Source organism: Gymnoscopelus braueri (assembly GCF_963280865.1).
Source record: "Gymnoscopelus braueri genome assembly, chromosome: 4".
NCBI classification, from domain to species: Eukaryota; Metazoa; Chordata; class Actinopteri; order Myctophiformes; family Myctophidae; genus Gymnoscopelus; species Gymnoscopelus braueri.
This window is the reverse complement of record NC_137605.1, coordinates 57,650,245-57,794,422: the sequence shown is the minus strand read 5'-3', so window position 1 is coordinate 57,794,422 and position 144,178 is coordinate 57,650,245. Positions and strand designations below refer to the sequence as shown.

At 41.5% G+C, this 144,178-nt stretch overlaps 5 protein-coding genes across 8 annotated transcripts in view; 2 read left to right on the top strand and 3 right to left on the bottom strand.

Annotated features, from left to right (window-relative positions):
* The window catches only part of LOC308083693 (complement factor H-like), a gene marked incomplete at its 3' end in the record, with an annotated part of 17,453 nt that extends 3,916 nt beyond the window's left edge, over positions 1-13,537 (bottom strand). The window contains exons 1-2 of the mRNA XM_080426006.1: positions 13,438-13,537; positions 1,091-1,170 (exon numbers count right to left, since the gene is read on the bottom strand). Coding sequence (XP_080282132.1) covers positions 1,091-1,163 — 73 coding nt within the window. The 5' untranslated portion in view covers positions 1,164-1,170; positions 13,438-13,537. The remainder of the gene's footprint in view (positions 1-1,090; positions 1,171-13,437) is intronic.
* Positions 13,538-28,585: 15,048 nt separating this feature from the next.
* On the bottom strand, positions 28,586-43,371 carry LOC308083767 (uncharacterized protein). 2 transcript variants are annotated; one of them, XM_080426104.1, is made up of 4 exons: positions 43,136-43,371; positions 41,834-42,219; positions 39,192-39,389; positions 28,586-30,500 (listed from the first exon to the last, which is right to left on the bottom strand). In XM_080426104.1, exons 2-4 carry the CDS (start codon positions 42,111-42,113, stop codon positions 29,596-29,598), a joined length of 1,383 nt encoding a protein of 460 aa, XP_080282230.1. In that variant the 5' UTR covers positions 42,114-42,219; positions 43,136-43,371; the 3' UTR covers positions 28,586-29,595. The 2 variants fall into 2 exon arrangements, with proteins under 2 accessions (XP_080282230.1, XP_080282231.1); XM_080426105.1 differs by having other exon boundaries at positions 41,834-42,161.
* Positions 43,372-46,344: 2,973 nt separating this feature from the next.
* On the bottom strand, positions 46,345-49,573 carry LOC308084217 (uncharacterized protein). 2 transcript variants are annotated; one of them, XM_080426763.1, is made up of 3 exons: positions 49,436-49,573; positions 48,127-48,241; positions 46,345-47,721 (listed from the first exon to the last, which is right to left on the bottom strand). In XM_080426763.1, exons 1-3 carry the CDS (start codon positions 49,511-49,513, stop codon positions 47,594-47,596), a joined length of 321 nt encoding a protein of 106 aa, XP_080282889.1. In that variant the 5' UTR covers positions 49,514-49,573; the 3' UTR covers positions 46,345-47,593. The 2 variants fall into 2 exon arrangements, with proteins under 2 accessions (XP_080282889.1, XP_080282890.1); XM_080426764.1 differs by having other exon boundaries at positions 48,127-48,235.
* A 4,961-nt stretch (positions 49,574-54,534) lies between these two features.
* LOC308084223 (uncharacterized protein) lies at positions 54,535-70,481 on the top strand. Of its 2 annotated transcripts, XM_080426771.1 has the most exons (3): positions 54,535-54,753; positions 65,325-65,831; positions 69,415-70,481. In XM_080426771.1, the coding sequence occupies exons 1-3, from the start codon at positions 54,600-54,602 to the stop codon at positions 69,669-69,671; spliced, it is 918 nt and encodes a 305-aa protein (XP_080282897.1). In that variant the 5' UTR covers positions 54,535-54,599; the 3' UTR covers positions 69,672-70,481. The 2 variants fall into 2 exon arrangements, with proteins under 2 accessions (XP_080282897.1, XP_080282896.1); XM_080426770.1 differs by lacking the exon at positions 69,415-70,481 and having other exon boundaries at positions 65,325-66,301.
* A 5,486-nt stretch (positions 70,482-75,967) lies between these two features.
* LOC308084091 (uncharacterized protein) lies at positions 75,968-92,460 on the top strand. Its single transcript, XM_080426571.1, has 8 exons — positions 75,968-76,032; positions 79,738-79,791; positions 86,253-86,306; positions 87,509-87,565; positions 88,119-88,789; positions 89,136-89,304; positions 89,750-89,838; positions 91,129-92,460. Exons 1-8 carry the CDS (start codon positions 76,027-76,029, stop codon positions 91,304-91,306), a joined length of 1,278 nt encoding a protein of 425 aa, XP_080282697.1. The 5' UTR covers positions 75,968-76,026; the 3' UTR covers positions 91,307-92,460.
* The last annotated feature ends 51,718 nt before the right edge of the window (positions 92,461-144,178 follow it).

The following is a 144,178-nucleotide window of genomic DNA, read 5'->3' as shown; positions in this document are numbered from 1 at the left end:
GCAGTGGTGTAAAGTAACTAAGTACAATTACTCAAGTACTGTACTAAGTACAATTTTGAGGTACTTTTACTTTACTGGAGTATTTCAGTACTTTGACTTTTACTCCACTACAATCATTTGAAAACTTTATAGTTACTTTGTACATTTTGATTATTATTACAAAACCCATTTCGGCCATTTGAAAATAGCCGATCTACAACCTCATGCACAATGTGTCGCGATGCAACGCATTGTGAGCTTGTGGATCTGCTATTTTCAAAAGATTTTTATACATTTGAAAATTTGAAATGGGACATTCTGCATAATGAGTACTTTACTCAAGTCAATTTTAAATTCCGGACTTTTACTTGTAACAGAGTATTTCTACATTCCATCTTTTGATGGTACGACAAAGAGTTATAGGCCATCATGTCAAGCGGCCTGTTATATTGCCTGTGGTAGTGCCATAAGACCGGCGGGAATGCATCTGTGTGTCATTTTTAGATTTCTTTGGCTATTCAAAAATAGCAGATATACAAGCTCATAGCACCGAGTGCCGCGCTATGAGCATGTAGATCTGCTATTTTTGAAAACCATCTTTAAAATGTGTGCAAATCTTTGAATATGATATATTTTTAAAGCGAACATTTGTAACTCAAATCTTTGCTTCTGGGGGATTCTACAAATGTCATCTAAATCTTTTTTTTATTTTTTTTATTATAATGTATGTTGCTATAATATCAGTGGTTCTCAAACGTTTTCATGTCAAGGACCCCCTAAATTGTGTATTTGGCCGCGGACCCCCATCTGAAAATATACTGCTCAAAGAAATGTAGGGAACACTTTGATCCCTTATTTATTTTGAGTTTTCATGAACTGTGTACATACTGCTAGCAAAAACTGCTCAAAAGAATTAAGGGATCAAAGTGTTACCTTAATTATTTTGAGCAGTGTGTATTTGGTTCCAGGGACCCCCAGAAACAAGTTCACAAATTAAAAAATAAATAAATAGCAGATCTACAAGCTCATAGATCTGCTCATTGCACGGCACAGAGTACCGCGAGATATACACTATACAGTAATGATGAGTGAACACATGAGATCATCTTACCTTCACAGACTGGAAGGAATCCATCCCATCCACTTGGCTGGCAGCGCCGTTGATTGCTCCTGCTGACCACCATTTGGTAGCTGAAATGAATAAATACATTTAAAAAAATACAATTGAGTGCCATAAACGAGAATCTACGTTTTTTTCATTTATTTCTATTTATTTTTCCCACAAGGGGCGCTCTAACGCGACATAGGAGTGATCCTACTACCCTTTAAAAAGGAATGGACGGATGTGACGTCAGCCCCAAAAAAACTCATGCCATGATAGGATCTTGAGAAAAAGGTCCATATCTCCATATCTTTTGGTCAAAACAAGCCATTTTCGACAGGCGATCTCTCTGCAATGGCGGATCGCGGTAGTAATATTATTGTTCCAGTCGTTAGATGGGACCCTCTGCCATCGCCCAGCCACCCTTTGTTTACATCCGGGTCCTCATTTTGGCTTCTACAGCTCTAAAAAGATCGCCGCAAACGGTAAGTAACGCTGGCACTGGATGTAGGCTACCCTGTTTTAAAAAAACCTCTGGCACTCGATTATACTAATTAAGGCTCTGTTCCATTTAGTGTAGCACAATGGTTCTCAAACTGTTTTAATTTCAAGGACCACGGGTCCATTTGGTTCCATTTGTACACTACACACTCAGTAAACACCGCGTAAACACCCGCAAGGGGCCATTTGGAACCCCCTCATGGAACCATGAGGGTCCCTGGACCACACTTTGAGACCCACTGGTGTAACAGAGTGTTTCCAGTGAGCCAACATGCACAATATCAGCACCCTGACTCTGTTTGACCAGAATGGAACAGAGCCTTCATTAGTATCACAAGTGACCGGAAGTAAGGAAGAGGCCCAATGTCTTTCCAATATGGCTGCTGTGCACAGAGCCTCTGTGGCCAATATAGTTGTGATTAACGATATTGCGATAACCAAAATATACTTAGAAATGAGACGTAGCCTGCGAGTTAGTTCAGGCAGCATATACTCGAGAGGTTACATACTGCGGCTATGCGGGTGCATACAGAGTTATTACAATACTATTACGCAGTCTTACGTCAGAGCTGTCGTCAGAGCTGACGTGACAATCAGCTGACCAATCAGCGGGTTATTTAAGCTCACCTCGGTCTTCGTTCATTCTCTGCTGTCATTTGTACCCCTGGTTGTTGGAATGCAACTGTTGGCTTCTCTAGCTTTTCTGTCTAGCCTTATTGTCGTCATGTCCTCTGCTCACTCAGAGTCGGACGACGGCATACTGTCCGATCCTGATGATAATGGTCCAGGTCCTGATAATCCAGACGAGGAGGATGAAATCCCCCCTACTGCTGAAGTGCAGAAAAGACGTAGTGCTCGCGGTACTCGAAAATTAGCTGACTGGCCTGTTGAGCGAATTCTGCAAAGCCTCTATGCCCGTAGCGTTCCCGTGACTCCAGGTCTAAGCCACGAGGAACTTCTGCAATTTCTGGTAAATTCAGAAGAGAGTGCATGTTCAAGTTGGTTCGGCAACAACACCTTCCACCGAGTATGTCGGTAAAGGCAAAGGCCCAGCTAAAAGACGCTCAGCAGGTCGCCCCGCTGATCCCGCTGCCGCTTCAAAAAAGAGCAAAACTACTCCGTCTGTAGGACAATCGTCCGGTAAAAGTAACGATGACATCATGATGTCTACTTTGCTAAGTATGAAAACTACACTCGACCAGGTCAACATCAGGATCAACACGCTAGAAAATAGCAACAACAGTCCAGGGGTTTCCGGTTCTTCTATGCCATCTACGGGGTTTTCTCCAGGGACAACCAACGTGTTTCTCCCAGCGGGTTCTGCAGATCCCCCAGCAGCCGCTGTGGTCACCGTGTCACCTCAGAAAACCTGGGGAACAGCAGTTCCAGGCCCCGCCACAGGCTCTTCTTTCCTCTCTCCCGCTGCTGCAATAAGCATATTATCGCAGGTAAAAAGAGATCTGAGATGTTTAGCTATAATAATGAAAAGCGCTTCATCTAATTGTTCGCTTTTTCGACAGGGCATGATGTAAATCTGGTCAAGATACTGATAAACGCAGATGCGACCGATAGAAGATTGGTGGACTGTGGGGAGGTCTCTTTTGTCTTAAAGGAGCTACACCATGAATTTAAAAAAAATATATATAATATCAAAAATATTTGATATTTAATATCATATGGTGTATGTCCCTCAAACCTTTTTCAAAAGGTTTGAGCCTAAATCATCACTCAGATATACTCATCCCAAGTCAATTGTCTCTGGCTTATACAGCACTTTCAGCTGCAATACCAAAACGTCCTCTTGTGCAGGGGGGGGGCTACTGAGCAATTCTGTCTGTTAATAAAAAGAAATATTAAAAAAAAATATTTAAAAAAAAAAAAAAAAAAGGAAAAATTCTGCATAAAAAGAAGCATCTAAGAAAAATACAAAATCGAAAAAAAAAAGCACTTTGAACATTTTTGAACAATTCCACCAAGTGTTTGAGGTGCCTGTTTCACCCACTTCCGGGGGGCGGAGCCAAAATCCGAGCCCGAAGTATTTGTTCGTAGACCCCCACTTAGGGGGGGTAGAAAAAGTTTCGGAGCAATTCGGGCACTTTTCATTTAACATTGGGTTTGCCATCATTAATGTTTATGACATCATAAACATTTCCATTCTGAGATCGCCTGTTCAGACACGCCCATTCTGGAAATCCATGAAATGAGAAGGAATGACTGAATTAAAAAAAAATACATTTTTTTGGGTATAAGAGACACTGGGGACCCCAAAAAATACAAAAAAACAAGAAAAAAGTGATTTTCATGGTGTAGACCCTTTAAAGGATTCGGATCCGAGGCTAACAAAAACGCTAACTTTAGCAGCAGTTCCTCTCTACCCCCAGCGTAGAGAGGAACTGGACACTTACATGGCTATTATAGCCGATCTGGCTTTATCCTATGGCGGGTCCTTATTTTATGAGTACCATAAAGCTTTTTCTTGTAAAGCTGCCATGCTTATCAACAAGTTTAATCAGCGCCTGGATTGGTCCGTAGTCGATTTGTCTATCGTCAGTAGACATTTTTCTGGGCATAAATTCCTATGCTGCTCAGTCTGTGGTTCTTTTAACCATTCTGCTAACTTATGCCCCAAAACCGTGGTTAAACACGGGGTGACTCAGCAGCCTCAGGCAAATGTGAACCCCCGTCTCATTCCGACTGGCAACCAAAGAAACAGGTGCGGTATATGCCAGGAAAAAACATTAACACTTGTAATAGTTTTAATGAAGGTGTATGCTCATTCATGAATTGTAAATTTATGCATATCTGCAGTTGGTGCGGGGACAGCCACCCGAGGTCCGTCTGCCCGCGGAGAACCCGCCCTTTAAAATCTCCGAAATAATAAAGGACCATCCATCTACGCCTGTGAATGTTCCTGCTCTGTCCAAGGCCCTCAAGAACCATCCTATTCGATCTTTTGTGAACTATTTGTTAACTGGTTTAGTCCAAGGGTTCATGGCTGGGTTGTGTTGGCTCCCTAAAATAACTTATGTCTGCAAAAATCTGCAGTCTGCGCTCCGAGAGCCCAATATAGTAGATGAGCTTCTTGTAAAAGAAACTACCAAAGGCCATATGATTGGGCCTTTCAGTAAATCTCCTTTTTCCCTTTTTAGAGTAAGCCCTATAGGAGTAGCTACAAGAAAATACTCTGGGAAAAAGCGTATGATTATTGACCTCTCCGCTCCACATAATGGCTCAGTTCCAAGCATTAATGATTTGATTCCTCTCTATCCGTTTTCCCTTTATTATGCCTCTGTTGATAATGCCATTCAAATGATCAAAGCTGCAGGCGCAGGAGCTTGGTTGGGCAAAGCAGACATAACCGATGCTTTTAAAGTGATGCCACTTCATCCTTCACAGTGGCATCTGTTCGGGGTTAAATGGCGTGGAACATTTTATTTCGCAGTGAAATTAACTTTCGGGTGTCGCAGTAGCCCTCGTATTTTTGATTCTCTGTCAGAGGCGCTATGTTGGATTTTATCAAACACATACAAACTACCGTTTGTTCTTCATCTTTTAGATGATTTTCTGGTTGTGGATTTTTCCTATTCACCTCCAGCGCGGTGTATTTCAATTCTAAGAGATTTACAGCCGTTTCACACTCGGGTCCCGGGTGCGCACTCCAGACCGCTTGGCTAGTGTGAATGTTGCGAATCGTCCCCCGAAACGGGTAACCGTTCCGTTCCCGAAACCACCTCCGGAGGCAGTTTCGGATCCGGATCATGCGTTTTCGGGTACGGTACGCTGCAATGTGAAAGCAAGCGTACCATTAGACGGAAGTGGCCCGCTATTTGGAATAGGTGACGGTACAGTATATAAACTCGACAAAAACAGCCAACAAAAACACGTCGCAGATCAATCCACAGGGGTTCAACCATGGCCGTAACATATCCACACCAAGCAGTAGCACAGCAGAGCAGTGCTCTCTGTAGGCTGGAATCCAACCGTTGCGGCATCCAACCGTTGGATGCCGCATGTGTTGGACGCCTGTATGTTGGATGCCGTCTGTCAGCGCAGCACCGGTTTGAAAAAAAGAAAAAAGACACACCGACATTCCATAGGCTAAATCAATGCATTTTGTGATCGCATCGCACAACTAATAGCCTACTAAAACTAATGGGGAATACCAGAAAATAATAATATTTTGACATACGGGAGAAACGGTTGGTGCGGATATTTAAATTGGATAAAATAATTATTGCGGTTGGATAACGGGTGGATAATTAATTTGTACATGCGGATTCAGATGACCATGAGAGGCCATCCGCGCATCTCTAAAACATATCTTTGCTGTTAGGAAGAAACCCTGTATCCCATATTGCAACTTTTAATGCTTTTTCATCATAAATGAATGCCCTATTGTCATACAGTGTCACACAAAAGTAGCAAAAATAGCCAAGCTACAAGCTGAAAATGCGGTGCAATGCGACACATTGAGCTTGTTGATCTGCTATTTTTTATATTACAATATAGAGCAGATAACCACACAGATCTTGCATTGGAAAATAACATTTTTATTTTAAATATGAACAAAGGCAGGAGATGCACGTCCCCACAGTTCTTTTTTACACACAGTGCTGGACCCACAAATCATAAATTAATACATAAAATAAGGAGACTCTTTTTAAATAACCAAAAGTGAACTTTCTCTTATTATTATTATTACTTTGGAGACTATGGCAAGCGCGATCCTATCGCACACCTTCCTACATGACCAGCTATGGCTTTGCAGTCCAGAGGATGAGATCTGCACGTAATGCGCGGATGCGCAGATTAAACAACAGACAGGCAGCGTTGCGGAATGCGTTTGTGTCAACTGTACTTGTACTTTTCTTCATAGAGAAAAAGGAGAGCACAGGGCGCATATATATATATATATATATATATATATATATATATATATATATATATCATTCAGTCCGACTTCACTGTATAGGCTACTATAGTTGCCTTTTCATAAATGATATTTTTTTGTACTTAAGCTGTCGTGAAAGTTTATAATATTTAGAGAAATTTAAAGTTTCAAATGCAAAAGTAGTTGTGAAGGTTAGCAAACTGGACATTTATACTGACGGCCCCATTCTGTGGCGAAAAATTCCCCGTTAAATCGGGATAATGGACCTGCGCCGCCCCAATAGGTTATTCTAGCACCTGCTCTACCCGTCACCATTATGCCGACGCCGTTATTTGCGCGTGGAGGTGTGCCCGTGGGCGTGTTGCTGCTATATCCCCCACATTGAAATTCTCAACCCACACATGGGTACGGCTTGGGGAGGGGGGATAGTGGATTCTAAAAGCACCCGCTGGTTTATAAAATCACCCGTCAAGTGCACACAGACACTACAATGGCTTTGTGCGTTGGACCATGAGCCATGTTGCCAGCCTTGGAGAGAAATAAGCAACCGCAGTCCGCAGGTCTATGAAAACAAAAAGAAGCAACTAGCCACATGAGCACTTCAAACTACTAACTAGAGCTTTCATATCCCCTAAATATTTCAGCCTGGCTCGACTAATAATTGACAAATTAGACCCAGCCCAGCCCGTCAGTCATTTTTCTAAAGAAGCCTTATTTCTCATTAAATCTTGGTAATTCGTTAAGAACAGGAGTCATTCTACCCTAACAGTCTATATTTTATTTAAAAAACAGCTTGGAGCAAATAGGGCTATATAAATATATACACTTCCCCATAACCATTTTAAAAATGATTATGGTTATTCTATGAAATATATGTTTCATAGAATAACCGTAATCATTTTTGCAATGGAGAAATCACAATGTTACCTTCTGGCCGCTGCCTGTGCTTTCATTTGAAGAAGTAATCCAACATTTACTTTGAGGTGAAAAAGACATGAAGAAAGTTCTGAAGATCCATTATTTATGTCATGTTATGGTTTAAACTTTAAAGGGAGCTCTCTACTGCTGCGTCATGACAAGACAGTGATTGATTTGACCTAGGCTACTTTAGCGTTGCGCTGCCCTGTTGATTAATTATTTGGCATCAGCTGTGTAGGAATATATAACTATTTTAAATGGCTTTCATATACTCTTGGGGATCTGACTAATATGACAAGTTGCTTATTGTGAACACAATAGCCTACGCTACAAATTAATTAATATGTGAATTTATTTGGATGTAAAAAAACCGTAGACCCAGCTCAGCCGGTGCCGACGGGCCGGGTCGGGTCCCGTTGGGTTTGGGCTAAAATCTTAAGCACTTACATTTTTTATAAGATGATCGGATCATAGTGTGATTTTCATTTTGGCTGCTGTCTCATTAAACTGCATGCTGCGGGACGTGCGGGTGAATATTATATTATAGCCTATATTATATATATTAGCCTGCTATATTATTATTATATTCCCCGCGTAAACGCTACGTTCATGACCCCCCAAAATAACCATATTTGAACTGGGGACCCCCCCATTTTGTTTGACTCGGTTCCACAGATAAATATTGTGAAAATAGCAGATCTACAAGCTCGCCAGGCGTTGGGTGCTCCATTGTGGTCTCGACCCACAGGTTGAGAACCACTGCATTAAAAGCTCCAAGCAAGTTACATGTCTAGTAGGCTATGTTGTTGACCACGTAATGTAATGTTTTTGGTTTAGTGATAGGCTACTCCGTGGCGCGCGCGCGCCTCATTGTATGCTGTCCAAAATAACAGATCTGTACTGTCGACACGACATGATGCAGCGCCGTTGATAGCTTGTATGTCTGTTATTTTGGGTAGGTAGGCGACGCACATACGCATCGCAGCAATGTGTCTGGGTTTGAGAGGCTTTGATTGATGTAAACTTAAAATTTAGCTCTGTTCGGGATTACTGAACAAAGGTGGATGATGAAAGATAACGGGGACAATATGGATGTAAGTTAACTTTAACTGCGTCACTTCAGAGGAAACTATGGAGCAACTTCAGAGATGTTTACACACCCCTGGAATCCATTAGAACGGTGGAAATAGAACGATAACAGCCAACGTGAGTACATAGGCTATAGACCTTTCCTAAAACTGTCCAATTTATTATACCCATGTGCTACTGTTTGTCTGTGTACCACGTAGGAGCGTTGTCGCAACATGATGTAATTAATTATTTGGGAGCAGCCAGTGTGTACCAATAGTATACATATTTTAAATGGCTTTCATATACTATTCCGGATCTGACTAATATGACAAGCTTATTGTGAACACAATAGGCTACAAATTAATATAAAAATGTATTTGGATAAAATAAAAAAAAAGAAGGAAAACAAGCCCAATGTGGCTTATAATAATCAGACCAGGCAACAGTGCAGACAGGTAGATAGGCTAGAGCATATATTGGATCGGGATGACGGCTAGCGCAGTCTTCTCTTAAAGGCAATGGCTTCTGGCACGGTGATTGGTTTTATCATTGTAACGCCCAAACCACACCTATGCATAATGTAACGGGTAGCTCAGGTGTTTGGCGGGTCACGGGGGTGCCATAGAATACCGAATTTTGCGGGGAAACGCCTCTTGCCTAGTCCGAAATCCCTAATTAGTGGTTTGTTCAAATGTCCCTGGGAATAGGGCCCTGAATGTTTCCTGTATCCTCATCTTGCGCTAATGCACACAAGTGTTTCACCAGCTTTTATTTGTGTTGTTTCTCATAAGCGTACATCCATTGTCCGTCAACAACACTGCGTTGAGCGCTCAGTGCGTTCTCCCCGCTTCGGGGCGAGGCTCCCCAAAGACCGTGCACTTACATAGATCGCCTCCCCTCCCCAGCATAGCTCTCCAGCCGCAACGCTATATTTATGCGCGACCAGCAAAAACATTGTCGCATAGTTGATGACGTCTGTGTCCACAGGGGAAACACTATGTGCATGCCGCCACCTGTAGGATCGGGGGTATATATGCATGTGTTCTCTGGTGCGATTGGATCTTGGCCAATGTGAATGCAGGCCAGCATTCGATCTGGGAAACGTTTTGAATGAAAACGGATCCAGTGTGAAACGGCCCTTATTCTCTTCTGTGGGAGTTCCCTTGTCAGAGGAGAAAACGATAGGCCCCCTTACCAGATTAGAATTTCTCGGAATTATGCTAGACAGTGTTCTAATGCAAGCTTCTCTGCCAGAAGAGAAATTAATTCGCATCAGAGAATTTCTAAAACATTGTTTAGATGTGACTTCGCTGCCTAAACGTCAACTTCTCTCTCTGTTAGGCCATCTTAATTTCGCTATGCGAGTTATTCCCCAGGGCCGCTCCTTTGTTTCGCGTCTACTAGATATGGCAAATCTGTGCCTAATTTACAGGATGTAATCTTATTAGATGAAGGATGCAAATCTGATATTCGATTCTGGTCTGCGCTACTGGACCAGTGGAATGGTGTCTCTTTTTTCTTCAATGATTTGGTTGAGACTTCCAATTCGCTAAAATTCTTCACAGATGCCGCCCCGTCTGTCGGGTTTGGAGGGTTTTACAATAACCAGTGGTTTGCAAAGCCTTGGCCGATTGAGTTAACCTCAATGGCAGCCAGTCTTAAATCTATCGCGCTGTTCGAACTTTACCCAATTGTCATGGCATGCTTGATATGGGGGAAGGAATGGAAAAGGAAACAAATTACAGTGTTTTGCGACAATGAGGCAACAGTCACTATAATTAATAAAGGTCGTTCGTCAATTCCTATAATTAACAGTTTAATCAGAAGGGTATCATGGACGTGCATTAACGATAATTTCATTCTACGTGCATCTTTTATTCCGGGCTATAAAAATTCAGTAGCTGATGCTCTGTCCCGATTTAAATTTCAGGATTTCAGAGCGATGTGCCCCAACGCCGAGCCAACCAGCCTGCCGTGCCCTCCGTTTTGTCAAGCGATTCTCAATTAGGATCAAATGATTATTTACAAGGTCTTTTGAGCTCAGCTGCTAAGATTATGAGGAAAGGACTGTCAAATAGTACATTAAAAGCTTATGATTCAGCTTGGTTTTTCTTCTCCTCTTTTTGTTTAAGTTTTTCTATTAACCTTATTCCAGTAAATATTCCCATAGTGTGTGCTTTCATAGTGCATTCCTCAGAATCCCGTAAACTTCAACCATCTTCAATTAAAGCTATGTTAGCTGGCGTTCAATTTCATTTGCGATGCCTGGACCCTTCATCATGCAGTCTTCTCAGTCATCCTTCCATTCGGCTACTGCTCAACGGGCTCAAAAAAGATCAACCTCAAGGGAAAGATAAAAGATTGCCTCTTACAATTAACTTGGTGCACCAGTTGGTGGGGAGACTTAGGCAAGGGTGTTTTTCTTATTATGAGGACAAAATGTTGGAAGCTATAATTCTCACCGCTTTTTATGGTTTCTTAAGGTGTGGGGAATTCACAACTCGGTCTCTCTCTTTTGATCCTCAGCATGACCTCACAATTTCTGATTTAACTTTTGAAGAGAATCTATTTACTTTATTCTTGAAACATTCAAAATCTGATACATTTAAAAAAGGAGTACCTGTCATCATATCTAAGACTAATACCGTGTTTTGCCCCTTTTCTTCTATGTCTGTTTATCTGCAATGCCGAGCCCGGCATCTTCCACATGATCCCCTGTTTCTCATCCCCGGTGGCAAACCTATGACGAGATCCTGGTTTGCTGGGAAACTAAAGTCATTGTGCCAGTACTGCGGGCTGTCTCCAGAACTCTACTCTCCTCATTCTCTTCGCATCGGAGCGGCCACTACTGCAGCCTTGAAAGTGCCGGTCGCAACCTTAAAATCACTGGGCAGGTGGTCCTCAGCTGCCTATGAACGATATGTGCGGTTAAACCGGGGAGAGATCATTCTAGCTCAGAATCTAATGAGTGCAAGTGTGTTGTAATTGCTGCATCTGAGTAGTAATAAAACTGTCGTTACTATGCATATATGGTGGTCGCTGGTGAGTTCATTGGTGGCATTATCACAGATTCATGTTAATAGTTCTCTTGTGGTATTAATGGGGAATGGCAGCAAGGTTCAGTGTTCTCATTGGTTGGGTGCATCAGGGTGATGCGGTTGGTTAGCATCACGGTGATGCAGTAGAGTGGCTCATGCACAGAGCTCATGTTAAGTTTTAAATAGCATATTCCTCTATGTGGCATTAGGGGAATGGCTAAGTGCTGTCATGCCATGGCAGCTAAGGCCTTTTAGTTCATATAAAGTTAGTATGTCCTAGCCGATCCCAGACGCTTGTCACAGTGTTTTGGGGGGAAAGATGGGATATCGGCTTGGTCAGTTGGTTCGAGGTAATCACCACACACATAGTGTTTCCCATCATATAGAATAATTCTTCTGGAGGGTTCTAGAGGAATTGCCTAAACTGCGGTGCGCAGTCATGGCCTCACATAGACGTTCACATTATGTTAGTATATCCTAGCATGATCCAGAATTGCTAGTGGCATATTCGTCACTGTCTCCATAAGGAGTCAGTGGGATATCATGCTTGGATGAATCGGTGAGTGTTCACCGTAGGGCGTTCTTGGTTCCGCAGTGTTGGGGGTTGTTATGTATGTATATCTATCTCCCTGCTCTTAATGGTTAATGATGTCTGTATGATTGTACCGAGCAGGGAGAAAAAAATATTGCAGAGCCGAACGCCAAGATAAATTATTATATACACACTTGTATTCACATTCATAATAAAATATTGGTTCAAACTATTCGTGAGTTATCTGACTGAAATGAGACGTAGCCTGCGAGTTAGTTCAGGCAGCATATATTCGAGAGGTTACATACTGCGGCTATGCGGGTGCATACAGAGTTATTACAATACTATTACGCAGTCTTACGTCAGAGCTGTCGTCAGAGCTGACGTGACAATCAGCTGACCAATCAGCGGGTTATTTAAGCTCACCTCGGTCTTCGTTCATTCTCTGCTGTCATTTGTACCCCTGGTTGTTGGAATGCAACTGTTACTCCCACCACCACCCCAGCACCACCAGTGGGCTCTGCTATTGGTTCTGTTCCCCATGGGGGGTTGTTATGTATGTATATCTATCTCCCTGCTCTTAATGGTTAATGATGTCTGTATGATTGTACCGAGCAGGGAGAAAAAATATTGCAGAGCCGAACGCCAAGATAAATTATTATATACACACTTGTATTCACATTCATAATAAAATATTGGTTCAAACTATTCGTGAGTTATCTGACTGAACTGTTAAAATGTTAACTCTGAACCCCAGCATCGTTATTCTGCGGTAAACAGACACACCCAAAATAGCAGATCTACAAGATTATGGATATGTTATTTTTGGCAAAGAGATTTGGTGTAGTGAAATAAGAGCGTAAGTGTGTTCTTTACAAGTCCGTATAACTAAGTATAGAGGGTTTAAGTTTAAGTGTTACTGGATGTGCAGCTCGGTAAAAGCAAGTTGATGCCAGTTTAGGACAGTCTCTGCGTTGCGATTGTTGTGAGTAAATGTGTCCAGTGGTGGAAGAAGTACTCACATTTTGTACTTAAGTAAAAGTATCAATACCACAATGTAGAAATACTTACTTATAAATACAATTCCGGTATTAACAATTTACTTGAGTAAAAGTACAAAAGTATTCACATTAAAATATACGTAAGTACTGAAAGTAAAAGTAATCACTTTACAGAATGTCCCAAGTTTCCAACTAAACATGCTTTGAAAATAGCCGATCTACAAGCTCACAGCGCGTCGCTTTTGCGACAATATTTGCCTCTGAGATCTAGTGGAGTAGTAAAAGTATTGAAAATTGGAAACACCAGTAAAGTAAAGTAAAATAATTCCTCAAAAGTCTACTTAAGTACAGTACTTGAGTAAATGTACTTAGTTACTTTACAACACTGATATGTGTCATCATACCCTGTTTGGCAGGTGTACTCGACCTCTGACCCAAAGACGAAATCCTCTCCCGTCACAAGGTGGAAATCTGCGTAGTCCGCATCACCAGGGTGACCACATGGCTTTACTGCAAACAAAAAGTATCTCTTCAGCAGTGGTGGAAAAAGTAGTCAAATTTTTTACTTAACCCATTTAGACCTGAGACCCATTCTAAAAACGCCTTCTAAATCCTGACCTAAGTTTTCTGAAAAACAATATTCAAAAATTACGAAAAGATTATGGAACCCCAAAAGGGGTTCCCGTCCTGAAAGTTATAGTTACAAAAAGGGGTTCCCGCCCAAAGGACAACTTTTAAGGTTTATGTTTTAGCTTGTAATTAAAGTAAATAAAAGATGAGTGTTAAACATTTTTCATTTACTGCTTTCTATAGTTTTTTCTACAGTGGGCGGGGCATTCGGGCAGGTGGCTAAATATGTATTTTTTACACAATAAAAAAGGTCCTGTGGTCTTTGATGGCCAGGTGTAAGTTATTGGGGGCTAGAAGAGCTACTGTAAATAATAATAAAGAAATCACTGGGTTATTGTGTAAAAAAAGACATATTTAGCCACCTGCCCGAACGCCCCAGCACATTGTAAAAAATATCGCGAAAATTGCTAAAACTATAGAAAGCAGTAAATGAAAACACTCATCTTTTATTTACTTTAATTATAAGCTAAAACATAAACCTTGGTTGTAAAAAAACTAAGTTGTCCCTTAAGTAAAAGTAGCCTATGTAGAAATACTCCATTACAAGTAAAAGTCCAGAATTAAAAATTGACTTTAGTAAAAGTACAAAAGTCTTGGCATAAAAAAGTACTTAAAGTACCAAAAGTAAAAGTACGCATTATGCAGAATGTACCATTTCAAGTTTTCACGTGTATAACAATCTTTTGGGACGGGGGGGCTTTCAAACTGAATAATGGAGTGAAACGAAATGAAAATTCAGGCAAAATTTAAGGACTTTAGAGACCTTTTTAATACTTTTAATAATACAAATTAAGACCATTACTGCATAAAAGGGTAATCTACAAACTACAGTATACTACAAAAACTGGTCAAACATTGCCCAAATTGTCAAATAATATAAGAGAGTCCAAAATTGTAAAAATAGCCGATCTGCTTGTAGATCAGCTAGTTTCACAATTTTTATCTGTGGAACAGAGTAAAACTAAATGTAACGCCTCATTCTCAACTGCTTGTCAGGGTGGGGGGTCCCCAGTTCAAATATGATTATTTCGAGGGTCACGGCCTGAAAAGGTTGAGAACCGCTGAGATCACTGTACACTTGTGCATGTTGGCTCACTGGAAAAACTCTGCTACAGTGGGTCTCAAAGTTTGGTTCAGGGACCCTCATGGTTCCTTGAGGGGGTTCCAAAATGGCCCTTTACAGGTGTGTAACTCTGAGAGTGTACAAATGGAACCAAATGGACCCATAATTTGTACACTCTCAGAGTTACAGGGGGTCCTTGAAATCAAAAAGTTTGAGAACCACTGTGCTACATTAAATGGAACAGAGCCTTCATTAGTATCATTGGTAACACCTGTTAAGGAAGTAAGGAAGGGGCCCAATTTCTTTCCAATATGGCTGCTGTGCATAGAGCCTATTGCTCCTCACTAATGCTCTTTGTAAGATCGCACCATTGCTGTATACTCCTGTAGTAGGCTGTAGTTTCTATTAGCTTGGAACCCCATCGATGATGTCACTTGTAGGCAGGTTTCTGCAATGTCCACACTAGTCTCTCAAGCCACTGTTGACCCACACAATGTCCAAATTCTTCCGTTATACAGTTTGTGCAAAGGAAGCACTACTTTGCGGTAGCGTAACGTTGTCCTTGTGTAAATCAAATTAGTCTAAAACATATAGCTTGCTGCTTTATCAGGGAATTCAAAAATATGTTTTAAAGATATTTTAAAAAATGATTTTCATGAACGGAAATGACAGCTTCCTTTCTTGGCTTTCTGTAGGAGTAGTTCCAGACTCTAGCACTCAGAGATTGTGAAATAGTTGTCTACTGTCAAAACTGCCCTAAAAGAGTACCTTCAGGTGGCTGCAATTCAAAACTGGCCCCCTGTAAAAGTCCTAACCTAACAAGCCATAGGCTTTCATGGGCTTTTCAATCCTATTTAGTTGACCTTGTATTTAAACTGTACTTTCATGTGCTTTTTTCTGCAATGGGACACAGAGTTGACATGGTGCCAACTTATAATGAGCGTTAGTGTCCTGTGGTGACCCTAGCTTTGTGTACTTAGTCAAAGAATAACACACTGTCAGTGGTGGAAAAAGTTTTTTACTTAAGTAAAAGTATCAAAACTGTTACAAGTAAAAGTCTGGAATAAAAATGCACTCAAGTAAAAGTACAAAAGTATTGGTATCAAAATATACTTAAAGTACAAAAGTAAAAGTACTCATTATGCAGAATGTCCCGTTTCAAGTTTTCAAATGTATAAACATCTTTTTGAAAATAGCGGATCTACAAGCTGAGCTTGTGGATCAGCTATTATCAAATGGACAAAATGTATATAGGACTGAAGTGGTTAATGTGTGTTTTGTAATAATAATCAAAATCTACATAGTATTAGTAACTAGTAACTAAAGTTGTCAAGTTGTAGTGGAGCAAACGTATAATTTGCCTCTGAGATGTAGTGGAGTAGAAGTAAAGTACTGACAATTACAAATATTCCAGTAAATCGAATATACCTCAAAAAAATACCTCAGTACTTGAGTACATTTACTTACAGTAGTTATTTTCCACTACGTGCACACTGTTTCCATTTGACACAAGTAACACATAAAGCAGTAAGTCATTATTCATAATATTGTTGCACAAACTGTAGTACAGTTGGTGGAAACTTACGTTCACATTTAGAGCCTCCCACAACTCTAAATGTACCCATATCCCATCCAGTGTTTAAACACACTAATTTATAGAAGCCCACATAGCCAACTTCACAAGGCACTCTGACTTGTGACCCAGGGGGATACGAGTCCTTCAGACCACTTGTGTCGAATTTTGAGTCGTAATGATCGCTGGATACAAACGATGCAAGTTGACAACCTGAACAATAAAAAGAGAAAGAATTTTATTGTGTATTAATTCATATTTCCGAGTTTGTTAAAAAAAAGGTGTCACTGTCAGGCACCTTTCAATTTTAACCCATTAAAAATGGGAAAACATCTGTGTGATTTTAGATTTTAGCTATATATATAGCACATCGATTGGCTGATTCAAAAATAGCAGATAGGCCTATATACAAGCTCATAGCCCGTCACTTCGCGCCGCACCATGAGACATGAGCTTGTCTGCTATGTTTGCAAAACACTTTTGAAAATCTTTGTATATTTTTTTGCATTTTTTACTAAAATCTTTGCTTCTGGGGGTCCAGGGAACACAATATTTTGAGATGAGGGTCGGCGGCCAAATACATATAATTTTGGGGGTCCTTGACATGAAAAAGTTTGAGCACCACAAACATACGTTCTTCAGAAAACCGTTAGGATTTAGAAGACACTAAATCCTAATGGGTTAAATGAATGTCCAATACTTCATTAGAATCCAATGGAACACATTATTTTTTACCATTTCTAAAAAGTAACAGGTTTGGACAAAGATTTCCACCCGACAGTGACGATATATCACAAACAAGTTCAAATAAAAGATATGTAAATAGAATGGTCCTACCTTGTGCAGTTTGACAGTTGACAGTTTGCATCCATACAAGTATGAAAAGCAGAACGCTGTATGGTTTCATATGCATGTTGTTCTGCATTACACACACCAATGGAAATGAATGTTCAGTGAGTGATGGCAGTGTGTTGTAGAGCCTCCAGCACACAGTGAATAGATGGAACACACATCACCTCATATGACACACTGATGATTGGGAAACATGCTGACGTCAGCCCTTTGGACTGGCTGACACACTGTTTATCCACAGCTGGGGTCTGGCAACCAAAAGTGGTGAAACGTAGTGACAGCGGGCTATCAAAGTGGGGTGGGGGGGGGTCCTTGAGGGGGTACCAAGGGGTCCCCAGTTAAACGATTGATAGTTAGGAAGCAACTGGACTCTTATGGGTCTGTAACGTGAGAGTGACCCTTGCAGGTCTGTAACTCTGAGAGTGTACAAATGGAACCAAATGGACCCTTACGGGTCTGTAACTCTTGAGAGTGTACGAATGGAACCAAACTGACCCTTACAGGTCTGTAATCTGAGAGTGACCCTTACAGGTCTGTAACTCTGAGAGTGTACAAATGGAAACAAATGGACCCTTGCAGGTCTGTAACTCTGAGAGTGTATAAATGGAACCAAATGGACCCTTACAGGTCTGTAACTCTGAGAGTGTACGAATGGAACCAAATGGACCCTTACGGGTCTGTAACTCTGAGAGTGTATAAATGGAAACAAATGGACCCTTACAGGTCTGTAATCTGAGAGTGACCCTTACAGGTCTGTCACTCTGAGAGTGTACAAATGGAACCAAATGGACCCTTAAAGGTCTGTAACTCTGAGAGTTAAATTAACACAGATTTTAGTGTAGATTGGGCTCCCAGATAAAAAAAAAAAATGAAATGGGAGTCCATGGCTTAATGCATATCAAATGGGAGGGGGGGTCCTTTAAATAGAAATAAATAAATGGTAAAAGGTGCATTTAGTATATAGCGCTTTTATCCAAAGCGCTTTACATAGATTGTGCATTCACCCATTCACACACATTCATACATACACCGATGACAGAGGAAACCATGCAAGGCACCAACCTGCTCATCGGGAGCAATCACGGGACACTCCAACACTAACTTTGGGGGAGCCCGGGATTAAACTGGGAACCTTGCGGTTTCCAGTTCACTCACACTTGAGCAGCGCGGGGGGGAAGCAGCGCGGAGCCCTGCTTCAAAATGTCGGCGTTTTTCGCTTTTTCTTTTTTCACGCCGTTTGGTGTGTCCCCCAAGGTTGGTGCCCTGTGCTTCAGCACCTCAAGCCCATTGGATAAGCCACCACTGCATCCATGGTCTAGAGAGGGCACTTTTTTACCGGCGGGTAAAAGTGCAGGGGCTCTATAGCCCCCTTTCAAATTTGGGTAGCTTTGCTACTTTGCTGCTTTTATGTTTGAAAGGCATGATCGCTCGATTTGCTCTGCTTGCAAATCTTGACATTTGATGTTTAGATTTTGCCCGCCAGGTAGCGTATATCGTCTCATCACATGAAGAAATAGAAAATACGAAATTTGTCATTCAATTACTTTTCAATGGTTTGTTTAGTTTAGATTGTATAGCTCCGTAGCTTATCAGACAATTGACAACAAAAAGGCTGTCTGATATGGGTTTGTGTTTTCGAGGTTATACGTGTAGCAAACGGCAGCACTGCAATAATCATAGTTAAATTGTGTTCTTTACTACTTTGAGCACAGGCGAGCTTTTGACCTTTGTGTCTGATTCACAAGTCACAGTTACTAATTTGGAGTGACTAAACACAGTATTCCAGTAAAGGTTTGTTTGTCTTTCTCCTCTGTCAGTCTGTGGCAATAATTCATTGAGCAAACACAACAGTTTGTACTTCTCTATGGCGGTAGAAACCCTTTCCCCCTGTGAGGTCATCTGAAAACAAGACATGGGCCTCATTCACCAATAACTTTGTATGTTTTTTTCTTAAGTGAATTCCCAAGAGAAGTCGAGTCAGATTCATGAAACGTTATTACAAGGCATAATTGTTAATCCTTATTATCAAAGGTACACGCCCCACGTATCCCAATTATAGCATCCTAATTACCATAAGGAGTAGCCGATCTACAAGCTCAAACGGGTAGTAATTTGATGCGTTGTGATCTTGTAGATCAGCTATCCTAAACAGTCTAAAATAGGGTTAAAGTGGTTAAACTGTTCCTTGTTTTTGCTGTGGACCCCCTGGAACTCCCTCAAGGACCCCTGGGGGTCCCCAGACCACAATTTGAGAACCAGTGCTCTTAAAGATATGATAGAAAATATGATTGTAATTTAAATCCTATATTACACAATTGTAGAACATAGCACTCAAATGTTCCTAAGAGTGCTCTGTAGTGTGCGTAGATGCTGTTCTTACCTAAGAATAAATCACAGCTAAGAAAACATTGGTCTATGGTGTATGTTGAAACACTGCGTAAGTGGGTCCTAAGAACAAAGTTCTTAATGAGAATGGTAGGCAAATTTCCACAACAATTTTGTAATTTCATTAAAAGTTAAGTTAAGATTTGTGGTACCTCTGGTATGGGTTCTCTGAGTCCATATAAATTCACAACAACAACAATAACAAACAAATCAAATGCCTTCGTGTGTGTTGGATGTGCACGGAGCTAGGTGTGTGTGCTACAGTACATCTCTTGTGTGTGTGCGTCAGTCATTAATTGTACCTGTCACAATGTTCTACTCTAGCTGGAACGCACTTTCTGTTCATCGTGAGGCCTTCCGCTAAAGACAGTGTGTGTCACCAGTGTCCAGATTCCACATATCCCCCCTACGAAGGGCCCTATAGGTCCTTTGTTAACAAGGTATAATCAAAAAAAAATCTAAACGTCAAAAAGTAGGGGCAAATATAATAGGCAAAACAAGCTAAAAACAAACAATTAAGAACAATACAAAATAACACAAAGACAATTCACACAACCCAAAAAAATAACCACATGAAAAACAAAACCAATTGTGATTCAGTTGGTCACTGTCCCCCCTGGACAGTCAAACAACTGTAACACAATTAGAACAACAAAATCATGAAGATTACATAGCTTCGTCATAAGGTGATTTACATCATATTTAAAGTAAAAATATTCAGACCATATTACAAATCAAACAAAATATCAGAAGAAAGAAACGTGTCGACTAACATCCTGATACGTATTTTGCCTGACACAGAAAGGCAACACTGGGACTAACTCACTTCAATCATGCTTAAAATACAAAACAACCTAAAACATTTCTACAGCTGACACAGAGATTCATACCATACAGCAGACACACGACGCAAGTCTGGGTATGACAATCCCCTGTGTGCCAACGCATTTCCAATCAGTGCGTAGGATCCCTCTGTTGTTCCTTAAACTCTGGGAGAAAATGTTAAACATCACAATGAACCATGTACTCTCTAGGGACTTTCTGCCCTCTCTAGTCACCATGTCCATACTCAACAACGAAAATAAAAAACTCCACATTTAATACAAGAGACCAGAGAGTGAAACAAAATCCTTCACAACACTGCAATAATATTGGCTGCCAATTGCCTTGTAGTCCAAATCTAGGATATGTAAGATAATACCTCTGTTTGTACTTTAAATCTCTGTTTTTCAAGAGCTCACAAACCTCTGTCGGACTAGCTCTATTGAAACGTTAAAATGCCAGAGGTCAGTCCATAAAAACAAATAATCTTCACATTCGTGGCAAATACCTTGTTGGCTCATTTTTCTTCCACATGTCAACTTTCCCCTAATACTCCTCATGTTGATTTAGTCAGCTAAACATCAACAAAACATGTAACCTCAACAAACATGTTGAAAAGACAGACACACTTTGAAACTTGTTAAACCTTCCATCTGGTCCAAAAACACAAAGTCCAATCACACAGAGGAGAGATGGAGCCTGTGCCAGAGGTGAAGAATGGGTGGGGGCCGTCGGGGACTTGAGAGCGGGCAAAAAAAAAAGAGAGAGAGAGAGAGAGACCCTGCCGTGGGCCTAGTCGGCTCACACGCATTCTCTCCCGCACTCACTCACGCACAATAAGGTCCTGTTGATCTCTTCTTCGATAATGTTGCTTTTGTAGTCCTTTTGTCAATATCAGTTTCATCCCACAGCAGCGCTGAGTGCCCTTGCTGCAGCCGGTCGTGTCAGCCAGCAAGCCAATGTGCTACTGTCCTCCATCCATTCTTTTTTTCTTTTAAATTTTTTTTATCCCGCGATTTTTGTAACCCATTTTTTTCACCCGGTGCCAATTTCCTAAGTGATCCTGGGCGCTACACCAGCCCTACACCAGCACTACACCAGTCCCCCACAGTAGGGAGGCCAGGGCCGAGCTCATGCTTCCTTCAGGCATGAGAGCCAACTGACCTTCTTGTCACCTGACAGGGGGGAGTTTCCCTGGTTGGACGTAGCGCGTGGAAGGAACACGTTATTCCAACCAGTTCCCTTCCCCTCCATCAGGCGCCCCGGCTGTCATGGGGGAGGCAGTATAGTGACCAGGATTACTACATGTTTTTGTGAGGGTATTAACTACCCTAGGAGACACGGGGAGAACATGCAAACTCCACACAGAGTAGGCCCTTTCGCCAACCCCACCTAGGGTATGGGCGCTGATGACGCGGAGGAGAAGACACGCCCCCAGCGCCCACAGCGTCCCCCGGCGGGAATCGAACCCAGGACCTTCTAGCTGTGAGGCGACAGCGCTACCGACTGCGCCACCGTGCCTCCGTGTCCTCCATCCATTCTACTCCGAAGTTTTCCTCCCCCCTCCCCCCCCCTTTTACGTTTTTTTTTCACCTTCGTTTCTGTCATGTCATCACAGGGTTGGTGCCATGAGGTAGAGTTCTAGTGTCATCACAGGGTTGGTGCTGTGAGGTTCCCTTGTAGATCTGTTGAAAATCAGTTCTTGTCGATTTTCCTGCCTACTCCTGTGGTGGTGGTGTTTCAAAAATCTTCCTCCCAAAAAAGAAAATCACAACTTGTACTCAACTCCTCAAGTTCTTTACGTGTGGCCCGGTCACAGACAACCAGTGGCCTTGGACACTGTTGCCTGAAAAAGACCAAAGTGTGAAACATAGTTGGAAGGTCCAGACAAGTACAAGTTCCTTAAGTTGGTTTATTTTATAAAACAGCACAGAGGTACAGGAGGCCTTGTTGCTACATGTGGTCAGTGGAAGGGGCCGGAGCAAGAGCAAGAGCCAGGTTTCTTTGTCCTCACAGTATTTATATCTAGACTTCACATGTGTGTCTATGCACTTGCATACGTTGCCTTCGTGTGTGTTGGATGTGCACGGAGTTAGGTGTGTGTGCTACTGTACATCTGTGTGTGTGTGTGTGTGTGTGTGTGTGTGTGTGTGTGTGTGTGTGTGTGTGTGTGTGTGTGTGTGTGTGTGTGTGTGTGTGTGTGTGTGTGTGTGTGTTATGCATGTAACGTAAACAGAGGAATGGTACAGGGGTTTTGGATGAACTCCAGATGTTTGTAAGTGAGCCTGAGTCAGTCATTAATTGTACCTGTCACAATGTTCTACTCTAGCTGGAAAGCACTTTCTGTACATCGTGAGGCCTTCCGCTGAAGACAGTGTGTGTCACCAGTGTCCAGATTCCACACTAGCTAGATGTCATTATTGGAAATAAAATTGTCTCCATGCTGTTATACCCTTAATATTATAGCTTTTGTCTAAACAAGCCCAAAATTGGAGATTTGAAATGATTTGAAAGGATTCATTATAATATTAACAAGTAAGACGCACGAACGCGGGAAGCGAACGCCCCAAAAAAAAATAAAAAAATAAAAAGGAACCTATAAAAGAAATTATTAAAAATACAAAAAAAATCTGCATTAAAAGGAGCATCTTAGAAAAATACAAATTCACAAAAAAATTACTTTTAATGTTTTTGAACAATTCAACAAAGTGTTTGAAGTGCCTGTTTCACCCACTTCCGGGGGGCGGAGCCAAAATCCGAGCCCGAAGTATTTGTTCGTAGACCCCCACTTAGGGGGGGTAGAAAAAGTTTCGGAGCGATTCGGGCACTTTTCATTTAACATGGGGTTTCAATGGGGAGTTTTTAGGAGCCTTCTCCGGGGCGTGGCTTCCGGGGGAAGGGGCGGGCTTAAACGCAACCTTGACAGGTGTGTTCAGTTTTCAAAGACCTTTCATTTGATTTGATGGTACGTCTATATTGGACATTTACTTGGCTGCACACAGGCAGTGCACACAATACTGCACACAGAGATGCAGAGACACACACAAGCCGAGCACGGTGTCATAGTAAGCTCCACTTGCGCGGAGGGGCGCCTTCGGCGCGCCTCCTTTCGCTGCGTTCGCAAACAGCAATTACAGGTTACAAAAAGAAGAAAGAAAACATTCTTAAGCCAATAATTTGATGACGAGCAGTGGGTTCCGGTAGGAGACACAAAGAGTCTCCTTTGTAGTGATGTGCGGGTCGGATTTTTTCATGACCCGCCCCGCCACAAAACCCAACCCTCTTCAACCCGCCCCGCGAACCCATATATAAATCTATGGCTCAACCCGCCCGCGACCCACGGTGGGAAAAAAAAGATAATCATCATCATAATAGCTCAGATTTATATAGCGCTCTTTTAAGTACCTAAAGTCGCTTTAAATGTCTACAGTAGCACAACATTGTAATGGGCTAAATAAACAAGCATGTTGTTCAAAATAGGGATTTATTAATTTTTTTGCGCGTGAGAGCGGCTGACCCGCTCACCCGCAGCCCGCATAATTGCCTCTAAAATCCTGACTCAACCACCCTTGCCGCGGGTTGACCCGCGGGACCCGAGGGTTACGGGTTGGCCCGCTCATCACTACTCCTTTGTGTCTCCTACCGGAACTGCTCGTCATCAAATTATTGGCTTATATTAGGAATGCGACAAAAACAAAAGAATATCCATGAATTCAAGTCTCCATGGGGTGAGTAATCGATAGAAAATACGTATTTTTTTGGGTGAACTATCCTTTTAAGGGTTGATTGGGGTAAGACTACACTGCATTTTTAGGAAGGGGATACAATATGAATAACTGCTTATTTTGTACCCCTTTTTCTCCCCAATATAGTCATATCAAATGCCAATTGATTCCTCCCCACAGTTGCTGTGTTGTATCTTACTGACTCACCTGCCAGTGAGGAGCCCCCGCCGGGAGGACGAAGAGTTTAAGTTCTACGCCTTGCGTCGAACACTCCCTGTTGACAGGTGCCACCCCCCAGCCCGTAGCAGTACGTGCAATGACAATAGGCTCTATACACAGCAGCCATATTGTAAAGAAATTGGGCCTCTTCTTACTTCCTTCACAGGTGTTACCAATGATACTAATGAAGGCTCTGTTCCATTCTGGTCAGGGTGCTGATATTGTGCATGTTGGCTCACTAGAAACACTCCATTTTGGTTCCCAAATGGCCCCTTATGGTGGGTGTGTAACTCTGAGAGTGTACAAATGGAACCAAATGGACCCTTACAGATCCATTTGGTTCCATTTGTACACTCTCAGAGTTATGGGGGTCCTTGAAAATAAGACAACCACTATGCCACACTAAATGGAACAGAGCCTTAATTAGTATCATTGGTAACACCTGTGAAGGAAGCAAGGAAGGGGCCCAATTCATTCCCAATATGGCTTCTGTAAATGTAATGCCTCAACTCCTACAATTCCTGTGCTTGTCCCCAGTTCAATATGATTATTTTGGTGGGGTCATGGCCTGAAAAGGTTGAGGTTGTCAACCTTGTTCATGTCAAAGACCCCCAAACTTTGTATCCGTTTGGCCACAGACTCCCATCTGAAAATGTGTTGTGCCAGGGACCCCCATATAAGGTGTATTGTTAAAATGTTACAGAAATATTCCACACTTTCTCAAGATATTTTTTAAATAGCCAATCTACAAGCTCACATGTCGTTGTGAGCTTGTAGATCGGCTATTTTCAAATAGCAGATGTATATTGGTTAAACTTACTTTGATAACATATCAAACAATTTGTCTGAGGACCCCCTGGAACCTGAAGGACCTCTGGGGGTTCCCGGACCCCACTTTGAGAACCCCTAGCCTAGATGAAGACTAAATATGCTGTAGTGTATATCCTATAACAATGCTAAATTATGCTTTAATGACAAATACACAATATACTGTATTTCTTCCAGAACTACAGTTGTTCATGACTTATACTATTGGTTCTTTGGTGGTGGTAAAAAAATGAAAAGAAAAAAAGGGGGAAAAAGCAGCATTTCTCCAGAATTCATTCATACTGGAACAATACATTCAAAAGCAGCAGGAATAATTAACTGCACTAGCGCAGTGGTTCTCAAGCTTTTCAGGCAGCGACCCCCCAAAATAATCATATTTGAACTGGGGACTACCCAAACTAATAATCATATTTGAACTGGGGACCACCCAAAATAATCATATTTGAACTGGGGACCACCCAAAATAATCGGATTTGAACTGGGGACCACCCAAAATAATACTCATATTTGAACTGGGGACCCCCCAAAATAACAATCATATTTGGACTGGGGACCACCCAAAATAAACTGGGGACCCCCCAAAATAATAATCAGATTTGAACTGGGGACCCCCCAAAATAATAATCAGATTTGAACTGGGGACCCCCCAAAATAATAATCAGATTTGAACTGGGGACCCCCCAAAATAATAATCAGATTTGAACTGGGGACCACCCAAAATAATAATCATATTTGAACTGGGGACCACCCAAAATAATAATCATATTTGAACTGGGGACCCCCCAGAATAATCATATTTGAACTGGGGACCCCCCACCCTGCCAAGCACTTGGAATTGTAGGAGTTGTGGCTGATCTAGTACAAGCTCACAATGCCTCACGGTATTTTCAAAATGTTTGCCTCTTTCTTATATTATTTGACATTTTGGCAATGTTTGACCAGTTTTTATAGAAGTTTATTGATTACTTTGGATGCAATAATGGCCTTTTTTTCATTTCATTTCGGTCCTTAAATTGTCACTTTACTGTCATCTGGGGACCCCCTCATAAAATAATGACCTACAGGTTCAGAACCCCTGCACTAGATCATCAGACCGTAGCCCACTACTAGTCTGATTGTCAGACTGCAGTACTCTACTTATCGACATAACAATAGGCTCTATGCAAAGCAGCCATATTGGAAAGAAATTGGGCCTCTTCTTACTTCCTTCACAGGTGTTACCATGATACTAATGAAGGCTCTGTTCCATTCTGGTCAGGGTGCTGATATCGTGCATGTTGGCTCACTAGAAACACTCCATTTTGGTTCCCAAATGGCCCCTTATGGTGGGTGTGTAACTCTGAGAGTGTACATTTGTACATGCTCAGAGTTATGGGGGTCCTTGAAAATGAGACAACCACTGTGCCACACTAAATGGAACAGAGCATTAATTAGTATCATTGGTAACACCTGTGAAGGAAGTAAGGAAGGGGCCCAATTCATTCCCAATATGGCTGCTGTGCATAGAGCAAGCCCCCAGAACCCAGTGGTTTCATTGAAGCCAATTGAACATGCTGGCCATTTGAGGTATTGCAGGTGTGGCCAATGTATGTGAACGAGGCCATGGGGCTTCGAGAATCTTCAGTGACGCGTTCGAGGCCCCAAATAGGCCTCGCCCATCACATTTTCCAATACGTTTCCAACCCGGAAGAAGGGTTCAAATAGGCACATGCGCTGGGTGAGCAACTCAATGCAAGTGGATGGGAGGCGATATCCGGTGCCCTCTCTATTATTTTTAACTCTATGGCATAGAGCCTATTCATTTAAGGTAAACTCTACAATGGATTGGATCATGTAGGGGTGGGGAAAACGTTCCACAGACACTTGATGAAACTGGTCAAGTTTAGGCATGGCTTAGATTTTGGTATCCACTATTTAAAATAAAAAAATTAAAGGTCTCATATGGCCAAATGTATTTATTTCCCCTGTGTTTTGCATTGGTTTTGCACTAAGGAGCTGAGTAAACATTGTGCAAATGTTGAATTTTTTGCGTGTGGTATTTTTCCAGAGAAAACAAATAAACTGTTCTACAAGCTATTTAGAATTGCATCCCATTTCATGTGGATACGGACTGCCTGGGTGCAATATTAACACAGTCTTTTCCCAGCTGTCATTAAATTATTAGGTAGGTAAACACAACTTAAACCCATTAAGACCAGGAACACATCTGTATAACCACTTAAACCATTATTGTATACTTTGGGCTATTCAAAAATGGCAGCTCTACAAGCTCAAGTGCCGGGCTATGAGCTTGTAGATCTGCAAAAAAGAAAAGTACATTTTGGAAATAAAAGTGAAAATGTGTGCAAATCTTTGAATTATATATATTTTGTAAGCAAGCATTTTTAACTCAAATCTTTGCTTCCGGTGGGGGTCCCTGGAACAAAATATTTTGAGATGGGGGGTCCGCGGCCAAATACATATCATTTTGGGGGTCCTTGACATGAAAAAGGTTTGAGAACCACTGATAATAGCAACATACGTTTACAAAAAATTAAATAAAAAAGTTAGGATTTAGAAGACATTTTGTAGAATCCCCCAGAAGTAAAGATTTGAGTTAAAAATGTTTGCTTTCAATATATATATATATATATTCAAAGATTCAAAGATTTGCACATATTTTCACAATGTTGAAGGTGTTTGCTGTAGGTGTTACTGTGTTACAGCACTGAGTTAACTGTACAGGAGCTGTCCATGCTGACACACATTTAACACCTCGAGTAAATAATAAATAAATGCACTCGCAATTCATGTCATTGCTAGACCTGGGAAACATGTTGAAGTAATCTAGGGCTATGACCGTTGTCGGTTCACTCAATTAGAAAAGATAATTTTATAAAATAATCAACTAATCCCTATTTTGGGCATGTCATAGGTGGAAAACTTAAAGAAAAGTGAAAATATGAAAATAGCCGTTCTAGAGCTTGTAGATCTGCTATTGTCACTATTACTGCGTGACATTGTTGTGTAGTGAAGTATTATATAACCATAAGTGATTAATTGAAAAAGTAATGCATAGAATAATCACTAGGAACATAATTTTTGCAGCCCTAAAGTAATCAATCATGGAATAGAGCATTAATTAGTATAAGTGGTATGACCTGTGAAGGAAGTAAGGAGGAGGCCCAATTTCTTTCCAACATGGCTGCTGTGCATAGACCATATAGCAGTGTGACTTTATGTAAGTCCACCAAATCCAACCATTCTAGAGTCTACCTATGTTTTACAAACTTTCTTCTAAGTAAGGGAGCTTTGGTTAGTTACTAGATTCATAATAAAACAATTAAAAACAGGGGGGGGGGGTATAAAATAATGTCAAACATTCTACTCACTAGATATCAGACCAATAAGACAAAAACAAGAAAGCTGGAACTAGGAAATTATTCAACATATTTAGATCGCAGTTTATTTCAGGAATGTACTTAAGTACATTTATGAGAACTTTACTGAGTATTTGTGGATACTTTCACTCCACTACATTTCAAAGACAAATTTTGTACTTTTGACTCCACTATAATTCTAGGAAGGTGCAAGTACAAATTAACCACTTAAGCCCTATTTCAAATGTCGTGAAAATAGCAATCTACAAGCTCACAACGCGATATGTGTGAAATTGCAGATCTTTATATTTTCACTAGTGTATACATCTTTTGAAAATGTCACATTTGAATACAGCAGCGCATTAAAAAGAAGATTTGTACTTTTGAATACTAGTATTTCAAAAAGCAAGTACTCCAGTACTTTAACTCAAGTGTAGAGCAACGTTCAATTGTAGTCCAGTAATATTTGACCAGGAGTATCTATACTTTGACTCAAACACTGGGGTTGAGCACTTTGTCCACCACTGTTAAAATTGTCACATGGTGAGATTCCTCTGTTCTAGTATCCGTGACTTGTCCTCATCTTATTGGATGAGAATGAATGATCATTAGGTTTGTCCTGTCTGACAGTCTAGTCCACGTGTCAGCCTCGATGGCTTATTTCAGTGGTTCTCAACCTTTTCAAGACCCCCAAAATAACCACATTTGAAATGGGGACCCCCAACCCTGACAAGCACTTGGAATTGTAGAAATTGAGACGTTAAATTTAGTTTGACTCGGTTCCACAGATAAATATTGTGAAAATAGCAGATCAACAAGCTCACAACGCCTCGCATTGGGAGGCGTTGTGAGCTTGTAGATCGGCTATTTTCAAAATGTTTGCCTCTTTTTTATATTATTTAACAATGTGGCCAATATTTGACCAGTATTTATAGTATTGTTTGTTGATTACTTTTTTGATGCAGTAATGTTTTTTTTTAAAAGGTCTTAAAAGTCCTTGAATTGTCACTTCACTGTTATCTGGCGACGCCCCCAGACTCATGTGGGGACCCCCCTGGGGGTTCCGAACCACAGGTTGAGAACCACTGGCTTATTTGACAACAACACTACCTCGAGGGCTTCTCCCGTTCGTGAATCTTCATGTGCCTCTTCAGATGTTGGTTGAGATAAAAGTTTTTGCCACAAACTGCGCAATCGAAGGGTCTTTCCCCCGTGTGAGTCATCATGTGCTTTTTCAGATCCCCCATTTGGCTACAGCCTTTGCCGCAGACCGTGCACACGTAGGGCTTTTCTCCCGTGTGGGCCCTTATGTGTTTCTTCAAATCGCACACCTGGCCAAAGCCCTTGCAACAAAATGGACAACTGAAGGGCTTCTCGCCCGTGTGAATTCGCATGTGTTTGGTCAGATCTCCCTTCTCGCCCCAGGCTTTGCCACAAACTGTACAACTAAAAGGTTTTTCCCCAGTATGAGTTTTCATGTGTCTGTTGAGATGTTCATTTCGACTAAACGTTTTGCCACAAACTTCACAGCTAATAGTTTTCTTCCCCGTGCGACTCCTCCTGGGAGACGTCGATGACTTCGGATCCTGGGAGAGGTTGCTCGTCGAAGACAAAGTCCGTGCTCCTACGTTTCCTGTCTTGTGTGCTTTTAAAGGTGACTGATCTTCGCTGGCATCCCACTCGTCGCTGTCTTCAGTGTCAGATTCGGAACAGTGTGAGGAGAGGAGCTGGTCGTCACTCGATGGTTGTGACGTTCCGCGGTCCTCTGCATCAGCTTGCGTTGTCATGAGTTGAGTTGAAGTGCTGGCCAGAGGCTCCGTCTCTATGTTTTCATCACCATCTTCACTTTTAACCGCTGGGAATGTCAACATGGACCCATTAGCCTCCTCTGCGCATGCAGGTAGCTCCTCTGGTTCCTCTTTAATGTGCAGAGGCTGAGGTTCCTCCGGGAACATAGTGCTCTTCTCCTGCTGTTCAGCGGACAACTCTTCTTTACAGATAGGGAGGAAGTCTAGGCAGGAAAAGAAAATTAGAGAAACAGTGGTCAATTAGATACTTAATATTTACTTATTCCCCCCCCCTCTATTATCTCCACTACACCTGCCCCCCTGAAAATCGACAATTCTAATAGTCAGTCAAAGACCCCTCAGTCGACAGAAGTTATTTCATTGGAACGGTCCCTTTTATTTCTGAATAATTGTCAACATCCATAGTCAATATACTGAGGGACACGCGAACCCACAGTTGCACACCCAATGCTTCTTTTAAGTGTGTTCATCATTAGAGTCATAGATGTTTCCAATCATACCATACAGAACATTTAAATATCACAGCTATCCCCACAATAGTCTAGGTCTAGGACTACACAGCGTTGTGTTGTTGATGTAACAAGTGATGCTGGATTGGGCATTACTGAATGTTAGAATAGTCAAAGAGTTTTTTATAGCATTTGAAAGTGCATATCAGAGAGGGGACAGAGGTGGTATGTCCTCTGTAACAAGAGATTTCACATATCGTTGCTGTCGGGTGTAAGACCTTGTATGTCCAAAAACATGCGGCCACAAAGCATGTGGCCGCATGTGGGGCCACATGCGGCCCCCACCTTCACTTAATGCGGCCCGCAGGTTAATATCGGATTACTGATATATTATTGATTTCAGCTGTTACAATTCCAAACATGCAAACATGACCCGCTTTAATTACTTCAAACTATATTAGCAGCTTAATGACTAGTATTAAAATTATTAGAGATGCACCAATTGAAAAATCCTTGGCCGATTAACGATTTTTTTAAAGTCTGACCTGCCGATACCGGTTTTACCGATACCGATTTTCTGTCTAAGAACTAAACAACTAACTAGAATTTGTTCAGGCCGAGTACAAGTACTTAATTTTGTGTATTTGCCAATATAGAGTACCAATAACATTAAACCAGGAAAAGAACACTTATGCCATATCATAATAGTACAATATCCACAATCACAGACGATATCCAGTCTAATATCATGATATGGCTATAATATTGATGCCCTAACTATACAACGAAAGGCCTAAAGTCATTACAAAAAGAAGAAGAATTTGTAAAAGAATACTACTTTAGTCTATTTATTTATTTTTATTTGTACCATTGCTGCTATGGCTGTCACTGTTATAGAGCTGCATGATTATGGCAAATTATGGGTCCACATTGAGATCAGTTATTGAAATTATTATTTTAAAAAATTGTCATATTTTTTAACAAAAAATCTTATCTTAATGCAAAATTATTTTCTTATTTTGACTAAAAGCAAAAATAAATAAATAAGGTTTTCCCATTCAGACACATAGCATGTATGTCTGCATTTAATTGTTTTCAAGGTGAGAAATGTACCTTATGTCAATAGTCATGGGGTCTTCAACAGGGGGTCCGGGACCCCTAGGGGTCCTCAGAGTTACTACAGGGGGGCCGCCAAATCTTTGTGTGATATGATATTTTTTTACATTAACCACTAGCATCCCATTTTTGAGGAGGACTTAAGACAAAAATAGCAGATCTACAAGCTCATGAGCTTGTACATCTGCTTTTGGCAAAGAGGTATAGGTGTATAGGGGGGAAAAGAGCAGATCAAGTTTATACAATATAGAGGGGGTCCCTGCTTCATCTCTCTCTCAGCTAGGGGGTCCTTCCTTGGCCCTGCTCTAGTCTAGTCTAGTATCTTGCTCAAATTTAGTGTAATCATTCCTGCATAATATAAGGTGCATGACAATAAATACTGTACATGTCAATAGATAAAACTGATTCATCAGATTCAAGTAGGGATGCACTGAATGGGGAATTCTTGTCAGAAACCGAATACCGAATATAGGAAACAGTTGGCCGAATTAACCGAATGGCCAAATATGATTATTTAAAAAATATATATATTTTTTTGTTTTTAACTATTTTTTGCACCATTGCCATGACGGCTGTGCCTCTGTTGTAGAGCTACATGATTATGGCAAAACCTATAATCACTAAGGGTCCATAATGAGATCTAGTGGGGCGGCGTGGCACGAGAAATCAGCCTAAAATTTGGCAGAAGTGTTGATTGACATATTGGAAACACAACTGGATATTGGGACATCACAAATTCTCACCCTGGTGGGCGTGGCAGGCATTTTTCAAAATGGCCACCAGCGGTTTGTCAAACCATAAATCACCCACTAGCAGCTTCAGCTTTTGCCATAGGAAGCTGAAATATTGCATGAAGGTCAAGTGTATGTGTATGGAGCTGTGTGTGCGTATCCATGTAAATTGGTTAAAAGGGGGTGTGGCAATGGGAGCGGCCGATCATAAAAAGGTGCATAACTTTGATATAGATTCACAGATTTGCACAAAATGTTGTGGAAAGGTTGGTCATGACCCAACTAACAGCTGAGTAACTGTTCATACCATCCTCCAAAAAAGGGGGGGTGGCAGTGGGATCTGCATATGGGGCAGCATGGCCCAACATAATCACAATAATCTGTGATTTTATGATAAAAGTACCACATTTGGTAATTGTGTTGATAAATATATTTGGAACAAAACTAGACAATGGAGTATCACATATTTGTTATCATATATAATAAGTAATACAATCATATATGAATCATAATTGTATTATATTTAGTGCCATGAATCAGTAAAAAGATGTATTTTTGTATCCTCCCTGTGCATTTGGTTAACTTGTGTCCCCAGTGTAGTTTGCCCCATCCTATCTTGTGTTGATTGTCCACCGAGTTCACCAGTGGCTAGTTAGCTTCCCAGGGTATATGCCTGTCTTTTTCCCTATGAGTGTTTGTTGGATTGAAGGGACAGAAGCACGTACGTATCAAACCTACAATTATTTAGAATGGCATTTCCTTGATAAATACAACTATTGGTAGTATAGTGCCAAACTAGTCCTATTTTTTTTCAGGTAGATTTTAATTTGTTCTGAAATATACAAAAGATAATGTGGTGTTTGTATTGTTGCAGGTGACAATCATCAAGCTGGTTAACTATGTCAAAGAAGTTTCTGCTTAAAGATACAGGGTGTCCAACACCCTTGATGGCTTCCAGTTCGAAGCCCACAAGCAAGATAGACTGGGCCCTGTGTGTCATCTGCCAAAAAAAACGTAATGAGACACTTACTGACCCAATGCTTACTAAGCGGAAAGATGCTGGGAGTGCCTATACATCGTTAGCAGAAAATCTCCTGAAAATGAATGAACTGAACAAACTACCTGACAGTATACAGATAGAGAAACTAGATGAAGGTGAAGGACTTAAAGCTGCTATGGTTGTCAACAAAGCTGAACAGATGATGCTGACACCATTGCAGGGCCAAGTAAACGCACCAGGCGACATAGTACCTACACAGGCAAACCAGAACAGGAAGCACTCTGTTTTTTCTGTTGCAAGCCAGCTGGAGCTGATGGTTTACATGAGGCATCAACATTTCAGCTAGACAGCCGAGTTAGGAGATGTGCAGAGCTCTTACAGGACACAGAACTGCTGGCTCGACTTAGTGCAGGAGATATGATTGCACTTAAATCGAAATATCACAATACATGCTTGGCGGGCCTCTCTAATCGTGCCAGAAAACACAAAGATGAAGAAATGCGGGAAACCGACAAGGAGACAGTGGTATCAGGAATTGCTTTTGCTGAAATTGTAATGTACATTGAGGAAGCACGCCTTCATGACAGCACTAAACCGGTATTCAAGCTGACTGATCTGGCTAAACTGTACAGGTCCAGGATGGAGCAGCTTGGCATTTTTGTTGCACTCCCTCATGGAGCTACCTGCGGATTATACTAGGGTCAGTCCACTCTAGGTGGACACGCACTGACCTTTTGCACCTTAATCCCTTGTATAACGCACTGACTTTTTTTGGTCTTTTTTATTGTGCTCCTTTTCCTCTAAGCACCTTAACGTCCATTGTCTATCATGCACAGTATAAGTATAACATGCACAGTATACAATACATTGCTGCTATGCTCAGGCACCTTAGTTTAGTTTTTTTTAGTTTTTATTATCTCAGGTAATTTGTAAATATGTAGATAACTTGTCTGGCCTTCTGTTGCTCTCTTGTTTTGATCTCCTTCCCACTTACCCCCCACCCTCTTCTTCTCCCCCCCCCTCTTCTTTCTATGGAAACTAACGTTGCGATGGGAACGATGTACAAAAAAGAATTTCACCCACTTTTTTACCTTGTAAACCTGTGATGTGACAATAAAACTGATTCTGATTCTGATTCTGATTCTGATTAAGCTTGATAATAAAGTGAACACAACCAGATTGAAGGAAAGACGTGTCGCTCAGATCCCAGACCTGCAAGCTCAGACCCAGGGGAGGGATATCCTTCTTGCATTCTCTGATGATATTGGTGCTGCCCTGACCAGGGCATGTGAACGGGACAGTGACAATGATGCCGTGCACCTGGCTCATGCTGCACAAATTGTGCGTCGCCACATGTTTGATGATCATCAGAAACCTTTCACAGGGTTCCAAGAGGGCTGTCAAAGAGACTCTGTGCCAAACCTACTGCTAGCACTGGTAAACATGGTCCTTGAAGGTCCAAGCATCAAAGACCAGAGTGAATGTCCAGCAACATCTGCAGCCCTAACCATCGCACAACTGATCAAGTTCAACAGCATCAAGACGGAAAGACGGATTGGAAGACCCACCACATCTGGCAACCTCAAACACAACACTGCTCGGGAAACACCTTTAGCGATATATATAGGCCTGATGGTCCATGCCCAAACCAGGAAGAGGGAACTTGTGGACCGGCTTTCACATGTAGGTGTCAGTATCTCATATGACCGTGTGCTTCGTTTATCAGCACAGCTAGGAGATACAGCCATCCAGCAGTTTAACAAGGAACAGGTAGTCTGCCCTCCTAAAATGTGTGGTGATCTCTTCACAACTGCTGCAGTTGATAACATTGACCATAACCCTAGCAAAAAGGGGGTCCGTGGACCACCAGAGGTCCAAATGAACCCTTACGGGTCTGCAACTCTCAGGGTGTACAAGTGGAACCAAATGGACCCCTTAAGGGGGGCGCATGCTACCATTTTCGGTGGTCACCTTATCACCGCGGTGGTGATAGAGAGCTCTCTCTATCACAGAGAGCGCTCTCTCTATCACCTAAAGGGTGATAGGGTGACCACCTCATTTGGTAGCATGCGGGTCCTTTTACAGGTCTGTAACTCTGAGAGTGTACACATGGAACCAAATGAACCCTTACGGGTCTGCAACTCTCAGGGTGTACAAGTGGAACCAAATGGACCCCTTACAGGTCTATAACTCTGAGAGTGTACACATGGAACCAAATGGACCCTTACAGGTCTGTAACTCTGAGAGTGTACAAATGGAACCAAATGGACCCTTACAGGTCCGTAACTCTGAGAGTGTACAAATGGAACCAAATGGACCCTTATATGTCTGTAACTCTGAGAGTGTACAAATGTAACCAAATGGACCCTTACACGTCCGTAACTCTGAGAGTGTACAAATGGAACCAAATGGACCCTTATATGTCTGTAACTCTGAGAGTGTACAAATGGAACCAAATGGACCCTTACAGTACATGTCTGTAACTCTGAGAGTGTACAAATGTAACCAAATGGACCCTTACAGGTCCGTAACTCTGAGAGTGTACAAATGGAACCAAATGGACCCTTACAGGTCTGTAACTCTGAGAGTGTACAAATGGAACCAAATGGACCCTTACAGGTCCGTAACTCTGAGAGTGTACAAATGGAACCAAATGGACCCTTACATGTCTGTAACTCTGAGAGTGTACAAATGTAACCAAATGGACCCTTACAGGTCTGTAACTCTGAGAGTGTACAAATGGAACCAAATAGACACGGATTAGAGTCCCATAGATTACATTTTTTTTTAAATAAAAATGAATACATAAATAAAAAGCATATCAAATGGGGGTTGGTTTCCTTTGTTATTGTGGCCTGCTATCACAGTAAGATTTAAGGCAGTTGTTATCAAACTTGTTTTTAATTTCAAGTACCCCAGTTTGCTATACATAATGCCACAGACCCCATAACTCTGACAGTGTACAAAGGGTCCATTTGGTTCCATTTGTACACTCTCAGAGTTACAGACCTGCAAGAGTTCCTAACTGTCAATTACTGGAACGACCTCAAGGACCCCTGGGGGCACTTTGAGGACCACTGATTTAAGGAATACCATTTTGATCATTATTCTGTGCTGATGTATTAGTGTGGCTTCATTTTCTCATTAGGTGGAACTGCTTTAATTTATGTTTGGGGTCTGAGGTTATCAGCATGTAGTAATAACAGGGCACCACCTACAGGATTACAACAGTATTGTAACATGGAGCGCTTCTTATTTTCATTCAGGAGATATTGGCTTTTTTTAAATGTATTATCTCCAATAATTCACATCACTTGCCAATACACAAACATTGCTCTAACAAATGTTCAATTATTACCTGCTGATCCGTGATGACTGATGACAATATCAGTTAGCTTGCAAAAAACTTTAGGCTATTATTAGCTTAATTTAATTCACATTCACAACTTTCCAAATCCCCCTGTCCCCCCCTCTCACCTGAGGAACCAGTCAGACAGGGTGAGGAAGGGGAACAAGTGGGATTTGTAGTGTAGTTCAGTGGTTCTCAACCTGTGGGTCGGGACCCCCAGAGGGGTCCCCACATGATTTTCCCCAGATGACAGTGAAGTGACAATTTAAAGACTTTAAAGACCTTTTTAATACCTAAAAATCAAAAATGTAAATGAATTGAAAAAGACCATTAGTGCATCAAAACTAATCAACAAACTACACTATAAAAACTGGTCAAACATTGGCCAAATTCTCAAATACTATAAGAAAGACGCAAACATTGTGAAAATAGACGATCTACAAGCTCAGCTTGTAGATCGGCTATTTTCACAATTGTTATCTGTGGAACAGAGTCAAAATGCCTCAACTCCCACATTCCAATTGCTTATAAGGGTGGGGGGTCCGCAGTTCAAATATGATTATTTAGGGGGTCCCCAGTTCAAATATGATTATTTAGGGGGGTCCCCAATTCAAATATGATTATTTTGGTGGGTCGCAGGCTGAAAAGGTTGAGAACCACTGGTGTAGTTGATAATATAAAAATTTGACACTATCCACAGAGGAATGATGTTGAGAATACTTAAGGCCTACGATGTTCCTCCCAACCTACTCCGAGCCATTGGGACCATGTACACGGGAACGAGAGCCCAAGTGACAACGCCCGACGGTAACAGCGAGGAGTTCAACATCCAAACCGGAGTGCTGCAGGGTGACACCCTCATAGATATATATAAACACTAGATGACTCACCCGCGCAGCTGGCCAATGGAGTACGACGTTGCCACATGGCGGCCATCTTGCGACAGTCAGCTCGCTCATTCATAACATTATGTCTATGGTACATACATGTACTATTGAAATAACCATAGCGTGCTAAATTTTTATCCGATTTTCAAACGGTTTGAAACCGAGATCTCGAGAACCGAGATGACTGGAGACTCCGATGGAGGGCTCGTCTGAGGACGACGTAGAGAGAAAATGGTCCAGCGTTTCTCTTAGTTATACCAACATGGATTTGTCAACGTTGTCGTCGTCATAGCTTGGTTGTCATAGGGGAGATTTCTAAAGATCTTCTTTAGGATTTTTTTCAAAATTCCTCAAAATAATTCCTGAAGAAGATCCCGCAGGATCAAAACGTTGAAGCAATAAACAAGTGGAGCTGAGAAATAACCAGTGTTGCGGACTTTATTCCTTTTCTATAGGCCTGTCATGATTATGACATTTTACTTGACAATTAATTGTCACAAAAAAAAATTACGATTAACAATTTATTTGTGTTTCTGTCGTTGTAACATTATGAATAAAATTACATTTATGTTTGGCTTTTAGGCTTTGTAAACAAAAGTCGCACTGGACAGATATGACAAATAACACATACCAGTATTTAATTACTTTATACTTTAAATAGTTGTAATAGCCGGGCTTGTAGATCTGCTATTTTCACTATGTTAGATTATTTTTTTAAATATATGAACATTTTTAACATGGAAATGATTATGACGATTATGCCAAAAATGATTGACGATTATCTCTAATAAATTGTGATCAGGCGAATATGTAATAATTGTGACAGGCCTACTGTTCTGTTGCATCGCTGTTTGTTCAGCACCTGGGTGAGATTGGATGTGCAGCGCCTTTGAGATTTCTAAAGATCACAACAACATGTAGGGTGTGTTCCACACAGCACTGACACTAAGCAAAGGACAAGCAACAGAGGGAGAGATACAGACAGGGCTCCCACTGACAGTGGGACCAACCCAAGGCACAGCTAGGAGGAGAAAGAGGCACACCACCTACATAGACACGCTGCAGAGCTCCAGACCCTGATGCTAGACAGGGGAGGGTGTGGAGGGCAGCGATCCAGGAGTCCTGAGTTGGTTATCGGGCCTGTCGGCTAGTCCACACTGCAGCACACGATACGCAAAATCCCAGATGATATCTAGTATCATGTAACTATGTTGATATATTACGTGACAGCTCTAGTTGGTACAGATGGTAGCCTCGTTTTTGATTTATAGAGACACTAGCTGTTGGTTGAGGCAGGGACAAGCAGCCTATAGGAGCAATCATAGGACACAAATGTAATTGCCATGGGTTCTTTTATTTTACCTGAGAGAGTGTCGCTCCTGGCCTTCCAATCTGCTAACGTTGACCCCTCATCATCAGCCTCCTGTGGTCTTTGAAGGAGCTCTGTGTGCTCCTCGGTCATCATGTGTGGAAGCTCGGTCTCCTCCTGGACCAGACTGGAGCTCCTCTCCTCGTGTTCAGATGAAACCTCCTCTTTGTACACAGGGAGCTGAGGGACATCTGCCAGGAGGAGAAGAACATGGTGTTACCAGAGAGCAGCTCAAAGTGATTTATGACTGGATAGCAGCAGTAGTGGACAAATGATGTACTTAAGTCAAAGTAAATTTTCTTTTCAATATCAATAGATTGCAGTATTGAAATTTAAAGCATTTCTGCCTACTGATTAATTCAGTAATTTCCAAAAATAGTGAAAATAATTAATTCACAATATATTTTGGTAAGTTTGGGTCCCAAGGGTCCCTCTTCCTAGAAATGTAGTGGAGTCAAAAGTGCAATATTTATATTTGTAATAATAATAATAACAATAACAATAACAATAATGATAATAATGAAAAACTCAAACATTTACTTAAGTACAGTTAAGTAAAAATGCTTATTACTATCCATCAATGGATGGGCCGCCCTAGTGTAACGGTTAGAGCACACGCCTGTCTAGCAGATTGTCGTGGGTTTGATGTCAGCAAAGGGCATGCAGTTGCAACGGGTTCCTAACGCCAAATCAAATGGGTTCAGATCTGAGCCAAGTATCCTGAGGAGCTATCCATCACTGGATATGACATTCTAGTGTTGTGATTTCCTGCCTTTAAACCTTAAGTTATACTTTTCTTTACATTGCTAAAAGTGGCAAAAAATAGCAGATCTACAAGCTCACAGCGTGGTACAATGCGACATATATGTATTGCTGTTGTTTGCACAATCTTTGTGGAAAATGTCCCACCAACACTTCACTGCTTGTACCTGTATGAGTGACAAATAAACCCTCTTATTACAAGCTTGATTCTGATTGGTCAATCACTGAATTCAGCGGTCTGTTATTTTGGAATAATGAACGCTGAACTCAATAACAGACCGCTGTCCAATCAAAGGCTCAGAGCACCTGCTCATATCAACCTGCGCTGCTTGATTTTATGCCATATCCAACATGGTAGCCATGTAAACAAACACATGGTGTCATTTACAGCTAAACATTGCTTTCAAGAATGTTTTTGATATTGATTCCATTTTATCAACACTTCCCGTTGTTTTCCGAGGCAACCACGTTGCATTGGACGCACCTGGCATAAATTAATGTTATACTTTCATTACCGTAAGCAATGAAATCCTTTGCTGTGTTACTTTTGGGTCAAATTATGAATTTATTTATTAAGTACCTGTGTAATTTGTGAGATAATCAATGGGGAGCAGGTCATTATTGAGAAATACATTCCTTCAGAGTGATAAGAACCCTGACGCAATATTGTCACCCTGTCAGGGTTTATCTCTCAACAATGACCTGCTCCCCATTGATTATCCCTTGCTTAATGTCTCTTAAATCATGGCAGGTAAATCTTGCCAAGCTATATATTATGCTTCGACTAATTCGATTTACAAAATTTAGGACACATTTACGCTCCTGCAAAGATGAAACGGAAGTCGTTTTATTTGATGGCCTTCCTGCCCTGGCATTTGTGCCCTCAAAATATTGACAACACCAAGTGGTCTTAGTGGTCTTCCCTAAAATTATGAGATTCCAGGCCACCATCCATGCCTTTGCTTTAAGTTGCTTTTGAAAACCTACCTCTATATCAAGTGTTTGTCTTAACTTCCTTGTTTTAATTTAAAGCTCTGTTGTGCTCTGTACAGCACTTTGTAACTTTGTTTTGAAAAGTGCTATAAACATAACATTCATTATAATTACATTAATGTAATATCACAGCCATTCTAGGGCTATGTCTCATTCTGTGCTGTACTGGCTACACACGGGGTTACCTGCTAGCTCAGCTAGTTAGTGCACATACATACACAGCATATGATCATCATTACTTTATGTGCTGCTGGGTAGATTAACACTTCTAAATTAATGAGTTAGGAACCAAATGGAGCCTTATGTGTCTCTAAGACTGAGAGTGTATAAAAGGAACCCAGCAGGTCTCTTAAGAGTGGAGAAATGGAACCAAAGGGACCCCCCCTCCCCCCCACAGATAAAGCTATTTTCACAATATTTGCCTCTTTCTAACATAATATTTGACAATTTGGTATTAAAAAGGGCTTAAAGGGATAGTTCACTCTCGATTAGTCACCCCATGGAGACTTGAAGTCAAGGATATTTTTTTGTTTTTGTCGCATTCCTAAACCAATAATTTAGGTAGGCAGCGGTTCTGGTAGGAGACACAAAGGAGTCTCTTTGTGTCTCCTACCGGAACCGCTGCCGGTCATCAAATTATTGGCTCAGGAATGCGACAAAAAACAAAAAATATCCATGAATTCAAGTCTCCATGGGGTGACTAATCGATTTACTCTTACTTAATGTACAACATTAAGCCAATCATCTGGGGACCCGACCCCAAGTTTGGGAACCACTGCCTTTGATACAGGACACTTACAGGTCCATCTGGTTCCATGTCATGTGTATGATCTCAGAGTAACGGGTGGCCCCCATGTTCTTATAGTAGTTTAATACCTACCAAACGGAGGGTCCCTGACGTGGTGCGCGTCTATCAGCGTCCGCAAAGTGTCCATCTCTCTCTGGAAGAGGCTGCAGATGCACTCGGCGGCCGCACTGAGGCGCTCCAACACCAGCACCCTGACATTCAGGACATGATCATCATCGTTGCACCTCTGCTGCTGCTGCTGTCGTTTCTCCAACACACACAGGATGTCCTCTCCCACGGCGGACAGCTGCTGGCGAACACACACACTGACACACTGCAGCGTGCAGCTCCTGGTGACAGCCGACAGCATCATGTCCCGCTCTTTGAAGCTGCCCGGTCCCAGCTCGGCTCTAGGCTCTCCCTAGGCTGGCAGAGGGAGTGTAGCGCCCTGGGCAACCATTGTGGCACCACAATTGGCACTGGGTGAAAAAATGGGTTACAAAATTGTGGGATAAAAATGTAGTAAAAAAACTAAACAAAAAGCTGCCGGTCCCCCACCCCAAGTCCCCACAAGCAGTGGTGGACAGTAACGGAGTTAATGTACTTGAGTACTGTACTTAGAAGTACAGATTCTGAGGATCTGTACTTTAGTTGAGTGTTGGATTTTTTAAATTCTTATTACCCTTACTTGAATACATTTCCAAGACAACTATTTTACTTTTACTCGAGTACCTTACTAGGAAGGCTTTAAAGTACTGTCCCACGTTTAAAGCTGCGTGTGTCTCCGAGTCCCCACAAGCAGTGGTGGACAGTAACGGGGTAAATGTACTTGAGTACTGTACTTAAAGTACAGATTCTGAGGATCTGTACTTTAGTTGAGTGTTGGATTTTTTTATACACATTACTCTTACTTGAATACATCAAGACAAATATTTTACTCAATTAGATTTATAGGAAGGCTTTAAAGTACTGAGTACTTTTAGGTTGGCTGTTTTATTTTTCCTTCTTTCCAAAAAATGCAATAGGACAGACTTCTGCTCCTCACACTAGCCGTGTTTCTGGCTTCTGTCTACATGTACTTGAACTTTAAGTATTTTTAAAACCATATACTTTTACATGTACTTTAAGTATTTTTAAAAGCATGTACTTTTGAATACTTAAGTACATTCGACTCTGACTTGAGTAACATTTTCGCCTGAGCTACTTTTACTTGTAGTGGATTGAATGATTACTTTATTTATAAGTTTGCAGGAGAAAAAAGCACATGAAAGTACAGTTTAAATACAAGGTCAACTAAATAGATTAAAAAGCCCATGAAAGCCTAACGGCTTGTTTCAAATAGGGTCCTTTTGTACTCAATTCATAGTGAATGACGAGGAGTATCTGCACTCTTACTTGAGTAGCCTACTGGGGTCGAGTACTTCGTCCACCTCTGGTCGCTTATCATGTTGCTCTGCGTCTCTAGAAACGTGTGTCCGAGTCCCTATAAAGCAAGTCTAAAACGTGTATCCCGTGTCCCCATAAGCAGGTCTAAAACGTGTATCCCAGGTCCCCATAAGTAGGTCCTAACACGGTAAAACGTCCCTGTGTTCTATGTTTACTAACATGTCGTCTCTCTGCGTCTCCATCCATTGTTTCTCCTCTCTCTGCACAATGAAAACAAACACGCAACACTTCCGGGTCAACGTGCTTGTTGCTTTTTCCGACGCATGCTCAGCCGAGACATGGCCTGGAAGGGACGCGTGTCGCCGCCCTGGTGGTGGAGGAGTGTCAGTTACCAAATTAACGATTATATATATATATATATATATATATATATATATATATATATATATATATATATATATATATATATATATATATATATATACATATATACATACATACATACATACATACATACATACACACACACACACACACACACACACACACACACACACACACACACACACACACACACACATATATATATATATATATATATATATATATATATATATATATATATATATATATATATATATACACACACACATATATACATACATACATCACCTGTGCGTCCAGTCTCAATGTTGGTAAACAAATAATTGGTCTATTGATTTACTGTGGTGGAAAAAGTACTCAAATGTTTTACTTAAGTAAAAGTAAGTATCAATACTGCAATGTTGAAGTACTCTGCTACAAGTAAAAGTCTGGAATTCAACATTTACTTGAGAAAGAGTACAAAAGTATTGGTATCAAAATGTACTTAAAGTAACAAAAGTAAAAGTACTAAAATGTTTGAAAATAGCAGATCTAGAAGCCGATCTAGAGCTTGTAGATCTGCTATTTTAAAATAGCCTATGTATAAAATAGGGCTGGCTAAAGTGGTTAATGTATGTTTTATAATATAATGATTTATATCTGCAAAGTAAGTTTTCAAATAATTGTAGTGGAGTAAAAGTACAATATTTGCCTCTGAGATGTGGAGTAGTAAAAGTATTGAAAATTGGAAATACTCCAAAAAGGGCACGGTCACACCTTGCCTTTACTGGAGATGCGCAAGACCATGAATCCACGCATTTGCATTGACAAAGCATTGGCAGATTCCGCCGCATAGGTAAAATAATTGAGGTGTGACCATGCCCTAAAGTAAAAATCTCAAAATGTTACTTTGTACAGCACAGTACTTGAGTAAATGTACTTAGTTACTTTCCACCACTGCAGTGCAGATTTATACACAAGATGCATGAAGAGCATTTATCAGACTGAAGTGAATTAGTTTGAAGCTGTGGTTCCCAAATGGTTTAATTTCAAGGACACTAAGCTATTGTTGTAGGGATTACACACAGACTCCCAAAACGGGTGCATTTCTCCTTTCCGACATGTCGCCTTTCCGACGTTGACGAACCCTATACCTAACCCTAACCCTAACCATAACCGCACGCGGAAGCCACTAGTCGGAGTGGTGAGATGTCGGAATGGAAGGAGCACCCCTCCCAAAACTCTGGGTGTACACATGGAACCAAATGGACCCCACAGGGTCCATTTGGTTCCATGTATAACGCCAGCAGAGTTATAGACCTGTAAGGATCCAGAGTTATAGACCTGTAAGGATCCATTTGGTTCCATGTGTACGCTATCAAAAGTTACAGACCTGTAAGGGTCCATTTAGTTCCATGTGTACGCTATCAAAAGTTACAGACCTGTAAGGATCCATTTGGTTCCATGTGTACGCTATCAAAAGTTACAGACCTGTAAGGGTCCATTTAGTTCCTAGACCCCCTTAAACCCTCTCAAGGACATTTGGGGGTCCCCAGACCCCACTTTGAGAGTCACTGCCTTATACATGGCCCACAGGCCTGCTCCACTCAAAATGTTGTAAATGAATAACCTTTAACTTCTTTAAAAATGGCAATATTGTCGCAGTCGGGCAGAAACCTTGTATCTCCATATTTCAACTTAGTTTTTTTTCTCCCCCCCCCCCTTTAACGAATGCCCTACTTCATCATACAAGTGTCGCACAGACAGAAGTAGTGAAAATAGACGATCTACAAGCTCGCAATGAGACACCATGAGATTGTAGATCTGCCATTTTTTTATTTTTATTAAAAAGGAACCTTTTTGGACATACGTTTCCACCCAAATGCCATTAAACAATATACTAATATGGAAACATTTTATTTAACTTTTTTTTTTCTTTTTCAGTATGGTATGCGTGTCCAATTTTGATGTACGGCTAGGAAAATAAAGTGCTAAATAAGACATTGTTCATGTGCAAAGAGTCGTTTCATATGAGCTTTTTGTTTTCATAAATTATTGTTTTAAATGTGTTCAAATTTAGACTATATCATATTCTGAAAACTTTATTTACTCGTTACTTTGCAGAAATGATTATATTATAAAACATACATTAACCACTTTAGCCCAATTTTATACCTGGGCTATTTGAAAATAGCAGATCTACAAACTTGTAGATCTGCTATTTTCAAACATTTTAGTGCATTGATATTTTTGAGACATTGATTATCGTAAAACACACACTTCATCCATATATATATACATATATATTTAGGCCATTAAAATAAAAGTGCGGTGGGAGCGCGGTCCCACCAAAACATGGTCGGCTAGTTAAACGCAGGTTGTGCGCGGCCAGTTTTTTGCAGCCAGCGGATTCTAAAAAACGGGAGTGACAGGCACGTCACTCCCTTTCAGGACCCTCCCCGTAGCCCACACCGCCTTCTGCCTTGAGCACCATAGTGCTTCCTGAGTCTTGGGACGGTCCGCCTTCGACTTACCCGACCCGACAGAGGGGGAAAATCAGCTCCTGCCTCCAGCAGTTTTATGCTTCAAATGGACAAGTCGTGTAGAGCGGATAAACGCACGGTCTGCGCGACAGGCGGAAAGATCCGCTCTTGCGTGAATCCACGCATTTACATTGACCAAGCATTGGCAGATTCTGCTCCAGAGGTAAAATAAAAGTGCGGTGGGAGCCCGCCCTAACAGAGTATTTCTACATTGCTGTATTGATACTTTTACTTAAGAAATGTGAATACTTTATACACCACTGGTCATGTTTAAGATATTGCAAGATAGACAAGCCACACAAAAGGTTAGATTTGACATTTTATTATAAACATTTATAAAATCAAAGTGCAAGGCTCTTATGAAGCTAATCCCATCATTAAAAAAAAACAATAAAATAAAAAATAGCTTGTGCAAACAGCCACATTAGTAGCTTTACATTATCCAGCAGAACAGAAGGCAGTGGAACGAGCACCCACTAGTGGCCGTCCCAAACTTCTGGGTCTTATGAGGTCTGGGGACCACCAGAGGTCCAGATGGACCCTTACCAGGTCTGTAATACTGAGAGTGTACGAATGGATCATTACTCTATCAAACGGGGGCCACAGACCACTATTTGAGGGTGTTGTTTTTGCTCTAGGAACCCAATCTACGCTGAAACTCATACAAGCCTCAGTTAATGTAACTCAGTGTACAAATTGGTTCCATTTGTACACTCTCCGAGTTACATACCTGTTAAGGGTCAATTTGGACCACGGACGTTGAAGAAACGGTTTCCTAAAACATTGACGTCACAGAACAGTGACAACATTAACAACAGTCACAGACGGCAACTAAACAGCGGGCCACCAGAGCCGCAACATTAGATAGGTCACCTATTTCTGTACAACGTTGGTATAAAAACAAACAAAAGCAACTGGACAGCAAGTGAACAGTGACAGAACTAGAGGTAGTCACACACAAAAGGGCTAATATATGAACAGTGCCAATTGCAGTCAGAACATGAGATTACCCATTTCTGTCCAACATTGGTGTAAAAACAAACTTTTAGAGTTGTTGGGAGTTAAAATATCGATTAGTCACCCCATGGACACTTGAATTCATGGATATATTTAAGTTTTTGTCGCAATACTAAGCCAATAATTTGATGACCAGCGAACCGGTAGGTAGCGCTTCTGGTAGGAGACACAAAGGACCGGAACCGCTGCCGGTCATCAAATTATTGCCTTAGGAATGCGACAAAAACAACAAAATATCCATGAATTCAAGTCTCCATGGGGTGACTAATAGATAGAATAAAAGTCATTTTGGGGGTGAACTATCCCTTTAATCAAATTTATATTTCTTATTGCCATATTTGCCAAGATCCCTTAAATGGGATATCAAAGTGATCCCAAGACCTGTTTTATGGTTTTGAACTACAGCACAATCTAAAAACTCAGCTCGGATAAGAATTAAAAAACAATTCTGACATCTTGGGACCCTGGAGATGTGGAGGACAAGACTCTGACCCAGAGTTAAACGTTAGTGATATGGACCCCGCTCTGACCCCAGAGGTCAATGTCACTCCATAGGCGTGTGATGATGCATCTCTTCTTTCGGCTGTGGACGCTGTGGTTCCTCCTTCAGCAACCTGGGGCTCCTGGACACAACCTCCTCCATGTTGTCGCACACGGGGTGGTGCATGGGGTCTGGACAAAACAAGACATGAGAGAGAGAGAGAGAACTATTAAATCATGGATCTTCTGACAGGGTGGCCGGGACCGCTAGGGGGTTCTGAAGAGGTACTACAGTGGGGGCCGCCACATTTGTGTGTGATAGGAGCAACATGCAGCTTTTTTCCATTAAAAAAACAAAACACACACACACACACACACACACACACTTTAACAACAACATCAGAAACACCAAAAATAGCAGATATACAAGACATATAGCGTGGCATGAACCGCGCCATGAACTTGTATATCAGCTACTTTTGAATAGCCAAAGAAATCTAAAATGACACAGATGCGTTCGCGGCGTTAATGGGTTAACACAAATATCCTCTTCTGGGGGTCCCTACTGGACAACTACTGTGTGTACTATGATCCAACCTGTTCTGTCCACTTTAAGGTGTGGTTGCACGGTGGCCAGCAGTCTGTTGAGCCTCTCCAGTTCTTTGAGGCTCTGCTGGTTCTGTTCTTCTAACGGCGCCAACAGCTCCTTCACCTCAAAACAACAAGAGAAAAAAAATGGAGTTGTGAGACTCAGTGGACCAGTGGTTCTTAAAAAAGGAAAATAAGGGACACCCAGAAAAAGGTGAAATCTACAGTACAGTTATTGCATATTATATTAACCACTTGAACCCAGCATCCATATTCTGGGGGGAAGATCAGGCCAAAAATAGCAGAAGTGCACAACGTTATATTTGTGGCAAAGAGATTTGGTGTAGACAGAAACAAGCAACTCAGGTCCAGCTGACTAAGTTTGCAGGGGTCTTCAACGTTCTTCAGGCCAAGTACCCCTGAGCTGAGAGATAGATGAAGCAGGGACCCCTCACTATGTATTGGATTTGTGTTAAATGCGTTTTCAGACATTTAACCACTTAAACCCTCAATACTTTGTAAAATTTGGCTCTGTACTTGGTCTGCTCTTTCCCCCCCCCCTCTACACCAAACCGTCGCCGGAAATAGCCGATCTACAAGCTCACAACGCGTAGCAGATGTGTTGCGAGCTTGTAAATCTGATATTTTCCGCAAATGTTCCCCTCAGAATAGGGATGCAAGGGTTCAAGTGGTTAATGTAAAATTAAAACATTTGTCCCCATCACACAAAGATTTGGTGGCCCCCCTGCAATATCTATGAAGACCCCCCTAGGGGTCCCGGACCCCCTGTTGAGGTGGGTTTAAGTGGTTAACAACCTGTATTACAGTACATATGAGATGTTTGAACTTGTAAGATGTTTGTCATTGATATGTGTCCCTCATCAGTTCAATAAAGGGACGTGTCTTATTAGTTTCCAAATAAGGGACTATTCTGTATTTCAAGGGACGGTTGGCAACCCTACTCCAGGGACGCTAGGGGTCCTTGGTGGGGTTCCAGGGGGTCCCCAGCTAAATTAGTTAACATATCGGCACAATCAATTTAACCACTTGGCTTTGGCTATTCAAAAATAGCAGATCTACAAGCTCACAGCGCTATGAGCTTGTGGATCTGCTATTTTTGAAAAATCTTGAAAACGTGTGCATATCTTTGAATTATATAAAGCGAACATTTTTAACTCAAATCTTTCCTTCTGGGGGTCCCTGGCACAACACATTTTCAGATGGTGTCGGCGGCCAAATGTATATCAATTTAGGGGTCCTTGGCATGAAAACGTTGAAAACCACTACAACAAATAAATGTAATCAGATGTATCATTACCTCCACACAGATGTCTGAAGCTGCCACTCCCAGCCGCTGATTGATGAAAGAATTCAGCGTCTGACGGGAAGAAGACATGTTTGTTTGATTGACTGAGATATAAATAAAATAAAAGTTAAAACTGAGCTGCGAGTTACAGTGTCGCCAAACCACGACGCGTGTAACAATTAGTTCCGGGTCGGCAGTGTTATTTTTTTTGTTTCTGTGCAGGTTTAATATCTATGGGTTTAAGTAGCCTGTTAAACAGTATCCGGTTTAAAGCGGATACGGAACGGTCTGCCTGCATTCAATATATTGTTTTCGTGGAAGATACCGGATACAAAAGGCGGGCTTTAGACCGAATGTAAGTAGTAAACAGTAAATGGAAACCTGCAGGTTTTTACACAGGCTCGTAACCTCACGTCGCGTCACAGTCTCGCGTAGCCAAACAACTATTCCACAATCTAGGTACTGAGGAAAGAATTCACCGTCCGTTCGTTTCAAGTACACATAAGTACAAATATTTAAGGCATATTTCAGTAATCAAAAATGTACAGTGACTTATACAAAATAAAAAAAATCCTTCTTCAAATAGTTTTTGTTTATTTTTCCACATAATGCTTAATGATGTCAAGTAAAACTTATGAAGGCATCCTGATAATGTGGTTCTTACCCCCACATGCTGGCAAAAGTGTGTATAGCTCTGTTGAAAGCAGTGATGTACTGTTATGAAAGGAATATTGTTAAGACTGGCTAAGCATTAGGACAAGACAACTTTGAAAGTTGCCATTTCATAAGTGCTTCCATAATTGCAGCCATTTTCTCAATACTGTGGGTTCACCTTGGCCTCTAGGGAGTGTGCATACAAAGTTTTACGCAGATCGGTCCAGTTATAGGTAAAAACGCGAATTGGCCTGTTATAGCGCCACTAAGGCATGATTTGAGGCATTTTGTTCAAAACCGACCACTCCTGCAAACCTTTGAAAGGCAATCTTAGCCAATCAGAATGGAATATGAAAAATCTGACAGACCCGTTTGGTTGAATGATTTTTGAGCGGTGTAGCCGCTCCTATAAGTGCATGGGTTTGGGACCCATCTGTGGCGAAAGTTTTTCTTTCCGTCGCGAAAGTTTGTCTTTCGCTGTAGGCCTACTGTGATTGGCTGAAATTAATAACTCATAAACCACTCACTTCAAAAAAATAAAACATTTTTTGAAGTGAGCTTCCATCACTGTGATGACCACTGTTGTTTTTTAGCACCGAGCGGTGCAAATATACAAGTGTCATTTATAGACTACGTGACAACCAGGAATAGATTGGTGACCACCGGAGAGACGGGTGACAGCCGGAATGTAGACGGCATCCGGGAGCAGTTTGGGTTGGCGCCCCAGTCTGTGTCTTCCGTGAGGAAGAAGCCCAACAAATCCACGGTGAGGCCTTTGGGAGGACCATTCAGGCAAGACGCAAGGGAGCCTGCAGTACCACCACGGGCCAAGACACCATCACACCAGAATGAAATGTTTGGAGCGGGGGAGTCTGGTGCAACGCTCAGGTCCTGGACCTGGTGAGACGAAGGAGGAGCCCGGCCAGGAGACAACCCACAGAGCCTAGTCCCTCCACGTGCCAGAGCCTCCCCGAGTCCCGGCAGAGTATTTCCGGAGAAGCGGACTGAGTGGCCCTGTCTTGCCCTATAGGACTGACCGTGGGTAGCTACTGGGACGTAAGTCGGGGCTTGATCAACCCTGGCTGGGTCACCTGGGTGAGGGTGTATGTTGCGAGACCCGAAACATCCTATGACCCCAGGCTACAACACTGATGATACGTCCCAGGTGCATCCATGTGATGTTTTTCGTTACAAAGGGTCTGAATACTTATCTTTGCAGGACGTGCTGTGATTGGCTAGCGAGACACATGATGACATTAACTTAAAACTTCGCTCATAAATAGCACCGCTCACTTCACACTGGGTGTGATTTTTTAGATAATGTGTACCAATATGTGTGATGTTATAAAAATATAATATAAAAAATCGGCCTCCTGGTGGCGCTATAACATTCCAACGTGAGACATTTGGAGCAGAGGTTCTGCTCTGGCATCCAGGGAGTGTGTGCACAGTTTCACGTCGATTGGACCAACGGTGCCGGAGATTAGCTGCTTGCAGACGGACACGGCCACCCCCTGGCATCGCCGCGTGCGTAACGATGCGTACTGTAACACACTAGACGGAAAGACTGTCTGAAGTCATTTATGTATTTCCTCAATGACCGTTTGGACATTTTGGATGTTTGTAAACAAACTGCCCGACTTCAGCGTAGTGGCCTTGATTACAACTTCAGGCGTTCAGTCATAAGGACGCAATACACAGAACAATTCCGACTTCAACACAGTGGCCTGTTCATAAACAATATCTGTAGGCCTACTTCAAATCAAAGTTTAAGTGTAGCGAAATAAAAACACAAAGGTAATGTTTTATTTTTCTCATAAGTGACACCACACGCACTATTGCGCTTGGGTCCTGTCTTCCTAGGTGGTGGCGCAGTGACTAGGGGTGTCACCATTTTACTCAAATCCAGACGGATAAATGCACTGGTGTAGCAGAGTGTTTCCAGTGAGCCAACATGCACAATATCAGCACCCTGACTCTGTTTGACCTGAATGGAACAGAGCCTTCATTAGTACATTAACACCTGAAGGAAGTAAGGAAGAGGCCCAATTTCATTCCAATATTGCTGCTGTGCATAGAGCCTATTGAGTGGTAGGGAGGAGACACTGGGGTTCATGCTGGTCCCGAGGAAGACAAGGCGAGTACATTCCATCACAACTGACCTTGAATATGAAGATGACACTGCCCATTAGGCCAGTGGTTCTCAACCTTTTCAAGTTGCGACCCCCCAAAATAATCATATTTGAAATGGGGTCCCCCAACCCTGACAAGCACTTGGAATTGTTGAAATTGAGGCATTACATTTAGTTTGACTCGGTTCCACTGATGAATATTGTGAAAATAGTCGATCTACAAGCTCACGTTGCGAGCTTGTAGATAACTATTTAATTTTGTTTTGCCTCTTTCTTATATGATTTGACAATTTGGCCAATATTTGACCAGCATTTATTGTATTGTTTGTTGATTACTTTTTTGACTTGTTCCTGGTTCTGGAAATGTTTCCATTTACAACCCGTACATCTACATAAACTGCTCACCCCACGGCCACGGATGTAACAAGTTAAAACGCCTGGGTCTAAGTACCCATAGCCTATCTTCCGTATTGTTCAATAAAAAGTTTTTAAATCTGATCGGTAGCCATTATCTCAAACTTTCCTTCATATGCTTTCAACTACGCGACCTTATCGGTTGGGAGGTGTATTGCACTGTGGTATATTATAACTCTGTGAGAAAATGGCCGTCAATCGGATTAAAATGCTTTTTATTGAATAATACGGAAGATACGGGTACTTGCTAAAGCGTTTAAACTTTTTACATTTGTGGCCGTGGGTTCAGCACTTTATATTTGAAATCTGAAATTTTATGTAGATGTAAGGATTGTAAATAGAGAAATGTTTAAAACCAGGACCAAGTTGTGCCATGACATGTCATGATATGACAGTCACGTTTCAGGGCTATGATAGCTAGATATTAAAGGTTTCATGACGTTCAGTTTTACCACACATTAAAAGTCTTTGTCATGGTCCTTCAAACGTGTATAGAAAGTTTTAACAAAAAAATCCACTCCATTGATCCATGGCAGGTGTTTTTCTCTCACATTTCTAAAGCCTTTTCAACTGCAATGAAAAAAGAAATCTTTGCCTGCGGGTGTCGCTGGTGAGGGATTTTGCCTGTCAATCATCGCCACTGCTCCGCCCCCCCCCAAAGGAAAGGATAGGGGAGGGGATGGGCGAGGAGGAGAGTGGGCGGGATTAATCGGCTGTGACCTCACTGCCGAATGGCCAAACTCAGATTACTTTTCAGCCTAATTATTCAGAAAACCCCAGACCACAGAAAATCCACTGAATGTTCAAAGTTCAGATTTTTTGGGTGTAATTGAGGTCATAAAACCCCTAAAAAAAAGTGAAAATGAATGTCATAGAACCTTTAAATGGAGCTCTATGCACACTCTCACCAGCAGATGGCGATAAGCACCACATTCACCACCAGCAGGCGGACCTCGGTCTGTAGCCTACAACTTTTACTTGACATGCGCGAACCTCTTTATAGACCATATTCACACGGCGGCCATGTTTCTATGAAGTCAATGAAAGTAGCCACCCCGGGTGGCGGCAATTTCAATGTTAAATTCCAATATGGCCGCCGTGTGAATATGGTCTATGGCTCTGGCGCGAACGAAGCAGGGTTGCCATGTCCTCTTATTATAAGCAACTTTGGGCTTATTTTTTTCTGTGAAGTTGCTTGTAAATATTGCTAGTTGCGTGTTTTTGGGCTTGTTTCTAAAGTGTAGTTTATTTTGGGTTTGTTTCGTAAATGTTGTTTAAACCAGTGGTTCTCAAACATTTTCATATCATAGACCCCTAAATTAATATGTATTTTCTTTTATCCCACGATTTTGTAACCCTATTTTTTACACCCAGTGCCAATTGTCTATGTAATCCTGGGCACTACCTTCCCTCTGCCAACCTAGGGAGGCCAGGGCCGAGCTCATGCCTCCTTCAATGCATGAGACCCAACTGACCTTCTTATCACCTGACAGGGGAGAGTTTCCCTGGTTGGACGTAGCGCGTGGAAGGAACACGTTATTCCAACCAGTTCCCTTCCCCTCCATCAGGCGCCCCGGCTGGCCAGGGGGAGGCAGTATAGTGACCAGGATTACTGCATGTTTTTGTGAGGGTACCTACCCTAGGAGAATATGTATTAATTGTTTGAAATGGTTTTGTGCCCATGCATGTTTCAGAAATGTTACACATTTTTTACATTTTCTTCAAGATGAAAAAAAATAAGCAGATCTACAAGCCGTGAGCTTCTGCAAACAGCCGATACTGCCTAATTATCGCTTATTTTGGGCTTGTTTTCGTAGACCTGGTTGCTTATTTCCCTCACAAAACCTGGCAACGCTGACCAGGAAACGCTTGTATCGTTGTATTGTTTACATTGGATCACAGCGTTCATAGGAGACAAACAGCAGCTCCTTTTATATAAATAAACAACAGTTTGGGGCTAAAAAGCTGAGGTTAAAATGTGTGACATAGAGACACTGAGGTTGTTCATTAATGAGCGTCTGTCCGCCGTGGCGGAGGACATTATGTCCGTGTTTGTGAGGACTCTGGTGGACTACCAGAGACAACTGGATGTCCTCCATCCCCCTCCTCCTGTCAAAACCCAACCTGCAGGTTGGTCTGTCATAACACCCGTTGTACTCATTTATTTAGTATTATTATTTATGTATTTATCATTATTATTATTTATAACTTATGTAATATTATTTATTATTATTTATGTATGTATAACTAATTTATTATTATTTATTTATTTATAACTGATTTATTATTCATTGATTTATTATTTATTTATGTATAACTTTGTTATTATTTATTTATAACTTATTTATTATTATATATTTATTATTATTGTTTATTTATGTATAACTTAGTTATTATTATTATTTATTTATTCATTCATTTTATTATTATTATTATTATTATTATTACCCTTATTATTATTACACTTATTATTACTATTATTATTACCCTTATTATTAATACACTTATTATTATTATTATTATTATTATTATTATTATTATTATTATTATTATACAAAAGTATTGGTATCATAATGTACTTAAAGTACCAGAAGTAAAAGTACTCATTATGCAGAAAGTACCAGAAATAGAAGTAGCCTACTCATTATGCAGAATGTCCCATTTTGAAAATAGCAGAAGATAGCAACGTGAGTTTGTAGATTATTATGTATTTATGTATAACTTGGTTATTATTATTTATTATTATTATTTATTTATGTATAACTTAGTTATTATCATTTATTTATTATTATTAATGTATGTTTCGTGATAATAATCAAAATCTGCAAAGTAACTAGTAAGTAGTAACTATGCTGTCAAATAATTATAGTGGAGTATGAAGCTCCTAAAAAGTTGATTTTGTTACCTTAATACACATTGTCATAAATACTATATGCTTCCAGTCGCTAGTTTAAAGTCTCCTTTCAATCACCATGATATGCGTTTTGGTAAATTATGGTCCCATTTATTTTAAAATTAACGCCAAAGTAGGGCATGTTTCGAGGGTTTCTACTGGTTCTACCGAGTGAAGACCCGCCCTCGCTGTGGTTGCAGCCAATAGCATTAATTTCCGTTAGCATTTCGGGACCGGATATAGAAAGATGGTGGATTTGAAATCGCTGAAAAATAGGCTTCATTTACGGTCTGTAGAAACCAGGGGCGTAACGCTGTCCATATTTTTTTACGGTCTTTGGTCGGAACCAGTAAGTCCCACCAGCAATAATGTCCATTTGGAGTCCTCTGTAAAAGGCGAAATCCAAACCCAAGACTACTGGAAATGCAAGGGTCTGAGGGGAAAGCACAATTACCGAGAGGATCCATGATTTTCCCTGTTAGCAGAGTTCCACCTCAATCCATTTAAATGTTTTTGAGGATCAGTTTAACAACGGCCCCCTCTGACATCAGGGGCCTCCATCTCAGGAACAAGGAGCTACATACACAAAGGCACAATCTTGGATGCTCTCATCCTCCCCTTGCACATTTTCTCTCACTAACTCTGCCGACTTATCCTCATAATCCTCTCACAAAAAAGCAGAGAGTAATTTTAGATTTAAAGTCGGCCCAGGTACAGGTGGAGAGTCACACTACATGACTACAGTCCCTAGCTGCACCATGGAGCAGATTATGCATTGTTGCTATCAGCTCCTCATCATTCAGTGGATTCAATGCTAAGACGTAACGGTATTTCTTGAGACACAGCCAATGACTGTAGCCTGGCTGTCTTCCATCCGTCCAAAGCAGGGTAACCGTAGCTTAATGGGACTTTTCCCCTCATATCTATCCCTCAGTTCTACTGGAATGGGAGAATCTACTGGCGGAATTGATTGCAGCCTCCCTTTCGCAAATGGTGGCTCATCCACTGGTGTAGTCTGGACTGTAGCATTTGTCATTGTTGCGGTCTGGACTGTAGCATTTGTCATTGTTGTGGTCTGGACTGAGACATTTGTCACTGTTGTGGTCTAGAGTGTAGCTGAAGATCTCGCACTGTCTGGGTCATGGGTTTAAGTTACAAGGGTTGACACTAAGGTCTCAGAGGCACTTGACTCTCGGGCAAATACAGGTCATGTTCTACTACCTGCCCAAAGGCCATGCCCACTTGCCCGATAAATAAATCATCCATTATAAAATGATAGTAACATTTTAATTACCGTTAATTTAATTTTGACTTTCTACTTGCAGCTTGAAACATTTCCTTACTCAGCCTGTTCCAGTTTAAAAACATTAAAGTCTTAGTATTAAAGTCCCAGGAATACAGTAAACAATCAAGTCATGACACAGATGCAAATAGTATTTTATTTTAACCTCTCAAATAAGAATATGAGGTTGCTCATTGGATAATGCATTAATGAGGGCATTATATGTTGAATACTGAGGTAGTGGGTTCAGTCACAGTAAACTATAACATTTAATTTAATTTAATTTTGCATCACTTTGGATGAATGACAGTCTGCTAAAAAATGTATGTTGCAGCCTTAAAAGTATTAGTTTGATCAAACAGTCTTAAGGTGCTTACTATTACAGATTGTAAAGCCTCAGGTTTCTGTGTTCGCCTGAAATAAATGCTATTAATCCGCCTCGTCTACTCTGCACTAGGGTCCAAGTCCTCATCATATGCCTCATTGTGTACTTTTGAAATTGTGAAGTATACAGCAAGTGGTGGCGGCGTTGCTGTTTTCAATGTTGCAATCGCATCGCCATCTTCCCTTGAGATGGCCAATTGCCCTCTCCACTGTGATCGGTAGCCTGGTAAACCCTCCCTCCGGAAATCTCAATTCCATTTCATTTCAGGAGTGAGTCTGGCATGATCCGCCTTTCTGCAATATTGGCTCTGTATGCCAAACGGCCGGGCCTATCAGCGTCGTCGCTCATTGTTCTGTGATTGACAGCTTACGTTGGCCAATCAGGTGGCGAGTTCGAGTGAGCCCAAAACACGAACGGCAGCCATCTTTTTCTTGTGCGGCCAATTCTCCGCTATTTTTTAACTTCAAAAAGCTCTCTAACTTCTATTTTGAGGCACGGAATTTACTTATAAGATATCGTTTGGATAGAATTTAGTTGTTTAACTTCATATATGTGGTCAATTAATCATGACAAAGCCTATTTAAAAAAAAAAAATTAGAGAACCGGTAGGGGCGGGCAGTGACACCATTGTACCCGAAAAAGGCAACCCATTTTGGGTATGGCTGTCTCAAAAGTCCCGTCGCGTCACATTAAGACTGGTGAACTGCTGATTGGCTGAAGGGGAAAAATTATCATTGGCTGAAGGGGTTGTCAGTCAACGGTATTACTCCCGCCCAACTCCAGCACAGCCAATATTGCAGACAGGCGGATCAGGCCAGACTCACTCCTGAAATGAAATGGAATTGAGATTTCCGGAGGGAGGGTTTACCAGGCTATGTGATCGGTGCCTTAGTAGCCGGTAGTTGAAGGTTTTCTCTGCGGTTGAAAAGCTTTGATGTCCACCAAGCCCACATCTTCCTCAAGTTCAAGCAGAGGACCCAGCTTGCGGTTAGCCATGTCTTCCTTTCCAAGCCAATAGGCAGATTGAAAGGCACCTCTTTTGGTAGTTAGCAGCTAAGGAGGACTTCCTTTGTTCCAACTCCTTTTGGAAAGTTGCTGTGTGCATACAACATGTGGAATGTTCTTTGATAGCACTTTGTTTGAAATTGATGGAGGCTGACTTATTGAAAGTGTTCTTGTTATACCTGCTAGATGAATTATGAATTATGCGTAGGTGGCAGAACATTCCGCTTACAAAGTCCTTTCCGCCAGTGGCACTGACGGAGCCAAAAACAAGGCTGCGTTCAAACCAAACTGCGTTGGCTATGCCACGTGAAATAATGACACAATGTCTTGAAATAGTACAGGTTGCAGATCAAGCATGACAATGTTAAAACATGTTTTTGATAATTTAGTGGTAACTGAACCTAGTCTGACCGCAGCGCGGCTCAATATGTCTGTGTTTCGACATAACGTCAAACTATTATGCCTACACATTGGAGTAGTTGGATTAAAGTGTGTTTGCACCACAGCAGTAGCATATTAAAGGGATACTTCACTTTCACATAAAATAAACATTTAAAAAATATATTAAAAATAAATGAAAAAAGTAATGGAAAAATCACGGCCCCCTCACGCATTAGAGTGTCCTACTAATGTGTGAGGGGGCCTTTATTTTGCCATAACTTCTTTCATTTTTTTTTTATATTTATTTTTAATGTTTATTTTATGTGAAAGTGAAGTATCCCTTTAAACTAGAATCGGTCAGAATTTGGCATGAGAGAAAATAACACTCTACATAAAACCCACGTGAGCAAACAAAGTATGAAACCATTAGCACTGTAAAAAAAAGAGGAAAAAAAAACAGAAGTCTTGCTAGACGAGATCGAAATCTCGAGATTTCAATCTCGTCTAGCGAGACTTATTATTATTATTATTATTTTTTTGCATAGTGTTCTGTCACTATGAACGTCAGATCTCACCAAAAAAAATAAAAGCTATTAAAATATGCGATCTAGCGCAAGGCCTATTGGCGCACGTTTTAAGCTGTGGCAGACCCGGGATGGAGTTTTGAAATTGTTCTACTGTACCATTCATCCTAAGATATCATAACGTCATAGAAAAGGTAAGAAAATCTTAGTAATTCTCCTTTACAAGTGCTCTAGCGGACCACTACAACTCATGCAAGGCTCACTGCCCATTGTAGCCCCTAGTAGCCCCCACGAGTACAGAGGCGAATTAAATACTTTTTTCAACTCGTTGGATAGCTTTTATTGTGCGCTAGAACTTAAAAGATATGAGAGCATGGCAGAAAACCTTTACTTTTTGGATACGATGTGCAGAAAGGGGTAAGAAACATGTAAAGTGGAAAATGTGCGACAATGTCCTGCTAAAACGGCACCGAGAAACGAGTAACCTCATCTCGGAGCTATACAGCGGAGGGAGAGGTTCCGTCGGCGCTATGCCCATTGGTGCATGGAGAGGGCACAGGGCGATCAGAAAAGGAGAAACATTTCACAAAATATGAAATTATATAGACATTTTTTTTACTTTTCAATGCAGTTGAAAAGTAGCGCACAGCCATTTGGCAGGCAGCCGGGGCTTGTGGAACACCCTGTTATAGTACACAGCTAAATATCTTTTACTGAAGCTATCAGGAAACAAAGACAATATTTGCAGCAAACAGGATTAAGCAAGTACAGTTGAATCTACAATATGACTTATTTTAATGAATACAACATTATTTTAACCAATCTATGGTACATTTTCATTATCAATTTCAAAATGACCAATTTTACATTTATTACTATTTATGAGTGAGTTGCTGTTAAATCAATGTATTTATTTATGCCACAAATCAATTAAAACACAAGTGTGGTGATATAGGCATTGTTCAACCAATTTACCTTTTGTATGCATTATTGCTATTATAGCATTGAGACACCTTGGCCCCAGTTCTGGTAACCAGGGCACGGAGATGGGGGAATTCGGTGAACGGCTGCTCTCTCTTTGCCACATAATATGCTATGTGCATAGAGTTGACCATCTTTTCGCGTCGTTGCTTTTCCATTCGGATGACATCCCTCATTACCGTAGGCATCTGTGCTTCATTCCCCATGCGTGGCTGCTGTTGAGCACTCTCACACAACCCATGGCACCTACCATCAACTATGGGTGCAACGGTTCAGTTAGCCCATGGTTCGGTTCATACCTCGGTTTTGGGGACACAGTTTCGGTTTGGTTTTGGTACGCGTTTTGGATAAAAAAAACTCTTTATTTGGCTTATAAGCTAATTCAAGTATGACAGTTGTAAGTGTAAATATAACACTTCCAAATGTTAAATTGACTTATAGCCTTGACTACTCTTTACATTATACAGTAGTAGAACATGTATATAAGAACACTTTCAAATGGTAAACATAACATTTTCAAAGTGCCTCTTAGTTTTGACTACTGGTATACACTATACAGTAGTATAAAAAGGAGGGAAACCATTTCAAAAGAAAAAGTGCACTTAAGCTTCGGCAACTGATAGCCATACAAATTTAGGGGACATTTTTAAATAAACATACTTCAGTGGTACTTCAGTAGTATAGGCTATATATTCAGGATGTAAAGTGCAATATCAGTTAACTATCAGCTATTTATTCTGTATCGTGAGATTGTTCTCTAAAAAGACAAGCTCATCAACATTCTCTCCAGCAATGTCCCCTGTAGTGGAGACAATGCTCTCATTTGGAACAGAGGTTCCTGGGACACAGAGGTGTGTCCCGTTGTGCAACTTTGGCGACATGGGGAAATTGTCTTAATTTTTCTCCCTCCACGTGAAAAGATCATCATCAACATGAATGCAGTCCGCTAACCTGTATGAGGTGACTTCCTCCTAAACTAACAGGGAAAGGGGCCTGACCTGTTCCTGTGTTTTGTAAACTTCTCCGAATAGCTCTGCCATAGCTTTCTTCTTCTGGAGAGGAGAGGAGGATGGATTGTGTTCCTCTGTGGATGGCCTTGTCTCTGCTTGACTCCGCAAGAAAAATAACACATGTTTTAAGATGTATAATAACAGCCAATCTAAATTTATATCCTGCTCCCGTGAACTTAATTTAAATGACCACAGTGGAAATAAGCTCTCATGCAATTTTTGTGTTCATCATTTTGACTCCTATGCATTTTTGTCAATAAAAACAATGCAATCATAAAATCACCAAAACACGATAATCAAATAATACATGCGGTTCATGCTCCAGGATTTCTGTGGTGAGATCCCTGTAGAGTCTGACACGGGAGGGGTTCATCAAGGGAAGGCAGGGATTTAAACCTGGGATCCAGGGCTGTGGCTTTTTTTAGGTAGTTTTGAAGATCAGGGTCTGTGTACCTTTTTTCCATGTCCCGTTTAATGGCTGCTTTGGCATCTTTGAGTGTTGGGGTGTCCTCATCTCCTGGTGCCATGGATTTGACAATCAATTCCTTCATAGGGAGGATTATTGATATGGTGGGGGTTGTTTCACTCCTCATGCGAGTTGTCACAGTATTCAGTGGTTTGAGTAGTGTAATGAGTTGTTCTGCCAGTTTTCGTTCATCATCAATAACCATCTCCATGTCCTTGTTGGCAGTCTTCTTCACACTTTTGTCCAGTAATGCAGAGCAGATGGCAGGCTCCTGTTCTACATGTCGTTCTAACATGTAATGTAGTGGTGATATCATGGATTAACTTCTGTTTATGTAAGTTTGACAATCCTTGTTTCTCAGAACATGGTGGGCTGTGGTGTTTTTGTGGAAGAAAGTGACAACTCTCTTGACTTTCCCAAGGAGGCGGTACACCGCGTTGATTGACACTGTCTTCTTGGCTGCGAGGTTTACAGTGCGAGCAAAACAGCCTATCTGTGGCCCCAGTCCCTCGGCTTCATTGATCGTGTTGTTCACTATATTTGATGTGTTATCTGCTGTGACTGGACTGGTCATATTTGGCCGCATATTTGGCCGTTTACCAAGTTGGTGCTTGTATGGCTTTCATAAAGGGGATGAGTTTGCATGATTGCGCTCTTCATTTTCCAATCTGACATATAGTTGACCGTCACAGTGAGGTAACTATCTGTTGCCCGGGACGTCCAACTATCAGTGGTCAGTGCAAGGTTTTGTGCTTTAGCAAAATTGTCTTCAATGCCTTTGTGAGCTGTTTCATAGAGGTCGGGAATTACATTGTTGGAGAAATAAGTCAGGAGGGAACAACGTAACGTGGATCGAGCGTTTTCATTAGGTGACGAAAGCCGACATCTCCAACCACTGAAAAGGGCTGCATATCTTTAGCAATGAACACTGTACGGGTTATTTTCTTGTGTTTCCAAAACCACTGCACCCCTACTAACAATGTGAGACCTCAGTGTTGAATGTCTGAATGACTGGCACCCATTAAACAATGACGACGTTCTGTAAAAACTATAATTATCAATAAATATGTATTGTAGTCATTATTACTGCATGTTTACCTATAGACTGAACCAGCAACTACAATGGTAGGGAAGTCGTGGCACACTTTACACAGTAAGACGCCGCCATATTCTGTATTGTGGTGTGGCAGCCATGGAAATGACGTTCCACCCCGTAACAAATTTACACTGAAGTTATTCTGATTCACATATCCTTTTTTTATCATCAGTTATTTTGTCTGTCTGGGCTATAGTTGTTCTTTAGGTCCACAGCGTCTACTTTATCACAGCGATAAACACCTATTTTTATATCTCGTCACATGAGACTCCAAGTGATTTGCTTGCTTTTGCACCTGGTGATTTAAAACTAGTTGCGTGCCGGTGTCTTCAACACTTTGTGAGCATGTGGATTAGCTGTTTTCTCCGGAGCTCAAGTAGCAACTGTGTGTGTGTGTGTGTGTGTGTGTGTGTGTGTGTGTGTGTGTGTGTGTGTGTGTGTGTGTGTGTGTGTGTGTGTGTGAGCGCTCTGGCCACGTTTAAGTGTTTATAGACAGCTATCTCGTATTATGTTTATAGCAAACTAAAGACGGTTGCTTCCCCACTTTCATGTTGCCGTCGGCAACATGAAAGCAATTTCCACTTGCCCAAGCAATTTATTTGCCAAGGGCAGTCAGGCATCCGTTAGTGTCAGTCCCCGATAAGGCCTTCCATTAAACCCTTGAGCATCTCAGCATGATGCACTTTCTGATGCCAGTATATAGAGCTGTTGTTCAAATTGTCCATTGTGAAAGTTATTGACTGCATTTGCGTTCCACAATGAGAATTGAATTGAAACAATTTGAATAGTTTGTGCTATGTCAGGAAGAAGCACCTCATGGGGTGAAAGGGAGGAAGGATTCCTAGGAGAAAGCCTCTCTGATGCAGTGCCAGTAGCCCCCTCTTGTGGCTGAAAGGGGAAAGGGTGCAAAAGGGGAGGCCTCTCTGATTCAGAGACGTAGCCCCTTCTGGTGGGTGAAGAGAGAGAGCATCCACTGTCAACTCTGATGGCCCACATACATCCATCCATGTCCAGTGATGAATCCTCCTTTCTGAATTCCTAATGTCTTTGCACCTGCATGTCATCCGTTTTTGTGTTTTGCCAGAGTTCCAGCCAGGGGGCATTTTGAGACTCCACAATGTATTCGATTTGTTGTTTTTGCGTCTGTTGATCAACTACAAGATTACACATGTGTTAGTTGGATTTTGGTTTCCTCCTCTGTTTCACATGAAAGATCCCATCTGGGGTGCAATATTTTTACGTAGCGGTTTGATTAATACCTTAGGCTTAGATTGTGCTGGGGTGTAAAAATAGTAAATTTAAATGAAAAGTTGAAGTAATGATAATCAAACCCTACACAAGGCGCATACAAGTGTACCATAAACCCATCTTATGAACCCTTACAAAACTTAGAACAACTAACATTCAAATAATACAGTTACCCTTTTTTCAGTCCACAATAATAAACACAGCACGCAGTACTTTAGCTTGAGTGTCTTGTATTGAAAGTTCAGTTCATAGGGGGTGATGGATTCCAGTCAAACTCAAAACTCAGTTCAGTCAGTTAGTTTCACAGAATAAACCAAGATACCAGTTACAACCAAAATTATCCACTCTGGGTTTTCCACAGTTTCCAATAAAATAAATAAAGTCAGAAAAAAAACACAAACTCCTCCGGGACATAATCCACTCGGCCGGCCGTGGGGCTGGACGTTGATGAAGGAGAGTGTACAGTATATGGGTGTGCAATTGTTGCCAGGGTTTAATATGATTGACAGTTTAAAATGACTGTTTCCTGATAAAAACACTGGATCACCACAGAACAGACATACTGTCCAGATGGGAACTACAGTACATCTAACCCTAGCTTAAAATCTACAATCTCTGGCAGAGATTCACTACAAACCTAGTGTTTCCCCTAGGATGAAGTTGTAGCAGTGGTAGTTATTTTGTTTATTTTTTTGCACTCAAAACAAAGGTCAGGTGTCTTTCAGATTGTGTGTCCCTGTGGATCGCCCCCAGGCAGAACACTGTGTGTATGGACAATACTGAGACTTCCATCTTTATTTATTTGTGTTATATATTGACATTTACATATCTATGTGGCTATGGGAACATTAACCCATTAAGACTGGGAACGCATCTGTGTCATTTTAGATTTATATGGCTATTCAAAAATAGCAGATATACAAGCTCATAGCGCTATGAGCTTGTAGATCTGCTATTTTTGAAAAATCCGGAAAATGTGTGCAAATCTTTGAATATATATATTTTAAAGCTAACATTTGTAAAATATTTTTGTTCCAGGGGCCCCCCAGAGGCAAAAGATTTGCACACATTTTCACGATTATTTTCAAAAATAGCAGATCTACAAGCTCATAGCGCTATGAGCTTATAGATGTGCTATTTTTGTAAAGTGGTTACACAGATGCGTTCCCGGTCTTAAAGGAGAATTTCGCCGGAAGTGTCGCAAAAGCGCGGAGGAGCACACTCAAGACACGCTGCATAGTGCTCTAACACTATAAACATCAGATCTCTTTTTTTTTAAATGAAAGCTATTAAAATACGTGATTTAAAGCAAGGACCATAGGCGCGGGTTTGTAACTGCGGCGGACCCGTTATGGAGTTATGGCGAAATTCTCCTTTAATGGGTTAAGTATCTAATGGATCATTGTTTGTCTCATTCTCTGTTCCACCAGACTTTTTCCCCGTGTGTGAAGAGGAGGTTTCACCTGAACGCCAGGAGAGGAGCGACAGAGAGGAGGAGGCGTACGGGTTGACGTTACCAGCAGTGAAACGTGAAGACGGTGATGAAAGCATAGAGACAGAACCTGTAGCCAGCACCTCAACTCAACACATGACGACACAAGCTGACGTAGAGGACCGTGGAACATCACAGCCAACAGGCGATGTCCAGGTCCTCTCTTCACTCAGTTCTGAATCTGACACTGAACTCACCGAAGACAGTGACGAGTGGGAGGAGACCAAGGGAGATCGGTCGGCTTTAAAAACTCTGACATCACACAGGACACAACATGTGGAAGGACAAAGTCTGTCATTGAGAAACGAGCTGCCCCAGGACCTGGAATCGTCGAAACAAACTCTGGCATCCAGTCACGCAGGGGAGAAATCTTTTAATTTGACTTTTAGTGACAAAAGGTTTAATCAAAATAGACATTTGAAGAGTCACATAGGAATAGATACAGGTGAGACATGCTATAGTTGTACATTCTGTGGCAGGGGTTTTAGCCAAATGAGTAATCTTAAAAAACACATGATGACTCATACGGGGGAGAAGCCCTTTTGGTGTATGGTGTGTGGCAAAAACTTTAATCAAAAGGTCAACCTGAAGACGCACATGAGGGTTCACACGGGGGAGAAACCCTTTAGTTGTACAGTTTGTGGCAAAAGTTTTAACCAGCATGGAACGGTTAAGATGCACATGAGAGTGCATACAGGGGAGAAACCGTTTTCTTGTTCAGTTTGTGGAAAATGTTTTAGTCAGCGTGGCGTACTGAAGAGCCACATGGCGATTCATATAGCATAGACCTGCTCGCTAAACAGTTAACATGCATTTTTTTTTATCAAACATGTCAGATATCTCACACAAAACACAAAAGCAGAGTATTTATAACCCATTAAGACCGGGAACGCATCTGTGTGTCATTTATAGATTTCTTTGGGCTATTCAAAAATAGCAGATATACAAGCACATAGAGCGGCACAGAGTGCCGTGCTACAAGCTTGTAAATTTGCTAGTTTTTTAACTCTATAACTGCCAAAGACGTTTATTAACGTCTTTGGGCCTTCAGCTATTGCCTGCCAAAGACGTTAAAAAACGTCTTTGAAAAAAAAAAAAAAAAAAAACTTTTTTCAAAAAAAATTTTTTCCAAAAAGATTCTCTAATTATTTAAGATTGACACCTTTTCGATATTCCAAACGAATAAGGAGATAACAATTCCCAAAGATTTGCTGCTCCATCCACTTCAATGTTAAAATTGAAACGGACAAACAATTCACAATGTTTTTTGGTTTGAAACTACTGGTTTTGAGCTATTTTCAAACATCAAACAACACATGACAACAAGGTCAAATTGACCTCGTTGACATTTGTGAAACCACACCTGAATCTCATCTGTGATTAGAAATTATCTGGGATCAATCATACTGGAGAAAAATATTCTGTGGCTATGCGAAAAGGTACCAAAATCGGTCAAAACCCTGGCAGAGGCTACAGACTTTTTGAAAAAACTCTGGCAGGGTAAGAGTTAATAGAAATAGTGAAATGATGTCAAATATTTTTTAAAGCGAACATTTTTAACTCAAATCTTTGCTTCTGGGGGGGTCACTGGAACAAAACACTTCGAGATGGGGGTCCGCGGCCAAATACATGTCATTTTGGGGGTCCTTGAGAACCACTGATATAGAAACAAACGTTTTTCAAAAAACTGTAGGATTTAGAAGACATTTGTAGAATCCCCAGAAGCAAAGATTTGAGTTAAAAATGTTCGCTTAAAAAAAAAAAAAAATTCAAATATATTCAAAGATTTGCAAAATGTTTTGACGATTTTTCTCCCCCTATGAGCTTGTAGATCTGCTATTTTTGAATAGCCAAAGACATCTAAAAATGACACACAGATGCGTTCCCGGTCTTAATGGGTTAAACGATTGATTAATAGGCCTATATTGAATTGCCTCACACATTCTCACCTTTTTTCTTTCTTTTTTTTTTTTTCTTCAATGTTGTATACTGTAAGCCTTTACATTTAATCTGTTAATGTATGTCCATTTTTAATTACCAGCTCCACGATTGTGAGTAGTAACCAAATCTCCCTTACAATAAGGTTTGAATTCTTGCAGTCCGCTGACTATAATGGGAATAATGTGTTGAAATGTAGTGGACAAATGTAGTGGGCTGATGTCATTCTAAAAGTTAATACTAAGCCTGGATACATTGAGCATTATCACCACCAGTGAACGAGTGTAATTTGTGTCAAGAGTGTAATCATACTCGAGTAAACAACAACTGTGGTTTTGGAAAAAAAAACACAGAATGCCCGCACCCGCCCAGTGCTGTAAAGTAACTAAGTACATTTACTCAAGTACTGTACTTAAGTACAATTTTGAGGTATTTTTACTTTACTTGAGTATTTCCAATTTTCAATACTTTCACTTCTACTCCACTACTACAGAGGCACATATTATACTTTTACTCCACTGCAATTATCTGAAAACTTAGTTACTAGTTTTTTTCTTTAGTTACTAGTTTCTTGTAGATTATTATTATTATTATTATTAAAAAACATACATTAACCACTTCAGCCTTATAAATATTTCGGCCATTTGAAAATAGCCGATCTACAAGCTCACAATGCGTCACGATACGACGCATTGTGAGCTTGTAGATCTGCTATTTTCAAAAGATTGCTATACATTTGAAAACTTGAACGGGACTTTCTGCATAATGAGTACTTTTACTTTTAGTACTTTAAGTACATTTTGATACCAATACTTTTGTACTTTCACTCGATTATTTTTTTATTCTGGACTTTTACTTGTAACCGAGTACTTCTGCATTGCAGTAGGCCTATTGATACTTTTACTTAAGTGAAATATTTGAGTACTTTTTCCACCACTGCTCCCACCCATAACATAATAAATAATAAAGTTGTTGTACCGCCTGCTCCTGCAATATTTCCATTGGGACCTAAATGCAGACAGAAAGAGATCTGGGGCTAACTTCCAGCTCTTTAGTAGAAAATAAATGTTCAGGTCAAGATATATATATAGAGAGAGAGTAATATAATTGATGAGCTTAAATTGTATACTATTAGAGTTCCTTTTTTAGCAACAATTTCACTTGTGTCCTGTATGAGTTCTCTCTCCTGATAGGATAAAATTGGTATCCTGAACTGAAATGTATTTTTCTGTTTTCTAAAAGAGCTGGAGAGACAGGGGGACCCCTATTACTCTATAGCGACTTTTACTATTAGAATATAGAGCTATTTAACACAAAAATATCACACCACCTTTAAAGGGATAGTTCACCCCCAAAATGACTTAGTTTCTATCGATTAGTCACCCCATGGAGACGAGATTTGTTTGCTTTTGTCGCATTCCTAAGCCAATAATTTCATGACCGGCAGCAGTTCCGGTAGGAGACACAAAGAGTGTCCTTTGTGTCTCCTACCGGAACCGCTGCCTACATATCTGCATATCTATATATATGTTCTACGTGTGATACTGTTGTGTGACAAAGTTTACATGAGGCCTTATACCTCATCAGCCGTGGTGGAAAAAGTACTCAAATGTTTTACTTAAGTAAAAGTATCGATACTGCCATGTAGAAGTACTCTGTTAAAAGTAAAAGTCCGGAATTCAAAAGTGCTACAAAAGTGCTAAAATGTTTGAAAATAGCCGTTCTACAAGCTCACAACGCGTCGCGATGCGACACGTTGTGAGCTTGTAGATCGGCTATTTTCAAATGGCCTAGGTATAAAATAAGGCTAAAGTGGTTAATGTATGTTTTATAATGTAATCATTTATATCTGCAAAGTAACTAGTAACTAAAGTTTTCAAATACTTGTAGTCGAGTAAAAGTACAATATTTGCCTCTGAGATGTAGTGGAGTAGAATTAAAAGTATAGACAATTGGAAATACTCCCGTAAAGTAAAAGTACCTCACAAGTGTACTCAAGTACAGTACTTGAGTAAATGTACTTGGTTACTTTACACCACTGCTCATCAGTAAAGCTTTCAAACCGGATTGTCCCTTGTACCGTGTGTCAGGGAGACCCAACGAGAGGAAGCTGGGGAGGAGGACCGCGGTGAACGCCCACACCGAAGAACCAGAGCGTGTTCCACCAACCCCTGCCTCTGCCCGTTTGGCGAAGAAGAGAAAGAGGTGCCGGTCCTGCCCTGCCAAGACGGACAGGAAAACCAGCACCACCTGCCGCTCGTGTGACAAGTACATCTGCAAGGAGCACACTCAAACCCTCGCCTACTGTTGTTCATGCATGCAACAAAGTAACGTTTGGTTTTTATGACGAATGAAAGCGTTGAGGTGAGATTCTCACACGTCAGTGCGTCCAGTGGTGTAAAGTAACTAAGTACATTTACTTAAGTACTGTACTTGAGTACACTTTTGAGGTATTTTTTACTTTACTGGAGTATTTCCAATTTTCAGTACTTTTACCTCTGCTCCACTACATCTCAGAGGCAAATATTGTACTTTTGCTCCACTTCAATTATTTGAAAACTTTAGTTACTAGTTACTTTGCAGATGTAAATTATAAAACATACATTTACCACTTCAGCCCTATTTTATACCAAGGATATTCGAAAATAGCCGATCTACAAGATCGACGCATTGTGAGCTTGTGGATCTGCTTATTTTTAGACGTAGAATTCAGGACTTTAACTTGTAACAAAGCACTTCTACATTGCAGTATTGAGTACTTTTTCCACCACTGAGTGCATCCACGGCAATGCCCCGCTCCCCCAACTCAAAGAACTCCTCGCCCCCAAAACCCGCCACTCGAAGCCTCCACTCTTCCAACACCAACCTTCTCCTTGTCGCCAACAACGAGCTCCGCACCATGGGCGACCGGGCCTTCTGCTACACAGCCCCCATGTCTGTGGAAAGCCCTCCACGAACACCTGAGAGCACCACAGTCCACTGATGCTTTTAAAAATGAAAACCTTTTTAAACAAAGCCTTTTCTCTAAGTATTCTTTGGCCTTTCTTTGTCTATGTCTTGTTTTTACCTAGTTTTAATTTGACCCTTTAGTTTAGCCTAGCAAGGTCCCATGTAATTGTTTTGGTTGCCTATGCTGTTTTTATGCCATGTTTTTAAACCCTGTAGCACTTTGAGATTTGCAAGAATAAAATAAAATGTATTATTATTATTATTATTATAATATGTCCTTTATTGATTCCGCAAGGCAAAATGAGTCGCCAAAGGCAGCACAGCAGTCATGACGTAGTTATGGGGCAAGACAAGGTACTGTAGAATAGATACACCAGGGTAAAGACATCAACAATGAACAGAATATTCAACAGTATGCAGGGGTGAAAGTGGGCCGGTACGGCGTTCCACACACAAAAAAAAAGTGCCAGCACGCTATACTGGTGAGAAGAGGGGAAAGCCACTGATGGCAAAAGCCACTATAAGTGTTAGTTTTCTTATGAAGTGCTTCTAAACCGTTCCAGTGTGTTTGTGTCAGAGATGGCGACTCGAGTCGCCACACATGCGACTTGAGACTCACTCTGACTCAAGCTCAAAGACCTGGGAACAATCTTCATGTTTTATTTGACGCATTAATTAATGATATGCCTGACATCATTGAGCCTCATTCAGCAACCGTTCTTAAGAGGAAATGTCTTCTTAGACCCACTTAATAAGTTTTTAAGAAGATTTTGGTATACTCCAATGTTTTCTTAGCTGTGATCTGTTCTTAGGTAAGAACAGAATCTACACCATACATGGGCAACTGGCGGCCGGGGGGCCACACCTTCACTTAATGCGGCCCGCAGGTTAATATCGTCTTTTTTATGTCCAATGTATTTGTATTTAAGTTCATAAAGTTAACATAAGTATAGCTAAATGCATTTGAAATTAAATGAAAATGTTACTTTTCAGGATTCCAATTAAAAAATAGCCAAAAAATATTCAGGATTCCAATAAAAAAAATGCAAAAATAGCAGATCTACAAGCTCAAGGTATCGCACTGCAATGTGTTTTGGGCTTGTAGATTGGCTATTTTTGGTGCTTTTGTGTGACATTGAATGACGAAGTAATAAGCATTAATTACGAAAAAGGTTAAAATACAGAGGTTTTTGTACAACATATGCAATGTGGCCCTCTGGAGTGAGTGTGGAAATATAGTGTCCCTCTCCATCATCAAAGTTGCCCACCCCTGATCTACGCACACTGAAGAGCACTCTTAGGATGGCCTTTGAGTTCTTAAGTGTGACATGTGTGTGCAAAAAATTATGTATTCTTGAAGTTTCTTCAATTTTGCAGTTGTATAATACAGGCATTAAATTACAATAATATTTGTTATCGTATCTTTAGAGCAGTGGTTCTCAAAGTTTGGTCTGGGGACCCCCAGGGGTCCTTGAGGGAGTTACAGGGGGTCAACAGTCTACTCCGCCCCTTGCTGTAGACTCAGGGCACCAGAGTTGTCAGTCCAATATGTCTCTGTTTTATGAGAGTGGACCACAATGGAAATACGTCTCTGGCTTGCTTGATTACTTGATTGCTTGATTGCTTGATTGCTTGATTGCTTGATTGCTTGATTGATTGATGTTGAGTGGTGGTCAGTGTGGCACAGGATTATGCAGTATGAAGAATTCATGAAATTTCAATTCATTTCAATTTGCCGATTTGAATTGTCTCATGCATGTGTCGATATTAACTGTCTCACGATGCATTGTTAAATCTCTAGATATTATTATCTACAAGTGATAAATGCACTAACCTTTAAGAGAGAAATTGATTGTTTGTTTGGTTGGTTGGTTGGTTGGTTGGTTGGTTGGTTGGTTGGTTGCAGGGGGGGGGGGGGGTCTTTGGGGGCTTGAGCGGGTTTCATTTACCTCTCTCGGACTGGACTTCAATGTGCCCGCAGGCCCAGGGACCACCCCCAATTAAAAGAGAGACATCACATGATTGGCCCCCTGGCATGTCTATCATCTGAATACCGGCCGAATAGTGGCCAAATCACAGGCTACTGTGGCCCAGGATTCCCACCCAAACATATAACAGCTGATCTACAAGCCCACACCGCGTCGCTGCCTCGACGCGTTGTGGGCTTGTATGTCTTCTAGTCGTACGATTATGTCACACAAAAATAACTATCTACAAGCTCACAAGTCAGTGTCATTTTGATGTGGTGTGTCCTTGTAAATCTGCTATTTTTGCAATGAATGAACATTTCTGGCAATAATTACATGACAAGTGTCATGAGTTGTTCCTGTTGCCCAGGCAGCCCATATGGGCTTAAAGGACATTGATCAAACTCAAACATACTTGTTTCAGTCACAGTGTTAATGTTCAGAGGGTCATAGCCTACCTAGCTGTTATTAAAAACACTGCAAGACTTTGCTGTAAAATAATGCAATAAAACAACGTATTTGCATACACACAGTGTGCAATCTACAGCCTTTGCTATGTATACGTTAGGCATATCCTGTTCTGCCATCCTCATACTCATACAGCCTATAGATCTAGCTAGATCTAGATGCATTCTCAGATCAAGCATTCTCAGATCATTATAGCCTACCCTTGTTTTCTATACTTTAGTAAATCAAAGTTCTGATTGCATGCAGACTCATTTTTGCATGTAATCATGTTCATACTTCACCCTTTGCCTTTCATAAAAGCCGTCTATAAAGAAAAACATCAGGTGGATGCACCTGGGACGTATCATCAGTGTTGTAGCCTGGGGTCAACGGGTGTTTCGGGTCTCGCAACATACACCCTCACCCAGGTGACGCAGCCAGGGTTGATCAAGCCCCTAAGTCCCAGTAGCTACAGTTGCTACCCACGGTCAGTCCTCTTAGGGCAAGACAGGGCCACTCAGTCCGCTTCTCCGGAAATACTCTGCCGGGACTGGGGGAGAGGAGAGGATCTGGCACGTGGAGGAGGGACTAGGCTCTTGGGATGGCCTCCTGGCCGGGCTCCTCCTTTGTCTCACCAGGTCCAGGACCTGAGCGTTGCACCAGACTCCCCCGCTCCAAACATTTCATTCTGGCGTGATGGTTTCTTGGGCCGTGGTGGTACTGCAGGCTCCACTTGCGGCTTGCTTGAATGGCCCTCCTTAAAGCCCTCTACTTCTTATGTCCAGGTTTGAAATAATAATAATAATAATAGCTTGAATGTATATAGCGCCTTTCATAATCCCAAGGACGCTTTACAACAGAAACAATAAACAACCAACAAACAAACAACAACTATATGCCATAAGCCTGAGATAATCTTTCAAGGCAGCCTTAAAAGAGTCCAGTGTTGGAGCATGGCACATCCCTATTATTTGCAGAGAGTTCCACAGGGTGGGGGCTGCCACACTGAAGGCTCTGTCCCCGAAGGTTCGCTTATTTGCCTTGGGTACAGAGAGGAGGTCCAAGTCTGTGGAACGCAGGTTCCGTGACAGAGCCGGTTTATGGAGGAGGCCTGAGAGGTACTGTGTAGCCAGGACGTTCTGACATTTTTAGGTGAGAAGGAGGAGTTTGTAATAGATGCAGAATTTAACAGGAATTTAACAGGAATAGTAATAGCTCCAATACATCATCTCAGTGGAGATCATCGCCCCAGACTAGGCTTGCTTGCTGCCAGTGCCATGATGTGCTTTAGCCTGCCTCCTTATAAGCGCAACACACTCTCATTGTTTGTGAGTACAGTAGGCTAACTATCGTATGTATGGGTTGTGTAGTTGTGTATGGGTCATGTAGTAATCATTTATTTTACTCAAGGCTTCAGAACATGGAGGGATGCTTTTCAGTAAAAGTGGTGGTATTAAGGGCATGTGCGTTTGTATGTGACTCGACGGAGCGGGGCGGTAGAGTATCTGTGCGCCGATTGTGGTGGGCCGGTCTGGGCCAAAACGTCAAGGCCGAATTTATGTCCCAGTCCAGCCCTGGCTCCAACCCTGTTGTATGGTGTTTTTAAATATTTGTGTGGCGTGTGCCCTTTGATGGAATTTGAAAACCTGCCCCTCCAGTGGTCTCTGCATGGCCCTGGTTGGTTGGTTGGTTGGTTGGTTGATACATTGTTATTGCCTAACATCACTAACTTACACAACCATGGTTTATCTGTTTTTTTGTTTTTATTGTATTAAATGCAATTGTGAGCAATAGCCAAGTCAGATAATGTATCCATTGGCCAATTATACGGTTCACTGCAACTTAATCCATTAACCTGAGGCCAATTCTAAAAAAATAATCTAAATCCTAACAGTTTTCTGAAAAACGTATGTTGCTATATCAGTGCTGCTCAAACTTTTTCATGTCAAAGACCCGCCTGTAATCCTGGTCACTATACTGCTTCCCCCTGGCCAGCCGGGGCGCCTGATGGAGGGGAAGGGAACTGGTTGGAATAACGTGTTCCTTCCACGCGCTACGTCCAACCAGGGAAACTCTCCCCTGTCAGGTGATAAGAAGGTCAGACGGCTCTCATGCATTGAAGGAGGCATGAGCTCGGCCCTAGCCTCCCTAGGTTGGCAGAGGGAAGGTAGTGCCCAGGATTACACGCTTAGGCATTGGCACTAGGGTGAAAAAATAGGGGTTACAAAATCGTGAAAAAAAAAAAAAAAAAAAAAAGACCCGTCTGTATTTGTCCGCAGACCCCCATCTCAAAATATGTTGTTCCAGGGACCCCCAGAAGCAAAGATTTGAGTTGAAAATGTTTGCTTTAAAAATAAATATTTATGTTTTCAAAGATGTGCACAACCTTTCTAGATTTTCAAAAAATAGCAGATCTACAAGCTCTTAGCGCGGCACGAAGTGACGTGCTATGAACTTGTAGAACTGCTTTTTTGAATAGCCAAAGTATAAAATAATGGTTAAAGGGGTTAAAATGATTGTGAGGCTAATTAACTACTTTTGCTGGGGACCCCCTGGTACCCCCCAAGGACCCCTGGGGGTCCCCGGACCGCACTTTGAGAACCAAAATGTGCTATATATTATAGCTAAAATGTAAAATGACACAGATGTTTTCCTGGTTTTTATGGGTCAATAGCAGCCAGTGATAAAAACTAATTGAATTCAGTAGACTGGTGGTAAATGATACGCTCATTTTGCCTTCAACTGCAGCTGTGTTTCCATCTAGCATACATTCCAGTGAATCAAGCAGGGAGCTACTATGTTGAAAGTAAGGTTGTTGTAGTATTTTTATTAGTTTTTAATTGTATTACATGTTGATTTGTTGTTTTCAATTTCACTTCAGTTTTGAAAGTGGGTTTGCTAGTTTTTAATTCTTTTTTTTTTCTAACAGGCTTAGTTTTATTTGAGTTTTTATTAGTTGTAGTGTATTTTTTTTTTTAATATTGTGATATGGATTAGTCAAGGGCAGGATTTAACAAGGTCAGAACATTTGCAAAATTAGCAGATCTACAAGCTCACATCGTGGTTGTGAGCCTGTAGATCTGCTATTTTTAAACAAAACAAGGACATTTTCTCTATGGTTGAGAAAGCCAGGCTGAAAATGAAAGTGAAAGGCAGAATGGCACAGAGTGGAAAACAAGCACGTCATTGGCCGAAGCCCTGAAAGCCTCGATTCTCATTGGCTGCTGGAGTGGAAAGGGGTTGGACTTGTGTCAGAAAGCATGTGTGAAGGAAGTAAACAGTGAGTTAGTTAACTTACAAGGGACTTTCTGCAGCAACAGGAGAGAGAGACAAGCAACAATGGAGGTAATAATGGATGATTGTTTCTGTGTTATTCTCTTGATTACATGATTACAAAGCAGTAAAGATCTTTTAGCACTGATGTAAGTAGTGGTGGTGGTGGAAAAAGTAGGCTACTCAGATGTTTTGCTTAAGTAAAAGTAGCAATCCCACCCAATCAAAATACTGTGTTACAAGTGAAAGGCAGCTCTGTTCAAAATGTTACATGAGTAAAAGTACAGAAGTATTGGGATCTAAATATACTTAAAGTACCAAAAGTAAAAGTACTGACATTTTTTTAATTAGCAGATCTACAAGCTCACTATATACTTAAAGTACCTAAAGTAAAAGTACTGACATTTTTGAAAATAGCAGATCTACAAGCTCACAACGCGACGGGCTGTGAGCTTGTAGATCTGCTATTTTGGAAATACTCCAGTAAAGTAAAAAATACCTAAAGTTTTACTTAAGTACAGTACTTGAGTAAATGTACTTAGTTACTTTACACCACTGTTAACAGTAAACATGATTACAAAGTAGTAAAGATATTTTACTACTCCTGTCATTTAGATTGGTTAGCCTCATAAGCAGTAGTGGACAAAGTAGATACTCCTGGTTAAATATTACTCTACTACAAGTGAAAGTTGCTCAGTCATATCTGTTCTTGGGTTAAAGTACTGGAGTACTTGATTTTAAGGATTCAAAAGTGCATGGTTAAAAAAAAAAAGCTTACTTAAGTATTCAAAAGAACAAAGATTTTCCAGAAGTTTTCGAAACATAATAATAATTTTGGAAATAGCAGATCTACAGGCCCACAACGCGTCACCATGCAACGTGTGAGCTTGTAGATCTGCTATTTTCACTACAGTTGAAACAGGGTGTAAGTGGTTAGTTCATAGTGTACGTTTTCCCTTCCTAGACATAGTAGTAGTATAAATAAAAAAAGTAATTGAAAAAACACGGTCTCCTCACGCATTAGAAGGACAATATCAGTCACCAGAACCAAGGACGGGTGTTTCTGATGAATCTAACATGGTTAAAATGGAGTTTGAAGTCATAATGGGTTTGTATAGGAAGGGGGCGTGTCTGATAAAATATAAAATAAACATCAAATATCTAAATCATGAATCAAGCAACTTAAAAACTGTCTGGGGTGCTCCCAAAAGCCTGAGTAGACGATAACATGACCCTTAAAAAAAAAAAAAAGTGAAATATCCCTTTAACTGTACTTGTGTTCCTACTGTATGCACATATATTACTGGTTATAGATTGTTTGATACAGATTACTGTTGCTACTGGAACATATTATACCTTCTAGTTCAGGCGTCTTCAACATGGGGGTCCGGGACCCAGGGTCACTCCATGGGGGCCGCCAAATCTTTGTGTGATAGGAATCAATTTTATTATTATTATTACTACAATAACCACTTGAAGGTCAAGTTTACTCAGTGTTGTTGAAGGTTTAAAAACAATAATAATAATTATCCCACGATTTTGTAACCCTTTTTCACCCGGTGCCAATTTTCAAAGTGATCCTGGGCGCTACCCCACAGCCTAGGGAGCCCAGAGCCGAGCTCATGCCTCCTTCAATGCTTGAGAGCCAACTGACCTTGTCACCTGACAGGGGGGGAGTTTCCCCGGTAGGACGTACTGTAGCGCGTGGAAGGAACACGTTATTCCAACCAGTTCCTTTCCCCTCCATCAGACGCCCCGGCTGTCATGGGGGAGGCAGTATAGAGACCAGGATTACTACATGTTTTTGTGAGGGTATTAACCATAGATATTAGAAACCTAGATACCTCATTGGCCTCTGCAGTTCATTGGGGCGACTTGTATCGCAATACACACGGCTCTTCCGCCCTGCACGGCTGCACCTGCCACTCAAAGTGACTACTGGCCAATCACAGCGCTCACAGCGCGTTGACTACTGGCCAATCACAGTGCGTCTTTTCCGGGACTTGTCATGCAATGGTTCTCAACCAGTGGTCCGGGAACCACCAGTGGTCCTTGAGGGGGTTCCAGGTGGTACCCAGCTAAATGATGGAGAGTTGATAACCAAATGGACCCTTATATAGATCTTTAAATCTTGAGTATAACATTTCACACTGTCAAGAAGAGTCAAATTGTTAAACATCTACATTACTTACTAAACAAGTACACAATTAGAGAACGTAAATAATTGTTATTTTGACAACATCTAATCGAATGATAACATTCTAAGTTTTGGGTGTGAGAGGCTAAAGCTTATCAAACGGTGGTCCGTGACTCAAATGCTGAATAAATAATGGACCTTGTCACCTTGATATGAAAAAGGTTGAAAACCACTGTTCTAATGCATTTACGTCCATTGAAGCAGACGGTCTCTCCACAATTAAAATCATCACAACTCCCTGAATTTTCAACCTATTTTCAAGCGGTAAAGTTTGTCACAAATGCGAGACATGGAGTTATGGATCCAGTAGGCGTAGGCCTATATTTGGTTACATCTAAATTGCATATTTTCATACCAAAATACTTTCAAGTAACAGTAATAGTCACAAAATATTTTTGTCTCCATTCACTGACAGACTACATGAAATATGCTGGCCACATTGCAGAATTGCCTTTATCTAACATCCTTCATGTTAGCTATTCAGGTCAGAACAGAGCTATCAACTGAAAGACTGAAATAATTGTTCATTTGAGAATTTTCTCTTCCAAAAACAGCAACTATAAATGAAAAGTCTGTGTTCCATATTTTAATGGCACTGAAAGTATAACATATAACACAAATACTCCAAGACAGCCAAAAGAATATCATTCCAAAGTCACAGAGCAGAATATCATAATGGCAATAAAGATAAAATAATACCAGAAGCATATCATTTTCTAGCCATGGTTCACGTGACGCTTGTATACGGGCTAATCATTTTCCACACGAAGCGACCATGTCTTATTTGAATTTCACAAATAGAGTGTGGAGTTTGCCAAGTTCCAACTAACTAGATGCTGCGCACAGCTGCTGCCTCTTAAAGGGTTAAAAGCTGGGTTACAAAATGACCCGCCCCCACCTGCCTCTGATTGGCCTACCGAACTTCCGCGTGTGTGACGCACACGGCAGCCCTGCGGAAGCAGGAAGCGCGCCCGAGATACAGACGCTTCAGAGCCGAATGAGGCGTCTACCTTTATATGTCTATGGTATTAACTACCCTAGGAGACACGGGGAGAACATGCAAACTCCACACAGAGTAGGCCAGTGTATAAGGATAATAAGGATAATTCCTTTTAACAGGTCGTTCATGAAAGTCCTTGCGGTCTTGTTTCCAATGAGAACCTGTGAGCAATTGGGGTTAAGAGTCTTGCTCAGGGACAAATTTCATATCATCGGCACATATGCTGGGATAGCCTGGAACCGAACCTGGGGCAACCAGGGCCTCTGGTTCCCTAGGCGGGCTCACTAACCACTCAGCTATGGCCGCCCCATTAGTGTGTCTATGTATTGAAGGTTTAAGTGGTTAAATATTTGAACATGAATCCAACATATAAACAAACAAACAAAAAACATGTCTATGAAGCTATTTATGAAATCTATGAAAAAGTTGAATCTGCAACACAATTTTATACAATATGTAGTGGGGGGTCCCTGTTTCATCTCTCTCTCAGCTAAGGGGGTCCTTGGCCTGAAAAAAACGTTGAAGACACTTGTTGTAGTTTGTGCATTTACCTGTGCTATTTATATGTATTTATTTAAAGGTCAGCAGTTGCCGTCGTGTGGTCCCATTTCACCTGGTTCTTACTGCAAATCAGGTGAGCTTCCATTGTACACAAATACAGTTTGTATGTAATTGGCTGCGTACCCCATACATATAGAAACCTAGATACCTCATTGGCCTCTGCAGTTCATTGGAGCAACCTGTATCGCAGCCGCTATTTTGGAGAAGGCAAGCTTCCTGACTACTGGCCAATCACAGCCTGTATAGGAGGTTGAAGGCAAGATGGCGGTGCGGACCGGCAGTCAGGCAGGTGCTGCTGGAGCACACACAAAAAAACACGCCACACTTAATAAGTTTGCCTTTCTACAACAACCCGGTTTGTGTCTCAACCATACACACAAAGTTAATATACTGCAGCGACAGACCACTTCTGACGTTGCTCAAAGAGCGTTTGTTCTATGTTATGTGGTCGTGTTAGTCCTACTGTCTGTGCGTTGCTGCTTTTCAAACCGGACTGATCACCGAGATATTTCTCTCAACACATGGAGCCAACACGCAACCTACTCCACTCTGCTAAACAACGGCCACGCCACTCCACCAACAACAAGCCATAAAAGTTCGACAGGGAGAGTAGAGAGATCAAAGCGATCATTTCGAGTGATCCTCTACTTAACAACAACTCTCCTGTTGGCTGGTGATATCCAGCCGAACCCAGGACCTCACCTGACCGACGGCAGCGGGCCGCTGCCCCTGGGCGCGATGGACTTCCATCCCACTCCTACCGGGTCGGTGTTGGGGGCGACTGACGGCCGGGAGGCGTGCAGCGGGAGACACCAGCAAACGCGGGGAGTCGACGGCAGTGGAGGGGGTGCCTTGGCCGATATGTCCGTAATCACCACGCCAGGAGTGAAAACTCATCATGGCGTGGCGCAATCTGCGCTGCTGGAGGCGCCATGGGCGCACACAGTTCCACCTGTAGCTGTGGCTGCTGTGATGGCGTGCGACGGGGGAAGCCGGTTGTATCCACAGACAGCCATGGCTGCTCTTGGCGTGGCGCAGTCTCCGCCGCTGGACGAGCTGAGGGTGCAGGCAGTAGTTCCACCCGTATCTGCGGCCGCAAAGGTGTGCGGCGTGGGACGCTTGTTGTATCCACAGACAAACAGCGGTGGTGGTGGTGAGTACCAAACACCCACCGCGACATCTTCACTGCGCCCCAATAAACAAAAACTAAAGGGACTTAATCCAGCGATCAAGAAATACCGCAAGACGAACATTTTCACAACTCTTAATCATGCTAAAATGATCTGGGACCCAAAGTCCAAACCAAAGGGACTATTGGGCGGACATTTAAATATCCGTAGCGTCCGTGCAAAGAACACTGAACTGGAACACCTTCTATCTGACTCTAACCTGGACTTTCTATGTCTTTCAGAAACATGGCTAAATCAAACTTCTTCAGTGGCAGCTATTAATTTTCCTGGGTATAACATGTTTAGGAGGGATAGACTAGGGGGGAAAGTGGGGGGGGGTGTGTTGATATATGTTAAAAATACAATTAAGTGTAGTCTTATTGAATGGTCACATCATGAAATAGATTTTGAATGTATTGGGCTGAATATTACACTGTCTCCAGAAATGTCTTTTATTGTTATTTGTTTATATAGAGCACCTTCAACCAACAGTCTGTTTTACGACCACCTACAAACTATGCTTCAAGAATGTGATAGTAAAAAGGAACTTTTACTCTTTGGTGATCTGAATTTTAATTGGGCTAACAAATCGGATAGGAAAAAACTTAAGGAGATAACAGACAAGTTCAATCTCACTCAACTGGTGAAAGGTCCAACACGAATAACAAATTCCTCACAGACACAAATTGATTTAATGTTTGCAAATAGGCCAGAGAGAATAACAAAATCATATAATTTGATAACTGGTATGTCGGACCATAACATCACATTACTGGTGAGGAAACTCACCAGTAAACGGTTTGACAATACCACAAAACCTAAATCCTTTCACCAGATTATTCCAAAATCTTGACAGGGCTCTAAAACAAACTGATTGGTCTAATCTACTGTGTAGTCAAGATGTAGAGAGTGGCAGCAGTATTTTTGTGGAAACTACAAACAGAGTAGTGTCACCCTTCATGAGGAAGGTTCTGTGTAAACCTAGACAAAAAAACACCCTGCCATGGCTCAATGGCGCCCTCTGGCAGCAGATGAGAGAGCGAGATTTTGCACTAAAGAGATCACTAAAATCAGGTTACATCAGTGATAGGCAGATTTTCACAAGTATTAGAAATAAGGTAGTAAGGAATTTAAGGAAAGCAAAAGCTTATTTTTTTATTAAAGTAATAGAAGATGCAAGGGGAAATGGGAAATTGATTTGGGAAACTCTTAATAGATTAACTGGGAGAAATAAGGATCAGAAAACAAAGGAACATGAACTTAAAGTGAACGGAACTTTAATTCAAGATCAAGAGGTGATAGCAAATACTTTTAATAGTTATTTTATAAATTCAGTTGGGGAACTGGCCCAAAGTTTCCCCACTAGAATTCTGACATGTGCCCCTATTAATGATGACAAGCCCATTTTTAGGATAGGAGAAATTACCGAATCTGCAGTGGTTAAGATCATGAGCTCCTTAAGAGACTCAAAAGCAAGGGATGCTTATGACATGGACACAACATTTTTAAAAACACACAAGGATGCATTAGTTTGTCCCATAGTTCATTTGATAAATTTATCAATTAGGCAATGCACTTTTCCTAGCATCTGGAAATCCGCCATTGTAACACCAATTTTTAAGGCCGGTGACCAGACAAATGTGGCAAATTATAGGCCCATTAGTATTCTACCTATAGTGTCTAAGGTGGCCGAGAAATGGGTTGCTCAACAACTGACCGCTCATTTGAATACAGGCCATACTCCTTTGTGTCCACTGCAGTTCGGTTTTCGCTCCAACCATTCAACAGAAACCGCTAACTGCTACTTTTTGGAAAGTGTCAAGTCAAGTTTAGATAAAGGTGGTACAGTGGGTGCAGTATTCCTGGATCTTAAACAGGCTTTTGACACTGTAAACCATTCGGTACTCTTGTCAAAACTCTCTTTCTTTAACTTCTCTACTGAGGCAGTCAGATGGTTTGATTCATATTTAACAAATAGGAAGCAAAGGGTTCGTATTGGTAACAAACAGTCAACATATCTTAACAGTGACATTGGAGTTCCTCAGGGATCAATACTGGGCCCTATCTTGTTCAGTTTGTATATTAATGATCTGCCTTCTGTCTGTCCATCTGTCTCCATACAAATGTATGCTGATGACACAGTTCTCTATATACATGCTGAAAACAAACAACTAGCAGCAGAGAAACTAACTGCAGCCATGGTCCATGTATCTGATTGGTTGAGGAACTCATGTCTACATTTGAATACAAACAAAACTGTTTGTATGTTTTACTCACGCAACCCCACAGACAATGTTTATCCTGACATTATCGTCAATGGAAACATTATTAAGGTAGTATCTGAATTTAAATATCTTGGAATCACATTAGACTCAAACTTGACATTTAAAAAACATATTAAAAATGTAGCCAACACAATCAAATTCAATCTGTCTAATTTCAGGCACATAAGACCATATCTAACAACAGACGCAGCTAAACTCTTTATGCATGCTATGATTTTCTCACACATCACATACTGCTTCACAACCTGGTCACAGACAAATCTAACAATTCTCAAACCCATAGAATCACTTTACAAACAGGCATTAAAAACACTTGATCAAAAACCCAACCGTTACCACCATTGCCGTATAGTTCAAAAGTATAATTTATTTAATTTTGATGGCTTTAAACATTTTGCAGATGCTTGTCTCATTTTTAAGGTTTTAAATGGGCTTGCACCTCCACCACTAAATCAGTTCATAGAGCGAAGAGAAAGTGGTGACAGAACAACAAGGGCAACTACCAGAGGAGACTGTGAGGTACCATTCAGACAGAGTGTGTTTGGTAAAACAGTCTTCTCTGTTAGAGCCTCCCATCACTGGAACAGTCTTCCTACCGAAGTAAGAGAGACCACCAACTATCTAACTTTCAAATTCAACCTGAAAAGATGGCTTAAAGCTAACCAAATTTGTAATCATGAGTAAATTTCGGCTCCATTAATCACTGTCTTCTCATATTTTATTGTATTGTTTTGTCTTCTGTACTACGTCTGCATGTTTTGTATTGTTGACAATGTCTCTTTTTGTATGGATAACTATACCACTTTTTTAACAGCCTGCTCAGGGACTACAGATGAAAATTAGCCAACTCTGGCTAACTCTGGCTCATTTACATGGACGTGAATAACTGACATGTTGATCAATGTGCATTGTCCCTGTCAAATAAATAAATAAATAAATAAATAAACAGTGCGTCTTTTCCGGGACTTGTCAGAATAGAGACACACAGGGACTACAAATTTCACGCCCACTTTTGAGACAGCGCCGCTACTCGAGGTCCGTTAGAACGATGAACTGCAGCTGCCAATGCATTCCCTATGAGAGGATATGAAAGTTAGCCTACTTTTAAAATTATCCTGCATTAACTGAAGACGATATTGATTTAAATAAAAATATGTTTCCAAATGTATGGAGTGTCTTTGTCAACATATCTTCTTGTTTTCTTAATAGTTGATGTGTTTCACATGTAATTTGCCACTTTAACGAGTTACCCATAATGCTAACACAGCAGAGGGTAGACAGCAGACGGGCATTTCAGTGACATCACTGTCTTTACGAGCGCCGAGCGCCGACCAGTGGCGTACCCACTGTAGAGGCAGAGATAATGACCAAAACCTATTGAAAACGGCCACTTTCGCCAGTTTTCTGGGTATTGAAAACCTCAAGGGATGCGTCCGTGACGTATATACCATGCGACCACTTAAACTCTGGATCTCTGATGCTAGCGGTTTTGACATACTGATGGAGTATATTATAGTATATTGTGGGTAGTATATCGAGATGAAAGATATGGGACATTAAAAAGGACAAATTAAACAAATGGGACAGATTATTAGAACACAAAAAAAATCGCTACAGCCTCAGTAGTTAACCAGTGAAATGACGGTATTTTACAATGCCTCTCATAGAGATTGCATTGAGAGCTGCAGTTCATCGTTCTAACGGACCCCGAGTGTCAAAAGTGGGCGTGGATTTGTAGGCCTTCCGCTTCCGGCCGTGTGTCTCTATCTAGTTTAGTATGAAAATATCCTGTTATATTTTTACTCTGCCAAGTCCCGGAAAAGCTGTGCTGTGATTGGCCAGTAGTCAGGAAGCTTGCCTTCTCCAAAATGGCGCCCGAGATACAGACGCCTGAGAGCCGGAGGAGGCGTCTACCTTTATATGTCTATGGCGTACCCCATAAGAGACAATTTGTGTTAAAAATGTTTCTAAATGATTCAAATTCTTTTGAATAGCCGATCTACGCATTGTAAGCCTGTAGATAGCCATTAACAAATTTTACTGGGGACCCCCTGGAACCCCTTCAAGGACCCCTGGGGGTCCCCTGACCCCACATTGAGAACCACAGCTCTCACATTGGTTCAAGTAGGTAACCACTTGAACCCCAGCATGACTATTCTGGGGGAAACATTCGCCAAAAAATAGCCGATCTACAAGCGGTGCGACACGTTGTGAGCTTGGGAGAAAAGGGTGTAAAGCCTGTCGTAAGTTGATGACAGCGCATTTCTCGTTTTGTGTGTCGTCCGACTCGTCCATTGTTTTCTCTATGGGATGTACAGCATGCTACAGCAAGTGCTAAAAGAGTTATTTCAAATATGTCTCAATGTCTCAATGCTCATATTACTATTACTATTGAAATTCTTTATTAGGAATAGCCCCTTGAGATGTAGCATCTCGTTTTAGAGGGGATCCTAGGTACATGATACACTGTATAGACATTTTCCAAAAACTAAAACTAAAACTAAAACAAAACAAAAACAAAGCAGAGGGGAAAACAAAACATTAAACCACAAGCAATTACAACAACCAATTCAACAAACATATATTAACTGGATGAAGTATTACGTTGTTCTTTATGGTTTGTTTATGTCATGTAAGATTGTTTTTGTGCCTGCAAAGACATTCATTTATTGCTTTGCACTGTTGGATATTTGCATGTGATCGTTACGCTATAATTGTAGTTGACCAGCAAGTAGGCAAAGCCTATAGACCAATTATTTGTTTACCAACATTGAGACTGGACGCACAGGTGATTGTTTCATGCAATCAATTCCCAACATATTGTTTCAGGGTGCAGCTGGTTTCAGTTCATTCAACCCCCTCTTGTGTGTTGGCTAGTGAGGGGCGTCCCAGCGAGACATGACAGAATGGGTTTCATTTGGTGCCGGCCTGCGCACGCATACTGGTTCTTATCAGTGTGACGTTGTCTGGGGTCTATTAACCAGGGATCATTTTAAACACATTTAAATTGTGACATGAATTATAATGTGTCAAATTGTCCTGTTTGTGAATAATATTGATTCTCTCCCATTTATTTAAAGGCCAGCAGTTGCTGTCGTGTGGTACCGTTCCACCAGGTTCCTACTGCAAAGCAGGTGAGACAGCTTCCATTCTCCACTATCAGTGGTTTTTCATGTCAAGGACCCCTAAACTAGGGGTGGGACGATATGGGTACCTCACGATACGATATATATCACGATATTAGGCCCACGATAACAATATATATCACGATATTCAACGATATTCGATATATTGCGATATCACGATATTCAATATATATTGCAAGAAATTTCACCAACGATATATCACGATATCTGAAAATATCGATATATTGCGATATCACGATATATTGCATGAAATTTCACCAGCGATATATCACGATAGTCCTTGTATTCAATTCATAAACACATAAAATAGCAGTTCAAAATCATCATTACACAAATACAGAGTAGGAAAAACAACGTATCACAAACTTTAAAAAAAAACGATATTTTTCGGCAGTATATCGATTAGTTATCGCGGGAGAAAGTATCGCGATATATCGCGATATCGATATATCGTCCCACCCCTACCCTAAACTGAAATGTATTTGGTACCGGACCCCCTTTTGAAAAGATTTTGTGCAAATTTTGTGTCAAAAATAGCCGAGGCATCGCAATTGATGCCTTATGAGCTTGTAGTTCGGCTATTTCTGAATAGCGGAAGTACACTCTAAAATAGGGTTAAAGGGATAGTTAACCCCCAAAATGCCTTTTTTTCTATCGATTAGTCAGCCCATGGAGACTTGAATTCATGGATATTTTGATGACCGGCAGTGCTTCCGGTAGGAGACACAAATAGTCTTATTGGCTTAGGAATGCAACAAAAACTAAAAAATATCCATGAAGTCTCCATGGGGGGACTAATCGGTAGAAAAACTGTTTTTCTTTGGTTGAACTATCCCTTTAAGTGGTTAAACTGCTTTTGATGCTATATTTACTAATTTGCTGGGGACCCCCTGGAACCCCTTCAGTGACCCCTGGGGGTCCCTGTACTTTTAAGAACCTAGGTCTTATGACTTAACTTAAGACCTGGAGGCGTGACCAATGTTGTTTCGACTCAACATAAATATGTTGAGAACATATGTTTTTTTTTTTTATTATTATTATTCAAACACATCAACATTACAATCTGTAATCACTTTAAAATGACCGGTTTAAAATGCTTATTATTCCCAGCTTGGCGTTCACAGTAAGAGTGTATTTCAAGAAAGACTTTTTCTTTCTGTTTCATTATTTGATGAATTCTCCTTTGACAGCTTCGAGAACGGAAAGTGGCCGAACATGAGAGTCTGATCAGCACAATGAAGGCTCTGGTGAGTACACTACACCAGTGGTTACCAAACTGGGTGGTCTGCATATGATTTTGGAGGTCCCCAGAAGATTAGCTTAATGTGCAACTTTGTGTTCTCACTCAACAGTAAACAAACCTGTTTACTGTTGAATCTAACATGGTTAAAATAGAGTTTGAAGTTACAATGGGTTTGTATAGGAAAGGGGCGTGTCTGATGAAATGAATATCAAATACTGTATCTAAATACTGAATCAAGCAACATACAGACATGCAAAAGTGTCACTTTTCAGCTACAGTCACCTTTTTGAACCCAAATAGGGCAATTGTGTGACACCTGACCCGAAAGAAAACAACATGTTGTCACCTTTTTCACCTCGGGGCTGTTTGCATGCCTGAACATAAAAACAGTGTGGGGGGCTCACAAAAGCCAGAGTGGACGTTAAAATGACCCCAAACATGTTTGAAAGTGAAATATCCCTTTAAGTGGTTAATTCATAACTTTGGGGCAGAAATGTGAGTATTGGAATTCAGCTATAGAGACAAACTGTTGATCACATGCTGTGCTACTCTTTCAGAGTCTCACACCGTTCACCGGACTCCTCAACGGCACAGAGGACCCCTCCATACCTAACGGACCCCTCACTATCATAGACTTCCCCTCAACGTACAGGCCCCTCAATAGCACAGAGGGCCCTTCCATACCTAACGGACCCCTCATTATCATAGACTTCCCCTCAACTTACAGGCCCCTCACCAGCATAGAGGACCCCTCCACACTTAACGGGCCCCTCAGGAGAACAGAGGGCCCCTCCACACCTCCTAACGGACTCCTCACCAGTACAGAGGGCTCCTCCACACTTAACGGACTCCTCAACAGCACAGGGGGCCCCTCCACACCTAACAGACCCCTCACCAGCATAGAGGGCCCCTCCACACCTAACGGACCCCTCACCAGCACGGAGGGCCCCTCCACACCCAACAGACCCCTCACCAGCACGGAGGGCCCCTCCACACCCAACAGACCCCTCACCAGCACGGAGGGCCCCTCCACACCCAACGGAACCCTCACCAGCACAGGGGGCCCCTCCACATCTTATGAGCCTCTCACAGGGACAGAAGAGGAGCAGGAAGAGGTGACATCGGGCCCCTCCACGCAGGACGTCCCTGTCCCTGAGACACCAACAGCTGTGAGACCAGCGAAGAGAAAGAGGCGTCCACCTCCACACCTCCAGGACTTTGTGCTGGGGTAAGCCACGGCGTGAAGAGCCATTCACATAAGCTCTACTGACCATGGTAGTCCCCACCATGGAGCTAGCTTTACTGACCAGAGTAGTCCCCACCATGGAGCTATATTTACTGACCAGGGCAGTCCCCACCATGGAGCTAGTTCTACTGACCATGGCAGTCCCCACCATGGAGCTAGCATGTCCCCCCCAGCAGGCAATTGCAAAGAAGAGGGCACTAGCCATTGCAGACTGAAAGAACATCCGCAGCATCCAATTTACACCATGTCACATGTTGTGAGCTTGTAGATTTCCATTTTATTGTTTAATCAGCTCCAATGTGTGTTTTGTTTCTAATTGTGACCACAGTGAAGGTAACGCGCGCGTGGCCCTGACCATCACAGAGGGTCCCTCCACAGCTTACAGACCCCTCACCAGCACAGAGGGCCCCTCCACACCTAACGGACTCCTCACGGGGACAGAAGAGGAGCAGGAGGAGGTGACATCGGGCCCCTCCGCGCAGGCAGTGGTGGAAAAGGTACTCAAATGTTTTACTTAAGTAAAAATAACAATACTGCAGTGTAGAAATACTCTGTTACAAGTAAAAGTCCAGTAATCAAAATTCACTTGAGTAAAAGTACAAAAGTATTGGCATCAAAATGTATTTAAAGTACCAAAAGTAAAAGTACTCATTGTGCAGAATGTCCCATTTCACATGTTCAAAATGTATACAAATCTTTTGAAAATAGCAGATCTACAAGCTCACAGTGCGTCGCATCGCAATACATGTGATGTGTGTGAGCTTGTAGATCGGCTATTTTCAAATGGCCGAAATGTAATATTTTCCTCAGAGATGTAGTGGAGTAGAAGTAAAAGTATTGAAAGTTGGCAAGACTCCACTAAAGTAAAAATACCTCAAAATTGTAAAAAAGAATACTGTACTTGAGTAAATGTACTTAGTTACTTTGCACCTCTGCACGCAGGACGTCCCTGTCCCTGAGACACCAGAAGCGGTGAGACCAGCGAAGAGAAAGAGGCGTCCGCCTCCACACCTCCAGGACTTTGTGCTGGGGTAAGCTACGGCGTGAAGCGCCATTCACACGACTGACCACCATTACTAGAACGATAATCAGTGGTGGAAGAAGTACTCACCTTTGTTACTTGACCCATTCAATCCGCAAACATCATTTTTAGATGTATTTGGTTATTCAAAAATAGCAGATCTACAAGCTCATAGCGCGGCACCGAGTGCTGCGCTATGAGCTTGTAGATCTGCTATTTTTGAAAAAGCGTGAAAATGTGTGCAAATCTTTGAATAATGTTTATACATTTTTTTACTCAAATCTTTGCTTCTGGGGGTCCCTGGAACTAAATATTTTGAGATAGGGGGGTCTGTGGACAAATACATATCATTTTGGGGGTCCTTGACATGAAAAAAGTTGTTTAAAAAAACTGTTTTAGAATACCCAGAAGCAAAGATTTGAGTTAAACATTTTTGCTTTTAAAAACCAAAAAATAGCACATCTACAAGTTCGTATATCGGCTATTTTTGAATAGCCCAAAGTATAACAATGATTATAGCTAAAAATCTAAAATAACACAGTATGCGTTCCAGGATTGAATGGGTTAAGTAAAAGTGTCAATACTAAAAATGTAGAAATACTCTGTTACAAGTAAGTGTCCAGTATTCAAAATTGACTTGAGTAAAAGTATAAGAGTATTGGCATCAAAATATACTTAAAATACCAAAAGTAAAAGTATACATTGCGCAGAATGTCCCACTTCACAAGTACTTTTATGTACTTAGTTACTTTACACCACTGACGATAATTATAACTATAAGGATAATTATGTGAGCATCCACACTGATGTACGATACGTTCTGTTGCAGTGTTCATTTTCACAGCAAATTTTTATTTAGTTTTAGTCATAGTCAAATTTCATTTAGTTTTTGTCATATTTTAGTCATCTGAAAAGTTTTAGTTTTAGTCTAGTTTTAGTCGACTAAATATCTGTGGTTGCATGCTGAAAATAGCAGATCTACAAGCTCGCGAGCGTTGTGAGCTTGTAGATCGGCTATTTTCAGACCGCAACACTGGAGCGCTTACAAACAAAAAATGACTTGTCTTTTAGTTCTACTGGATCTCTTCTCCACTAGTCCCTCCCTAACATTTTAGTCTAGTTTTCATTTGTCGACGAAATTGCCAATATATTTAGTCTTAGTTTGAGTCAATATAGCTTAGTTTTTATTTGGTTATTATTTAGTATTCATCAGTGATTTTTTTTTAGTTTTTCGTCAGAATTTTTGTCGACGAAATTAACACTGTTCTGTTGCATGTTTCGTTTCCAATTGTGATCACAGTAAGGGTAACGTGCATGTGGACCAGCTGGTACCGTACTGGACCCTTAGCAGCCTAGAAGAGGGTCTGCCGGAGACCAGGAAGACCTCCACTCCCCCTGGGACCCCAGAAGCTCAGAGAACCAGGAAGAGAACACGGTGTCCGCCTACACACCTCCGGGACTACTTCATGCTGGAGTAAAAGCACCCTTTAAACCCATTTAGACCTGGAAAGCCTAAACGTTGTTCATCTGCATCAGTGTCATTTTAGTTGTTACTATTTACCTGTCACTGTCCGGGCAAAAACCTTGTATCACCAAATTTCAAATTGGTATGTAAAAAAAAAAAGAGAAGCCTTTTAAAGCCTTTCTTCATCATGCAAGAGTGTCCGATCTACGAGAGTAGCTGATCTGCAAGCACACGAGGCGCTGTGCGCTTGTAGATCGGCTATTTTCAGTATTTTAAATGGTTTTAAAAATAATGAAAAAAGGAACGGCCTTTTGGACGTACAAGGTTTCCTCGATATAATAGACAAAATAATCAAAAATAAAAGTTTTTTCAGAAAACTTCAAGGTTAGGAAAGGTTAGGTTACAAAGGCTAGGATAAGTATATATATATTTTTTTTTTGTTGTTGTCATTGTTAAATAGCTCTATATTGTGATAGTAATCATTGCTATAGAGTGTTTGTTCGGTAACAGGGGTCTCCCTGTCTCTCCAGCTCTTTAACAAACAGAAAATACATTTAATATTAATATTAATATATTTTCAGGTCATAATACCAATTTCATCCAATTAGGAGAGAGACCTCACACAGGATACAGGAGAAGTGAAATAGGAAGTGATGAAACGATAAAAAACTGCAATAATATAACACTGAAGCTGATAAATGGTGTCTCTCTCCTGATTGGATGAAATTGGTATCCTGACCTGAAATAGTATTTTCTGTTGTCTACTAGCTGGAGAGACAGGGAGACAGACCCCTGTTACTATATCACAATATAGAGCTTTTAACAACAAAAAACAATTACTGCCTTTACGGTCAATGTCCTGACACAATGTGTCATGGACGACTTTCACAGACGGTGTGACGTACCTGAAAGGTCGTAGACACGTCATAAAATATCATGTATTGGTCGGGAAAACCAAGCAAGCAAGCACTGAGTTACCATGGAGAAACCATGGAGAGATACGCGAGACTAAATAGGCTCTATGCACAGCAGCCATATTGTAAAGAAATTGGGCCTCTTCCTTACTTCCTTCACAGGTGTTACCAATGATTCTAATGAAGGCTCTGTTCCATTTCGTGTAGCACAGTGGTTCTCAAACCTTTTAATTTCAAGGACCCCCATAACTCTGAGAGTGTACAAATGTACATTTTTACATTTGTACACTCTCAGAGTTACACACCTTTTAAGCCCCCCTCAAGGAACCATGAGGTTCCCTGGACCACACTTTGTGGTGTAGAGTTGGAGCAAGCACCTTTTGGGTGGGTGGGGAATGGGGAGTGTAGAGTTGTAGTAAGCACCTTTGGGTGGGTAGGGGGGTTTGTAGAGTTGGAGTAAGAACCTTTGAGTAGGGGCTGTGTAGGGTTGAAGTAAGCCATTTTATGGGGTAAGCACCCTTAACGAGAGGGACAGCGAGTGCATTTTCCGGCAGCGGCAGCTGCCGCGGAGCTGGCGCCAGCTTTGGGAGTGTGCTGCGTTTGTGTAGCGAAACGCAGTCAGTGGGGCAAACGCAGTCCCCACCAATATTATTTACGATTCTGTGCCTATCGGTACATAACTCGGACGGCGCTTAGTCGACTAGCAGACCATCGGCCGGTCGTCGCGGGCACTCGCGCCTGGAGGCGCTCGGGCGCGACTCCTTGGCCTCAAGGTCTGCTGAGTCGGCGCGCCTTCGTCATGGTCCAAAACTATACTTTATCGGCGAAAAAAAGAAGTTGCCGCTGCTCTGCCGGCAGCTGCCGCTCCACCGCCGGCAGCTGCCGCTCCACCGCCGGCAGTCACTGCCGGCAGCTGCCGCTCCTCCACCGGCAGTTCCGCGGCAGTTCCGCGGCAGCTTCCGCTGCCGCAAAATGCACTCGCTCCTTCTGCTTAACGATTTAAGCCTTCTTTAGCTAAACAGACCTGAGTTGGCTCTGTACTTGGTACGTTGTTTTTTTCCCCATCTGCACCAAATATATTTGCCGACACACACACACGCGCACGCACGCACGCACACACACACGCATGTTGTTCTATTGTTCTGTCATGGTGTTATTGTTTTATTATGGGGGGAATTACATGTAATTTGTTATTGATGTCGATAATTTGTTTATTTATTTTGGGATACAGATCCCCCCCCACCCCCCTCCCATGTTCCAGGGTTCAGTTGGTTTGGAGTTTGAGTGACTGCCACAAAATTACAGTGTTTCCTATGAGAGTTTTTGTTGTTTGACACCAATAAACAAGTAAAAGAAAAGGGCCTCTGTGTTGCTTCATGTAACCGTATATTTATTTTCATATAACCATTTATTACAGATCACGAATATGGACAATAGTAAGACTTAAACAGCAACCTGGACATATCTATCATCTTGTATTTAGTTGCCTAAGGTGCAACATTTTGGTTCCATGAATTAGCCCATTAAGAACGCATCTGTGTAACCATTATTTTATACTTTGGCTATTAAAAAATAGCAGATATACAAGCTCATAGCGCGGCACCGAGTGCCGCGCTATGAGCTTGTAGATCTGCTATTTTTGAAAAATCTTGAACATTTTGTGCAAATCTTTGAATGTATATATTTCTTGTGTAGGAACCACTGATTATAGCTACATACGTTTTTTCAAAAAACTGTTTTAGGATTTAGAAGACATATGTAGAATCCCCCAGAAGCAAAGATTTGAGTCACAAATATTTAAAATATATATACATTCAAAGATTGTTCATGTTTTTTAATTTTTTATTGCCGATCTACAAGCTCATAGCACGGCACTCGGTGCTGCGCTATGAGCTTGTAGATCTGCTATTTTTGAATAGACAAAGATAATGGTTAAAGTGGTTCAAATCTAAAATGACAGATGCTTTCCCGGTCTTAATGGGTTAATAGAAAAGGACGCTCCACGAAGCACATGCATTTGTTTTTGTAAAATAGGCCCATGTTGCAAACATTGGACGGCTGTTAAGTTTATCACATGTATCCAGAGAAAATGTGTATACCAATTTGTGTGAGTTTTAGACATAATCTGTAGGAGTAGCAGCAAAAAGTTTGTTTTGAAGAAAAGGCTCAAATCTAGGTCATACAATGGCTCCGAGGAGTTCACTTTTCTAGCTCTACTATCTCTCGACCCTGACATTCTCGGCTGGTCCCAATGATTCTATTGTTACAATGTACAACTTATTGTTGGATTTATGTACATAATCATCATGATTCCACCAATAAAATGATACAGATTGCATTTCAGTACATCATAATCTGATTCCATCAATACAATCAAAGAGGTTACATTCCTAATATGATTCAAATCACACCCAGATGAAAAATTTCTCCCGAACATTGAACTTAACTTATTAGTAGGTCTCTTCAAATGTACTCCTCATTGAGTACAAACCACAATGAAAACAATCATTGTTACACAAGGCAGTATACACAGTATAGACAATTATCCCTTTACTTGATAAGTACAATGGTCTTTGATTTTTAAAGGTAGGGTAAAAGTGTTACTTCTTTGTTAAAATAAGTGTTAAATAGCTCTATACTGTCATAGTAATCATTGCTACAGTATAGTGTTTGTTCAGTAACAGTGTTATATAGCCTTATACAGTGGGCAGTATATATATATACATAATTATATATATATATATATATACACACACACTGTAAGCACGCAAGCAGCAACTTTTCTACTGTAGTGCTGAAACAGAAAGCTTGTTTGAGCCAAGGTTAAATCGCACTTTGACTGCAATGCTATACCTCAGGTCAAAAAGGAGAGTGGACCTACCTGAGTCTAACTGTCTCAATAGAAGAGCAGGGAGACCAACTTCAACTGCAATTGTGTTAGTTATGTTGCATTTACATTTTATTCGCTAAATTAGTTATGGAATTAGTTATGGCTTGCAGCTTTAAACACAATTTAAAGATGATTTATCATTGTTTTGGTTGCATTTTCTGGTGAATTTCGATAGAGACAGTGAGGCAAGAAAAGCTTAACCTACTCCACCATACAGATTGGTCAAAATAAGGTTTTAGCCACTTAAAAAAGTTCAGTCAGACAACTCACGAATAGATTGAACCAATATTGTATCATACAATATGAATACAATGTCTGAATATAATATTTATATCATTTTGGGGGTCCTTGACATGAAAAAAGTTTGAAAACCACTGATATTATAGCAACATACGTAAAAAAAAATTAGAAGATTTAGAAGACATTTGAAAAAATATATATTAAAAGATTTGCGCAAATTTTCACGCCTTTTTCAAAAATAGCAGATCTACAAGCTCAAAGCGCGGCACTCGGTGCCGCGCTTTGAGCTTGTAGATCTTCTATTTTTGAATAGCCCAAAGTATAAAATAATGGTTATAGCTAAAAAAAAATACTTATTTTCATCGATTACTCTTTGTGTCTCCTACCGGAACCCACTGCACATCATCAAATTATTGGCTTAGGAATGCGACAAAACCCCCCCCCAAAAATCCATTAATTCAAGTCTGCATCGGGTGAGTGATCGATAGAAAAAATGTCATTTTGGGGGTGAACTATCCCTTTAATGAGGATCTATGCCTCGCCCGGAGAAGTCATATCAATATTTGATCCATTAATTTTAAAGCGGACATGAAGGCTGCTTCGTTTACATCAGTCCTCGAACCTTTTCATTTCAATGGATCCACAGTTTGTTAGACATGATGCCACGGACCCCTCCATAACTCAGAGAGTGTACAGTACACAACGGAACCATTGATTGATTTATTGAATACTTGAACTAGTCTAAGAAACAGCACAAAGGCGGTACAGTAACGCGTATAGGCTAAAAGGATAACACAAACAAGTCATGCACAGGGACTTGTTTCCACTGTGGTCCTATGTATTAAATTCATCAACAGATTATAATTTATTAGCACATTAATACATGTACACTCTCTGAGTGATAGGCCTGCAATGGTCCATTTGGCTCTTAAAATCAGGGAAAGCATAGTCATTTTCGATTTTTGCATTGGCTATTCAAAAATAGCAGATATAAGCTCGTTTTTTATTTCTATTATTGAAAGTGTGAGAACCACTGATTTAGAAGGCATTTGTAGAATCATCCTCATGCAGGTCTTAATGGGTTAACTATCAATCATTTAGCTGGACACCCCCTGGAACCCCTGGGGGTCCCCGGACCCCATGTTGAGAAGCACTGTGAAGTATATTTTCCATAGAGTAAGGGCTGAAACACCAGTCTCCCCGGAGGAGTCTTAAAGAGGAGAATCCAGTCAAAGTGTAGTTTGTCAGAGCATAGTTTTATTTCCGCCCGACTGGCTAACTGCCAGGTGGGTCTAATTCAGCAGTGCGCCCAGTCACAAGTCAAATACATTATTTATACACTGTTTACCTTCTGCAACAAGAGGAGGGGCTAGGTGGTTTAAGCCCAGCCCCTAATTCCTGTTTGGCCAATCACACATCAAATTCATGAATACTGCAGGGTCATGGCCGAGCCCCCGCACACACACAGCCTGGTATAACATTAGCATGTTTGTAGAGGTGGATGGCAATGAATAAGACACTGGAGAGCATGGATTCATTTCACATTGACTATTCTTTGTTAGTTATCTGCATTCACTTCACAGCATGGTATACAATGTATGTCACTTCCTGTCCACACCCTTCTTCATATAACATCCACAGGTAGGTTAACTACAGTGACACCAAGTGGTGTAAAGAAGTAACTACATGCATTAAATACTGAGTAACAGTAGGACACAACATTTCCCTTCTTTGTAAAAAAACTATATTTCCTTTGAGGCAAAAATAAAGAATATCCAAACCTGTACTCAGGCATAACAAACATTTTCCTTGTCTCTACTCAGTACTGTGAATAAGGTTATTAAACCACAACATTTAAACATGGAGAACATGAGACATGAACACAAAATAAACAGTGTTTCACAGATCTGAAATAAGATACAACTGTAGGATTATTTTTCTTCTTTTTCAAACACTCTACATATATTGCACCTTCAAAAATACAAAACCAATAGATCTGTTGACAAGCTACTATAGGTAGACAAATAGCTAATCAGTCACATATTCTTGCATCCAGTTAGGCTTCTTTCTAACTCGTGATTGTTTTGGAGATGATGGAGAGGCAGGTGAAACAGGAATGTTCTGTGGCTTTGCAGCTGCACAGCGATCAGGAGCTAGGTGAGAGGCGTTCCATTTTCGCCCATCCTCCAGCAAGTATGTGCTTTGGGCTACCTTCTTTGTGACTCTCAGAGGAGCTCCAAACTTTGGGTGACCTTTGGGCACATGTAGAGGTGTTTTCACCCGCACACTGTCCCCTTCTTGAAAAGACGGAGTGCATGCGCCTCGTTTTCCATCAGTGTAGGATTTCATCTTGTGTTGATGGCGTGTAACTTTCTCTCGTACCTGTCCATCTGAGACGGGGTCAGCATGAGAGGGCGGCAGGACAGTCAACTTTGTGCGCATCCTCCGGCCATGCAGTAGTTGAAAGGGAGACACACCAGTAGCTGCATGCGGTGTGGCACGGTAAGCCATCAGGAAAGCAGTAATGGCAGGTTTCCATGGTACAGACTGTGTGATAGCCATCTGCACACTCTGTTTCAGGACACGATTGAAACGCTCTATGGCGCCATTTGCAGCAGGGTAGTACACAGACACTCTGTGATGTACAATGTCCCGTTCAGCTAGGAAAGCAGCAAAGTCAGCTGAAGTAAACTGTTTGCCATTATCTGTGACAATGGATTCAGGGTTTCCTTGTCTGCTGAAGACGGAGGAGAGGAAGGATGTAACGTCCTTTGTAGTGATATTAGCAGTGAAAGCAACCTCTGGCCACTTGCTGTAGTAGTCGATCAGAGTGATGGCATATCGACAGTCCCATGTAGCTGTTTCAAAAGGACCGACAATGTCCATGGCAAGCTTTTGCCATGGCCTGTCTGGGAATGCAACTGGTTGTAAAGGAGCAGGACGTGGCATTGCAGTCTTGTCATTGGACTGGCATGGCTGAATTGTAGAGTGGACAAGGTCATCCATCTTTGGCCACCAGTAGTACTCTCTCAGGCGTTGCTTTGTTCGCACCACTCCTTGATGTGTCTCATGTGCAAGAGCCACAAGAGCAGCACGCAGTGCGATTGGCACCACCAGACGTGTTCCCCGAAGCACCAGGTAGTTTTCCACTGACATTTCATGACGTATGGGAAAGTATGGGGCAACGTCTGGACTCAGCAGTTTCACCTTCTGTGGCCAGCCACGAGCAATTTGTTCACGGAGTGCAGAAACCTCCGGGCAAGAGGCAGCAGCAGCCTCAAAGTCAGTAATGGGCAAAGCAGCAAGGGCATCAGTAATGTATGCAACCATTTCTGGTTCAGCATCCAGGGCAGGGTCAGCAGCTCCAGGAAGGGGAAGACAGGAAAGGCAGTCAGCAGTGTAATTGTCCGATCCTGGACGGTAGATCACATCATAATCATAGGTCAAGAGCCTGGCAGACCAGCGTGCAATACGCATTCCAGCACAACCTATGCCCTTAGTGGTAAGCAGTGTAGTGAGGGCCTGATGGTCAGTACGTAAGGTGAATTTTCGGCCCCACAAGTATGTGCGCCACTTTTCAACTGCCCAAACGCATCCCAGTGCTTCCTTTTCTACAGTGGAGTATTTGCGTTCCACTGTGTTGAGAGCCCGGGAGGCAAAAGCCACTGTACGTTCCACGCCGTCAGGATGAAGCTGGGTGAACACAGCTCCCAGGCCGTAATCTGAGGCGTCAGTAGACACCACTGTATGCAGGGAATAGGCCGTGTTGTGACCCACCAAAAAGTGCCTAGAAAATGAATTTCGTTCCCACGACTTGGGTCTACTTTTTCAATGCATTTTTGCATAGACAATACCCTTGTGGACTTTGGGTTAAAATACCTCCGCACAAAATCCTGCAGTATTTTTTCACAAGCCAGAAATGTATATAAAAGTGAATAACCAAAAAACGAAAATCTTGTGCTGCTGTTTTTGCTTGTAAAATGTGTTATATTGTTTTTGGCAACAAAAAATCTTTCTCAAATGTCATAAATACATGTACCTAACACCTGAAACAAGTATTGGTGCCTTAGTATACTCATATTTGAATTTAGATCACGAAATGTAGCAAAGTTAAAGAAAACGCTTCTACTGAAGTGATTGGAACCCAGCACAAGGGAACATACACATTTAGCTAAAAGCTTATGTTTTATACATAAAAAATGTCCCAACCTACTGTGTAATGAAAGGTAGAAAAAGAAGCAGCACACCTTGGCCCAAAATGGCTGAAAATCAATCAAAATGCTACCATGACCCCGTAAATTGGAAGAATACCATAAATGGACAAGACTAAAATAAATGCACTAAAGGTCAGAATTATTACAACATAATGGTATAAAACATTTATTAAAGTAGCACAGTGTGTCACAGCATCTGTCATATGTACATCAACTCTCCCCCCCCCCCCCTCCAAAAACACACAAAATATGAGAATACCAAAACAAATTCATACAAATGCATCACAATAAAACAATTTCACTTCGGTGCAACAAAAAGTTATTTTTTTGGCAGTGCAAGTAATTCTTTTGGCAGTGCAAGTACATTTAAGGCTATGCTGTGAAAAAAATAAAATACAGCCATTTTAAAGTATTTTTTTGAACATGTATGCATTGCATTTAAATGGGTTAAAATGGCAGTGTAGCAATTCTTGAACATGTTGTTGATAATAATAATAAAAAATAAGGAGCACATTGTGCGTATCTTAATCATCCCTATCACTGTCATCAGAGTCATCATCGGATACAGCTCTTTCTTCTGTTTCCTTTGAAACATTCTCACAGTTCTGGCACTGACACAAATCCGTACAAGGTAGTCTTGCAGACTTACAGGAACATCTTTCAGTCTCACATTTGCTAGTCTTGCAACTACAGTGGACTACCTGCAACACGCTATCAGGGGCAGGATTTGTAGTCATCCATGTCACTGCCGAAGGATGGTAAAGTCTTCCTTCATCTCAGCAGCTTTCATCAACCGGCCTTTAAACAAAAAAGTACACGTTAATGATCTCTGTGTGTGTGTGTGTGTGTGTGTGTGTGTGTGTGTGTGTGTGTGTGTGTGTGTGTGTGTTGAGGGGGGGGGGGCTGTAAATAACACAGTGAGGAAATAAATGTAAATGTGTCTTTTACAGATTTGTATTGCCATCATTACAAAAGTTGTGTGGTGTTAATGTATGTATGTATTATATTTTTTTCCATGGGAAGGTAAATACATGTTAGTACTGCTAAAACCTCTCCCCTGCAGAGCCATAAAACTAAAGGGCCACTGACTGCTGGCAGCTGTGACCTGCCGACCTGAACCCCTTGCATTCCAGCCTTATCAGCAGCTATTGTTTTAGTAGGTCCTGCTCTTAGCTCTCACAAGCTATAGCAACAGACTAATCAATGCTAAGCAGTATAATATAACATTGGTTTTCATCCCCTTACATATCAAGGTCCATTATTTATTCAGCATTTGAGCCACGGACCACCATTTGATGAGATTTAGACTGTCAGACCCACAAGAATTAGAATATTTTGTTATTGTTGGATGAAATTTTGTCCACAATTATATGCTGTATTGATGTTGGTACCGATAGGAGAGATAACAGGCAGACGATCAAAATAACAATCCTTCAACATTCTCTAATTTTCTATACTTCTTGTACATTAAGTAATGCAGATTTTTAACAGTAAATTAACTCTTGAAAAACCTATAACATTTTACACTCTCACGGGTTAAAGATCTATAAGGATGCATTTGGTTACCAACTCTCCATAATTTAGCTGGGGACCACCTGGAATCCCTTCAAGGACCACTGGTGGTCCCCGGACCACTGGTTGAGAACCACTGTAATATCATAATATAAATTTGCTTCATCACAAGACCTCAGCCTTTTTTGCAGAGGTGTAAAGTAACTAATTACATTTACTTAAGTACTGTAATTCAGTACACTTTTAAGGTACTTTTACTTTACTGGAGTATTTCCAATTTTCAGTACTTTTACTTCTACTCCACAACATCTCAGAGTCAATTATTGTCCTTTTTGCTTCACTACACGTATTAAAAAAATTACAAAACATACATTAACCACTTTAGAACTATTTAAACTTTGGCCATTTGAAAATAGCCGATCTACAAGCTCACAACGTTGTGAGCTTGTCGATCTGCTATTTTCTAAATATTTGTATTCATTTTATACCTTTGAAACCTGTGAAATGGGACATTCTGCTTATTGAGTACTTTCTACTTTTGGTACGTTAAGTACATTTTCATAGCAATACTCATATTGCATTATTGATACTTTTACTTAGTAACAAATGTGAGTACTTTTTCCACCACTGCTTTTGTCTCTCTATCTGCACATATCCTTCCCAAAAAATACCACTACATGTTACATAGTCAACAGTTCCTGCCCAGTCAGGAATTCACACATAAATGTCAACATCTTTGATCTGAACAAAAGAACCAACACATTTTTTCTTTAACAAAAGGTGTGAATTACTCCCCCCAGCCTTGGACTCAAACACAGCCCATCAAATAAAAGAAGACCTCAGATGTAATAATGATAGGCCTACATATAGTCCCAAAATATATAATGTACCCATATAATCATAAGTGTGTGGGGGGGGGGCAACGGGACCCCCGTGATTACATCGCGGGGGTCCAAGGACCACCAAGGGGTCCGGAGAGTCCCGCGAAATCATTGTTATCCACGTTATAAACATTAAACAACAGTTCTGCGTGTGTGTGTGTGTGTGTGTGTGTGTGTGTGTGTGTGTGTGTGTGTGTGTGTGTGTGTGTGTGTCTCTTACCTGCAGACAACGTTTCTGCTTTTGAGAGTTGATCCTTCGTGCGTTTGCCAGCCACAGTGATGTACTTGTCCACTTTTTTACAAATAATGCATAGCGCTGAAAGGACAGGGCCAGCAGAAGCTACGGGCAAACCTGTCCTGGACCTCAGTTTCTTTCGGGGGGTTTCAGATGTGGCTCCGTCGGCGCTGATGCTGCCTGACTGACCCGCGTCTGCATCTGGGACTTCCAAAGTCTGTGTGGCGCATTTTTCAGCCGCTACAAAACGCTTTTTGTCAATAAATCGATTGTAGCACGATAGGTGAAACCCAGCGTCCTCGGGATGCTGGTCAAAAGGCACATCGACACAATGCTTATAAGTTTCTGCAACTTCTTTACTCTCACCCTGCAGAGGAAGCCACTGCTTGATGCTGTTTCTGTAGGTATCCCACCTTATCTGTGTAAAATCCCGGACGACATCTTCCCTCTGGACAGACATAGAATGCATATAGCATCGTTTAGAGTCCTTTTTACGTGATTTTGAATGATATTTTCTTTGTTTTGGTTGCTTTTCCTCGGACTCCTCGCTGCTCGACGTTACGGTTGCCATGGAAGTTGTTGCAGGAAATGGTAGGCGGAAGAGGCGACCCCATTGGTTGTAACGGGAATCACGTGCCAAAAACCGCACCACCCCTTTGAAAGTATTACGACGCTGCTAAGAAAATAGTACCGACTTTTAAACACTAATTATAAAAATACTGCGCCGGATCAGATGTCGGTAATTTTTTTTCAAACTTACTACCAATAGATCTTTTTTAAGAAGCAGAGATTATTTAGGTCCACTTGATGGGAACGAAACTGAACGAAAAGGACCTAGACAACATGGCCTAGAAGGATCAAAAAGTGTAAGGGCAGCACTGTTCACCAGCAGCAGTTTAATTTTCTGAAAACTTTTCTGTGCCTCACTCGTCCAGTAAAAGTCAGTATCTTTTCTAATGCATGCCTCCATTGGCTCAGATTCTGTTGCATAGTTAGGAATGAACTTTGAATACCATGACACTAGGCCTAGAAAAGAGCGAAGGGTAGCAGCATCTGTTGGAGCTGGGGCATTCAGAACAGCTTCAATGTGCTCCTTGTCAGGCGCGATGCCTTCGGCTGACACCACGTGACCCAGGAAGCGTAGACTTGACTGATTAAAGCAGCACTTTTCCTCATTCAGAAGTAGACCTGCTTCTTGCAGGCGGTGAAGAACTTGCTTCAGACGAGCATCATGTAGTGTGCTGTTGGCTCCATAGATAATAATATCATCTAGATAGTTCTGCACACCTGGCAGTCCTTTGAGGATGGTAGCCATCATCTTTTTGGAATGCAGATGGTGCAGAGGAGAGGCCATAGGGCACACGGCAGTAGCGGAAGAGTCCTTCATGGGTAATGAAAGCAGTCAGGTCCCTACTTTCTTCATGTAGAGGCACCTGGTGGTAGGCACTTGCCAGATCAATGGTTGAAAACACTGCAGCTCCACGCAGAGTGGACAGCAGCTCATCAATGTGTGGAATAGGATAGCAGTCTGTAATGACAGCCTTGTTTGGCTCTCGGAGATCCACACACATCCGAATGCCTCCTTTCTTCTTTCGTGTGACAACGATAGGAGACACCCAGGGGGAAGCATCAATTCTCTCGATCACACCAGCGGCCAGAAGCCTGTTCACCTCTTCTGTGACTGCATCTCTTACAGACAGGGGCAAACGGCGCAGTTTTTGTCGAACCGGGGCAACAGAAGCAGTGACTTTGACCTGGTGCACAAATTTCTTAGCACAGCCAATTAGTGGGAGAGAGGTAGATAGGTGCATCACAGGGGCATTTGGAGCAGGGGCAAGAGGAGGAGGAACTACAGCACCTCCTACAATGTGAATGTTCAGTGCAATCATCAAATCCAGTCCAAGCAATGGGGTCCCCTTCTCCACAATGAAGAAGGTTGCTGCAGCAGTGACGTCATCTCTAGTCACCAGTGCTGAAAGGCATCCCAGCACAGGTATGGGTGACTTGGTGTATGTAGTTAAACGAATAGCAGGTGGTGTTAAGTGTGACTCACCAAAATGTTCTTCAAACACACTGCTGGGCAGTATGGACACTGGGGACGCAGAGTCAACAACCAGGTCCATGGCATGGGCTGGTGAGTCTGAAGGCTGGATGTTGACATTGCATTTTATTTTATCAGATTTACAGGCAGGAATTAAAAATCAACCAAAGAATCAGCTAAAAGCAAGAGTGAAGAAATAGGTCTTGAGCTGTGCTTTAAAGCTATCGACAGAGGCTGCCTGTCTTAATTGTAATGGGAGTTTATTCCACACTGTCGGTCCGTAAAAGCAGAATGCTGCTTCAGCGTATTTTTTATATGTCATTGTAGGCACCTCGAGCAGGTCAGCACTTGAAGACCTGAGGGCCCGGTTTGGAACATATCTCTCTAGGCAGTCAGAGAGGTAGGAAGGTGCCAGACCATTTAGAACTTTATAAACTATAAAAACATTTTTTAAATCAATCCTAAAAACAACCGGGAGCCAGTGTAGTGAAGCTAGAACTGGAGTGATATGTTCTCTCATCCTAGTTTTAGTTAAAATTCTGGCTGCCGCATTTTGAACAAGTTGTAATCTGTCAGTTGTTTTCTTTGGCAGGCCAGAGTAGAGTGCGTTGCAATAATCAAGCCGAGAGAAAACAAAAGCGTGGATCAACGTTTTTGCATCGTCTAACGACAGATAGTCTCTAATTCACGCAATATTTCTAAGATGAAAGAAAGCAATCTTGGTGACATGATTAATGTGTGTATTAAAATTCAATTCAGAATCGATAATAACCCCCAGGTTCTTTACTGTGGTGTTACTTTCTACAGCCAGGTTACCAAGTCTACTTGTTATTGATTCTCTCTGCTCACTGGAGCCAATTATGAGAACTTCTGTTTTATCCTCATTTAGCTTAAGAAAGTTCTCACTCATCCAGCATTTTATACTGGACAGACAGGTCAACAATGGGTCTAGAGCGCAGGGGTCGTCTGGAGCTACTGAAAGATACAGCTGGGTATCATCAGCATAGAAATGGAAGTTCACTCCGTGATCGGCGATGAGTTCTCCCAGCGGTAGTATATACAGGGAGAACAATAAGGGACCCAGAATTGAGCCCTGTGGAATACCAGAACAGATGTTGTGTTTGTCTGAGTCAAAGTTAGCTAGACTGACAAAATAGCTTCTGCCTGTTAGGTAAGAGTAAAACCAAGACAAGGCTGTGCCTGACAAACCAATCCAGTACTCCATGCGTATGGTAGTATATTTGTGACTACAGCCGTTTTCAGTGAGTCTGGAAAGACGCCTGAAAGTAGAGAGCTGTTTGCAATTCTTAGGATATCTCCAATAACACTGTCTGAAACCTCTTTGAGAAACGGGGTGGGTATTGCATCCAGTGAGCAAGATGATGATGTCATCTGTGATATAGTTTTACGGAGTTCCTCTTCATTAAATGCGCAGAATGATATTAGGCTTCCTCTGGAGTGATCTACATTTTTGCACCATGCACCATTTGCCGCATTTGCAGTGCTAGCAGCAGCATTCATAATACCAGCTCGAATGCTAAAAATTTTGTTTTCAAAAAAGGATGCGAACTCATCACACTTAGCTTTAGAAGCAGGGAGCGACTCCTTGTAAGCCTGGGGGGGGGGGGTTTAAGAGATGTTCAATGGTAGAGAATAAGACTCTGGCATTTTGCTTGTTGTCATTGATAATGCCTGAAAAATATGCCTGCCTTGCCAAGCGCAGTGCTTTGTTATAGGCCACTGTTGACTTCTTAAAGATCTCTAGGTGGACAGTGAGTTTGTTTTTTCTCCAAATTCGCTCAGCTTTACGACATTCTTTCTTGAGTGAGCGCATGTGCTCGTTGATCCAGGGTGTTACTCTAGAGTTAAGTTTCTTTTTAGTTTTCATAGGAGCCACTATGTCAAGAGCTGACTCTAATTTGAGATTACAATGTTGAACCATATCATTCACTGAGGGAGCATCAAGTAGGGGGGGCACCTGCACACACGCCAGATGACGAGGAAACTCGTTTGCTGCAGATGAGCTAAAAAAACGTTTTTTTATAGTATATTTACGGGGCCAGAGCTCAGCTCTGGACCTGTTTTAATATTGCCTGTATTCTGTTTCTGCCACTTTTCGCAGTTCTGGCTGAACCGTGCTGTCGCTTTTTACGAAACTCGGCCATATGGTAGATGGTAATGAAAAACTATCAAGAAATAAATCTCACAATCTTTCGTCAAAAGGTGGCGCTATAGCACTCAATTGAAAATGCCAACTTTGAACAGGTACAACTCATGCCCTGTTTGACCTACAGCCATAAAACTTCAATACACACATGCGTCTACTCATGATGAACAACTTTAACCCTCTGACTTTTGACCTCTGACCTTTAGATCTCCCACCATTTTGAATGATATGAAAAGCAGCTAAAATCTATCTCCTCCTGGGATTTTTGAGCAATCTGCACGAAACGTTTTACACATGAACTTTGGACCTATGCCGACAAACCTGTGCAAAAGATTTTCCATAAGTGAAAAAATGAAGCTTTAATGAGCCAATGAATATTGCAGTTTTATGACAATTATTCATCTGCCCCTAACACATACATGCAGACTCACATTTCTTTGAAACTTTGCGTTAATGTTGAGGGTCATTCCAAATATTACTGAAACCAATCTTACTCCAATTGGTCAAAGGGGGGCACTATAGCGATTTTTTGAAAGTGCAAACTTTAAACAGGCAAAAGTCATGCCTCGTTTGGCCGACAGCTATTAAACCTGCTTACACATGTGCCTTGACTCATGAGGAATGTTGACCACACATGTATCACGTTGACCAGTAAGCTCCGCCCTTAGATTGTCCGCAATTTTGAGCAGTTTCAAAAACACTTAAACCCAGGATTTTTCAGCTATTTGCGTGAAACTGTATCATCTGTGTGATCTCCTTTTTCACAGGTTCTTGTCTGTTGGTCCAATGGCTTCTCCCTTAAACGTGTGCCTCACAACCTGAAGGTTGCCAGTTCAAGCCTCACTTGATGCGGACTTCATTAAAGTTGCATTGCACACAACATGATTGTGTCAATTAATACATGTGCAATTGTTAAACATAACCTGAAATACTTATTTGAGAGGGTACGTTTTTGCAATGTATGACATACTTCATTCTGAAAATAGCCGATCTACAATCTCAAAACTTTTCAGATAGCAACGTGTTTCTGAGCTTGTAGATCGGCTGCTTTCACTGGTTCAATTTTATCTTCAACAGACAACCTCAGCCTGGTCAAAGCTATAGCACTATAGGTAGTGTTGCAGCCTGTCAATCCAAAGGTTGAGGGTTAGATTCCTGTTAATGGCAATAGGTTGACACGTCCAATCAATCCATTCTGCTTCCATCTAGGGAGCCAGAGGCCCTAGTTGCCCCAGGTACGATTCCAGGCCAGGCCAGCAAATGAAATTTGTCCCTGAGCAAGACTCTTAACCCCTAATTGCTCACAGGCCCTCATTGGAAACAAGACCGCAAGGACTTTCATGAACGGACCTGTTAAAGGAATTATCCTTATCTCTTCAATCTATTCCGTTTCCATGTCTCTCTCTCTCTCCGATCTACAATCTCACAACTTTTCAGATAGCAACGTGTTTCTGAGCTTGTAGGTCGGCTGCTTTCACTGGTTCACTTTTATCTTCAACAGACAACCTCAATCTGTACAAAGCTATAGCACTATAGGTAGTGTTGCAGCCTGTCAATCCGAAGGTTGAGGGTTCGATTCCTGTTAATGGCACTAGGTTGAGATGTCCGTTCTGCTTCCATCTCTCTCTCTCTTCAGTCTATTATGTTTCCATGTCTCTCTCTCTCTCTTCAATCTATTCCGTTTCCATGTCTCTCTCGCTCTCTCTCTCTCTTCAATCTATTCCGTTTCCATGTCTCTCTCTCTCTCTTCAATCTATTCCGTTTCCAAGTCTCTCTCTCTCTTTCTCTTCAATCTATTCAGTTTCTCTCTCTCTCTCTTTCTCTTCAATCTATTCCGTTTCTCTCTCTCTCTCTCTCTCTCTCTCTCTCTCTCTCTCTCTCTCTCTCTCTCTCTCTCTCTCTTCAATCTATTCCGATTCTCTCTCTCTCTCTCTCTCTCTCTCTCTCTCTCTCTCTCTTTCTCTTCAATCTATTCCGTTTCTCTCTCTCTCTCTCTCTTTCTCTTCAATCTATTCCGTTTCTCTCTCTCTCTCTCTTTCTCTTCAATCTATTCCGTTTATCTCTCTCTCTCTCTCTCTCTCTCTCTCTCTCTCTCTCTCTCTCTCTCTCTCTCTCTCATTCTCTCTCTCTCTCTTTCTCATAATTATGTTCTTTTAGAAAGTGAGCAACAGCAACAGTCCACCTGGCCTATTCCCATGGATTGGATCTACCCACCTCACCTGCTGTCATTCCCTCTCAATCCATAATCACACCTGCCCTCACTCACTCCTCATTAGTCTCTCTCTCTCTCTCTCTTTCTCTCTCTCTCTCTCTCTCTCTCTCTCTCTCTCTCTCTCTCTCTCTCTCTCTCTCTCTCTCTCTATTCCCTGGCCCCGCTTATCGCTGCTTGCAGCTATATTCTATATTGTTTTTCCCTAGATCAGAGACAGTCATATTAAAACACAATAAATAGTGGTCTGTTAGTTCGGGCTTATCAATAATACTGTCAACAGTGATATTCAAACCTTTAGTGATCACCAAGTCCAGGGTATGGCCATGTTTATGTGTTGGCCCAACAACATGTTGAATAAAGTCAAAATTGTGCAGTAACTGTAGGAAACCCATAGCCACAACATCTGAAACAATGTCAACATGTAGATTAGCATCTCCAGTAATCAGAGTTCTGTCATAATTAGTGGAACAGATAGATAAAAGTTATAATATTTCTGTTAGAAATAAGGCTTTGCTGCACTTTGGAGGTCGATACATACTAATCATAAGCACAGAGGATTGACTCTCTCCAATATGGTGGCCTGGTATTCAAATGATTTAAAACTGCCGAGGTTTGGCAGAGGTTTGCATTTTAAAGTGTCAGAAAAGATATTCGCCAGACCACCTCCTCTTTTTCCCTCACGTCCTGAGTGAATGAAACTGTACTTTGGTGGGCATGCTGCAGCTAGGGGCACCGCTCCATCAGATCCAAGCCAAGTTTCTGTTAGAAAGATAATATCTAGTTTCTCTTTACAGATGATATCATTTACAGAGGAAGACTTGTCATTAAGTGACCTGATGTTAAATAGGGCCAAGTTTAGCTTCAGGCATTCAACTATCTGGCTGTTGCCTCTACAGGGAATGCGTGTTAAATTTGCTATATTTGCAGAGTGTTTAAAGTCACTCCTTGTCCCGGAGGCTCTATTTGAGATAACAGTGGAAATATTGTAAACCTTGTTTTCTACAAGGCTAACTGAAATAGCCTTGGGCCCAGACATGATTTTGGCTATGCATAATGGACCCTGCCTATCTCAGCAGTCAAATGTATTCTCTAGACGTAGGGAAGCCGACAGGACGTTCTTGTTCTTGCGCCTCTGTTCTTGACGTTCTTGTTCTTGCGCGTTCTTGTTCTTGCGCCTCTGTATCGCATGTGCCAACACCGTCAACCGTCGAGGGGGGATGGGTGGGGGGCAGGGCACGGTTGATGGTTGTGGGGCCTGGCGTTTGATTTGGGGGGTGAGTCTAATCCCCTCTTTAATCAAGTCGTTCATGCTACTGGTGAACTCCAGAAGAGGTATTGGGGACAGGGAAAAAGATGATGATGAGGAGGAGGAAGGTGATGGAGTTGGATGATCTTCCTCATTGAGAGACTCCTCTGTGTCTCCTCCCTCTTCCAGCGTGACCGTGGCTGCAGAGTCGACAATCTCCTCCCGCGGATCCAGGCTGTCATCAGCAGTCGACTCCTCCGTGTCTCCCTCCACCCCCAGCGTGACCGTGGCTGCAGAGCCGACGCCGGGGGCCGTGGCAATCTCCTCCTGTGGATTTAGGCTGTTATCAGCAGTTGCTTTCAGTACGCTGTCCTTTGTTTTTGTTTCCGAGTCTTCACTATCAGAGAGTTCATTTGTTATGGATGTTCCTCCACCATCCTTGGTAGGGGGGGGTGTGGCGCCCCCCTCCACTTCAGCTGCAGCGGTGGGGGGTGGTGTGGTAGCGTATTCGTCTACACAGAGCCAGTCATGTTTTTCAGCAGCGGTAGCAGATAACAGAGCATTATTAGGCCGTGGGCCGAGTGCCTCTATCTCCTTTAGTTTTTGAGTTGGTTGATCCCCATCAAGAGCCTGGCAATTTTTTTAGTATAGTGTAGATTAGTTGTTTATGAACACATTATCAAATGTTTCCATCCTGAAAAGTTGCGCCAGAAAAATAAAACTTAGATATAATGTCACTAAGTAATGTTACTTATTTTCAAGAAAATGGCAGCCCACTGCGAAGTATAAACCAATCAAAGCTCGCCTACTGTATCGTGCAATTCAGTTGGCCAATCACCTTCTTCGTACCACTTGCAAGAGCAGAACCCGGAAATACAGCTCAGACTGACGGACTATTGTAAACAAGAAAACAACAGATATCTTACAGAAAGATTAAGAGGTAATATTTGTTTTGTGATGATCGTCGTTGTCTTATTCTTATGAAAATGTATACAATGGATGCAGACAATAGAATGAGCCGTGTTGATGACGGCACATTATGATATTAAGCATCAATATTATATCATTATAACGTTAGGGTTGCCTACAGGCAACAGGATGGTTTGCAGATGCAAATTTAGCGTTTTAACAACAGCTGAAGATACTATTAAGTAGTGACCAATCAAAATGTACCCCTTTATAAATGTCTCGCTATCATTAGTTGGCTCTGCTACACGTTGCCTCGTTATTTTATTGATTCCATCTCGTATCTTTTCTGTTCAGATCTCCAGTCACTGTGCATCCGTTGCCAAAGTTGGTGTTTAGGGTTACGGTTGGTGATTTGTTATTTCTCTCTTGACAAGTTCTAAGCTAAAGTTACCAGTTGTTAATGTAGATAGTTAGGCGAGTTGGGTTAAATTACGTTTGTCTGTCAAGTAAGTGTGTGTGCACTAGCATGCTGCATTCATTATTTTGTACAACTGTTCAGAGCCCGTTTATATCTTTTGGTTAAATGCACAGTGTTAAAATACTAATTTGTAAGGTCTTTGTATGGCTTAAATGGTGTTTGTTATCTCTATCTTATGTTTGATTGTGTGCAATAACCACAAAAAGAAGCAAATCCTGCTTCATACATGTCCTGACTAGACATTACCATGTACCTGACTAGACCTTCAAAACAGCAGACAAAAATATACATAATCAGATCCTATTTAATGAATCAGCACCAGACAAAATCACTTGAATAATATGAATCAGTGTTGTGAAGCTACATTTAGGCAGAATTATGCTCGTCACAGAATCTGACTGGTCCTTCTAAACATGTTAATAGGACACAATGTATTGATACAGTACAGATTTTAATCTAGATAACACAGTTTTGACTTAAAATAATCTACAGAGCCCAAGTATTTGTACAGAACACCTGAAATTCTATAAATCTAATTAGATTAGATGTGGTGATGTAATGTTTCCTCTTTAGAGACCTTTGATGTTTGTGTGTTGCAGGCTGTATGGAGTGGCTCAATTCAGGTGCAGGAGGTGACAAACAACTGGATCTGGAAAATTATTGTGACATGTTTGAAGAAGAGTGGATTGTGTGTCACGTAATGCAGTCTATGAGAGATGGGTCGACATGATTATGAAGATCTATGTTTTAATGCTTGTGCTCTTTTGTAAATGATTGGTTCAGGAAACTAAAGATATAGTGTGCACATCGAAAAACAAGAGATCAGAAAGCATGTGATGTCTGATAGAAACTGCTCTCATCGACTTCAATGCATTACAGTTAACTTCAGGTGCCAGTTTTCTTCGCAGTGCGTCTATGACACATGCGATGTTATAGAACAGCTGTCCTAGTGGTTATAGGGGAAGTTCAAGGCTGATCTGATATCCACTCCAATGCTGAAAATGTACGTATGAAGTAATGTAGCTGGGCCACAGACAAGGACCTCATGGCATGTCATCCATCAATAGAACAGTTTGCTGCTGCAATGTGATACTATGTAATATTTTAACTTTGAATAAATCACTCTAAAAAAGTAACCTTTTGTACTACTTCTACTGGTTACCATACCCTACTGAATCTAGGCTTTTTGATGCAGTTCAAGCGCCACGTTTTAGTACAAATGTTGAGATACAAAGAGTTACCGGTAGTGAGTAGGTTTATTTAACAAACCATTTATTTGGCTACCTTGTCTAGTCTTACATGCTCTTGAAATGTGCTCTTTATTGGTCAAGAGAATGTAACTGTAATTCTCAATCTAAAATATTCCCATTGGTTAGCACATCTTGGTCTCTTAGTTTCATTTATTAAATGCAACTGAACCTGATCCATTGTGTGGACACTGTCTGGACAGATGACAGGAAGAAGCTGAGAGGTCAGTTACCACCATTGAAAAAGATGAAACAAAGAAACAAAATAGTATATTAGGTTTTGGGGTTATTTCATTTAATGATGTACATGTCACCTATAGTATGTTGTGTAAAGTAACTAAGTACATTTTATTTTTTCAAGTACTGTTTTCAAGTACTGTACTTAAGTACATACAGTTGAGGTATTTTTTACTTTACTGGAGTATTTCCAAGTTTTAGTTATTTTACTTCTACTCCACTATATCTCAGAGACAAATATTGTACTTTTACTCCACTACAATTATATGAAAACTTTAGTTACTTTGTAGATTTGAATTATTATTACAAAACATACATTAACCTCTTAGTCTTCAGCCCTATTTAAACTTTGGCTATTTGAAAATTGTCAATCTACAAGCTCACATCGGCTATTTTCAAAAGATTTTACATTTGATACATATTATATTACCTTGTGAAACGGGACATTTAATTCTTACTTACGGTACTTTAAGTACATTTTGATACCAATACTTATGTTCTTTTACTCAAGTGAATTTTGAATTCCGGACTTTCACTTGTAACAGAGTATTTCTACATTGCCTTTCCTTAAGTAAAACATGTGAGTACTTTTTCCACCACTGACTATAAATGGCTCACAGTTTAACAGGTAATAGTGTACGATTTATTTGAAAAATTATCTGTAACTGTAACAGATTAAGTATACTTAAATATGATACAATTTTAGATTAGAAAGACAAGAATTAACGTAACCACTTCATTTATGTTAATGATCAAATCACCGTAGTGGCAGTGAACGAGAGGCAAGGCAATAGGCATATAGCGAAAATAATCGGATATACAAAAGCAGTCCAATACGGTTATGAATGAACTATTAGTAGCCTATGGTATAGCTGCTGCAAGTTCGTTAGGAAAATATATATATTTACACTCATTTTAGTCTTTTTTGGACAAGAAGTTTCGGTTTTACGGAATGTTTTCTTCCTGGTTGCCATGGAGATTCTGAGTAGCCCTGCATATTTGCCTGTTTAAAATTGCATTTGTTAAAATCGGTCTTTTTCATTCTGGCGCACGAATCGGAGATGGAAACATTTGTTACAGTACTTATAAGAATTTTATATGTCTACTGTGAAAAAAGAATGTACACTCAGAGTGGGGATCAATGAAAGTCAGAATTAGAGCCCTCGGCCCACGGTCTATATCTGTTGTTATGGAATCTTGTGCTCTGGCCTTGGCAGAGCTTGGTGAAGACATAGGAACATTGTAGAAAAGGTTTGACATAAACAATTTTGTTCCCAGCTTGTTCAATTTAAGCCTGTCCGAGGAAAAAAGGTGTCTTCTATCCCAAAAAAAAATTAAATTGTCAATAAAATGTACATATTTGTTGGTGCACGTAGTTGAAAGCCATTTGCTCAGTGCAGACAGTCTACTGAAACGTTCATCGCCGCCTCTTGTAGGTGGTAGTGGGCCGCTGATGCACACCTTTACATCAAGTGAGCTGATTTTGCTGAATAAGGCCGTGAAATTCTGTTTTAGGATTTCTGACTGTTTGTCCTCTGTATCACATGTGCCAACGTGCAAAATCAGGGTTTTCACCGTTGGGTGTTCAGCGACAAGATTCAGAATTCTGTCATTCATGTCAGAGACTTTGTCTTTGGGGAAGCATAACACTTTTGCCTTTCTTCTTATCATGCTTTTAACATCTTTAATAGCGGCATCCCCTATGATCAGAAATTCAGGCTCACCATATAGCCTTTTTCCTTCTGAGTTACTCTTGGTTCTTACCCTGCTGGGTGAAGAGGATTTGTTTGGTCTGTCATCAGACGGGCATCTGGGGTCCTGAAGCAATGGGGTGAATCTATTTCCCAGCTGCACAGGACACTCAGCACTCGATGTTTTGGGAGATTTGTTTGTAGATCTTAGCCTGGTAAACCCTCCCTCCGGAAATCTCATTTCTATTTGATTCCAGGAGTGAGTCTGGCATGAACCGCCTTTCTGCAATATTGGCTGTGTATGCCAAACGGCCGAGCCTATCAGCGTCGTCGCTCATTGTTCTGTGATTGACAGCTTACGTTGGCCAATCAGGTGGCGAGTTCGAGTGAGCCCAAAACACGAACGGCAGCCATCTTTTTCTTGTGCGCTATATTCTCCGCTATTTTATTACTTCAAAAAGCTCTCTAACTTCTATTTTGAGGCACGGAATTTACTAAGATATCGTTTGGATAGAATTTAGTTGTTTAACTTCATATATGTGGTCAATTAATCATGACAAAGCCTATTTAAAAATAAAAATTTAGAGAACCGGTAGGGGCGGGCAGTGACACCCATGTATCCGAATAAGGCAACCCATTTTGGGCACGGCGGTCTCAAAAGTCCCGTTGCGTCACATTACACTGGTGAACTGCTGATTGGCTGAAGGGGGAAAATTATCATTGGCTGAAGGGGTTGTCAGTCAACGGTATTACTCCCGCCCAACTCCAGCCCACAGCCAATATTGCAGAAAGGCGGATCATGCCAGACTCACTCCTGAAATCAAATGGAAATGAGATTTCCGGAGGGAGGGTTTACCAGGCTATGTAGATCTCCCTTTGGCAGTTTTCCACTGTTGACGCTCAGCACTCGATGTTTTGGGAGATTTGTTTGTAGATCTCTCTTTGGCAGTTTTCCGCTGTTGAAGGGGGGTGGAAGACGCGGTACCCTGTGTCCGGGGGCATCGATGATGGTGACGCGCAGGTGGTAGCGCAGGCCAGCCGGTCAGATCTGTAATCACAGGGCTCCGAGTTCTGCCAGTTATTCGCCCCTTCAAAACCTTTGGCTTTGCCCCGAGAGTGTTCCATGAGAAAGCCTTGTCATGGTCTTGTCCGTTGCTCTGAGACTGTGGAATTCCATAATGTTGATTCACTTCCACATTCACTCTTAAACAGTGTAAGTCCGTTTCCAGCACTGCAATCCTTTGAAGCAATTTTTGGTAGTCCTCTGTTGAAACAGTCGGGTACATCCTGATGCTAATTAGCTTTGGCTATATGCCACGTACCCAGTCACTGGAGGTCGACAAATAGGTCGAAAAATAGTATAATGAAATATGGCAAAAGCTTCTATCTATAGAATAAATAGAGTCCCATGGGTTTATAAATATCCAGGATCCATTCGTGGTTTCTCAGGGGAAAAAATAAAAATAAAACATGGATATCAGCAGAGGAGTGTAAGCATAGGGCAGAGCGAGCAGCAAAAAGCGTCCTCACTGTACGAGAGCAGAAGCGAGATGGAGCGAGATGGAGCCTTCATCCTATCCTACTCCTCCTGCCCAACGTACTCCCTGCTGACAGGTGTCGCCCCAGCCCATAAGAGTACGTGCAAAGACCAATATCACCCTCCTCCCCGCCCGGCTTCCCTCCCCCGAACACGGCCAATTGTGTTCGTAGACGCTCGACAAATCCGGATGCACCACGGTGAATTCGAACCCACAACCTCCGTGGTGGTGGGCAGGGACTTTACCACTGCGCCACCCGAGAACCTTGCATTTGGTTATTATTATTATTTCAAAAAATTTAAAAAACAAAAAGATTAAATTAAAAACAAATTAAAACATTTTTCGAAATAATTTCATTAGTGATTAAAGAAACCCAGAAATACCACAAATTACGAAAGAAAAAATATGTTTAAGTATTGAAAATAACCGATCTACAAGCAACGGGTTGCATCGTAACGCCTTGTGAGCTTGCAGATCGGCTATTTTCACTAGTTTGGGTCCCATGGGGAGAATTTCTCTTGGGTCTAGAGCTAAAACGTTTGGGAACCACTGACCAAAATAATAGGCCAGGACCCATTTTTGAGTCGTGACCCCCTATTTTATAGTAATAAAAAACTCCTTTTAAATGATTAGTATGTTGTCGTTGTTGTTATTTTTTTAAATAGTTTTCAAAAAGAAAAAAAGAAGTCCAGGGTAGACTGTTGCGCCTTAGTTATAAGTTGCATCGTGGCTGCTGTGCTCTTAAAAAACTAAGAGGGACTGAAGAGGTGAAAGACTCGCACACCACAAAGAAATGAAGGATGACTCCTTAGACACAGACTTGGATTTATTCATGTATTTACATGCTCAACCCTAAAGTGCTCATGAAAAGAGGACAAACTTTTCGGTCACAAGACCATCGCCAGTGCCAAAGTCATCCTTAGTTTAAATTTGTTTGGTTGTGGTGTGCGAGTCTTTCACACTTTCTTTAGTTCCTCTTAGTTGTTGAGAGCACCACGCCCACAATCAAACTTATACTAAGGACAAGGAAAGGCGCAACAGTCTGTGTATCTTTAACTTCATCCTTTATTCAAATTGCCTAATGGGTGCCTCATATGTCATATCTCTGCTGTCCGGCAGAAACCAGCTAACTCCAAAATGTGCATTTTTCAGGAAATAACAAAAACAAAACAAAAAGTGGAGTTAGGTTTTGTCCATCATTGATAAGAACAGCTGAAAAGACCTCCAAGCTCACAATGAGGTTGGAGGTCAAAAGGGGGTGGAGCCTGGAGTCAGCAAAACCAGCTAACTCCACCCCCCTTTGGTGGACTTAGCTGGTTTAGCAGATAGTTTGAGGATCCAATGGAGTTAGCTGGTTTTGTCAGAAGCGCTTTTTAATACTTTACATTAGTTCAATATTTTTTTAATCAACACACAGACGTAAAGGGTGTTCAATAGCACTGATTTATGGGAAACTAGAAAAAGTGCTCATCGGAGCACAAGTCTCCGCCAGGTCAGGTAGGTTATTATGGCCTCCTGGTGGCGCTATAATAGGCTAATGTGAAAAGGGTGCCATTTCTTCTTAGGCCTTTCACGGCAATCGGACACTGCATTCAAGATTTGAGGCATTTTGTTCAAAAAAAATTTGTTTGCTAAATTAGACCTGCTGGTGGCGCTATAACAGGCCAATGTGAAAAGGGTGCCATTTCTTCCTCGGCCTAGTGGGAATGTGCGTGCAAAATTTCACGGAAATCGCACACTGCGTTCATCAATAGGACCTATCCTGCAAACTTTGGAAACCAATGTTAGCCAAATAGGATGGAATATGAAATATCGGACAGATCCATCTTGATCACATGACTATGGAGATACTGTGGACCGATTTGTGAATTTTGGACAGAATCTGAAGGAGCAAGAGCAAAAAAATTGTTTTACAAAAGTCAGCCTCCTGGTGGCGCTCTAAAAAGCATTATGTGAAAAATGCAGGGCAAAGGTTTTTCCTTGGCTTCTAGGGAGTGTGCGTGCAAAGTTTCACGCAGATCGGTGCAGTTATAAGTAAAAACTTGAATCTGCCTGTTATAGCGCCACCATGAGGCTGATTTTAAAGTTTTCAAGTGGCATTTCTTCCAGAGCCAAGTGGGAATCTCAGTGGAAAATTTCACGGAAATCCCATGCTGCGTTCATTTGTTCATTTGTTCCAAACTTTGGAAGCCAATCTTAGCCAATCAGGATGGAATATGGAAAATCGGACAGATCCGTGTTGATCACATGACTATAGAGATACTGTGTACCGATTTGCGTGTTGTTTGGACAAAATCTGTAGGAGTAATATCAAAAAATGTGTTTTGCAAAAGTCGGCCTCAGGGTGGCGCTATGACAGGCTGATCTGAAAAATGTGGGGCAGAGGTTCTGCTGTGGTATCCAGGGAGTGTGTGTGCGCAGTTTCACAGCGACCGGGCCAACGGTGGCGGAGATTAGCTGCTCGCAGACAGAAGGACGGACAGACACACAGACACACACACGGAAGGACGGACGGACGGACAAACATACTCTCTCGCCATGCCTTTCGGCCTGGCGGAGACAAAAATGCAAAAGCGTCAAAATGGAGTTAGCTGGTTTCTGCCCGACAGCAACGATATGTAACTTTATAATAAAATAATTACAGTTGTGTCGGATGGCGTCTGTCTGCCTGTCTGCCTGTCTGTCTGTCTCCGGGATTCTAACCCGGGTCTCCCGCATGGAAAGCCAACATTTTATCCACTAGCCTAAGTGGGAATTCCCCCTTGGAGAAAATATGGTTGAAATGGTTAAAATTATTGTGACACTATATTAAAGGGATATTTCACTTTCAAACATGCTTGGGGTCATATTAACATCTACTCAGGCTTTTGTGAGCACCCCAGACAGTTTTTAAGTTGCTTGATTCAGTATTTAGATATTTGATATAAATTTTTATCAGACACGCTCCGTTCCTATACTGTAGAAACCCATTGTAACTTCAAACTCCATTTAACCATGTTAGATTCAATTAAAATACCCGTCTTTGGTTCTGGTGACTGATATTGTCCTTCTAATACGCAATAGAGTACAGAAGTCCTGACGTCACTCGTTCATCCCCTGGGTCGTAAAGTAATTTATCTATGGAGAATAACATTGGGTCATCATAGAATCGTCTCATATAAGAATTGGGGTCCAAAAATATACAAACTGTCTCTGCGATATTTCAGGGAGGTGGCTCTGTATCGTTTATGATAGTCAGTCACTCATATTTGATACAGTCCGTTTCTTGCGAAAATGTAACTAATTTGGCGGAAGTAACACTAGCGTTTTCTCACTGTCAGGTGATGCTTCATATCCATAAGAGTAAAACCGCCGGGATCATTTGTTTATTTTTGGAACACAGTTCTTATTTGACGCGATATTAAACACGTCTATATGGGAATTCAGAACGGGGGGAAAAAACGCGACCCGGGTAGGATGTGTAATTTACGTCAGACTTCGGTGCTCTATTGAAAAAAACACCGCCCCTCACGCATTAGAAGGAAAATATCAGTCACCAGAACCAAGGACGGGTGTTTTCAATGAATCTATCATAGTTACAATGGGTTTCTATAGGAAGGTGGCGTGTCTGATAAAATGAATACCACATTTCTAAATACTGAATCAAGCAACTTAAAAACTGTCTGGGGTGAAACAAAAGCCTGAGTAGACTTTAAAATGACCCCAAACATGTTTGAAAGTGAAATATCCCTTTAACTAATTTTGCTGGGGACCCCTTGACAACCCCCCAAGGACCCTTGGGGGTTCCCGGACCCCACTTTGAGAACCAATGCTATAGATTGTGTGTGGATATGACATGAGGAGATGACAGAGCTACATACTGTACCTGTAGTTGAGTTGTAGCCCTGGCCGATGTTAGTGAGCACTTGTTTGTAAATCAGTGGAGTTTCGGTGTTGAAGGGTCCAACCTTTCCAGATGTAGTCAAACTCGCGGAGAAAGCCACTTTTGGTTTCTCTGCGAGTACAGAATGGAAAGAGAGTAACATGTGGACCCTTGTGACATTCAAGGCAGTAAGTAAGTAAGTAAGTGATATTAAATAATAATAATGAGGGTAATAATAATAAGGGTAATAATAATAATAATAATAATAATAATAATAATAATAATAATAATAATAATAATACTAATAGTAATAATAATAATAATAATAATAATAATAATAATAATAATAGTAATAATAAAGACACATACATACAGCAACAAGGACAATACGTACTGCAAACTTAAACGCAGTGGTGTAAAGTAACTAAGTACAATTACTCAATTACTGTACTTAGTACAATTTTGAGGTATTTTTTACTTAACTGGAGTATTTCCAATTTTCAATACTTTTACTTCTACTCCACTACATCTCAGAGGCACATGTTATACTTTTACTCCACTACACTTATTTGAAAACTTTAGTTACTAGTTACTTTGTAGATTTTGATTATTATTACAAAACATACATTACTCACTAATTCAGCCCTATAGGGTTAGGGTTAGGGTTAGGGTCATTTGAAAATAGCCGATCTACAAGCTCCCAATGTGTCGTGATGTGACGCATTGTGAGCTTGTAGATCTACTATTTTCAATAGTATACATTTGAAAACCTGTGAAATGGGACTTTTACTTGTAACAGAGTATTTCTACATTGCAGTATTGATACTTTTACTTAAGTACTTTTTCCACCACTGCTTAAACGCTGTTTGCTAGTCTACAGGTCTGCCCTATAGATGGGTTTCCTGTTTGTAAACATGAGAGGATGATGCGCGCGCAGTGGAGGGTTGAGCAGTAGAGGGCGCTATTACCCGCAGCAGCTCTAGTCAAATGTACACTCATAAAATAAATGGTCTTCACCAGGTTTAATGAAAGTAGATTAAATGATGCAGTTTGTAATATCTTCTTTACTCAATAAAAATGATTTGTCGGAAGTTGGATCTGTTTGTATATAATAGCAGCATTATGCCTATTATGCCTAAAATAGCAGCATTATGCCTATCTAAATCCCGAAAATAACAACAGAGTGAATGGCGCTTCCGGTTCGTTCTACCACCCGCATGCGCAGATTGCGCACTCTGCTCTGTGATGACGTCGCGCGGAAACCCATCTATGCAGCTCTACGCCAAAGTAACTATGCTACAAATGTAGGAAGTATATCATATAAAATCAAATGAAATTAAACCAAATCAAACCAAACTTTATTTGTGAAGCACATTTAAAACAACCACGGTTGACCAAAGTGCTGTAGGTTAAAGCAAAGTTTCCCAATTTCTTTAGCTCATGTCTTCCTGGGACCCAAACTACTGAAAATAGCCGAAATACAAGCTCACAACGTGTTGCAATGTGACACGTTGTGAGCCTGTTGATCTGCTATTTTCACTACGTCTTACTTTTTTTTTTCACATTTATGTTATGTTTATGCTTGCTTTGTGTTTTTTTTCTTTTGATTTTTTTTGGAAACTTTAATATTTATTTTTTAAATTTAGGAAACAAATGAATAAAAAAGAAGAAGACATTTACCCGTGACCCATAAAAACCGAGTAAAGGTCAGGGAGAAAAGATGAGTCTTTAAGTGAGGATGTAAAACCGTCTAGACTGGACTGATATGGAGTTTTTTTTTTTTTTCCCTAGATCTCGGAACGACCAGTAGTAGTTGGTCAACCGGCCTCAGAGATATTGTTGAAGTGTGGCGCAGTGTTCATTTTGTCGACTGAAACTATGACAAAAAATGCTTGACGACTACCTTTTTTCACCAACGGAAACTAAACAAAAAACAAGCTATGACTGAGCTAAAACTGTGACTGAATATTGACAATTTCGTTAACAAATAAAAACTAGTCTAAAATGTTAGGGAAGGACTAGTGGAGAAGAGATCCAGTAAAACGTCATTTTATGCTTGGTTGCGAGCGGGTGTTGCACTCCGGGTGTTGCACTCCGAAAATAGCCGATCTGCTATTTTTGCCACGCAGCTAAGTATCAGCCATTACGACACCATCACGGCCCGCCAAAATACATTTCAGTCGACTAAAATCTAATGACGCTGTCAAAATTAACACTGGTTGTGGCGATGTACAAAATCGGCAAGATAGCCCATGAAGAGCTTTAAAACACATATATTAAACAAATATTCAACCTTTAGAATTGATTCTAAATAAAACAGGGAGGCAATGGATGGGGTGAAATTAGTTTTCGTGCATAGTTCCCATCGTATCGTTATCTTCCCCTTCTTTTTTCAATGGAAATAACGATACGATGGGAACTATAAACGAAAACGAATTTCACCCACTTGTTTACTTCTGTAAACCTGTGATGTGACAATAAGGCAATAAATTCTGATTCTGATTCTGGATGGAGCAAGGCCAGGACCGGGGTGATATGCTCATACGTTTTGGTAGCGGAGAGGAGATACCTGGTAGATACCTGGCTTATAAAGTTACAGCAGTCTAGTATAGAGAAAAGAGAAATAAATATTAATTCACACTTTGTTCCTCATGTCAAATTACTTAAAAAACAACTGTTGTCTGGAAAGAGGAACCATGACTCTTAATGTCACTGTATTCAAAGTCGGAGTGAAGGAAAAGGAAGTCCGCACACTGGTAGCTCCCAGTAGAAAATGTATTAAATAGTTAGCACAATGTTTCGACCACAAAGGGTCTTCATCAGGTCTAATACCTTACATGGAAAGGCGTGTTAAATACAGGAAGAGAGGAACGACACAATCAAAGGGAGCTATGGTAGTAATTAACCAGCAAACACACCCTCCAGACCTACAGACTGCACTGAGTGTCTGGTGCAAGGACAATGATCTGAGCTTGAATAAAAAAAAAACTAAGGAGATAATCATGGATTGTAGGAGGGAAAAACCCAGTCACAGCTTTCTTAGCATCGGGGGGGAGGAGGTTGAGAGGGTCTCCAGTTTTAAATTCCTCGGCGTGCACATCTCGGAGGACTTGACCTGGAGCCTCAATACCTCAAATCTGGTCAAAAAGGCCCAGAAACGCCTCTTCTTTCTGAGGAAACTGAAGCGCAGCGGACTTCCACAAAACCTGCTTATTAACTTTTACCGTTCTACCATTGAGAGTATCCTGACTTATGCTGCACAGTCTGGTATTCCAGCTGCACTGATGCAGAGAGGAAGGACCTGCAGCGGGTGACTAAAACGGCGCAGTGGATCATTGGTTCTCCGCTTCCACGCCTGAGTGACATTCACTCAAACCGTCTCCAAAACAGGGCCTTAAAGATCTTTAGGGACCCCTCACATCCTGGACACCACCTGTTTCAGACCCTCCCCTCGGGCAGGCTGAAGGTCTTTAAGGCCAAAACCAACAGGCTGTCAAACAGTTTTTTCCCAAAGGCTGTGAAAGTGCTGCTGGACTCGCATGCGCGCGTGCAACCACGTGCACGCACACGCACACACACATGAACAATTTGTGTGAGTTTTTATTGTCCATTTTATATATTATGTATTTTATCTTATCTTAAATTATTTTCCTACTATATGCATTATGGATGTCCTTCTTATTAATTTTTGACAGGTGACTATGGACTGAATTGACTGACCTATTGAACAGACTAAGGGTTTTATTGCTCGAGCAGTGTTTTATATTTTATATTTATCCTTTTTTCCCTTTGTTGCTGATGCTGTTGTTATGGATGTACCAAACAACATTTCGCTGTATGTTGATCATGCAATGACAAATAAACATCTTATCTTATCTATCTTACAGGCTCAGGCTGAGTAGAGTAATGCCATGTTAAGAGCTTGTAGGTCTGGGGAAGAAAACAAGGGGCGGTGACACCATCAAAAAAAGGAAATCAATTCTCCAAATAAGGGAATTCTGGGTGGGGTGGTTATAAGGCCAACAGTATATAGTTCATCTGCATTACATTACCATTCACAGCTAAATGGACACATGAAGATTAAAAAGTACCTCTACAATAAAAATGCCTAAAAAGGGCCTATCTGTGTGGAGTTTGCATATACCCTCACACAAACATGCAGTAATCCTGGTCACTATACTGCCTCCCCTGGCTAGCCGGGGCGCCTGATGGAGGGGAAAGGAACTGGTTGGAATAACATGTTCCTTCCACGCGCTACGTCCTACCGGGGAAACTCCCCCCTGTCAGGTGATAAGAAGGCTTGTTAGCTCTCATTCATTGAAGCAGGCATGAGCTCGGCTCTGAGCACTCCCTAGGTTGGCAGAGGGAGTGTAGTGCCCAGGATTACTTAGACAATTGGCATTGGGTGCAAAAATGGGGTTACAAAATTGTGGGATAAAAATTTAAGTAAAAAGAAAAAAAAAACTAATTGTAACGTCCACTAACAGAGTATAGGTGCAGCAGATGCAATGCAAAACGTTATAATAATAAAAGAGGACAAAAGGACAAAAACAGTGAAAAATGTGGTGGCGGAAATGTATAGATTGCCAAGTATATGTAATGTGTATTTGTTGGCCTTCCATTCAATCCCATTGAAGGTCTAAAGAGCAAGCTTTTACATAAATGTGCTCAATCTAACAGCTGAGCTGACTCCTCCATGCTACTCTCACTCTGTCAGCAAATTTGTATATGTGTACCTATGTGTGTGTCACCCTTATCTTTAGTACATACCTTATATGACCATTTAGAATGGCATCTCTGGTACAGTGGACTATAAGAACTGTCTTAGATTGGTGCTCAGAGGCTTGTGCCCCGAGGGGCTGCAGGAACAGGCCAGGAGGCCTGTTTCTTGTGATGCTGTTGCTCAGCTGAATTCGGCACCTTTGGTTGATTATCTGTTTCACAAACAGTAAAGGGGGGCGCATGCTACCATTTTAGGTGGTCACCTTATCACCTTATCACCGCGGTGGTGATAGAGAGAGCTCTCTCTATCATAGAGAGCGCTCTCTCTATCACCTAAAAGGTGATAGGGTGACCACCTCATTTGGTAGCATGCGTGGGCCTTAAGCCTACTAGCAAGTGAACACAGTTTCAGCTCTTACGGCAGTCACATATAGTAAGTAAGTAAGTAAGTACATTTTATTTATAAAGCACCTTTCGAAACAGTGTTACAAAGTGCTGTACAATGGAACATAAAATACATACAATTAACAAGATACCAACAGCAAGGATAAAAACAAAAGCATTGACCTATGTGAGTCAGGTCTTCAAAGGACAAAGTGCTTACGAAACAAAAGTGTTTTAAGCATTCTCTTAAAACATTCAACCGACTCAGCATTTTTTAATGCCAGGGGAAGGGCGTTCCACAGTGTGGGAGCAACTACTGCAAAGGCCCTGTCACCCTTTGTTTTTAGATTGGACGCGGGTATCTTCAAAAGGCCTTTGTCAGAGGACCTGAGGGACCTCACCTTGTCCTTAGGGGGCAGTAGATCAGTAATATAAAGTGGCGCTAGCCCATGTAGAGCTTTATAGGTGGTTAACAAAATGTTTAAATCTATCCTGGACCTAATTGGTAGCCAGTGAAGTGCGGCTAACACTGCATGGGAGGCGTTCTCAGTGTGAATAGCAAAACGCTCGCCCCAAAACACAGTTGCCCCGGGGCAAATCTGGCGGTATTCACCTGGTATTCTTAAACGTAACCTCAATACAAGAATACAAGAACCGCTGGTCTGCGGGAAAAATGGGGGCGAGTGTGTTTTGGGGTGAGTCTTCCGGACAAAAACAAAACACTTGCAAAAAACACTCAGCGGCGCGCGTTCACACAGCAATGTGGAGCCAATAGGCTGGCTGTTAAGCTGATATTATACCGATGAAACGTGAGAATGTCCGTGATATGTATGCCAGTAGGCTGGCTGGCAGAGCAGTATTCTATAACAATGAAACGGGAGATTTACCGAGACATGTAAATGACACATACACTGTAATCACTCTCACAAAAAACGGACAATTATGCGTACGGCCAGAGGTTGAGCTGGAAGGAGGACAGCTGGGTGAAAAACCGGACTGTCCGGCGTAAAACCGGACGAATGGCCACCCTATCAGTGGTGTTTGAAGAACCCGGAAGTGTGCTAGAAGTACCAATATCTGAGCCAATATCGGAGCCAATAGAGCAGGCCATATATAGAGTTATGAGCAGACACACTAGGGTTTCAAATGGTAGACGCACACGTGCAGTAGCATTTTAAATGTGGAAGCGTTGTTATCTACCCCCCCCCCCCCCCCTCTGCGTCCCTGCCTTAGAGTATCACAACATCACATTTAATCATTATTCTTAATTTGGCCTTTTTGGGGCTAAAGTGTTGAGGGTGAAAATCCAATGCTTCTCCAACGCATCTGTGACATTTTCAGATTTCTTTGGCTATTCAAAAATAGCAGATCTAAAAGCTCATATGTACGAGCTTGTAGATCTGCTATTTTAAAAAAAAGTTTAAAAGAAGCTCTAGCTGGCAATGAGACCACCTCGATACCAACGAAACGCAGAGAGGAGATGTCATGTTTCATGTCATTAAAACTAAATATGTCTGAAGGTTTGCAAATACATTTAGGAAATGGAACCAAACAACAAAGAACATCAATTGAATACAATACAATACTAGAAAAAGTCCTCCTCGGAGCACAAGTCTCCGCCAGGTCAGGTAGGTTATTATGGCCTCCTGGTGGCGCTATAATAGGCCAATGTGAAAAGGGTGCCATTTCTTATTAGGCCTTGCACGGCAATCGGACACTGCATTCATGATTTGAGGCATTTTGTTCCAAAAATGTGGTTTGCTAAATTAGACCAGCTGGTGGCGCTATAACAGGCCAATGTGAAAAGGGTGTAATTTCTTCCTCGGCCTAGTGAGAATGTGTGTGCAAAATTTCACGGAAATCGCACACTGCATTCATGATTTGAGGAATTTTGTTCAAACAGACCTATCCTGCAAACTTTAGAAGCCAATGTTAGCCAAGTAGGATAGAATATGAAATGTCGGACACATCCATCTTGATCACATGACTATAGAGATACCGTGTACCGATTTGCGTGAAAGATGTGTTTTACAAAAGTCAGCCTCCTGGTGGCGCTCCAAAAGGCATATGTGAAAAATGCAGGGCAAAGGATTTTCCTTGGCCTCTAAGGAGTGTGCATGCAAAGTTGCACGCAGATCTGTGCACTTATAGCTAAAAACGTGAATCGGCCTGTTATTGCGCCACCATGAGGCTGATTTGAAAGTTTTCAAGTGACATTTCTTCCTGGGCCGAGTGAGAATGTACGTGGAAAATTGCACGGAAAGTACATGCATGCGTTCATGATTTGAGGCATTTTGTTCAAAAAGAACCAATCCTGCAAACTTTGTAAGCCAATCTTAGCCAATCAGGATGGAATATGGAAAATCGGACAGATCCGTGTTGATCACATGGCTATAGAGAAACTGTGTACCGATTTGCGTGTTTTTTGGAGAAAAACCGGGCCAACGGTGGCGGAGATTAGCTGCTCGCAGACAGAAGGACGGACGGACGGACGGACGGACACACGGAAGGACGGACGGACGGACGGACGGACGGACGGACGGACGGACGGACGGACGGACGGACGGACGGACGGATGGACGGACAGACAGGGGGCAAAACATACTCTCTCGCCATGCCTTTCGGCCAGGCAGAGACAATAATACAATGAATAAATACAGGGTATAGTCCCTATTGTTAATTTGAATCAGCTGTGTGGAGGGAGATCTTGTAGGCTAAGTAAACAGACTGATATGACCGTATTGGATTTCTGTCAGGTTGTGTTCCCCACATTATTATTGACTGACACGGATCACTCAAATGAATGTCTGACAACAGGAAGTTGATGTCCATAATTCCCGCAAGGCCTCATGGGACACTGGAAACTTGTGGGCACACTTGTGGGAACACTGGGAGCACTGGCCACTTTTTCGAGCTCACGGTCTCTCCAAAAAAAGACAAAACAGGGAGAATACACAGTACACACACACACACACACACACACACACACACACACACACACACACACACACACACACACACACACACACACACACACACAGGCCCCCGACAGGTCAGGCTAAAGGGAATACATGGAAACACGTTGCTTTGATTTCAAGAAGACAACTGAAGACAGGGAACGGCACATGCTAAGATAAAATAATGTAATGTGTCGTGTGTGTGTGTGTGTGTGTGTGTGTGCGTGCGTGCGTGCGTGCGTGCGTGTGCGTGTGTGTGAGAGAGACGCTAAATCTTTGCAATTTAAATCAACATTAATACTTCTATGCAGTTGCCAAGATATTATAGTCTAACAGGAAGTAATAATGACAAGCAAACAGCTGATAACACACAGGGGGCAGGATCTGGCTCTCAGCCTACAATATGACTGTATCACCGTTCACTGGACAGCATTGTCTTGGACCAGTGCTTATAAGAGAAGTACTCAGATTAGTTTTACTTAAGCAATAGCACAATGTAGAAATCATCTGTTAAAATAAAATAAAAACTACTTAGTACAAGTACAAAATATTGGCATCATCAAATGCAGAATGGTCCATTTCCAAGTTTTTTTTTCAAAAGTTTTCAAAATGTGTCACAATCTTTCGAAAATAGTGGAGCTGGTAGATATTTTTTTTAATAGACAAAGTAAATAGGGCTTAATTGGTTAATGTATGTTTTGTAATTATCATCTAAATCTACAAGGTAACTGGTAACTAAAGCTTTCAGAAAATTGAAATTGAGTCAAAAGTGCAGTATTTGTCTCTACTATTAGGAGTAGAAGTATAGGCTAATGTATTGAAACAAGGGACAAACTCAAGTAAAGCACAAGTACCTCAAAATTGTACTTAAGCGCAATACTTCAGTACATGTACCGAATACAAGAACGCTCGCCCCAAAACTCGCTCGCCCCGGGTCAAATCCGGCGACCTCGGAACGGTCGCCACCAGGTATTCCTAAACGTAACCTCAGTAAACTATGTCTTGACCAAACCCTATTCCTAAACAAAACCTCAGTAAACTATGTCTAAACCTAACCTTATTCCTAAACGTAACCTCTATAAAACTATGCCTAGACCTAACCTTATTCCCAAACGTAACCTCAGTAAACTATGTCTAAACCTAACCTTATTCCTAAACGTAACCTCAGTAAACTATGCCCAAACCTAACCTTATGCCTAAACGTAACCTCAGTAAAACTATGCCTAACCATAAACTAATTTCTAACCTTATCCTCAGTAAAACAACTCGCACAGGTCTCCGCCAGGTCAGGTAGGTTATTGTGGCCTCCTGGTGTCGCTATAACAAGTAAGACGCGCGAACGCGGGAAGCGAACGCAAAAAATATTTATATATATGAAAAAAAATATATATAAAAAAAAGGTAACCAATAAAATAAAAAAATAAAATACCAAAACATTCTGCGTTAAAAGGAGCATCTTAGAAAATTTTTTTTATGTTTTTGAACAATTCAACAAAGTGTTTGAAGTGCCTGTTTCACCCACTTCCTAGGGGCGGAGCCAAAATCCGAGGCCGAAGTATTTGTTCGTAGACCCCCACTTAGGGGGGGTAGAAAAAGTTTGGGAGCGATTCGGGCACTTTTCATTTAACATGGGGTTTCAATGGGGAGTTTTTAGGAGCCTTCTCCGGGGCGTGGCTTCCGGGGGAAGGGGCGGGCTTAAACTTAACCTTGACAGGTGTGTTCAGTTTTCAAAGACCTTTCATTTGATGTAGGCTATGGTACGTCTATATTGGACATTTACTTGGCTGCACACAGGCAGTGCACACAATATGCACACAGACACACACACAAGCCGAGCACGGTGTCATAGTAAGCTCCACTTGCGCGGAGGCGCGCCTTTGGCGCGCCTCCTTCCGCTGCATTCGCAATAAGCCAATGTGAAAAGGGGCGGCATTTCTTCTTTTGCCTTGCACGGTAATCGGACACTGCATTCATGATTTGAGGCATTTTGTTAAAACATTTTTTTTTGCTAAATTAGACCTGCTGGTGGCGCTATAACAGGCCAATGTGAAAAAGGTGGCATTTTTTCCTCGGCCTAGTGGGAATATGTGTGCAAAATGTCACAGAAATCGCACGTTGCGTTCATGATTTGAGGCATTTTGTTCAAACGGACCTATCCAGCAAACTTTGGAAGCCAATGTTAGCCAATTAGGATGGAATATGAAATATCCAAGCCCCCAGAGTTGCTGAGAAACATTGAAGCTGCCACCCCAGTGGCCAAAGCTGGAACTGCAGGCGGGGAGAAATACATGCACGCACAAAACATGCTGAGAGATATTTATATATATAGATATAAATATGTAAACATATTATACATAAACACATATGCATTTAGTTATACATAGGCATCTCGAGTGTATTTAATAAATATATCGCGTTCAATCCTTGACACACGGGCTGCCGTAGAACGCAAAAAGGACACTAGTGCGCATGCTCATAACTCTATGGGGGTACAAAATCAAACCAATAATTCTACTTCCGGCAGGTTTCCGGGTGCTTCAAAACGCCACTGAGCACATTCATTGAAATGATAGCTGGGGGCGGGGCAATCCGCCCTCTAGTTATATTATACCTCTATGGAAATATCGGACACTTCCATCTTGATCACATGACTATAGAGATACTGTGTACAGATTTGCGTGATTTTTGGACAGATTCTGAAGGAGTAATAGCAAAACATTTGTTTTACATAAGTCAGCCTCCTGGTGGCGCTCTAAAAGGCAGATGTGAAAAATGCATGGCAAAGGTTTTTCATTGGCCTCTAGGGAGAGTGCGTGCAAAGTTTCACGCAGATCGGTGCAGTTATAGGTAAAAACGCAAATCAGCCTGTTATAGCGCCACCATGAGGCTGATTTTCAAGTGGCATTTCTTCCTCAGCCTAGTGGGAATGTGCGTGCACAATTTCACGGAAATCGCATGCTGCGTAGATGATTTGAGGCATTTTGTTCAAAACAAACCAATCCTGCAAACTTTGGAAGCCATTCTTAGCCAATCAGGATGGAATATGGAAAATCGGACAGATCTATGTTGATCACATGACTATAGAGATACTGTATACCGATTTGCGTGATGTTTGGATACAATCTGTAGGAGTAATATTAAAAAAAATGTTTTGCACAAATCGGCCTCCTGGTGGCGCTATAACAGGCCCATGTGAAAAATGCATGGCAGAGGTTCTGAATTGGCATCCAGGCAGTGTGTGTGCACAGTTTCGCAGCTAGCGGGCCAACGGTGCCGGAGATTAGCTGTTCACAAACAGATGGACACACGGACACACACACGGACGGACGGACCAGGGGTAAAACATACTCTCTCGCCATGCCTTTCGGCCTGGCGGAGACAATAATACAAGAATCACTGGGGGGCGAGCGGTCCTCAAAACAAAATGGGGGCGAGCGTGTTTTGGGCCGAGCCTTCCGGTTACCCATGTACCCGGTTACTTTCCACCACTGTGTTTTGTTAGACATAATAAAGTGTGCTGGCATCCACTCTCAGCCCTGCCCATGAACCTGGCTCCACCCCCCAGCCCTCCACCTGTCTGGGGCGGGGGGGATAAAGGAGTCTTTCTCTCAAATGGAGTCAGTTCCCGTTAGACACAGACACACCATTGTTGGGATTTCTATTCTTCTGAGACACAAGCACACACACACACACACACACACACACACACACACACACACACACACACACACACACACACACACACACACACACACACACCATGGTGCGGAGGTTTGTCCGAGCTGGGATTGTGCTTGCTCTCACCGCCTCAGGTAAAATAATATATCCTACTGAATACTGAACTTATATGTTCAGTTATGCTCTGTCTGTCTGTCTGTCTGTCTGTCTGTCTGTCTGTCTGTCTGTCTGTCCAGCTCTAATAGTAGGGGGTACTAAGTGAAAAATCGTTACGCGGCGGATAAAAGCATGAAATTTGATACAGATGTCCCTTGGGTCATCCTAAAACATCCTAGAAGGGGTGCCCAAAAAAATCTTAAACAGGAAGTGAGTTATGGACAAAATCCAAAATGGCCACCTAAACCGTTGACCGTTGACTCAAAAGACACCAAAATAATCTCCAAAAAGCATAAAATGTGGCACACATGTCCCTTGGGTCATCCTAAGACATCCTAGAAGGGGTGCCCAAAGAATTCTGAAACAGGAAGTGAGTTATTGACCAAATTGAAAATGGCCGCCTAGTGTTGTCGATTGACTCAAAAGACAACTAAAGAATATCCAAAAAGTATAAAATGTGTCACACATGTCCCTTGGGTCATCCTAAGACATCCTAGAAGGGGTGCCCAAAAAAGTCTTCAACAGGAAGTGAGTTATTGACTAAATTGAAAATGGCCGCCTACAGTGCTGGCGATTGACTCAAAAAGCCTACAGAATCTCCAAAAAGCATACAATTTGGCACATATGTCCCTTGGGTCATCCTAACACATCCTAGAAGGGGTGCCCAAAATAATCTGAAACAGGAAGTGAGTTATTGACTAAATTGAAAATGGCCGCCTACAGTGTTGAAAGATGATGCAAGATACCTAAAGAATCTCATAAAAGCATGAAATGTGGTACAAATGTCCCTTGGGTGATCTGAACGCATCCTACAAGGGGTGCCCAAAAAGATTTTAAACAGGAAGTGACCGCCTAAAGCAGTTGACACAAAAGAAAACATAAAGGGACGTCATAAAAGTGTATAATTTGGTACGTACATTGAGTGCTTCTTAATATATCCTAGAAGAGGTTATTTATTTGCTTGTTTATTAAACTTTTTAGGAAGGGACCATGTTGAAGAAATTCTAAATGGCTGTTTAAACAGTTGACCATGGCAGTCTGCATATTATGCAGACTCAATACGACAGGTTATGCAGTGCATAACCTGCCGTATTTTGTAGTCTACCTTCTGTTTTCATTTCTACATCACTTATTCATTTTACTTTCTGCATTATTTTTTTATTGTACTCTTTGAATCTTCTTTATTTATCTAACTCTCTGCATATTCTTATTTATTTTACTCTGCATCTTATCTTACTCTGCATATTCTTATTTTACTCTCTGCATCTTATTTATTTTGCACTCTACATCTTCTTGCTTGTTTTACACTCTATCTTCTCATGTATTTTCATCTTGATCATTACTGTTTTTTTGTGATTAGTGTTTAGTAACTACATGTATTCATGTGTGCCATTTCGCAATTACCAGCACATTGGCATAATGCTCTGCAAGGTAACCCAGCATCCCGGCATCTACACTTTCTCGAACAGAAGGGCTCAGCTTTGCAGCCACACTTGAGTTCTCTACAAACTTAAGCAGCCTCTGGCAAGAGTGTCCATAAAGGTGTCCACGAATCAGCGACTTTAATCCATCCATATTTGTCAGGAGATGGTAGAGATTGCATAGCTTTCAGGCTTCTGGACCAAATGCCAGATTGGCTGCTCGATTTGAATATTGTAGCAGTGCAGCCCGTGTGGGAGGAGTGTTTTCCATTGAGAGACTATTAAAACTTTTTTTGGCACCCCTTAGGATGCATTCAGATCACCCAAGGGACATTTGTACCAAATTTCATGCTTTTATATGAGATTATTTTTTATGAGTGTCTTTTGCATCGTCTGTCAACACTGTACACGGCCATTTTCAATTTAGTCAATAACTCACTTCCTGTTTCAGATAATTTCAGGCACCCCTTCTAGGATGTCTTAGGATGACCCAAGGGACATGTATGCCAAATTGTATGCTTTTATGAGATTCTTTAGTTGTCTTTTGAGTCAATCGACAACACTGTAGACGGTCATTTTCAATTTTGTCAATGACTCACTTCCTGCTTAAGATTTTTCTGGGCACCCCTTCTGGGATGTCTTAGGATGACCAAAAGGACATGTGTGCCAAATTGTATGCTTTTATGAGATTCTTTAGTTGTCTTTTGAGTCAATCGACAACACTAGGCGGCCATTTTCAATTTAGTCCATAACTCACTTCCTGTTTCAGATTCCTTTGGGCACCCCTTCTAGGATGTCCCAAGGGACATATGTGCCAAATTGTATGCTTTTTGGAGATTCTTTTGGTGTCTTTTGAGTCAACGGTCAACAGTTTAGGTGGCCATTTTGAATGTTGTCCATAACTCACTTCCTGTTTGAGATTTCTTTGGGCACCCCTTCTAGGATGTTTTAGGATGACCCAAGGGATATCTGTATCAAATTTCATGCTTTTATCCGCCGCGTAACGATTTGGCCATTTTTTGTGCTTAGTACCCCCTACTATAATAAATCAACTTGCTTTATAAGTCTGTCAATGAGGTCAATGTATGCTTCCTATCATCGGTTCTATTTTTCTGCTGTTGATCTCTCATCTTCTATTGTGGTGTTTGTCTGTATATTATTTCTGTCATTGACTATATATTGTCTCTTGTTATGTGTGGACCACTCATCTTGTCTGAACTGTGTAGTGTTTCTTGCTGTTGTGACAGCCACTGTGTCCTTGAACATAAACTTGATCGTGTCTGCTCACAGTATTCAAAGCTCAGAGCTTTAAACATGATTTTAACATTTTATCGATGGAAAGCTTGTATGTCCAAAACCGTTCCTGTTTTTATTATTTTAAAAACATTTTAAAATAGTGACAAGCTCACAACGCGTCGCGATGCAGTCTGCTATTTTCACTACTTTTGTGCCATATGAAAATTACAGTAAATGTAAACTTTTGCCGATGTTAAAATTATTTGACATGCACTGTAACTGTTTTTAATTGAAAGACAGTCTTATATTATCTGTATTATAATGAGCTGTGCCCTTCAATGTATCCATGAAACATTTTGACTGGATTGACAGGAAAGCGTAATTTTTTATTTTAGCGTCGGCTATAAAAAAATGGCAGATGTACAAGCTCACAGCGCGTCACTTTGTGCAGCACTGCGAGCTTGTACATCTGCTATTTTTTTTTTACATTTTTGAAAAATCTTGAGAGTGTGAGAACTACTGATTTGGAAGGTATTTGTTCGGCCTCAGGTCTTAAAGGGATGTTTCACCCCCAAAATGACTTTTTTTTCCTATCGATTAGTCGACCCATGGAGACTTGAATTCATGGATATTGTTTTGTTTTTGTCGCATTCAAGCCAATAATTTGATGACCAGCAGCGGTTCCGGTAGGAGACACAAAGAGTCTCCTTTGTGTCTCCTACCAGAACCGCTGGTCATCAAATTATTGGCTTAGGAATGTGACAAAAACAAAAACATATCCATGAATTCAAGTCTCCATGGGGCGACTAATCGATAGAAAAAAAGAAATGTTTTGGGTGAACTATCCCTTTAATGGGTTAAGAAAGTCCACTGCAATTCTCACTGTTGGCAAAGAAATCTGAGACGTTTTTATATTCCATCTGCCCGTCCGTCCGTTTATTTCCGGCTATTGTTCAGCAACTTGTTTCCGTCTATTTTCAATGCTGTTCTTAAGTATTGAAGTGTGTGTGTGCGTGTGTGTGTGTGTGCGTGTGCGTGTGCGTGTGTGTGCGTGCGTGCGTGCGTGTGGGCCACAGTGTTGCTTTACGTCACCACGGTGGTGCCAGCGGCCCGGTCATCACCACCATCAGCAGCGGGCCTCGGTGACGCGGGTGACGCAGCAGGTTACGGTCCAGAGGTGAAGTTTGTCCTGAGCATCAGAATCACCAACCGCCTGTACACCCGCTCCCTCGCTGACCACGCCTCCACCCATTACACCCTGCTGAGGAACCAAGTGGACCGGATGGTATGCGTACAGTATCAATTCAATTCAAAGGAGCGTTATAGCAGGGGTTTTCAACCTTTTCAGGCCGCGAATCATATTTGAACTGGGGAACCGCCGAAATAAACATATTTGAACTGGAGACCCCCCCAAAATAAACATATTTGAACTGGGGACCCCTTGGAATTGTAGGAGTAGAGGCATTACATTTCGTTTGACTCGGTTCCACAGATAAATATTGTGAAAATAGCAGATCTACAAGCTCGCAACGCCGTGAGCTTGTAGATTGGATATTTTCACAATTGTTGCCTCTTTCTTATTTTATTTGACAATTTGGCCAATGTTTGACCACTTTTTATGTATAGTTTGCCGATTACTTTTGATGCAGTAATTGTCTTTTTCTTAAAAGTCCTTAAATTGTCACTTCGTCATCTGGGGACCCCCAAAATCATGTAGGGACCCCCCTGGGGGTCCCGACCCACATGTTGAGAACCACTGCTTTATAGGGCATAGCAGTGGTGGCCATTTTGTGGTTCCACAGATATAAAGCCCATTCATTTTTTTCCATAGAGATTTAGTTTAAGCCTGGAACCAAGCCATCCAGAATCCTGCTGAATCGTGACCATAAAACATTTGATTCAGTGTAAAAAAAAAAACATTTGAATATTGAAATAATTATATTATAAATAATTATATTATGTTATATATATATTATTATATTATATACTATGTATGTTTGTCTTTACGTCTGGAGACTCCCGTCCAGGACGGGTTTCAGACGCGCCTCCTCATGAGACATTGGCTCAGATCTGAACTCATTTGATTTGCCGTTAGGAACCTGTTGCGACCGCATGCCCTTTGCTGACATCAACCCCAGGCAGGGCTCGTCCTAATAAAATCCTAATAATATAGGCTATGCATGCACGCACGCACATTTTGGACAAAATAGCACATTTTACATCGAGGTGGCCATACTTCCTTTGTGCCCACTCTTCTTGTATCCGTAAAAATATATAGTAGCAGTGTCCATACCTATAGTGTAGAAGTCAACGCCTTGTTTTGCATCCCATATGTCCACTATGCTTTTAGCTGATATAGTTTTAGATGTCATGTTGAAGCTTTACTTTAGCTTTTTACATTTTAGAAATGGACTGGTGTCCATGTTAATTGCTAGCTCTAAACACGCCACTTCTGTCACCTGTGGGTCACTATGCCTATGTGCCTGCTAAAAAATTAATTGATTATAAAACCAAATATAATAAAATTCATTCATTCAAATACAATCATTTTAATTTATTAAAATGTGTATGATGCACAAAATGTTTTAATCAAACATATTTTATTATTTTATTTTAGACTTTACGTATGTAGTGACAGATATGTCCACTCCCCCCTATGTGGGTCAAGGCCATACATGTTAGATGTCGAACAAGACCTCTTTGCACGTCACATAAAAAACACATTTTTGAGCTTGTGGATCAGCTATTTTCTCTATTTTGTAATAATTGTGGCCTGTAATGACATACCCAAAATCAGGACACACCCAACCGATGAAAAGTATTAACCAGAGCGCGTGTCTAAATAATAACTATACATTGGATCCATTGGAACACATGGTTCTCTTATCCATTTACTGAAAAGTAACTGTTTTGGACGTGTGTCCTTCCATGACACAAGGGAAAATGTCCCTTGTCATATGACTCATCTCTGACTCAGCGTTGCAAAATGTGGGTGACCTTATTTCTCACACTCACACTCCTCACTCCTTAAATCCAATGTGCATTTAAGCCTCTCCAAAAGATCCAGAATGCCGCAGCACGCTTGGTCTTCAACCAGCCAAAAAAATCACACGTCTCCCCCCTTCTCCGCTCCCTCCATTGGCTCCCAGTTACTACCCGCACCGAGTGCAAAACACTAACGTTGTCCTACAAAGCAACCAAAGGTATGGCACCCAGTGGTGTCAGTTCAGCAAAAGCTAAGTTATGGCAAGGTTAGGGTTGCCAACTCCCAAAGATTAAAATAAAGGACACCTATCCTGGGCGTGCGGCTGAAAAACTTTTTTGGGGGTTAAACCCCCCAAAACCCCCTAAATGCATAGAAAACCATGCATTATATTATACCTATAACACAATACAAACACAATGGTCTTGCATTAGTCTACTATTCATGATTTTTTTTCTGGAGCCAAGGTATGGCACCTTGTGTTTTTGTCGCATTCCTAAGCCAATAATGTGATGACCAGTGGACCAGTAGGCAGCGGTTCCGGTAGGAGACACAAAGGAGACTCTTCGTGTCTCCTACCGGAACCGCTGCTGGTCATCAAATTATTGGCTTAGGAATGTGACAAAAACTAAATAATATCCGTGATTTCAAGTCTCCATGGGATATCGATAGAAAAAAAAGAAATTTTGGGGGTGAATTATCCCTTTAATGTTGATATGGCTGTGAATTTCCTGGGGACCCCCTGGAACCCCCCCAAGGACCGCCCCCCCCCCCCCCCCCCAAGCGGTCCTTGGGGGGGTTCCAGGGGGTCCCCAGGAAATTGTTTTAATATAGCATCACAGTAATTTTAACCACTTTTATACTTTTGGCTATTCAAAAATAGCAGATCTACAAGCTCATAGCGCGGCACCGAGTGCCGCGCTATGAGCTTGTATATCTGCTATTTTTGAAAAATCGTGAAAAGTTGTGCAAACCTTTGAATATATATATATTAAAAAATTTAAGCGAACATTTGTAACTCAAATCTTTGCTTCTGGGTGTCCCTGGAACAACATTTGAGATGGGGGTCCGCGGCCAAACACATATCATTTTGGCATGGAAAAGTTTGAGAACCACTGGGCTAATCAAAAAGTTTACTAAATTATGATGTCTTGAACATGAGGGGATTAGGGATTTTATTTCAACGGATTAAAGAGTTTTTCTGCCAGGCTGGATGCTTGTTGACCATTCTCTTCCCCAAATGCAGAGTCCCACACCAGTATTGTAGACGACTATTCAGAACGGATCATGCCGTCTACGCGGAGGGCATGTGAGAACGCCTCTCCCACCGCCTGTGCCGGCAGTTTATGTTCATTTATCTCCCAACGATGAACGTCATGCATGCCTAAATGTCTAAACAAACGTGTTGATTTAAGCTAATTCAACACGTGTCAAATAGTGTTTCTTTCATACAGTATATAATCATAGAAAGAGGAGCCTTTTCACGCTGAGAACTGAACATTCTGATGGTGGTTTCACCTGGTTATGTAATGTATAGGATTTATTCGGTGCAGAAATGTATTGTCCAATGAGAGGGGCTGGGTCTAACGACGAGCCAATCAGCGAATATTTGCTAAAACAAGCTGTACGATGACGTCAGATGTAGGCGGATCAGTGGATCTCTTGTGATTGGTTTAGGGAAATTCGAAGCCCCTCCCCCTTGTAATCGCCTACACTGGAGCCAATGTCAGACTGAAGCTCCACGCAGCTTCAGTCTGATAAGCAGGCTACTATAGACTGGTAGAATGAACCACTACATATTATTCTCTTGTACTGTTCCCCATGCTTTTTGAATATATTGACCTAACACAAACAAACTTTGCAGCGTTACACAATATACTGCCTCCAAGATCATTTACCTTTACCACACCCACACATTCTGACATGAATGATAAAGCCATCACACGCCTAACATTTCATGTCACAATAATGGGGATTAATGATAGTATCGCAATCCTATATTAAAATTGACTTAACCCTTTAAGACTGGGAACGCATCTGTGTGTCATTTTAAGATTTATTTGGCTATTCATAAATAGCAGATCTTCAAGAGATGGGGGTCCGCGGCCAAATATATGTCATTTTGGGGGTCCTTGACATGGAAAAGCTGGAGCACCACTGATATAGCAACATACTGTTAGGATTTTAAAAACATTTTCAGATAATGTATTTGGCCACGAACCCCCCCCCTCCCCTGGTATCCTGTTTTTTTTTTAATAGCCAAATAAATCTATGACACAGATGCGTTCCCGGATTGAATGGGTTAAGGTGGCGGACGGACCTCTGACATCACGCTCACGTCACCATGACTCAACCATAACCATAGGAGGAGTTCCCAAATGTTCCCAAATGCAGCTACGCCCAAATATGGAGTGTGTTGTCTAACCTCAATGTGTCGTCATGGCATCAGCAGACACATCAGTCAGGTCCATATATGGGCACAAAGGGGGGCATGCCCACATATGGGCATATACTGATAACATCAAGGATCTCCATATATGGGCATAAAAGGGACAAGGACTGACAGAGATGTCTATAAAATAGATATGCACATATTATATGTATATCAGTCAGGCGCTGCAACGTAGGTGTGAGGGCTGCAGGCGCTATGCAGCCCTCACACCTACGTTGCAGCGCCCAAATCAAAGTATACTAGTAATCTGAAAATGGTGCATTTATATAGCGCTTCTATCCGAAGCGCTTTACATTGATTGTGCCATTAACCCATTCACACACACATTCATACACCGATGGCGGAGGAAACCATGCAAGGCACCAACCTGCTCATTGGGAGCAATTAGGGGTTCAGCGTCTTGCTCAAGGACACTTCGACACTAACTCTAGGGGAGCGCCCCAGCCCGGGATCAAACTGGGAACCTTGCGGTATTCCAGTTCACTCCACCCGGCCACTCTACCCCTGAGCCACTGCCTGCCCGCTTAAAACTCTTAAAATGCCACTTTTGTTATCCCCCCATAAATTTTGTTCCCCCCTTCTATTTTCTGGGGGGAAAGTTAGCCAAATCTTTGGCAAAGAGATTCATTGTAGGCTAGATGAAAAAAATGGTCCAAGAGCCAACTCAGGTCCAGTGTATGACGGACAATTTCACAGATTTTTTCTGCGATATGATTATTGAAAGTTTATTTCTTTTCCCGCGAGAAACGATAGTAACAATTATCGTCCCATCTCTACAATAGCAATTGACACCCATCATCCCCTCAACTGTAACTTTACAATCATGCCATATGGACGGAGATGGGAAAAAAAGTTCACTTTATAGTATCAGTCTGGTCCACTCAAAATGTACACACATTAAAAGCTTGTAGACCAGGCGTTGTCATCGAAGAATAGTCCTACCAGGGCTTACACGGTTAAATATGTTATTGTTGATTTGTATTAATGTCCACTGCATCATATCAGTTAAGTGACACTGTCATTTTATGTGCAGTTCTCTGACATCTATGGAAGTGCTGTCCAATATAGAGGTGTGGCTGACATGACATTCAGGTGAGATTACTGCATGTTCTATCTGTCTGTCTGTCTGTCTGTCTGTCTGTCTGTCTGTCTGTCTGTCTGTCTGTCTGTGGGCTTGTGAATCGGCTATTTTAGTTTACGAAATACAATCGAAATATGGAGAAACAAGGTTTCTACCCGACAGCAACATATATATATATATACAGTATATATATATATATATATATATATATATATATATATATATATATATATATATACACACACACACACACACACACACACGCACACACACACACACGCACACACACAAACACGCACACACACACACACACACACACACACACACACACACACACACACACACACACACACACACACACACACACATTTTAACCATTTATTTATGTCCACATAAAGGATAATACATACAGGGACACAAATATTATAGGTGCAGTAGGGTTACATTCACAAAATCATGGCATATGTTTTCATGATACAATAGGCATGTCACTCAGTACTCTACGGGTATAAGTAACAGCGTCTCCGCCATATATGGCGACTGCCAATTATAGCAGAGATAGCACAATACTTTGCCAGCCTTTTTTGCCTCCTTTTTGGGCATCCTAAGTTGTTGAAGCCCTCTAACAACTAGTCTGTGGGTATGTCCCAGGCTGCCGAATATAAAAACAAATAGTCTGCACCTATAACCTAGCTCTGAGATGGTATGTAGGAGTGGTTGGTATTTAATGACCTTGGTCATAAAGGCCTCCTCTAGGCTAAGGTCAAAGGTGCATGCTATCTCTAACACAGACACTTCCCTGGACTCTTCATTCACCACAACAACATCTGGTGTATTTTGTAGTTTTAGTCCAGTCCAGTGTTGTTGTTGTTGTTGATGTTGGTGTAGATCCATGAGGACTTGTCTGGCACCTGCAGCTGTTAGCAGGTGACTGTGACCAGCAAAGGTGACTGTTGCCCTGACCTGGATAAGGGGGTCAGTTATAATGTCCTCTAAGACCCTCACAGTCCCAGAGTCAGACCGCACCCACTCTAAGGACACTCCAGTGCGGGTACAGATGTCGTTCAGATCTGGCCAATCTGACCAGACCCCAAAACCAGTGGAACGGGTGTCAAGTTTCCCACTGGGTTTCCTCCTAAATCCAAGAAAGTGTGGCTCTGACTTAGCCTGGTAAACCCTCCCTCCGGAAATCTCATTTCCATTTGATTCCAGGAGTGAGTCTGGCATGAATGCTTGTATGGGCGTTTCTAGCGCATTACCAAAAAAACGAGCCTATCAGCGTCGTCGCTCATCGTTCTGTGATTGACAGCAAAAGTTGGCCAATCAGGTGGCGAGTTCGAGTGAGCCCGAATGGACCCGAGTGCAGCCTGAGTGCAGCCGACCAAACGCGAACAGCAGCCATTGTTTCTGTGGACAGTTTCTACTTTTTATTTTCAGGTTTAAAACGCTCTCAAACTTCTTTTTTGAGGCACGGAATTTACTTATAAGATATCGTTTGGATAGAATTTAGTTGTTTAACTTCATATATGTGGTCAATTAATCATGACAGAGCCTATTTAAAAATAAAAAATCTGAGAACCGGCAGGGGCGGGCAGTGACACGCATGTATCCGAATAAGGCAACCTATTTTGGGCATGGCCATCTCAAAAGTCCCGTTGCGTCACATTAGTCGCGGAGGTGGTAAAAATGCACTGCAATTGGCTGAAGGGGAATAACGATCATTGGCTGAAGGGGTTGTCAGTCAACGGTATTACTCCCGCCCAACTCCAGCCCACAGCCACTATTGCAGATTGGGCGATCATGCCAGACTCACTCCTGGAATCAAATGGAAATGAGATTTCCGGAGGGAGGGTTTACCAGGCTAGCTCTGACTCCCTGGCCAGTGGGACCTTACGCCTCCTTAGGTCCAGAAACAGGGAGGATCGAGCCAGCTCCCTAACATCCTTGTCGTCGTTGTTCAGCATTTTGAGGAGGTGAATCCTCATGCTGGTGTAGATCCATTCCACGTTTGGCACCCCGAGCCCTCCCTCCCACTGTGGACACACACACACACACACACACACACTCGCGCACACACACACACACACACACACACACACACACACACACACACACACACACACACACACACACACACACACACACACACACACACACACACACACACCATAATAATAATTATGGTGTGTGTGTGTGTGTGTGTGTGTGTGTGTACACACACACACAAACATATTTTTACTAAAGAACTGGAACGAACACTGAACAAACACTCTATTGCAACGATATAGAGCTAATTATCACTTATTTTAACAAAACAATATCACGTACCCTACCTTTAACATTGTATTCTCTACTTTACAGTAATGGCTCAGTCATTGCAAATTCAACGTTACGGTTTGGTCTTCCCACCATTACAGAGGAAGACGTTCACAACATGTTGACTCACAATGTCAACTCATCTGGGGACCTAGACCTGAGCTTAGATTATTTACATGGTAAGTAACAACACATGCAGAGTGTACATACAACAGTGGTGGAAGGTAACTAAGTATTGTTTACTCAAGTAATGTACTTAAGCACAATTTAGAGGTACTTTTACTTTACTTGAGTATTTATAGTTTTCAATACTTCACAATACTTCAAACTTTAGTTACTATTTACTTTTCAGATTTGGATCATTAAAGTATTTTACAGGCAACTAAATCTGCATAACTTGATGGAATGGTGATGGGAGAGATATTTTCACATGCCTTCCTTGGCAGCAAAAGTGCTGCTATTGCCTGATAAGCGACCGTTTTCATTAGTTTATTTTCTAACGGTATAGTACTTTATTCTCACACGAGAGGTGACTGTAAGCATGCAAGACTGTAACTTCAATCCATGGAAACAACAGAGGATAAGCGAACTGTGTTCTCTTTTTTCCCCGACGTGTTGTAGAGCTTATAGATCTTCACTGTCAAGCAGTTACTGCACTTTACCTTGGCAGGGCAAAATAGACTCCCAGTGTCACTGCTAGTTTGGCTTTAATTTGTTTGGTATTTCTTTGTTGTAGACCATCCTCCCAAAGCCTTAATGATGGCCTCCACAACCCCAGCAGTGGCTCCAACACTCTCTCCTGTGAACTCTGGAAGATCTGGCCTGCAGATGCTTGTTAACACCACTGCAAACTCCTCTCTCTCTGGTTCAAGGTTATTATGCTGTAGTTTTTTCATTCGTTTTATATCATGTGGGGTATTAGTATTCAAAAAGTTATAAAAAAAAAAAAAAAGCAGATCTACAAGCTCACAACGTGTTGCATCGC

Coding starts and splice junctions, on each gene's coding strand:
- LOC308084217 (XM_080426763.1), bottom strand. CDS start 49,513: ATGTCTTCTTCCCGTCAGACGCTGAATTCTTTCATCAATCAGCGGCTG. Junction 48,242..49,435: donor CTTCAGACATCTGTGTGGAG/GTAATGATACAT, acceptor TGTTGTTTTGAG/GTGAAGGAGCTGTTGGCGCC. Junction 47,722..48,126: donor CCTTAAAGTGGACAGAACAG/GTTGGATCATAG, acceptor TGTTTTGTCCAG/ACCCCATGCACCACCCCGTG.
- LOC308084091 (XM_080426571.1), top strand. Junction 86,307..87,508: donor AGGTTCCTACTGCAAAGCAG/GTGAGACAGCTT, acceptor CTCCTTTGACAG/CTTCGAGAACGGAAAGTGGC. Junction 88,790..89,135: donor CTCCAGGACTTTGTGCTGGG/GTAAGCCACGGC, acceptor TTGTGACCACAG/TGAAGGTAACGCGCGCGTGG.
- LOC308084223 (XM_080426770.1), top strand. CDS start 54,600: ATGTGTGACATAGAGACACTGAGGTTGTTCATTAATGAGCGTCTGTCC. Junction 54,754..65,324: donor TGTCAAAACCCAACCTGCAG/GTTGGTCTGTCA, acceptor CTGTTCCACCAG/ACTTTTTCCCCGTGTGTGAA.
- LOC308083767 (XM_080426104.1), bottom strand. CDS start 42,113: ATGATGCTGTCGGCTGTCACCAGGAGCTGCACGCTGCAGTGTGTCAGT. Junction 39,390..41,833: donor CGTCAGGGACCCTCCGTTTG/GTAGGTATTAAA, acceptor TCCTCCTGGCAG/ATGTCCCTCAGCTCCCTGTG. Junction 30,501..39,191: donor CAGGAGCGACACTCTCTCAG/GTAAAATAAAAG, acceptor TTTCCTGCCTAG/ACTTCCTCCCTATCTGTAAA.